This window comes from Tursiops truncatus, chromosome 13, assembly GCF_011762595.2.
Source record: "Tursiops truncatus isolate mTurTru1 chromosome 13, mTurTru1.mat.Y, whole genome shotgun sequence".
NCBI classification, from domain to species: domain Eukaryota; kingdom Metazoa; phylum Chordata; class Mammalia; order Artiodactyla; family Delphinidae; genus Tursiops; species Tursiops truncatus.
Genome location: NC_047046.1, coordinates 29,587,023 through 29,711,203, shown reverse-complemented (window position 1 = coordinate 29,711,203; position 124,181 = coordinate 29,587,023). Strand labels below are relative to the sequence as shown.

Sequence of the window (124,181 nt, the reverse complement as noted above, 5' to 3'; positions counted from 1 at the left end):
CTCTGATTCAGGACCTCCTCGGTACATGGTGGGGACCCCGCTGCGCCGCAAGGACCAAGGGAGGTCCTCGTCGACACCCATTTTAGGAACGCTGAGGCCAGTCCCGATACAGAGTTCTAGACAAGTTTCTCCTCGGAAGCCCACGGCGCTTCCTGCATCCAAGCCCCCAGCAAAAGTCCCCACCCCAAGCCAGACTCCCCTCCCAGCCCGGGCCACGGAGAGCCCCACCCAGCGGCGGCTGGGCCGGCCTCCGGGCCGGTTTAACTGGTTAGGGCTGAAGCCCGCGGTGCAGAAGGTCTGCGCCTCCGTAGCTGGGGAACAGGCTGCCCGAAGCGTGGACAGGACTACGTCTGCCCTTCTCCGGACCTCGACCGTCTCTGCCCCCAACGGTCCTCGCGGAGCTAGCGCGGGTAAGCGCGCGTCCTCCCGGCCCCCAGAAACTGCGCAGGCGCCGGCGGAGCTCTGGCGCGGCGCGTTCTCTCGCGCGCTCCCGGGTCTCCCCAGTTGGCCCCTCGGCCGGGCAGGCGCCATGCTTCCTGGGTGTTGTAGTGCGGCTCCCGGCGGAGGGCCGCCTGCGGACTGGGCGCTGGGTTTCCGAGGACTACCCATCCCAGCATGCCCCGCGCGGGGGCACAGGGCGCCGGCCCTGGACGGCCCCGGCCGTCAGCGCCGAGAGGAGGACCCGGGAAGCAGGGTGCAGCGGGAGGAGGGAGTGCGCGTGCGCTCTGGGCCGGCTCGCCGGGTTCTGTCCCAATCATTGTAAACAGGCGGAGGCTGGGGCGGGGTGGGAATGGGGCGCCCGAGGCCGGCCGGGGGCGCAGCGCAGAAGGCGGCCGCGGCGGCGGGCGGTCGCGAGGCGGCGGCGCAGGTCAGTGGCGGGCGGCGGGGCGGGTGGGGGTCGCGGCGGGGCCCCGCTGTCCGAAGCCGTCCGCGCGCCTTTTCGTGGCGTCTGTCAGGCGGTTGCGGGGCCGGGCTCTCGCGGGGCGGCTGGGCGGGGGCGTGGCTGCCGGGGGCGGCTGGTTCTGGCGGCTTGTCCGCGGCTCCGGTCCGCCCTGCCCGTTTCTCCCGCTCGCTGGTCGCGGCTCTTGGGTCTGGGCGGGGAGGGTGGGGAGCTGGGCCCTACCCGGGGCCCGGGCCTCGGACGGGGGAGAGGGACTCGGTCTTTTACATAATCGCGGCCGGGATGCTGACGGGTCTCCGGTGCGCGCCCGGTGAGGAGGGAGGGCTCGTGGAAGCGGCAGGGCTCCTGGGTGCTGCGAGGGCATCGGCAGAGCCGAGTTGGGAATTCTTTTCACAACTCCTTGTCAAGCGGGCTGGCGCCCAAAGGCTCTTATGGAGGTCAGCTGGGTGCGTGTGTGTGTGTGTTTATCGTTGTGAGAGTGAAACAGGTTTCGCCAGATATCCCACACCTCAGCCTTACCTGAAGTCCTTATGCTGCTTCAGGTTTGGGGATTCATGACTCCAGAGCCTCCGTCTTGAGCAAGCAGAGCATCTTTCCTCTAAGGCCTGATCTAATGCTTGAAAATAATTAAAATGTTAACTCGAGTTTTGAACGTGCAGGTGCAAATACCGTCGTTTGGACGCTGAGTTAACACACCGACGAGCCTCATTAGGAGAGCTTTCACTCAACGTTCTGTTGGGTGGAGCGGGCTTGTCCCCGCGCTGCAGTACTTTGGGTGGCAGTCCATCATGCTGGGCGGTAGTTCACAGAATATTCAAGTAGCGATGATGAGGAACAGGCCCACCTGTGGTTTGCTGGCCACGGAGGCAGCGCTTCTAAATGAATAAGTGGGTCTGGGAATGAGAAAGGTAACTTCACTTTCTGCCTTCCGAATTATCTTGGTGACTTGATAATTCCTTTCTGAGTATCTTCCTGAGAATGAGTGATTGCTGTAAACTGTATTGGCAAGTAGTAGAGGTAGGAAGGAAGTTAGTAGAAGGGTTTCCACTTTTCAAAGTGACCCATAGATGTAAGCGAGGTGGGCTAGTTTAACAGTGACCGTTGGGAAATAATTCTTTTAAACAGAGTATCTTGAAGCTATGCGACATAATTTACTGTCTCTTTAAAATAGTATTTCTCATTTTAGATCTTCCAGGGACCATTTCTCCCCTACTTTAGAAAAAACAGAAGTGGTATCAGCAAGTGCATATTAACTTTAATTTGTACAGGTGTTTGCTTGGCAAGGAGAGGTTGGGCCCAGAATGTAACGCAAAAGTATGTTCTTTCTTTTTTGAACGAAAATGTCTGATAGGAACTTAGGTTAGTATATGTAGAGGGAAAAAGGGAAAATGCAGGTCATTTAGTGTAATTTCTGTGCAGCAGGTACTGTGGAGACTTACAGATGCATGAGGCAGTGCCCCTGCCTTCAGGGTGGTAAGACTTTCTCACTTACTTGAACTTCCGCAAGTACAATATGTTTTTAAGGTTGCTTTGAGCGGAGGAAGGACGGAGAGTGCAGTGGGTGTTCAAAGGAGGCAGTGGTCTGTGTCTTGAGGGAAGAGGAGGAGAGACTGAGCAAGGGGCAGTGGTCAGGAAAAGCGTATGGGAGAGGATGAGAGCAGTGAGTATACAGGCTTAGAAAGGATGGGCATTTAGGCGGGAGGAGCAGTGTGAGAAGAGCGCGGGAGTCCGAACAGAGTGAGTTGTAGGATCTGCAGGTGCGGCTGATGAGGGCCGAGGGTGGTGGCAAGATGTGAAACTGGGGACGTAGGCAGAGACCAAATTAGGAGTAGTCTTGTAGACAGGTGATGTAAGTCAGCCTAACCTCGAAGCAGACAAGAGTCACTGAGACAGGATGAAGAAGAGGTCTAAGCCTCTCAACCCATTGTAACTCCTTGCTGTGTGTCAAGCATTGTATTAGGTGCTTTATACTTTATGTCCTTGAACCCGAAGAAGGTTTAGGCATGACTGAGGCAGAAATCTTGGGAAAGGAAAGGAAGGCCAAGGGAAAGTTGGACAGGAGGAGAGAGAGCATCGCAAGAACGGGAAGTTGTTCTCTGCAGCTGTAGGATTGGGCTTACAGGGTAAGTAGCATACGATAAGGGTGCACAGATCAGTCCTCAAGTACTTTGTGCTATTCTGAGGATTCTCGAGGGCTTTTCCTTTAGATAATAAGAGAGCTTATGGATTTTCACCAGGAAAGAGTCATGATAAGGTTTTCATTTTAGAAAGACCATGCTGGTTATTGTAGAGTATAGATTTCAGAAGGGATGGAGGGACAACAAGGAGGATGCAGGAAGACTGGTGAGGAGTTTTTGTAATAATTGAGGTGACAGGTAAGGGCCTAAACTAAGGTAGAATCAGTGGAGATGCAGAGGAATAAGTTAATAGCACAAATATTTAGGAGGCCGAATTAATAGAGTTCAGTGACACTTGGATTTGGGGAGTGAGAGAGAAATAGTAGGATAAGATGACTTGGATTTTAACTTAGGTGATTGAATAGACAACAAACGGTAAAGTATGCTGAGACAGGGAATTCAGGAAGAGGAGCAAATCTGGGGAGGAACAGTATTTTAGCTTTTGGATACACTGCATAGGAGTTATCTGTAAAACATCCAGGTAGAAGTGCTTGTGTGTGGGTTTGGAGCACAAGAGAAAGGTCTTGATAGGAGAGTCATCAAGCTATCTTATAGGTGGTTCCTGAAGCCTTTGATTTAGGTAACACGGCATAGGAAGAGTTTACTGATGGAGAATGGTCCTGGAAATAGGCGATGGAGGGCAATAGCATTTGAAGCCAGAGAGAAGAACTGGAAAGGGAAATTCCTATGTGTTGAGAAACGCTGAGAAATCATGAGGAGATGTTGTAGAAGCCCAAATGGGATCATTTCAAAAGGAAGCTATACTTCACAACTGCCTCTCCAGAAAAAATAAGAATAAAGGAAGCTGTATTTCAAATGCTTTGAGAACTCGAGTGAAACATGGATTTTTAGGAGTCTGTTGAATTTGATAACTAAGTGAGAGCAGTTTCTTAGCATCCTACTTAATGCTACCATTTGGGGAGGGAGCTAAGTTTGAGTTGAGTTAATGGGAGGTCAGAGAGTGGAGAAAGCAAATGTAGGTTATTTCAAGAATAAACAAATCTTAGCTGTGAAGGGAAGAATAGAAAGAAGTGTTAGCAGAGGGTAATAAAGGGTTAAGAAGGGAGTTTTAACTTGGCAAAGACTTGAGCCTGCTTTTCTTATAACAGCTTTATTGAGATATTCATATAACATAAAATTGATCCTTTTAAAGTGCACAACAATTCAGTGGTTTTTCGTGTGTTCAGAGTTGTGCAACCACCTCTACGATCAGTTTTAGAACCTTTTCATTACCCCTCTTCTTCATTGTCAGCCATTCACCATTCCCCCTGCTTCCACTCACTAGCAACCAGTTATCTACTTTCTGTTTCTGTGGTTTTGCCTATTCTGGACATTTCATGTACATGGAATCATGTATGTAATCATTTGTGACCGACTTTCTTTACTCAGCATCATGTTTTCAAGGTCCGTCTATATTGTAGCAGGTGTCAGTACTCCATGCCTTTTTATTGCTGAGTAATATTCCACTGTCTTGGTCATACCACATTTTGTTTATCTGTTCATCCATTGATGAACATTTAAGTTGTTATTTACTTTGTGGCTATTATGAATATTCCTAGTGTGAATGTGCAAGTTTTCGTGTAGAAATATGTTTTCATTGTTCCTGGGTATATACCGAGGAGTAGAATTGCCGGGTCATGTGGTGACTTTTATATTGAACAGTATGAGGAACTGCCAAACTGTTTCCCAAAGCAGCTGCACCATTTCACTGTCCAGAGTAAGGACTCTGATTTCTCCATATCCTCACCAACACTTGTTATTTTCTGGTTTTTAAAATTTTAGCTATACTGGTAGGTGTGAATTGGTATCTCATTGTGGGTTTGATCTGAGTTTCCCTGGTGGCTGATGGTGTTGAATATCTTTTCATGTGCTTATTGGCCATTTGTATATCTTCTTTGGAGAAATAGTTATTCAAGTCCTTTGCCTATTTTAACATTTGTTGTTCATCTTCTTGTTGTTGAGTTGTAAATGTTCCTTTACATATCCTGGATGCTGGACCCTTATCAGTATATATGATATGCAAATACTTTCTTCCATTCTCTGGGTAGTCTTTTTACTTTCTTGTTAATGCCCAAGGCAAAGGTTTTAAATTTTGATGAAGTACAATTTATTTTTTTTGTTACTCATGATTTTGTTATCATATCTAAGAATCCATTGCCAGATCCAAGGGCTTGCAGATTTACACTATGCTTTCTTCTAGGAGTTTTATTCTTATATTTAGTTCTTAGTTCTAAAACCTTAGTTTAGGTTTTAGTTCTTATATTTCGATGTTGATTCATTTTGAGTGAATTTTTGTATATGGTCTGAGATTGGGTCCATTTTTTGTGTGTGGAAATCTAATTATCCCATTCCCATCTGTTGAAGTGACCATTCTTTCCCCATTGAATAGTCTTGACACCCTTGTTGAAAATCAATGGACCGTAGATGTTTGGGTTTATTTCTAGACTCTTCAGATCGACTGTATAGGTCAATATATTTATCCTAATGCCAGTACCACGTTGCTTTGGTTATGCTAGTTTTGTAGTACCTTTTGAAATCAGGAAGTATGAGTCTTCTAACTTTGTTCTCCTTCGTTATTTTTTTGTGGCTATTCAGGGCCTGTTGCAATTCCATATTAAACTGAGGATCAGATTTCCATTTCTGCAAAAAAGGCTGTTGAAATTTTGCCGTGAATCTATAGATCACTTTGAGTTACAGCAATACATTGTTGTCTTAATGATACTGAATCTTTCAATCTGTTAAAAAGGGGTTTATTTAGGTCTACTTTAATTTCTCTCAGCAGTGTTTTGTAGTTAGCAGTGTATGCCTCTTTCACCTCCTTCGTTACATTTATTCCTGTTTTATTCTTTTGGCAGCTAATGACCAGTCATTAGCTGACCAGTAAGCTAACAGAACAGAGGCTTCAGCTAATGATTGGACAGAGATTTCCTTAAACATTTAGTACCAAAAACATCTCCCGATATTTTCAGAGGGGTGCTGTACATCTCTTGGGGGTGTACCTTCAGTACTCAACCACGTTACAACTCTGTCTTAGCTTTCATTTCCTGTTTGTACAGAGGTCAAGGTCATCCAGAGGTGAGGGTGGAGGGCTTTCTCAGGTAGGATAAACTCAGTGAGATCCACCGGAGACACATCAACTAGTTTAAGGACAAAGACAAGGAGAGAATTTTCAAAGTAGCAAGAGAGAAATGACTCATCACATACAGGGGATTCTCAATATCATTATCAGCTGCCCTCTCATGAGAAACGGTAGAAGCCAGAAGGCAGTGGGATAACATAGTCAAGGTATTGAAAGGAAAAAACTGCTAACCAAGAATTCTTCGTCTGGCAAAACTCCTGAGCATGTACATAGCCCTGCGCGCACACGTTTCTCCTAGATTTCCAGGAATTTGTTGAAGCTTTTCAAGGTCCTTGTTCCCCAAAACACCTCTCAAGGTTTTGGTCCTAGTGTTTGCCCCAGCTGTTACCTGATGCTTCAGGTGGTAGCAGCTAAAACCTCTGCCAGCCCCCTAGTGGCCTTACCCCGGGGGTGGTGGTGGTGGTGGTGGTGGTGGTTCTGAGTTAGCAGCATTTAGGTGAGATAAAGCAAGCCTTTTCAGCAGGTAGGTCTTCCAGGGAGCCTGGAATAATAATTTCAGTTTGTTTGCAAATGAGGTTTGTTCTGCTGAACCAGTGCTGGGAATGTGGGCTGTTAGTTTCAAGGGTGCCACTGATCTGGGAAGCCCAGGATAGGACTAGAGAAAGTTAAATACCACAAAGTTCTATGTTCTTAAGGAAGATTCAGCTGTTTTTCTTGAATAAGTGCTCCCTGGATTGCTGCAAGCTTTTGCTTAGTTTCCAGTGTTGTGAAAAAGTTGATTCTGACCAAGTTTAGGTGCTTTTATGGAGGGGTGAACTTTTGGAGTTCTTAAGCTGTCGTTTTACATCACTCCATCTGTTTATTTAGTACTCCATTTATTTTTAGGCTGCCTCTGTCACTATAGTTCAAGTGAATTTTTTGTAGACAGCATATAGTTGGGTTAGTATTTTCTCTTTCTGTGTTCTTTGCTTTTTTCCTAAGGACTTTGAGGTGCTTGTAGAGATGTAACATAATAAAGGTTTTTTGGCTATCATAATCAGTGCTTTGCTTACTTTTGTGTATTTGGGGGCTAAGGTTTTTTTTAAAAAATTTTATTTATTTATTTATTTTTGGCTGTGTTGGGTCTTCGTTTCTGTGTGAGGGCTTTCTTTAGTTGCGGTGAGCGGGGGCCACTCTTCATCGCGGTGCGCCGGCCTCTCACTGTCGCGGCCTCTCTTGTTGCGGAGCACAGGCTCAGTAGTTGTGGCTCACGGGCCCAGTTGCTCTGCAGCATGTGGCATCCTCCCAGACCAGGGCTCGAACCTGTGTCCCCTGCACTGGCAGGCAGACTCTCAACCACTGCGCCACCAGGGAAGGGGAGCTAAGGTTTTAACAGTGAATTGCTAGGTCAGAATATTAATTTTTGGTAGGTGTTGCTAAATTGTCCTTCTAAATGTAACAGTTTGCACTTTTACCAGTAGCGTGTGAACGTGTCTCTTTCTTCACACCCTCCCATTGTGGGGTATCAAACTTGTTCATCTTTAGAAAATTGGTGGGTAAAAAAGAGCATCTTTTAAATTCCCTGTTTTTTCATTTTAAAAGTATTTGTGTGCTTCATGTTCAAATCCTCAACCGTTTTTCTTTTTTAAAAATTAATTTTGAAAAGTATTTGTCATGTCTAGTGCCAGTATTTTTTCTCTAAGTTTCTTCTTGGCTTCTTACATTTGTTTATGGTGTTTTTTAAAATGTGCTTACGATTTTGCGAAGGTCTTTTAAAATGGGGGTCAAGGAAGGAAAAAGCAGTAAAACTCTTCCTTTTTCACACTTTTATGGGGTGGGGGAGGATATAGTTTATAAAATCTCAAGTTTTGTCCAAATATTTTTATAATGTTTTGTATAGTTAATAGCAAAGTTAAATATTGATTAATAATTATTATTGCTACTTACTGAGTACCAGGAATACCATTTTGTTTAGTCTTGGCAGTGCCATGCCAGGTAGATGTCAGTATTTACAGATAAGGAAGCCCAGCTTATGAAGGGTGATGGTACTTACTCAAGCCTACGACTGTGCTGTATTACTTCCTGTTTACTGTATTCTCTCTCCATCAGGGTATCTCCCAGTTTCTTTACTGAGGAATGGGGGCCTGGGTGAGATGGAAATAATATGATTGTGTTTTCCTCAGCCATTAAAGATACCACTGAAGAGACCACACCTTAATATTTTCTTGTATATTCTTCCAGAGGTGTTTTATACACATACAGGCAAAGAATGTGTAAACATGTATACATTCTCTTCTAAACAGTCATGATGTAAATTGTGGAACAAGGCATTTATTTGTTGAGTGCTTACTATCTACCAGGCACTAGGCCTGTTTCTTTACATTTGATCAGTTTGAGTGAAGCCCTTCAAACTGATCACCTTGAAACGTTGTACAGATATTTAAATATGAAGCTTTTGCCTAAAAGGTAACTAAAAACAAAAATGCTAGTAGAACTCATTTGGAATTGCTTCAGAGCTGATACCTTGATGTAATGAAGCATGACCCTTCATTCTCAATTGAAGGTTAAATTAATTCAAAAGCACTACAAATTGAAAGCCAGATATTGTGACAGGTTGAGAATACAAGTGCATGCCATTGCCATTGTTTAAAAATGAGGTATGTTTTTCAGTTATAAAAACAGTGTTTTTGTGTGATTGGGACTTTCTCCTTAATCTTTTTATGAATAAGCTCTTTCGCCAACCTGCCAGTGATAGGTGCCTTTAGATAAATATATTTGGATAAGTAACTACTCTTGAGAAAAAGGAGGGAGAGGGAGATGAAGGAAGAAAGCTCCCCTCCCCCCCCCCCCACTGGGAAGAAAGCTTTTAAAGGAAAACTCATAAATTGAAGCTGTAATTTTAAGATGTTAGCAATTTTCAGTTGTTCCTTCCAAAGTAGAAATAGCGAATAAAGAACTTTGACTTTCTAGGGAGTTTCCTGGTGGCCTAGTGGTTAGGATTCCAGGCTCTCACTGCCATGGCCCGGGTTCAGTCCCTGGTGGGGGAACTGAGACTCGCAAGCCGCGTGGCATGGCCAAAAAAAAAAAAAGAACTTTGACTTTCTGTGGAAAACTATGGGAGAAGAAAGTGTGAATATAAAAATGAAGAAAAAGCTCACTGAAGTCCATTTTGTTATCCCCCTAGAATGGTAACAAGCAATTAAAAAGCAGCAGATACCATGCTACATTTTTCAACTAAACTTAGCATTTTAAGAAAATGAGCATATTATGACATCAGATTTTGCTTCCTCAGGTTACTGTTTTTTAAAATTCAGACTTTATTTTTTTAGAGCAGTTTTGGGGTCACAGCAAAATTAAGAGGAAGGTACAGAGATTTCCCATATGCCCCCAGCCTCACACGTGCACAGCCTCTCCCGTTATCAGCATCCCCCACCAGATGGGACGTTTGTTACAAGTGAGGACCTGACATTGACATGCATTGCCACCCAAAGGCCATAGTTTACATTACAGTTCACTCTTGGTGTACACTCTATGGGTTTGGACAGATTTATAACAACATGTATCCATCACTGTGGTATCATACAGTATTTTCACTGCCCTAAAAATCTTCTGTGCTCTGCCTGTTCATCCTTCTCTCCCCCTCCTCCCCCACCCCTTAGCAACCATTGATGTTTTTGTTCTCTCCATAGTTTTGCTTTTTCCAGAATGTCATGCAATTGGAATCATCTGTTATGGAGTCTTTTCAGACTGGCTTCTTTTACTTAGTGATAGGCATTTAAGTTTCCTCCATGTCTTTTCATGGCTCGAGAGCTCATTTCTTTTTAGTGCGGAATAATATTCCATTGTTTGGCTTCTAGCACAGTTTTATTTATTTATCCATTTACGTACCAAAGGACATCTCGGTTGCTTCCAAGTTTTGGCAGTTATGAATAAACATACTTCTGTAAGTTAGCTGCTGTCAACATCCATGTGCAGGTTTTTGTAAGGACATAAGTTCTCAACTCCTTGGGCAAATACCAAGGACATGATTGCTGAATTGTATGGAAGGAGTATATTTAGTTTTGTAAGAAACTGCCAAACTGTCTTCCTAAGTGACTGCACCGTTCTGCATTCCCACCAGCACTGATAAGAGTTCCTGTTGCGCCACATCCTCGCCAGTGCTTGCTGTTGTCAGCGTTTTGAATTTTGGCCATTCCAGTAGATCTATAGTGGTATCTCATTTCTTTCTTAAGGTCATTTTTTAAAAAATTTGAGGTATAATTGACATGTAACGTTATATTAGTTTCAGGTGTGCAACATAATTATTTGATATTTGTATATATTGTGAAATGATCACCACAATAAGCCTAGTTAACATCTGTCACCACACATAGTTACAAAAAAATTTTTTTTAACAATTTTTTAAAAATCTAGATTTATTTTAGTCACGTTCATTGTTGTTTTAGTTTGTAATTCCCCAGTGATATATGATATGGAGCATCTTTTCATATGTGTATTTGTCATTTGTATATCTTTTTTTGGTGAGGTGTCTTCAATTAGCTTGTTTTCTTATTGTTGAGTTATAAGAGTTCTTTGTGCATTTTGGGTAATAGTCCTATATCAGGTATATTACAAATATTTTCTCACAGTCTGTGGCTTGTCTTCTCATTTTTGGTCTTAAGTCTCTTAATTTTTAAGTTCATCCCCCCACTCTTCCTCCTTCCCCTCTCTTTTTCTTTGGTATTAACTAAAGAAACTAAATTGCATATCCCCAGATTTTGAGGCTTAATCAGATTAAGTTTTCATTAGTTTATTTTTGCGAGGCTGGTGTGATTTTCTCTCTTTTTTGTCTGTGTTATTAGCAGTCATTGATCATTGCCAGTATCTATTTTTAAATTGCTTATTAAGTGGTGACAGTCTTTTATTTCTTTCTTTATTAGATGGAAGATTTTGATAGAAAGAAACTTCACTGAACAACACTTTGTATAGCAGATTCAGGATAAAATAAATGCTTCCCCCCCCATTTACCAGTTATTCCAAATAATTACATGGTTCTCTAGCATCCTCCAAAGTGACCAATGAATTTTATTTTATTTTATTTTAGTATTTTTTTTTTGTGGTAAGTGGGCCTCTCACTGTTGTGGCATCTCCCGTTGCGGAGCACAGGCTCCGGACGCGCAGGCTCAGCGGCCATGGCTCACAGGCCCAGCCGCTCCGCAGCATGTGGGATCTTCCCAGACTGGGGCACGAACCCGTGTCCCCTGCATCGGCAGGCGGACTCTCAACCACTGTGCCACCAGGGAAGCCTGAATTTTATTTTTGAGTATCATTATGAACTCATGGATTTAAATATACTTGATACTTTATTTCATGGCAGTTATTAATTTTATTGGCACTAATATAGTCCCATCTTTGGCCAGTGGAAGCTTCTTCTAGTTGACTTCTGAGTCCTTTTGTCTTGATTCCAAGCATCTTTCATAACGTCTTTCTTTTGTGACACGATATTTCAGCCTCATCTTATACATATCTTGTTCTTAGACCTGGTGTCAGCCTAATGGAAATGCTTAATAGTATGCTGAATTATGTTGTTAGGCCCACACAACTAAATTCGTATTTATGGCTTGGCAATTTAGTAACCATTTGAAAAAATAGTACACGATAGCTGAAAGAGAAAATAAATTATTTCACTCTTAAATAACTAAAATTAGTGGTCTGTGTGTGCCTATTGGACACCACACAGCTTATAATACTTTGCAATCAGATTGGACAGCACCACCCCTTATTTCTTGTTCCATGTTGATTTTTTTAAAAAATAAATTTATTTATTTATTTTTGGCTGCATTGTGTCTTCGTTGCTGCATGTGGGCTTTCTCTAGTTGTGGTAAGCGGGGGCTACTCTTTGTTGTGGTGCGTGGGCTTCTCATTGTGGTGGCTTCTCGTTGCAGAGCACAGGCTCTAGGCGCGTGGGCTTCAGTAATTGTGGCACACGGGCTCAGTAGTTGTGGCCCTTGGGCTTTAGAGTGCAGGCTCAGTAGTTGTGGTGCACGGGCTTAGTTGCTTTGTGGCATGTGGGGATCTTCCCAGACCAGGGCTCGAACCCGTGGATTCTTAACCACTGTGCCACCAAGGAAGTCCCCCATTTTTTTTTTCTTTAAATCATAGCTACCCCAGAAAACCCAGCTTCACAGAGGTATGCTGTTGAAAGGAATGTGCACAGTCTAATGTTGAAACTGAACTTCTTTTAGCTGGTAGTTTGTACAGTGTCTGGCAGATGTTGAATACCGCTCTGTTTCCTTCAAATGTAAGCTCCCCGTGGCCGGGATGAGTTTGCTTACAGTGCTCTGGGTGCCTCCGCACACTGGGAACCATGGACTAGATACTTTTACCCAGTTTCTGTTGTAACCAATGGTGTGCATTTTAAAAATTATTAAATAACGTTTGTTGGTCTCCCCCGGCCCCAAGTTAACTTCTAATTTACTATTTACTTGAGAATAGATTTTGTGATTATGAAATGTGGCAGGAAAGACACCACCCTCCCCCCCAGCCAAAGGATATATCATTACTTTAAAAATGTGCTGTTTTACTGATAATACCAAATGATATTTATTGTTTTTTTAATAAGAAAACTTTTTTTTTGTCCTCTGAATTAGAGTGACTGCTGATGATAGCACCTTTGATTTTGTGTAAAGGCAATGTGGACTTTTCTCCCCATACTTAATACATATACATACTCTTTGATTTGGAGAGCTGTATGTAGAACTGGATTGTGTCCTCTGCAGCCTTTCATCCCAGGCAGAAGGTGGGATTATTTCTGGCTGCTAGATCCTGTATGTTTTGGCTGCTCATTTTCCAGCACCTGGCATTCTGATCCTCAGAGTTTGAACGTTCACTTAAATAATGGACATAATCTGTGCCCTTTAGATTTCTGTTTCATCTGGACATTGATTTTTACATTTTGCATTATATCAGTGTCCTAAAATAACTTGTGAATTTTTCTGTTTTCTTATCAGTCATGTAAAAGTTATTGTCAGCCTTAAAAAGACATTCATACGTTCGTATTCATTATGATGAACTTCGGAATTTCAAATCTTTTAAACTGATTTTACACACATATCTTGTCTCAGGCATATTGTTTTAATCAGTGACACTGAGAATGTTGAGTGGAAAACATTAAATCACTATGTCATTCAGTGAATTTCTGTGAGTGGCATGTGAGGTGCTAATTGAAAGTTTATTTGTTTGGATAAGCCCCTGGGGGTAGGGGAGAAACTAAAATAAAGATTAAATTTGATGATCTATAAGGAGAGTACAGAAAAGAAACAGTAACCCAAGAGTAAAATCTCTACTGAAGTATAGACCTAAGCAAATGCTGGAAGATTTGAAAGGACTAATTATGTAACAGCCTAATGGGCTGACAGTTGGTCTGTGGGAGTGTGCATGAGAAATTACTCAGTCCTGTAACTGTGTATACTGGTCTGCATCACGGGGCACACGCCATAAACCTCGCACATATTTGCATGGCGAGGATTTCACCGTGAATGATAGGAAACCCTCTAAACCTTATCTGCCTCGTCTGAAGGATTATTTGTCTCACCTCAGTTTATAAACTTAACATTTTTTTCTTGGACAGTAATATTCATGTTTTAAGAAAAATCCCTTGATGGGGATTTCTCTTTGTATACCTGTTCCCTAGAGCATATAAAACTGTCTCTAAATGAGAAGAGCAGCTTACTGGGCCTCAGTGGTTTGTAAAACAGTGTGGTTTACGCGGAACACCTGCCGTCTTTCTGGCAGTCTGGGATTTCGGTACCCGTCCGGCGGAGAACACCAGTGTGACCGGGCTCCACGGGGACCTCAGGCTGTGAGTGAGGAGCTGCCCAGCACACGGTGCTTCACACGTGTCCCTGTGACTCCACTGCCCGGGGACTCCCGGGAGCGTGTGCCTGGTTCCTTGTGCCTTTTCCTTTGTTTTTTTGCTTTGTGTTCTTTCTCTGTAATAAATCGCAGCCGTGAGCATGACTGTGTGCTGACTTATGTGAGTCCATCTAGAGAATTGCCGACCCTGCGGGTGGTCTTGGGGACCCCCAGCCCAGTTTAAAGACTTGCACTATTCCCCGCCTCGCTCCTGCACCCCTCTCGGTCTTAGTTTTTTCCTTTCAGCTATTTTTTTTTGGTGTTTATTTCCTTTATCTAAATAATATCCTTAAGCTGCTGTTTTTGAAGATAGCAGTTTTGGATGTCTTGTGTTAACCTAGGTGTTAGGGTAGATGAGGATTTGGGTGTCTCAGACCTTCGCCGGGCCCCCTGCCCCCAGCCCCCCAGCATCATCCTGCCCTGCACGGTGTTTGATTCTGTCAGCACCCATCGTTTTCATGGTGATGATCATACAAATACTGTGTAACCCTGAGCCAGGCAGTAGACTACAATTTCATTTTCTCATCTACCTTTTCCTTTTTCTTAGAGTTAATGGTTATCTCTTATTTTTATTTGCTTTTTACTCTGTTCTCATGACAGATATATTCCAAAAGCTCCAGCGGTTCTTTACCAGGTCTTACTCTTCTTTTCCGCAGTCAGATGTCTGTGACTCCCTTTGTCCTTGGAGCTCTTCTTCCCCTGGGTCACAGGGACTGTGTCACTAGCTGATCACAGGCCTGCTTTTCATGGGGTTCCTTGCTGCCCATCAGGGTCTCATTTCAGGGCATCAGGATTCTTGAACAAGTGTACGGGGGTAGTACAGTCCTTGCCACTGTGTGTCTGGAACGTCTTTATTCTACCTGTGCACTTGAATGGTCCTTGGAACTAGCTGTCTTGTCAGAGGTTTGAAGATATTCCTTTATTGTCTTTAAGTTTCCAGTGTTCTTGTTGACAAGTTGATCGTGATCCTTTGTATGTAAGTTGCTTGCCCTCTTCCCTGCCTGCAGGAGTCTTTCAGGATCATCCTTCTGTCCTCTGTACCCCAAAACCTCATGATGTGCTTTGGCGTGGGTCTCTTCATGTATGGTGTGGGGCGGTCCCTTGTGATCTGGACACTCTTGTCCTTTAATTCTGAGAAAATTTGAAGAATAAGAACGTACTGGGCGTGCAAATACTGCTTACAAAGTTGGACATTCCCAGATGGTAGGTTAATGCTGGTTAGTGTTCAGTATGTGAGGTACTAATGAATCAGTGTTTGGATTCCCTTGTAGAGATTTGGGTTAGAGACTTAATTTACAGATTATTTTTAAAAACCGTAAAAATGAGGAAAAGCTGCTTCCAGTGACTTATAGCCTGGTATTTAATAAAGAAAGTTTATAAATACTGGATTTGCTTAACTTGTGAGCTAGTTAAGCAAGCTATGGGTTTTCTGGACGAGGCCTTTTTCTGTGTTGAATTATCAAGTTTAATAAATCATTGGAGTTATTCTCAAAAGCTCATTTCAGGAGACTTTAATTTAGCAATCTGTCTTTCCTACTTATATTGTTTTGTCCCTTTGCATGGGTGAATGATTATTATTATGTGTGCTGATTAATAGTGGTGCATGAGCAGAAAAGACTATTTTAAGAACAATGCATATCCTAGTTCTTTGGAGGAGTGGATGTTTTTAAGCAATTATTAAGTTTGAGTCTAGTTTTATGACACTTTTTTTTTTGGCTTTACCTCAGTTATAACTGTCATAACTGTTCTTTTTATGTGAAAAATTTCATTTCAACGTTATAATTTTGGGGGGTTCTACAGTAAAATTCCAGATGTATGGTTTTTGCTGTATACTTTTAATAGTTTTTGTTAGATATTGCAGAAGTAACCTTTTATATCTTCAGTTTTCTCTGGAGAGAGATTTCGCACAGGTACCAGCCACAGGCTTTCAGTTGAGAAAGACTGGAAGTAGACATTCCTGTTGTAGTGATTTTGGGTGTGGGGGGAGGTGGGATGCTGAAGGTAAAGGTGGGAGTAGCAACGTTTGAGAAGGAGAGTTCATATTTTTTAATGGCTCATGATCATCTCTATATAGCTTCCATAGCTTTTTTTCCCCCCATCTGAGGGATTTTATTGATGTTATTAATTTATTTTCAGTGATATGCACAGTTTAATGTTTTTCTGTGACGGCTTGGGTGGATCTAGAGGGCATTATGCTAAGTGAAATAAGTCAGACAGAGAAAGATACCGTATGATCTCACTTGTATGTGGAATCTAAAAAACAAGACAAGCAAAACAAAATGAAAATAGACTCATAGATACAGAGAACAAATGGGTGGTTGCCAGAAGGGAGGGAGGTGGAGGGTTGAAATAGGTGAAAGGGATATTAAGAGGTACAAACCCCCTGTTATTAAAAAAAAAAAAAAAAACCTCCAGGGATGTAACATGCAGCATAAGGAATATGGTCAATAGTATTGAAATGACTTTGGGGACAGGTGGTCACGAGACTTACCAGGGTCCTCATTTCCAAACGGATGTAAATGTCTAAGCCCTGGTACACCTGAAGCTAATGTAAGAGTGGTGTTTCAATAGAAGAAGTTTCAACAGATGTATACGTGTATGTAGCCCACATGCCTGTCAAGAGACAGAACGTAGCCATCAAACCAGAAAGTTCTCTCGTGCTCCTTCGTGCTCAGTCCCTGCCTCTCCCCCACATCCCCACAACCACATGCCTCGATTCTTTTGACAGAGGTGAGTTTGCCCGTTCCAGAACTTCCTATAAATAGTCGCACCTTATGTAATCTAGCGTGTCTGGTGTGCTGTCTTTTGAAGTTCATATGTTCTCTTCTATGTATGAGTAGTTTGTTCATTTTAAAAAACGCTAATATCCCATTGTGTGAACATATTACAGTTTGTTTATCCAGTGTTGCTGGAAATGCAGGTGTTTCTAGTTTTTATCTGGTATGAATAAAGTTACTTGGATCATGTCTGTGCATGAACATATGTTTCCATTTCTCTTGGGTAAATGCTTAGGAGTGGAATTGCTGGGTCATATGGTAGGGGTTCAACTGTAAAAGATGCTGCCAAATATTGATGCTTTTCCAAAGTGGTTAAATGGTACATTCCCACCAGCAATATATTTAACTTTCCAGTGCCCCACATCCTCACCAATGTTAGGAATTGTAGTTCTGTTTGAACCTTAGCCCTTCTAGATGGTGTCTGTTGATAGCTCATTGTGGTTTTAATTTCCATTTCTTTGATGTTTAGTGATGTGGAGCTTTTTTGTGGGCTTATTGACCAGTCATATATTTTCCTTTGTAAATTGTTTGCTCAACTCTTTTGCCCATTTTTGTTTTGGATTGTCTGTTTATTGTTGAATTGTAGGAGTTCTTTATATATTCTGGGTGTAAGTCTTTCGTGAGGCGCGTACACACAGACGGACACACACATACACACAGTAAATTGTTCTCAACGTCTTTGCCTTGACTATTCATTTTCTTCATAGTGTTTTTTTTTTTTTTTTGCAGTACGCGGGCCTCTCACTGTTGTGGCCTCTCCCGTTGTGGAGCACAGGCTCCGGACGCGCAGGCCCAGCGGCCATGGCTCACGGGCCCAGCCGCTCCGCAGCATGCGGGGTCCTCCCAGACCGGGGCACGAACCCGTGTCCCCTGCATCGGCAGGTGGACTCTCAACCACTGCGCCACCAGGGAAGCCCCATAGTGTCTTTTGATGAGCAGAAGTGTTTGCTTCTGTTAAAAAGTCTACTTTGTCAATTTTTAACTTTATAGTTAATGCTTTCTGGTCCTGTCTGGGATATTCTTCTCCCAAGGTCTCAAAAATATGTTTTATTTTAGAAGTTTTACAGTTTTTAGCAGTTAAGTTCTCGTGTCTGTGATTTATCATGAATTACACTTTGTGGGTGATGTGATGGAGGAGCTCACCACCTCTCTTCCCCACATGGTTATCCATGCCACTTGTTGAAGACTTTCCTTTCCCCCCGAATTCCTTTAGAACCTTTGTTGACAACCAGTTGACTGTGTACATGTGAGTCCCTGTGAATTTTCTGTTTTGTTCTTCTAACCTGTCTGTCTGTCCTTGCTCCAGTGCCATGCTGTCCTGATTACTTTTCTGTGGTGTTTGGCTGGAGTAGACCACTATTATCTGAAAGTTTTCTGTCTGGCAGAGCTGTCCCTTTCTGGTCGTTCAGCTGGAGAGGGCAGGCTTCTGTTGTTGTTTTTATCTGAGCCCGCCCGTCTGTCTGGCTTCTTTTGCTCTAAGTCTGAGACGTAGAGACAAAAAGAAAACTCAGGGACCAGTGTTGGTCCTCGGATCCCGAGGTCCCTAGCCTGTCTGCCTTCTTGCTCTACCTGTCAGTCTGTTGTCTTCTCTTAGCTGTGTTCACCAGGAGGAATAGGGATACATATTCTTTCTTAAATGTTTACAAATTTACATCATTTCTCCTTTTGCCTCAGGAGTAGGAATTCCTAATTTTTTAATTTGTTTTATTTTCTTTCCTTTGGCTATTTATGCTGAAATTTACTGTGGACCATTCGAGGCCTCCCTCTTCTGCCCTCTTATTCAGCGAGGTTCAGGCTTGCTGTGGCTCTCCAGTGCTCAGAACAGTCCCAGCGCCAGTGTGTTCTTTCCTCTGAAATCGCCCTCTATTCGGGCCTCACTCCTTCCTGTGTGCAGATAGCCGCTCCCCTTCTGTTCCTCCCAACTGTGGCTGAGTCAGGTCAACAGCTATTTCTCTGGAGTAGTTTTTGCAAGATAATCTGTTCAGTGCGTCATGAACAAAACTCTCTTCTTTGTCAGTTCAGTGTGGAGACTGAACTGTAAGTCACCAGCTGCTGTAGCAGCACAGAGCAGGGAATGGTCCAAACCCGCCTGGCATTCTGTTGTTCGCGGTCCTGCCCTCATTCCCCTTAGCCCCAGTGTTGTCACTTCCTGGCCTTGGACTTGGTGATGACCCATGTGTGGTGCCTGAGCCCCTCAGCTTGGCTCCAGTTGGCTCTCAGTTCAGAGCCACCTTGTCTTTCAGTGTCTTTTGTGTTGCTTCTTCGTGAAACTGCTCCCGTCCAACTTGTCTTCTTGCCGTTCTCATAACAAGCCCCACATTTCTGCTTGTGTCTGTAATGCCCTGCTCCTCCTGGCATGTGTGCCCTCTTGTGTGTGTGTGTGTGTGTAGAGGGCAGGTTACTGGAAAGAATGTGTGTTTCGAGTCAAGCAGATCCCAGTTTTATCTCTTGCTGTGTGGCATAGGGTAAGTTACTTCACTTCTCTGAGCCTTAGTTCTGCAGTTTGTAAACATGGAAAAACAGTTTTCTCACAGGACATATAAGGTTAGTTAATGTATATGAAAGTTCCTGAAGCCACAGGAACTCAAATAAAATGTGGGTTTCCTTTCTTTATTTCTGTAATTAAAAGTTGAGGCTAAGGGCTGGTTCATTTCTTCTCATCTTTGTGTCATTAGCCGACACAGCCTGTTGAGAACATAGAAGAGACTAATTAGATTGTTAAGTAAACAAACATCTGACTACTTCCTGTGCAGCCTGTGCTGTGTGAAATGCTAGGACTCGCGAATTATTGGGCAAGACGGCCCTGTGCTCACAGGTCATTAAAGCCCAGCAAGGCATGTGCAGCGCTGGAGGTGTGCTCCGCGCATTCTGCGGGCACAGGAAGGGGGCATGGCTTAGACTGGGTGGGGTGGGCATGAGGGGGGATTCCTGGAGAAAGTGTGGCTGGTACTTGATCCTTTTTTTAAAACATTTTTTTTTAGGTATAATTTACATACCATAAGATTCACCCACTTAAAATGTCAATTTACGGTTTGTAACCATCACCACAGTCAAATCTAGACCGTTTTCATCACTCCAGAAAGATTCCTTGTGCCCATCTGCAGGCTTAATGTTAAAAGATGAGTATGAATTGGCCCTACAAAGATCCTGGAAGGAGGGCTGGGTTCCAGGGCGTGAGGAAGACAGCATGCAGGGAGGCGTATGACATGGGTCCGTGGGGACAGGATGCCCGTCAGTGGTCTGTCTGTGTCGAGCTATGCTCCTTCCCCGCACCTGTGCTTTGGCTTCCCGGGTCTTTGGACCTCAGTTTCCTCACCTGTGATGTGTAACTGATAGGCTGGTGGGATCTTGGCTCTCTTTAAACTCTCAAACCTGGGCTGGTCAAAACCATCCCTTCAATTAAGGGAAGAATAGAATGTACTTTTGAAAAATAATAGGACTTCCCTGGTGGCGCAGTGGTTGGGAGTCCGCCTGCCGATGCAGGGGACACGGGTTCGTGCCCCGGTCCGGGAGGATCCCACGTGCCGTGGAGCGGCTGGGCCCGTGAACCATGGCCGCTGAGCCTGCGCGTCTGGAGCCTGTGCTCCGCAACGGGAGAGGCCACAACAGTGAGAGGCCCGCGTACTGCAAAAAAAAAAAAAAAAAAAAAAAAGCCAGTCAGGGCCTATGAAGAAAACCTAAAAAATTACAGTGATGCTTACAGCTCCTTTGATGGAATTTTTCCTGTTTAATGTTTTTCCTGACTAGACAAGCAGTAATGTATACTGGGTATAAAACTTATGAAATGCAGAAGAGTAAAAAGATCACTTATAATCTTATAATTCACAGATAATTATTTTTAAAGTTCCCTTGTTCTTACAGTTTTTTGCATATGTTTATTTAAAAATTGATATTGTGCTATAAATAAAATTGCTTTCCCCACACTATTAAATATTGTCAAAAACACAATTTTTATGAGACTAAAAAAAGTGGCCTGTTCGTTTAAAAAAAACCCCAATAATAGTAATACAAGTAATAGATGGGCATGGTAAGGCTCAAAATATGTAGAAAGGATAAAATAAAGAAATCTTTCTCTCCCCCCCCTTTTACAACTTCCAAGAGTTAACAGTTTTTAACTATTTCAGAAGTTGCATGTTGTGTGAGTTTATATTCCATTATTTGGATCAATCATAATTTAACTGATCTTCCATTGATAGCCATTTAGATTATGTTGTTTGTGCTGTCACAGTGCTAAAATGCGTATTTTCATGTACACATCTTTGAATTCTTGTAAAAGTATATCTGAAGGATAGGTTCCTAAAAAGAGGAATTCTTGGATCAAAGAGAGCACATTTAAAATTTTGATAGGGACTTCCGTGGTGGCGCAGTGGTTAAGAATCCACCTGCCAATTCAGGGGACACGGGTTCGAGCCCTGGTCTGGGAAGATCTCACATGCCGCGGAGCAACTAAGCCCGTGCGCCACAACACTCTAGAGCCCACGAGCCACAACGACTGAGCCCACGCACGTAGAGCCCATGCTCTGCAACAAGAGAAGCCACCGCAATGAGAAACCCACACACCACAACAAAGAGTAGCCCCCACTCGCCACAACTAGAGAAAGCCCGCACGCAGCAACGAAGACCCAGCACAGCCAAAAATAAATAAATAAATATATTAAAAAATAAAATTTTGATAGATATTGCCAAATTGGTTTTCAAAAAAGATGGTGCTGGTTTACACTTCAGCCATCAGTGGATATTCTCCCAAATGTTTGATCACATCCTTACCAACACTTGGTATTAATCACCTTTTTTGTTCTTTGCCAGTCTGCTGTTAGAAAAATGGTACCTTATTTTGTTTTTAAAATTGTAATTGTACTTGAACATTATTTTCATGTGGATATTAGTCATTTTTCTATAAACTGCTTCACATTCTTTGTGTAGGTGTCTTGATTTGTTGAGATTTTCATTGATTTGTGAGAACTCTTTGCTTTTTAGAGAAATTAGCTCTCATAATTTACACATCTTTTTACACATTTGTTTGTCTTTGTTTATGGTCAGAAATAGCAGTCTTATCACTTGTGTTTGTGGATTTTTAAAATTGCAAAATCACCTTAGAAGTGAGTGCAAAGAGAAACAAGTGATTCTAATAGTTTTTCAAATTAATATCATGAAGGCATTAAAGAGGAATAAGAACTAATCCAAGTAACTTTTAAACACAGTACTGTGTACCATCTGTCTAATGAAGAAAAAAATGCAAACAAATCTTGAACTTTTCTTACATTTGTCCTTTGGGTTTTTTTATTCTTTTTTTAAATTTATTTTTTATTGAAGTGTAGTTGATTTACAATGTTGTGTTAATTTCTGCTGTAGAGCAAAGTGACTCAGTTATACATATATATACATTCTTTTTCGTATGCTTTTCCATTATGGTTTATCGCAGGATGTTGAATACAGTTTCCTGCGCTGTACAGTAGGACCTTGTTGTTTATCCGCATTTCTTTGTAGTGTCCATTCTAGCGAAACTAGTGTGTGTGTATTTTAGGACTGAGCAAATGAGGGTTCCATTGTTTCTTTCAACATAATTCCAGTCCAAGATAAAATAGCTGTTATCCACATGTGAATTGTCCAGTGCAGTATAGAGCTATGGCTAATGATCTGTATATATAACTTTAATTGGTTTATAAATTTTGATACTGAACTATTCATGTGTAGTTATATTAACAGTCTTCTTAATTTATTATTCATGGTTGTTTGGCCATAACTTAAAAAAAATTAGGATTTTATGTTGGATAGCAATCCAAAATGAAGCCCATTACAATGGTGGGTTCTTTTTTAGAGGAAACTCTGTGTCCTACTTTGAGAACCCACTTTCATTTGGTTCATTTTTTTCACACTTGAAGATCCAGTGCTTTCAACCAACTCTTTGAGAACCGAAATGTGTGGTGCGCGAATGTAACTTGAGATGGCAAAATGAACAACTATTTTTAAAGGGGGGTTGTGAAGAAAAATATTTTTGATTTGTAAATGCAAGATTAGTTGCTGTTTTGTGTGTGTGTCTGGCGCCCTTATGTCTTGGTGGTCGTTGGGTGACTGTGATGTGCTCTCTCCCTCTGCAGGGGTGATGGGCAGGTAACAGACGCCCTCCTCACTGTCGTCAAGGAGGCAGCATGACCGAGTGCTTCCTGCCCCCCACCAGCAGCCCGGGTGAGCACCGCAGGGTGGAGCATGGCAGTGGGCTCACCCGCACCCCCAGCTCTGAGGAGATCAGCCCCACTAAGTTTCCTGGATTGTACCGCACGGGCGAGCCCTCGCCTCCCCATGACAGCCTCCATGAGCCTCCCGATATAGTGTCTGATGATGAGAAGGACCATGGGAAGAAAAAAGGAAAATTTAAGAAAAAGGAAAAAAGGAGTAAGTGCCATTTTCTCTGTGCTGTAGCTAAAGTTTAGATAAATTTCTACTCTAATTATGTGTACCTGCTATCTTGTAGAAATATATCCAAAGACTCTTGTTTTATATTTTCTTTATTTTTCTGCATCTCAGTTTTTGTATTTTAGGGTGTTATTCTCACAAATAAAAATACTGAATTTCCAGAAATGGTGAAGTTTTCTGGTGGAGGTTTCTTAAATTTTAAATAAAAGTATGAAAAGTAAATATTGAAATTTTGTCCTTATACAGTCTTACTCTCTTGGCGAGGTTGTGTAGGCCAGTTGGGGTACATGGTGAAAAAAGTATGTATTTGGTTTCTTAAGCAAATGCCACCATGCGTTCCATTTATGATTCCTGTTCTGTAAGGATGAATCATTTAGACATAGCTTTTTAGCATGTTAAAAGCAAATCAGGTGAGTTATTTTAAGTAAGTGTGATTTTAGTTTCACGGTATTTTTAAGTTAATTTGTATTTGAAGCATAACATTTGGATAGAATGCACAAATTGTGTACAACTTGATGAATTATCACAAACGGATACACCTGTGCTAATTACAAGGCTCTGGAAATAGAGCATCATCAGCATCCTAGAAATTGCCTGTTGCCCCTTCAGGGGGGACGCCCAGCACATCTGGACACTGCCTCATTTTGGACTTTTGTACATGCAAGTAGATTTCCTTTTGTGGGTAGTTTCTTTTGCCCAGTGTTATGTTTGTTAGATTCATCTGTGTTATTCCATATGGCAGTAATTTGTTCATTTCTATTGCTGGATTTTGCACTAATATACTAGAATTTATTTTTCCATTCTACTGTTATTGGTCATTTGAGTTGTCTTCAGTGTGTGTTATGAATCGTGCTTCTCTGAACCTCATTGTCCAAGTTTATGCATTTCTGTTGTGTGTGTGCCTGGGAGTGGAATTGCTCACAGGCCATGCTCATTTCAGTATCTGTAGATCCTGCAAAACAATTTCCAGAGTGCTTGTACCAGTTGACATTCCCACCAGTGGTGTCTGAGAACTCCAGTTGCTTTCTGTCATGGTATTATGCCCTTAAGACTTCTGCCATTCTGGTTGGTGTGGGGTTTGTGGTATTGGTACTTTAATTAGAGGGAAATGTATGCAATACCTTTAATTTTTGTTATAAAATAGCTTGTGAGGTAGTTGGCTAAAGAAAAGGAGAGTTTTAGATGTTAAAATAAAAAAGAACAGTGAAACCAAACTAGGATAACTCTAATATTGATACTAAGCAGTTATCAGTGTGAAACCAGGGCTTCTGACGCAGGGAAGTGGCCACCATCCCGAGATTAGGGAGTTTCCTGGTTCTGTTCTCCCCAGATGAGGCTTCAGTCCCAGCTGCCATCTGCAGAAAGAACTTAACAGCTGGAGACAGGAGAGCAAAGTGTGATGGGGATGACGGGAGCGTCTGAACAGTAGTGCATTTCGTGTCATGATTGGAGATTGCTTCACATTATAGGAACCAAATATGAAGAAACCTAAGCTAAGTAGAGTGTAAGTTAGAGGGCCTTATTCAGCTGATGAGAGAATGCTGTGCATTATATAGGGATTCTCTCCATTAGCCCTCTGTGTAGATAATACATAAATTAAGATAATAAATGATTATTTATAATAATTTGGTTTGCAGAAATTCCAATTGCACGTGTGTATAAAATAAAACCAGTTTCAAGGGTAACTGGCTCTCTGCTCGTCGCCCTCTTGTGGTCAGGAGACGTCACGGCAACGCCTCATTTTAGCTGGGAAGCCATTGAATGAATTGCTGAGAGTACCAGGAGGGCTTGGCCATGGGGTGAAAAGCTAGGTAGCTAGGGCCAGGTGGCACTTCTTTGTCTTGTTTTCAGACATTGAAAATGGACAGTTTGACATTCAGCAGACATCTGACTCATGCTCCCTGCATTTCTTTGGCAGCTGAAGGCTATGCCGCCTTTCAGGAAGATAGCTCTGGAGATGAAGCCGAAAGTCCTTCCAAAATGAAGAGGTCCAAGGGGATCCATGTTTTCAAGAAGCCCAGCTTTTCTAAAAAGAAAGAGAAGGATTTTAAAATAAAAGAGAAACCCAAAGAGGAAAAACATAAAGAAGAAAAACACAAAGAGGAAAAACATAAAGAGAAAAAGTCAAAAGACTTGACAGCAGCTGACGTGGTTAAACAGTGGAAGGAAAAGAAGAAAAAGAAGAAGCCAATTCAGGAGCCAGAGGTGCCTCAGATAGATGTCCCGAATCTCAAACCCATCTTTGGGATTCCTCTGGCTGATGCAGTGGAGAGGACCATGATGTACGACGGCGTTCGGCTGCCGGCCGTCTTCCGGGAGTGTGTGGATTATGTGGAGAAGCATGGCATGAAGTGTGAAGGCATCTACAGAGTGTCAGGTATGGGGCTCGCGCCACATGTACTGGTTTTTAAAGGTTAGCTTCACTTCCACTTTTCAAAGGAAGGGAACAAATACTCACTTGTGAGGAAAATTGTGACACGGGTCCTAAACCTCATTCATTCATTGTGTGTGTGTGTGTGTGTGTGTGTGGTGCCCCTCACCTGGGTGCCTCCGTGAGGCTGGGCGTTGGAGGGTGGTCAGCAGGGAGGAAGGACATCTGGGTTCAGGACGCTTCTTGGCCACAAGACACAGTTACTGACAGTCGTTTAAGTATTTCCTGAGTTCAGCTGAGGGATGCACAGTGTTCTTGCTAAATGTTTAGGTTCTTACTAAAATGTTTAGATGTGGATACCTCTGTGTCCAGGCGCGGCTCTTATGTGCATTAGTGAAGTTGAGGTTCCATTTCTCTACATTCCGTGTGTATGAAAACTTACATTTCATACTGGCAGGAAAGTAATTCATATTGGGTGTCTAAAATCAAGGAAAATGCATGCTGTCTAAAGTAGAAGACTCTGTTTCTTACAGAGCAGGGTGGCTTTGTGTTGGTGTAGGATGCAAGTCCTGACCTGTGTGGCATCCGTGCTGTTGTCATCACGTTCCTGTGGTTCAGTGTCTTGGTCCTGGACCTTGAGGCTATAATATTCACTGTTGCTCATGCGTATTTCATGATGAGTTAAATCATACACATTTAGAATAAAGAGACTAGATTTACTTTTTCCATTTAATTGGTTCATGCACATTTCTAGAGGGTGGATTTGATATTTAAGCTTTGTTAAGAAAGGGCCAGCATGTTTGATAACTGGGGAGACCTTTACATAATCCCACAGATAACATGTTATCATTTAAGAGTGTTTTGGCTAAAATGCTACTATTTTATAGAAAATAAGATAAATGAATTAGGCACTGAATTTGAATTTATAAGTCCTTAGTTACATAAAAATAAACACATTTAAATGAATTTGAAACTTGCCTTTTAAGAAAAATTTATGATGGATTTTTAAAGATCTACACAGTACTAACATAGTTGCTTCTCTCACGTGATTTTGATAGGTGTGAAGAAATTTTGTTTTAGGTGAAAGTTTCTCTGAAGAGTTCCTACAGCTTTGTTCAAAGGATTCTTTTGTCTTTGACCTATTTTTGATGTTTGCATTCTTTTGGAGTCGGAGGTGTGGGACTCCTTCTCTGAATTCACGTGTCAGAGTGTTCAAACTGAGCTGCTCCCCTGGTTGTTGGCTCCTTGGAGGCCAAGCTTCTGCTTTGATCAATTTTTTTTTTTTTTTTTTTTTTGCGGTACGCGGCCCTCTCACTGTTGTGGCCTCTCCTGTTGTGGAGCACAGGCTCCGGACGCACAGGCTCAGCGGCCATGGCTCACGGGCCCAGCCGCTTCGCGGCATGTGGGATCCTCCCAGACTGGGGCACGAACCCGTGTCCCCCGCATTGGCAGGCAGACTCTCAACCACTGCGCCACCAGGGAAGCCCCTGTATTTATTTTTGAAGCTCTGGCAGAATGCTGCATTCAGCACTCTGGACTACAGAGTTTATGGCTGTGACTTTTCTTTTTGAATGCTAACAGTATTATTTTCTGGTGGAGAACTCTTGATTCTCACTTATCCATATATAAGTTCCAGTTTTAAAGCTAATCTATGATTTTGCATATGCTCTTTCTGTACCTGGAAATTTGTGCACTTTTCACTTGTGCAATTTTCTGGGCAGGCGCTGTTGGGGGAAAATTACAAATCTATAAAATGTATGTGAGAGAGAGAGGAGGTTTTGGTCAAGAATTTCAATTAAAATTATCACACACCATGTTTTACTCAGTAAAAAAAAAAAAAGGAATTATTTTCTAACTTTTCTGCCTCAAAATAAAGATTACACAAAAATAAGATTCATATTATTATTTTCCTGTTTGGAGTTGTTGATTTCATTTTGTCAGTGCTAGATTAAGTTACTGATTTATTGTGATGGCATTAAGTGGTTTTCACATAAGGAATGTCAGAGCCCAGATGTAAGCACTATTGATTGTAAAATGCTGCTCAGACTAGGTGACTCTCGAGTGTTTGTGTTTACCGTTACAATCTGTCAGCCTTAGTTTGTGGCTTGTTTCCAGTAATTGGCCTAAAGTTTTTTTTAAATTGAAGTATAGTTGATGTACAAAATTATATAACTTTCAGGGATACAACATAGTGATTCAATATTTTTAAAGGTTATACTCCATTTATAGTTGTAAAATATTGGCTATATTCCCTGTGCTGTACAATATATCCTTGTAGCTTATTTATTTTATACATGGTAGTTTGTACCTCTTAATCCCCTACCCCTCACTTGCCCCTCACCCCTCCCCTTTCCCCTCTGGTAACCACTAGTTTGTCCTCTATATCTGTGAGTCTGTTTCTTTTTTGTTATATTCAAAGTATAGTTTGTTTTACTTGTTTAGATTCCACATATGAAGTATTTTGTCTTTTTCTGACTTATTTCACGTAGCGTAACACCCTCTAGGTCCATCCATGCTATTGCAAATGGCAGGATTTCATTCTTTTTTATAGCTGAATAGTATTCTGTTGTGTATAGTACCACATCTTGGCCTAAAGTTTTAAGTATCGAAAACAACAGAAAGCTACCTTGTGTTCTCATGAGCAATCAGTGTCACTGAATTATGTCACTGAAATGCACATTGGACTAAAAATCTAAAATACTTAGTGTCTGAAAAACATTTGTGTGTGTTTCTGTCCAGTAAGAAAAGCAAAACAATTCGATTTTAGTAACCCAAAATTTCACTTTTCTTTTATTGTAACCCTGTTTCAGATTAAGAAAACATGTAAAGAACTTAAACTTAGAAATTAGATGGGTATTATGTAATGAATAATTTTCAAAGAGTTTGTTTAGATAGTGAACTCACCTTTTGCATTTATGATACAATTTTTACTTATAAAAGAGTAGTCACCCACAACTTTTTGCAACGTGCTTGTATGTACTGAGTTGTATTTTTATGTTGTCAGTCTTGTGACTAGTTAGGAAAAGCAGTTGGCCGCTCATGTAGAACAAGGCATATGCTTAGATTGTAGTTTAATTTTTGCCTGAATTTTTACCTACCTATCTTTAAATAAAAAACAAGTTTTTTTCCCTGAATCGATTGGCATATTTGCTTGATGTTTCTGTGGTTACTATGACTTTTGTTTTGAGTATTGAGTTTGTCCATTATCATTTAGCTTTTGGTTATTCGTCCTCTAAGTGTAGTCTTTTATCTGCTTTAATGGAGGAATTGTATGAACCGTGTGCAGATTAACACTTCATATGGTCAGGATGGCCCTTCTCTGATCTCCCCCAGGGGTAGGCACAGTGGGGAAGAAAGCTGTGTGTTGGATTTCTTTTTTTTTTCTTGATACTTTCTTTCTCTTTTGAATTCGAATGTTCTAAGGAATTAAATCCAAGGTGGATGAACTGAAAGCAGCCTATGACAGAGAGGAGTCTCCAAACTTGGAAGAGTATGAGCCTAACACTGTGGCCAGTTTGCTGAAGCAATACCTGCGGGACCTGCCCGAGAACCTGCTGACCAAGGAGCTGCTGCCCCGCTTTGAAGAGGCTTGTGGGCGGAGCTCAGAGGGCGAGAAGGTGCAGGAGTTCCAGCGCCTGCTGGAGGAGCTGCCTGAGTGTAACCGTCTGCTGATCTCCTGGCTGATCATGCACATGGACCACGTTATTGCCAAGGAGCTGGAAACAAAAATGAACATCCAGAACATTTCTATAGTGCTCAGCCCGACTGTCCAGGTACACGGCCGGCCCTGGGGATGTAGGGAGGGTTTCCTGTTGCTGAGTCACATACCAAGCAGTGAACCAGGGACGGTGGGTAAGGGGTTAGCCTGAATGTTGGCCTTTTTATTTCACAGTGTGGACAGTGTTGGCATGTAAGGTAATGAGCATGTCGGCCTTTTAGCTGCAGCTGTGAAATTTGAATATTGTCCAGTCTTTGGTGTGGTTTGTAAGCAGTTCCTGATGACAGTGATCTGTCCTTAGTGGAAGAGGAGCCCGAGGTACCTGCAGTTACAGTTCATCTGCAGTGTTTTAAGGATTTCAGTTACTTCCTCAAATAGCATTACTGCTTAGTCATATCGCACACACATACAGACTCAGGCTCAAGGGGCCCTAACGTTATTCATTTGGTCAGGGATTTGACCTGAGGACTTCATGAAGAGGTGTATATAGAGTATTTTACAGAATCTTAATCTGAGGAGGCATTTCAGAGAGGTGGGTGGTGTGTTAGTTGGTGTCTCTTTACAACATAAATTCCTGGCCTTCGTTTTCTGCTGCTCACTTGGTGCTTGCGTAGAGCATGTGTTTTCCTTTAATTGGAGTTACTGATATTTCAGTCAGGCCAAGAACAAAGGGCAAAACATGAGATGGGGTTATAGTTTTTATTTTAAGCTTTTTAGCCAATATACCAGGTTATTATTGGTCACTGTTATAACACACTGTTACATGTAAGAGTGTATTTTCTTTCACTGAAGATTCCTTCATTGCTCGTTGATTATATTTTGGAAGCACCATGTTTCTCAAATTTCATATTAGTCAAGTTTTCAGAATTTGGTAAATATTACATTGTTACTTAATATAACTGTAGTAGGGATGTTGGTGTCACAGAAGATTCAGGTGTGTTGTCAGAATAAGTTTTAGGTAGGAAATAATTTCTTGTATTAACTTTTTAGCCAGCGTAACGTCCTGGTCTCTTAGCATTGGAGCATCTATTTAAACACGGGCTCTGGAGTCTGCCCAGAAGCATTCGTCTCTGGAGCAGGGGCTACCACACTCAGCCCAGCTCTGCAGCTGCAGGCTCCTTTGTTCCTTAGTAGATCCAGTTGCATGTGTTAAAATGTATCACAGTAACTTGAAAATAAAGAACATAAGATTTAAAAAATCAATTAATGTTATGGTGCTAAAACAGAACAGATTGATGATCATCAGCCTCTGCATCCAATTCTTGGCTTTTTCCCCACAATTCCTCATAGTGCTGAGTCCATGACTTAACTCATACTTTCTCATTCTCTTCTTTAAATTGGCCACTAATTAGCAAAACATGTCTAGTCACTACTGAGGATGCACTTAGGCAACAGACACAAATGAAATGAAATGATAATTTTAATATTTTTCTTGCAAATCTTTTCTTTTGTTTTTAGATTAGCAATCGTGTCCTATATGTGTTTTTCACACACGTGCAAGAGCTCTTCGGAAATGTGACACTGAAGCAAGTGACGAAACCTCTGCGATGGTCTAACATGGCCACGATGCCCACACTGCCCGAGACCCAGGAGAGCATCAAGGAGGAGATCAGAAGACAGGTGTGTGCAGCCCCCCTCCCAGCCTCCAGAGCCAGCCCTCGCTCTGACCCCATGGGAGACTGCAGTGCTGAGAACGATGGCCTCCTGTTCCATGAACACTTCCTGTGTGTCTGGAGCTGTGTCAGGCACACTCTTCATGGCACACTGAAGCCAGAACTTCCCATCTGGCACTATTTCATGCCAGTTAAGGCAGAACATAATAGTGGACAGAGCACATGTTTGGAAATCAAAAGACCTGGCTTTAAATTCTTGCTCTGCTCCTAATTAGGCATGTTGCTTAACCTCCTTAAGCCTTGGGGATTGCATTTAAAAATGAGTCCTCTCCTAGGTTTGATGTGAAGATTACCTTAAATGAAATAATGCGTTAAAGATGTTCACCATGGTGCCAGGTATGTTGTAAGCAGTCCAAAAATGTTAGCTTATCTGGACAAGGCTGCTTTATTGGCCTTATTTTACAGATAAGAATAATGAAATTTGGAGAAGTTAAATAACTTATGCTATGTCACCTGGTTACTAAGCTGAAGAGCCAGGATTTGACCCCAAATCCTTTGTTTTCCCACTGTGCTACTGAAACAGTGCCATTTGGTTGTGTGTGTTTGGCAAGCTCAGTAAGAAATTCAAGGCTAAGGCGTTTACTTATATTTGATAATTATTACATCTTTTGTTTGCATACAAGTTATCAAATCCCTGCTTGCCTTTCTTCCCTTTTGTCTGCTCTGAGCTCCCATTTCTTAGTAGTTGATGTGCTGGGGAAAGGGATGTGAATTGACTACTGGGAACCATTGTAAATTGATGGATTAGAACCCAATGCTCAGGCAGAAAAAATAAAGATGATTTTTCAGTCATAACCTTGAAAAAACAATTCATGCATTATGTCATTTTTTTAATGATAATTGAAAAGTAGATTCTGCATTTTTAGAAATTGCATGTGGTTTTATTTTAAAATGACAAAACATGGAATCCTATACAGTGTGTGGTGTGTTACTTTCTAGGAGTTTCTTTTGAACTGTTTACATCGAGATCTGCAGGGTGGGATAAAGGATTTATCTAAAGAGGAAAGATTATGGGAAGTACAAAGAATTTTGACAGCCCTCAAAAGAAAACTGAGAGAAGCTAAAAGACAAGTGAGTAAATTTATTATTTTGGCACATCATGTTTATAATGAAATGTAAAAAGAGTGCACTGGAATCTTTTATATACCATTTTAAGTTGTTTTTTTAAAGTACAACCCAATTTATATTGGGTTGGCTGAAAAGTTCGTTCGGGTTTTTGTTTTAAAAAAAAAAGCTGAACGACCTTTTTGGCCAACCCAGTGTAAATACCTTTTGAGGGGAAGTTCCCTGATGGGAGATTTGTTCACATGTTTCTAGTTCTGGATTATTGATCCTTCAGCTTGGTATGAGGGAAATGCTTCATTTAATTTAGAAAGTTGAGTTTTTTAATTAAACAGACTATTTGGCGAAAAGATGTTTTGTCATTTCCTGCTTGGTTGTACCTGTAAACAGTTTTCCAGGCGTGAGAAGCAGTCAGATGGTGATATGTTTCAAAGACTGCAGGGGAGTTTGAGGGCTTTGAGTCAGAAACACATGGAGGTACCGAAGATCAAGAGGGGCTTTCTTTACCTGGTAACAGGCAGGGAGGCGTGTGCCTCATGATGAGCTTGGGGTTCGTGAGCCAGACTGTTGGTCTGCCTCTAGTTTAGTGTGTGTTGCTTGGCGCTGGGACTCTGAGTTTCCGGCCACGCCAAGGCTGAGGTCCCAAATCTCTGGACCCTCTTACAACCCACGTGCAGATTCAATGCCAGGGTCCAAAGACCACTTCCAAGGAACATGAGTTAGCATTTGTCCGAGTGGGACAGCATGGTCCATGGTGGGTCGCAGTTGTGGTTTTGCTAAAAGACAAGACAACCCATGTTGCTTCGAGGGCAGCAGTTTGCACTTACGTGGGGATAGCTTTGTCAGGAAGGAAGCTGTGATGGAGTTTCTACACCTGCACTCTAGGACTAGCAGACACCCTCTGTGTATTTTTCTTCCTTTTTCCCCACTTGCCAGATTATCTATCTTTTGCTTCCAGTGCCTGTTTTTGATTAATTATTCCCTTCATGATTCGGCCTGGAATCAGGTTTTAGTGACAGACCAACCAGTCCTCCTGTGGTCACTGTCCACCATGTGGCATTGCCCATCAGCCTTTAATGAAGGGTCTCTGACCCAGGACAGGGAGGGTCACGTGGGCTCGGCTTCCTTTCTCTTGTTCCTGCATCTCTCTTGGATAAAGGAATTGTGACATAGCAAACCAGAGCCAATATAGAAAGGGATGGATTACCTCTACTTTGCCAGTTTCTTGATGCTGTCTTTTCGTGTCTGCTTATTAATTCACAAAGTGCTCCAAAGGTTCCATCAAGTTGATTTCAACTTTGAGGAATAAATGACTTTTAAAGATAGAAGTAATATAACTCATTATATTAACAGACTAAAAATAAGAAAGCAGGGCTTCCCTGGTGGCGCAGTGGTTGGGAGTCCGCCTGCCGATGCAGGGAACACGGGTTCGTGCCCCAGTCCGGGGGGATCCCACGTGCCGCGGAGCGGCTGTGCCCGTGGGCCATGGCCGCTGGGCCTGCGCGTCCGGAGCCTGTTGCTCTGCGACGGGAGAGGCCGCAGTGGTGAGAGGCCCGCATACCACAAAAAAAAAAAAAAAAAGGAAAAAGAAAGCACAATATCATGTCAGTAGATGCAGAGAAAGCATTTGGCAGAATTTGACACTTAACTCATGACAGAAACTCGCAGTCACTGCCTTTCAGCCCGATAAAGGGCACTTAACAGAAAAAACCTCTGATTTACATTGTGCTTAATGGTGAAAGTCTGAATGCTTTCCTCTAAGATTGGGTATACAAGCAAGGCTTTCTGCTTTTACCACTTCTATTCAACATTGTACTGGAGGTCGTTCTAGCCAGTGCACTAAAACAAGAAAAAAAGGCATATGGATTGGAGAGAAATCAGTCTTTATTATACGTAGATGATGTGATTGTCTCTATATAAAATCCTAAGGAGTCTGTACAAAATCGAATGACTTTAGCGACATTGTAGCATACAGGATCAGATGTACAAGTCTGTTGTATTTCTGTATATTCGCAATGAACTATTGGATAGTGAACCTAAAAAAAATAGACATAAATTAAAAATATATTTATATTTCAATATTGTTAAGATGTTAGGTTTTTACAGATTGATCTGTGGGTTCAATTCCAATCAAAATCTAAACAGGTGATTTTGGTAGAAATTAACAAGCTCTTCTAAAATCTGTGTGGAAATACAGATGACCTAGAATAGCCTAAACAGTTTTGAAAAAGGACAACATTGGAGGGCTCACACTACCTGATACTAAGACTGTAAAGCTATAGTAATCAAGACAGTCTGTATTGGATAAGGATAGATACATAGAAAAGAAAGTCCAGAAATAGACCAATACATGTATGGGCAGTTAATTTTCAACAAAGATGCTAAGACAATTGACTAGGGAAGTTTTTTCTTTTCAACAAATGGTGCTGGAACAATTGGATATTTATATGCAAAAAAAAAAGAAGAAGCTGACTTTTTCCTTCTTTCCACACAACATATACAAAAATTAGCTCCAAATGAATCATACACTAAGACCTAAAAAAACTTCCAGAAGTAAACAGAGGAGAAGAATCTTACTGACTTTGGCTTAGGCAGTGATTTTTTTTTTTTTTTAATTTTATTGCAGTATGGTTGATTTACAGTGTTATGTTAATTTCTGCTGTACAGCAAAGTACCTCAGTTATAAGTATATATATTCTTTTTCATATTCTTTTCCATATGGTTTTTCACAGGATATTGAATATAGTTCCCTGTGCTATACAGTAGGACCCTGTTGTTTATCCATCCTATATATATACTAGTTTGCATCGGCTAATCCCAAACTCCTAATCCATCATCCCTCTCCTACCCCTCTCCCCCTTGGCAACCACAAGTCTGTTCTTTATGTCTGTGAGTCTGTTTCAGTTTCGTAGATAAGTTTGAGTCATGTTTTAGATTCCACATCTAAGTGATATATATGGTATTTGTCTTTCTCTTTCTAGCTTACTTCACTTAGTATGATAATCTCTAGGTCTATCCATGTAGCTGCAAATGGCTTTTTTTATGGCTGAGTAATATTCCTTTATATATATACCACATCATCTTTATCCATCTGTTGATGGACATTTAGGTAGTTTCCATGTCTTGGCTATTGTGCATAGTGCTGCTGTGAACATAGTGGTGTATCTTTTCGAATTATAGTTTTGTCTGGATATATGCCCAGGAGTGGGATTACTGGATCATTATGGCAGCTCTATTTTTCAGTGTTTTGAGGAACCTGCACCAATTTACATTCCCACCAACAGTGTAGGGGGGTTCCCTTCTCTCTACACCTTCTCCAACATTTATTATTTGTAAGATTTTTAATGATGGCCATTCTGACCAGCGTGAGGTGGTACCTCATTGTAGTTTTAATTTGCATTTCTCTAATAATTAGTGATGATGATTTCATCTTTTCATGTGCCTGTTGGCCATCTGTATTTTTTCCTTGGAGAAATGTCTATTTAGGTTTTCTGCCCATTATTTTTTCTTTTGCGGTACGCGGGCCTCTCACTGTTGTGGACTCTCCCGTTGCAGAGCACAGGCTCCGGACGCACAGGCTCAGCGGCCATGGCTCACGGGCCTAGCCGCTCCGCAGCATGTGGAATCTTCCTGGACCGGGGCACGAACCCATGTTCCCTGCATCGGCAGGCGGACTCTCAACCACTGCGCCACCAGTGAAGCCCTTCTGCCCATTTTTGATTGGGTTTTTTGTTTTTTTGTTACTGAGTTGTATGAGCTGTTTGAGTGATTTCTTAAATAGGACACAAGGTCCTTGAACTATGAAATAAAAATTTGGTAAATTACATTTCATCAAAACATGCTCTTCAAAAGATACTAAGAAGATGAATATGCAAGCCAGAGACTGACAGAATAGTTGCAAAAAACACACTTGATAAAGGACTTGAACTAGTATGTATAAAAAACTCTCAAGACAAACCAATTTTTTTTAAACTTTATTTTTTTAGAACAGTTTTAGGTTCATAGCAGAATTGAGGGAAAGGTACAGAGAATTCCCATATACCCCTTCCCCCCTCATGCTTAGCCTCCCTCATTATCAGCATCTCCTGCCAGAGTGGTACATTTGTTACAATAACAAGTCAATTCTAAAAAGGCAAAAATTTGAACAGGCACTTTACTGAAGATTATATATGGATGGTAAATAAGCACATGTGAAGATGCTGAACATCATTAGTCATTAAGGAAATAGAACTTAAAATCACGAGATACTACTACACACCAACCAGAATGACTAAAATTAAAAGTACCAAGTGTTGACAAGAATGTGGAGCAGCTGGAACTCTCCTGTATTGCTCTTGGTTCAATCATTTTGGAAAACAGTTGGAATTTTCTTTTAAAGTTAAGCATGAGGTTACCATCTGACCCAGCAATCCCACTTCTAGGTATTTATCTAACAGAAGAAGGCATATACCCACACAAAGCAAATACACAGTGTTCATAACAGGTCTTGTTAAAATTGCTCAAAACTAGAAAGGACTGAAATGTCCATCAGCTGGTGAATGGATGAACAAATTGGGGTACATTCACATCATGGAATATTACTCAGTAAACTACTGATACAAACGACAAAATAGACGAATCAAAATTAGCAATGTGCCAGATAAAAGAGACTACTTACTGATTAATTCAGTTTATATGAAACATAAGAAAAGACAAAACCAGAGCAGTGGAAAGCAGGTTAGTGGTTGCCAGGGGCAGCATATGGTGGAAGAGCCCAAGGGCACTTGGTGGTGATGGAGATGTTCAGTGTCGTGATTGTGACGGTGGTTACTTGACTGTATACAGTCGTCAAAACCAGTTGAACTGTATGCTTAAAATCAACCCCCTCCAAAGAAAAGAAAGTATTACAGAAGGTAATTTATGTGGGAGCATTCTGGAAATGGTGAGCACATTAAAATTGAACATTTTTCTTCCAGTGCAGCCACAAACTGAGATGCACACATTATTTTCAAAGCCCAGTTAGCAGATGCCCATATGTCCAGATGGTTCAGCTGACTGTGTCACTCTTATTTTTTCAGTTCTAGGAGGTGAGAAGGAAACTTCTGGACTGGTGATGGTGTGAATTTGTTGAATGTGTTAACAGTAGGCTGACCAGTGCTTTTCATTTCTCTCACTTGACAGGAGTGTGAAACCAAGATTGCACAAGAGATAGCCAGTCTTTCAAAAGAGGATGTTTCCAAAGAAGAAATGAATGAAAATGAGGAAGTCATAAATATTCTTCTTGCCCAGGTAAGCTAAACTTTTTATTTTGTAAGATTCTTTTTTTAAAAATAAAAATTGTGTATATTTAAGGTGTACAACATGATGATTTGATACACCTCTACATAGTGAAATGATTACTGCAATCAAGCTAATTAACATTATCCTCTCACACAGTTACCTTTCTTTTGTGATGAGAGCACCTGAAGTCTGCTCTCGTAGTATATTTCCAGTATTCAGTACAGTATCATTAACTATCATCATCATTATTAGATCTCTAGACTTAGTCATTCAACATTAAGTGCAACTTGGTATTTTTTGACCAATACCTCCCTATTTTCCCCACCCTCCAGCCCCTGGTAACCACTGTTCGACTCTCTGCTTCTATGAACTCGACTTTTTCTTAGATTCCACAAATGAGTGAGATCGTACAGTATTTGTCTTTTTCTGTCTGGCTTATTTCACTTAGCCTAATGTCCTCCAGGTTGATCTATGCTGTATTAAATGGCAGGATTGCCTTCTTATGTCTGATTAATATTCATGGTGTGTGTATATGTGTTTACGTGTTTTATTTTTTAAATATTTATTTGTTTTTTTGGCTGTGTCGGGTCTTAGTTGTGGCACGCGGGATTTTTCATTGCGGCACTTGGGCTCTTCGCTTCGTTGCAGTGCGTGCACGGGCTTCTCTCTAGTTATGGCGCGTGGGCTTAGTTGCCCTGTGGCATGTGGGATCTTAATTCCCCAACCAGGGATCGAACTGGCATCCCCAACATTACGAGATGGATTCTTAACCACTGGACCACCAGGGAAGTCCCTATGTTTTTTATATATGTTTATATATATATGTGTGTGTGTGTGTGTGTGTATACATGTGTATTATAAATATATATATATATATCACATCTTTATTCATTGATCCATTGACCATTTGGTAGTTTTCATATTTTGACTATTGTGAATAATGCAGTGAACATGGGGGTGCAGATATTTCTTCAATATCCTGTTTTCATTTACTTTGGGTATATATCCAGAAGTGGGATTGCTAGATCATGTGACAGTTCTATTTTGTAATTTTGGAGGAACCTCCATACTGTTTTCCATAGTGGCTGCATCAATTTACCTTCCCACTAAAACAGCACAAGGGTTTCCTTGCTCCACATCCTCGCCAGCACTTGTTATCTTTTGTTTTTTGATAAAAGCCATTCTGACAGGTGGAAGGTGTTATCTCATTGTGGTTTTGATTTGCTTTTCCCTGATGATCAGTGACACTGGGCATTTTTTCATATATCTGGCCATTTGTATGTCTTCTTTTGAGAAATGTTTATTTAGGTCCTTTGCCCATTTTTTAATTGGGTTGTTTGTTTTCTTACTATTGAGTTGTTTGAGTTCTTTATATATATGTAAACTCCTTATCAGATGTAGGGTTTGCAAATATTTTCTCTCATTCCATAGGTTGTCTCTTCACTCCTTTGTTGCCTTTGCTATGTGGAAGCTTTTCAGTTTGATGCAGTCCCATTTGTCTATTGTATATTTGTGCTTTTGGGGTCATATCTAAAAAATTATTGCTCAGACTCAATGCCAAGAAACTTTCTCCCTATGTTTTCTTCTAATAGTTTTATGGTTTCAGGTCTTATATTTAAGTCTTTACTCCATTTTGAGGTGATTACTGTGTATGGAGTGAGATAAGGTAAGGATTCGTTTTCACTCTTTTGCATGCGGAAAACCAGTTTCTCAACACCATTTATTAAAGAGCCTGTCCTTTCTCCATTGTGTAGTAGCATCGTTGTCAAAGATCAATTGACCACAAATGTGTGGATTTATTTCTGGACTCGGTTCTGCTCCATTGGTGTATACGTCTGTTTTTTTATGCCAGTACCACACTGTTTTGATTGTAGAATGATGCCTCCAACTTTGTTCATCTCGTTTAATTGCTTTGGCAAAAAAAAAGGGAGAGAGAGAGAGAGATTGCTCTGGCTATTTATTACAGTCTTTTGTGGTTCTGTATGAATTATAGGATTGTTTTTTCTATTTCTGTGAGAAACTCCATTGGAATTTTGATAGAGATTCCAATGAATCTGTAGATCACTTTGGTAGTATGGAAATTTTAACATTATTTCCTCCAATCCATGAACGTGGGATATCTAAATTTATTGCCTTTTTTTAATGCTATTGTAAATGGAATTGTTTTCTTAATTTCTTTTTGAGATGGTTGTTAGCATATAGAAATGCAACTGATATTTGTATGTTGATTTTGTATTCTGCAACTTTATTAAATTTATTAGTTCTGACACTTATTTGGTGGAATCTTTATGGTTTTCTGTGTATAAGATCATGTCATCTGCAGACAGTCAATTTTAATTCTTTACAGTTTGGATACCTTTTATGTCTTGTTTAATTACTCTGGCTAAGACTTCAGTACTATATTGAACAGAATGGGCATCTTGTCTTTTTTCTGATCTTAGAAGAAATGCTTTCAGCCTTTCACTGGGGTATAATGTTATCTGTGGGCCTGTCATATGAGCATATCATGTCACTGTGTATGTTCCTTCTGTACTCACTTTGTTGAGAGTTTTTATTATGAAAGGATGTTGAATCTTGTCAAATGCTTTTTTGAATCTTTTGTGACAATACTATTTTTATCCCTCATTTTGTTAATGTGGTATATCACATTATTGGTTTGTGTTATGTTGAACCATCCTTGTATCCCAGAGATAAATCCCACCTGATCGTGGTGTATGATCTTTTAAATGTATTGTTGAATTTGGTTTGTTAGCATGTTTTTTGAGGACTTTTGCATGTGTGTGCATCAGGGATAGTGGCCTCTTTCTTTTCTTGTGGTGTAATCTGGCTCTGGCACGAGGGTGATGCTGGCCTCGTAAAATGTGTTTGGGAATGTTCCTGCCTCTTCAATTGTCCAGAAGAGCTTGAGAAGGATTGGTGTTAATTCTTCTTTAAATGTTTGGTAGAATTCACCCATGAAGCTATCTGGTTCTGCTCTTTTCTTGGTTGGGAGGTTTTTGACTACTGGGTCAATCTTTTTACTCGTTATTGGTCTGTTCAGATTTTCTATTTCTTCATGATTCAGTCTTGGTGGGTTTTAATGCCTCTAAGAACTTACCCAGGAAGAAATGGCAAATAGAGGGACTCAAAACAACAACAACAACAAAAAAAACTTACCCATTTTTTCTAGGTTATCTAGTTTGTTGGCATCATAGTAGTATCTTATAATTCTTTGTATTTCTGTGGTATCAGCTGTAATGTTTTCCCTTTCATTTATAATTTTATTTAAGTCCCCTCTAAATCTAGGTAAAGGTTTGTCAATTTTGCTTATCTTTTAAAAAACCAATTCTTCATTTCATTGACCTTTGGTATTGCTTTTCTCGTCTCCACTTCATTTATTTTTGCTCTGATTTTAGTATTTTCTTCTTTTTGCTAATTTTAGGTTTAGTTTGTTCTTTCTCTAGTTCCTTGAGGTATACACTGTTTGAAATCTTTTTTCTTAGTGTAGGCATTTGGCACTATAAACTTCCCTCTTCAAACTGCTTTTTCTGCATCCCTTAAGTTTTGGTATGTTGTGCTTCCATTTGCATTTGTCTCAAGATAATACTTGATTTCTTCGTTGACCCATTGGTTGTTCAGGAGTGTGTTGCCAGACTGCTGATGGTCATTTTATATTATAATTTGAGAAGCTCAACTACAGAGGTATGAATCTTTTAACCAAACTTATGAGAAGATTTAGAGGTTTTAGAGGGGCTTACTTGTTGTATTTATTTGGCCCTACCTTTATGTAGTGTTTGCGTAAATGTTCAGCTGGAGGAAGAAACTACCTTTTGTACTGAGTGATTGCTTCTTACTGGAGACTGTTCTAGCTGTTTTATTTCATCTCATTTCACTCACACACAGGTCTTGAGTTACAGGTATTTCCTCTAATTTACAAATTAGTCTAGTTATTCCATATTAATGAGATTGGACTTCAGTATTTTAAATTTGTTCTTCCTGATGTCACAAAGTTTGAGATCCTTGAAATGTAACAGATTTTAGCTGATAGTCGTTGCTAATAACACCTTTTAGATATTTTATTCTCTGCCGGTGAAAGTCAGTTGTTGGAGATGAATTGTTCGATTATTCATTAATCAATTTGGCAAAGAGCTCTTGAGTTTCTACTGTATTTCCAGGCAGAGAGCTAAAGATGAGCTCTTTTCTTTCTGAATTTCTCACTCAACCTTATTCTGTTCTGGAAATTCCCAGAGTTTAACCAGAAAGGAATGAAGTTTTAGGCTCTGACAGCATAGTCAGTGCTCCCAGAAACTCACGTATGTGGGATACCTAAAGCCCTACAAGTTTCAATCCTTTTTTGTCACTTCTGAAAATACATTGTTTTGCCTACCAGGGACGTATAACTCTTCTCCCCTGAAGAGAGAATCAAGTCCCAAATTTGTCTTTATTTCAGAGTTTTCAGTCTGGTATTTCTTGGAACAGTAGCTTTCCTAAGTGCACTGAGGTAAAGGATGAGCCTCTCTGCATTTGGAAACACCTGGGGAATATGGATATCACATCTCCGAGAGAGAGTCTTTATGCACATGGGAGGCTTTGGGTAGTTGACTTTAGAATTTGACCCTAGCGTCTTTCACATTTGATCACAGGTTCTTATCCTCTCGCTACCTGTTAGTTTGGGAAAAAATGCTGTAGACCTTTGCTGCCTCCAGCTAATTTCTGTAGCTTTCCATCTCTGTTACCTCCTAAGTTTTGTCTGCTTTGGTTCTTTTCAGTAGGTTGAAAGGGCTAGCTAGATCTTGGTCAGATAGGGATTTATATCCCCTTAGGTGAGCTAATCAGTTTTAGAAATGCGTATTCTGTTAAAGGAGAATATTTACTGTTTTTTAAATATTATCTCTGGGGATGTGGGTTGAGGAAGATGGTGGCTTGTGGTGAGGAAAAATTCCTTCTGTGAACATCTTTCCATCACTAGATCTACTTTCAGGTGATGCTGATACCAGCTTCTCATCTCCTGGGTCCTTCTTTCCTAGTGACACTGTCAAAGCCCACTGTGGCCCTAAAATAGATTTCTCAGTGGGAAGGCATTCAGAAAGGGCTGGGAAGCAAAAACACACGGAGTCACTTGAACTTTGCTTTGTGCCCAGTGTGCTGGCAGCATGCAGAGCCTTTGCAAAAGAAGGATTCCTAAGTGGCGTTTTATGTCTTGAGAAAAATCTAGTCATTCCTCCCAAACAACTTAGTCTACCTTTTCTCAAAGAAGCCTTTTCTTGACATTAGGGAAATGGGGTATTTTTTGGGTGTGCAGTACAACAAGCTTTCCCATAACTTGTGTTAGTGTATGGGGTGAAACAATTCAGGGTGACAGGAGACCCCAAAAGAGTGACATTTCCTAGACTCAGACTCTTCAAGGTGTTCACCAGTGGTCATTATTTAGGAGAATGAGATCCTGACTGAACAGGAGGAGCTCCTGGCCATGGAGCAGTTCCTGCGCCGACAGATCGCCTCGGAGAAAGAAGAGATGGAACGCCTCCGAGCGGAGATCGCCGAGATCCAGAGGTGAGGGAGAGCCGCGGGCTGGTTTCCAGGGATGCCGACTGCGGCGCGAGCACAGGTGGCCAGCGCTCAGCCTTCCGTGTGGAGGCGTCAGAGTGACCCTTCAGTTTCTTCTTTATTAAGTCTTAAGGACGGTGCAGTATCGAGTGCAGCCATGGAAAGCTGGTCAGTCTAGAGGCAGACGACGGGCCTGTCTCTGCTGGCCGGTAACGCGCTTCCCGCCCTGTCCCCGCCCCCGCGCAGCCGCCAGCAGCACGGCCGCAGCGAGACCGAGGAGTACTCATCAGAGAGCGAGAGCGAGAGCGAGGACGAGGACGAGCTGCAGCTCATCCTGCAGGACCTGCAGCGGCAGAACGAGGAGCTGGAGGTGGGCGCGGGGGACCCGAGGCTGCACTGAAGTCATGGCAAGCGCGGGGCTCCCGGCAGACGTGTTCTGCTTGCCGTCGGTAACCGACGGGCAGGCCGAGGAGGGGGACTTTGGGGGGCGTCCCACCGGGAGCGTGCAGGGCATACACAGTGTGGGGAGCCGGCAGCACGCTGACCAGTCTCCCTTCTCGCCCTCCCCTCCTCACAGAGGAGACCGAGGGCTGTGGGCGGCTTCCCCTCCCTCAGGCAGGTGCCAGGACAGACCTGCACGCCGGATCCCAGCTCGGGAGTCCTCTCCCCAGAGCTGCGGGCCGAGGCCAGGGGGCCGTGGGAGACGGGCCAGCTGGCAGCACCTCGTCCTGCTCAGCATTTTACAGAGCATACGAACATGCTGAGCAGGAAAACGGTCCTCCAGAACTTCAGCGCTCGGGCTGTAGGTCAGGCTGCTGCAATGAAGGGAACAGCCCCCTGGTCTGAACAAGGGCCCCCGCCCCATCTGGCCGCCCACCAGGTCGGCACAGGGCCGTTCGGAGTGGGCAGGAAAGGAAGGGATGGGACCCGGGAAGGGCGCCGAGCGAGCAGGGCTGAGCAGCTGCCCCTGCTGGAGGAGGGAGGTCTGTGGGGCAGGGCGTCACCTGGACTTCACGGACTGAGGGCGGGTAGCTCCGGTGTGGCGCCAGGTTTCTGTGGTCAGCGGGAGTTGTTGTCCGCAGCCTTCTTGCTGATGTGAGCACTGTTGTCCCTGTCCCTCAAGATCAAGAACAACCACCTGAACCAGGCGATTCACGAGGAGCGTGAGGCCATCATCGAGCTGCGGGTGCAGCTCCGCCTGCTCCAGCTGCAGCGCACCCGGCCTGAGCCCCAGGCTGAGCCCGAGCCCATCGCCAGGGAGCCGCCCCCGAGCGGCAAAGAGCAGCCTCGGCCTTCGCCCGGCAGGGACAGGAAGGAAACGCCCATCTGAGCGCCACCCGCCCGTCCGGAGCAGTGGCCTGGAGCCCCGTCAGCGCCGCCTCCACTGTCCCCACTGTAAAGATGCCTCCTCCACGCGGGCGGTGCTCACCGCAGGTGACACGAGGACAGAGCGGCACGCGGTGCGGGCTTGTCGGGCACAGATGAGTTTCCAGCTAGTGTCAGCTTCTTTGAAGATTAATTTCCTTTGTTAAAATAACTATTTTAACCCTTGAGTGGCTTCTTTTTAAACCAAAAATCGTCTTTCTTTCCTTTTTATTACGGCAGAATCAGGATTTTTCTCTCGTTCAAGGGGGAACCAAACAAGGCAGCCTCACTCCTGCCCGTGCCGTGTCCCCTTCCAGGGTCTCTGCTGCCCGCCATTCTCGCCTGTGCCTTCACGCCTCCGTGGTGCAGATTCTGTCCTGGGAGCCGCCTCACATTTCCCGACTGGCCTGAGTGGCTCTCACGGGGGTGACCTTCCCTGCCCCACACCCCGGGCCCAAGTCACCACAGCAGCCTGTGCAGCTGCAGACACAGCTGCTCCGGAGCCTGCCTGCCGGCCAGGGTCACCACAGCCACCCGGCTCCTGCTGCCTGGGATCAGCAGATGCTTGTCACTGGGTTGTGGGAGCGGCTGCCTGGACCCGGGGCATCCACACAGAGGATTTGTTTCTCCAACCTGCCACTAGAACAGAACGTCGTGGGTTGCTGCTTGGGCTAGAATGTAAGCATCTCTTTGCCTGAAAAAGCCATATGGATGGGTAGCTATGCTCTTACACAAGATTTCAGATGTCAGTGTCCACAGGGGCCGGGTGAACTGCTGCTGGGTGCCCAGTTGACCAGGCTGAGCGATAGGAAATGGCTTTCCTCTGGAGTCAGCCGTAGTCCTGACCCCACCACGTCTCTGGCAACCCGAGGTGTCTGGGAGGCCGGCTCGTAGGCACTCGGTCCAGTCCTGCTGTGTCCGAATACGTGGCTCCACGAGGTTGTCAGCTCTCACGGCTGTGAAGACAAACCCCACACACTCAAGGTGATGGAAACACCCCCTGCCCCCGAGGGCTCTGTCCTCTCCTCCTGGTTAGTATTTATTTTCAGCACCTGTTTAATGCTGTTTTTTATTCTCTACCTATTGCACTGTTGTGACTTGTTGGCCATTATTTGATTTTTGTACGAAAAAAGCTTTGTTATAGAAATCAGCATACTATTTTTTTAAATCTGGAGAGAAGATATTACGGTGACTGAAAATACGGTCAGGTGTCAAATATAAGTGTATAAAAGCCTTCTTGCCGTCCTGTCGGTCATGTTACATTCATTTTATATTTGCTGGCAATACTGAAGGGATTCTTTTGTGTTTAAACTCTAATTTCTATCACAGTGTCATGAATTTTTAAAATTAGTATTTCATCACAGTTGTCTCAGTGTTGGTTAACTAATTTTTGCCAGGACCATTATTGATCAAGCAAATAAATTCAACAGCCATTTGAGGAAAAAAAATTCCGTTTTTCGTAGCTGTTCTTTCTTTGAAATAACTGAGTGCCCTGTAGCTGGCAAGGAGTTGGTTTGATTTCATTCAAGGTCCAGGAGCGCAGAGAACCTTGTGTGTCAACTCACATTGCATCCCTCACCTCAGCAGGGTCAACGCCCACTTGCTGGTCAGCAGGCTTTGCCGCCATCAGGACGACTCCTCCTCCTCCACACTGGCTCGTGCTGAGCTGGCCTGGATCTGCAGCTGCTTCTGTGAGCAATGCCCTGGTTCCGGTGGGAGGTGAGCTCCGTCCTTCCAGCCGATGCACAGGTCAGCTGGCCTGATTTGGCAGAAAGGCTGGTCACGGCCAGGTCACTTTCCTGTAGGGGACTGCAGGCGTCAGGCAGATCACTGTCCTGGTGCTGATCATGCGCCTCCCGGTTGACAGTTTCAGGTTCCAGTTCTGGGGAAGTGAAAAGTATGATTTAGTCTCAGTTTGGTGACGTGGGGGCTTCGTTTAGGGCAGGGGTCCCCAACCCCGGGCCATAGACCTAGGAACTGGGATGCACAGCAGGAGATGAGCAGTGGACAAGCGAAGCTTCATCTGTATTTACAGCCACTCCCTATCACTCGCATTACCTCCTGAGCTCCACCTTCTGTCAGATCAGCAGTGGCATTAGATTCTCATAGGAGCGTGAACCCTACCGTGAACTGCACATGCGAGGGATCTAGGGTGCGGCTCCTTATGAGAATCTAATGCCTGATGATCTGAGGTAGAGCTGAGGCAGTGATGCTAGGTCTGGGGAGCAGCTGCAAATATAGATTATCGTTAGCAGAGAGGTTTGACTGCACAGAGAGCATAATCAATTGCTTGCAGACTCATATTGAAACCCTATCAGTGAGTGGCAAGTGAAAACAAGCTCAGGGCTCCCACTGATTCTGCATTATGGTGAGTTGTATAATTAATTATTTCATTATATTTTACAATGTAATAATAGAAATGTAATGTTTTTGAATCATCCCCAAACTGCTGCCCCCCCACCCCCATGGAAGAATTGTCTTCCATGAAACTGGTCCCTGGTGCCACAAACGTTGGGGGCTGTTGGTTTAGGGGACTCCATTTTGGGCCCACTGTTTTGTCTTTTAACAATTACCCCTTTTAATCAGACTCTCAGCCTGAGAATTGTGATCAAGATTTCAGGCATTGGCCCTGCTCCCAGCTACTGCTCTGGAGCTCTCACAGCTTTTGCTGAGTCCGTGTGGGCTCACATTCTTTAAGCTGGTTGTTCTTTTTGTTCTTTTCTGATGTTCCAGACTTAGGGAGATCATTTGCTCGGTGGTTAGCGGCTGCAAACATGCATTGAACGCTTTTGAGAGAATCCAGTGCACCAGGGTGCCTACTATGATTATCCAAGCAGGATCGTCCCATGTCTGGGGTCGCCAAGGCCCTAAGCAGTCAAAGTCAAGTAAATCAAAGAAAGAGCCTATTGAAGGAATCATTCTCTTAAGCCATGTGGCTTGTGCAGTGATCTTACGGAGCTGAATTTCCACGTCCCCAGAAGTGTCAATCCAGGTGCAGCAGGTGGTGTTGGCCACAGCACAGATAACCTCATTGCTCAGCTAAAACGTGACCACGAGCTATCCTATTATCAAGAACAACTTTGGCCAGAGAGTCTGGGGATTTTTTGCTGGGCAGCTCTTGCTTTAGCAGCAGATTCTGCAGTATCCTGGAGAGTTAAGGAGAGGTCCCTGATCATAGCCTCACTTGCACTTTCTCCTAGCCAGGAAAGTGGAGATTTGCTGAGGGAAGTGAATTTTGAATCATGAATGCCTTCTGGTAATTTTGGCTTGAGTCTGTGGCTCAGGAGTGGAAAGGTGACAGCCAGGGAGGCCAGTAAAATTTCAGGATCTGCAGGCTGCACAGGTGGTTTTCTTCTGGTTACCCTTGTCTCGTGTCCCTTCTTTAGCCTGGATGCAATATTCTCTGGGTTTGGGGTTGCTAACCAGAGGTGGGGAAGTGGACCCAGGGTCCTGATATGATAGAGAGAAGGCTGAGTTTCTTCCATAGAAACTGTCACTTTGGGAATCAGGGCGAAGTTTGTGATGGACAGAACTACCTGCTCATCAGCCTCTTGGCAAGTCCAGCAGTTACTTGGAGGTCTTACCACCCACCTTGGCGATGGCCTGAGACAATGGCATTCTCTTTCCAGGCCAGAGCAAAGCAAAAGGTGAACAAAAGAATCAGAAAGGCCTTCATGGGGTAGGAGTTAGGAAAAGGATGGCCAGGGAGGGAAGGAGGAATGGAAAGAAATGTGGAAAGAAAGGTTCTCAATCCTCTTGATCTGACATCTTGGGAAGAAGCATCCTACCTTGATGTCAGCTGCTCCTCTTACCCGGTCGGTTTGATTTGAGGTCTCCAGCGTTTGCAGGGGCCCAGATGCCCGGCAGAGTCTTTTTCAGCTGTGAAATGCCCAAGGTTCAACACCTTGTAATTTGGCAGCAGTGTCAGTGGTCAAGAGTCCTCGATAGGGTCCTTTCTGTGAGTCTCAATTTTGCAAAAGCGTCTGAGTAAAACAGTAACTGTCTGTAAATGACGGAAGACTTAAAAATGTAATCTAATATCTATGTTTCACAAGGTGAGAGGCAAATCCTTTGAGATTTTCCAGGAGCCCTCTGGGAAACCTCAAAGTTTACTATGAGGTCAAAAAGACTCTTATTTAGTAATTTGATTTTAAGAGAATGTCAAAATATCAAACATTTGATTAAATAGGATCACAAATCATTATGATATAATAATGCATCAAAGTGACAGTACCAGATATTAAATGCAAATAGAGAAGGTAAACAAAAGCTAGTGCTCCTTATGTTGAGAAGACTGGGTTTTGTTAAGTAAGAAAAGACCTGATAAAGACAACATGAAGCAGAGTCAGTTATTTTGGTAACGCACAAAATTTTTGCTGTCCAGGCAGGTTAATTAAAAGGTAAAACAAACAACAGGGCTTCCCTGGTGGCGCAGTGGTTGAGAGTCCGCCTGCCGATGCAGGGGACGTGGGTTCGTGCCCCGGTCTGGGAGGATCCCACATGCCGCCGAGCAGCTGGGCCCGTGAGCCATGGCCGCTGAGCCTGCGCGTCCGGAGCCTGTGCTCCGCAACGGGAGGGGCCGCAGTGGTGAGAGGCCCGCGTACCGCAAAAAAAACCACAAAAAACAACTAGTTCTTTAAAGAGCACACCAATAATCGAAGACAACTTTGTCTTTTTAACAGAGGGAAAAATCAAATTCTAATTTTGCACCTGTGTAGCTTGATGATAAAACTTATTTTTTAAAAAACACAGCCAAATCCTGCAGCCTATGGGGAAGAAAACACATTCACAGAAAGATAGACAAGATGAAAAGGCAGAGGGCTATGTACCAGATGAAGGAACAAGATAAAACCCCAGAAAAACAACTAAATGAAGTGGAGATAGGCTGCCTTCCAGAAAAAGAATTCAGAATAATGACAGTGAAATGATCCAGGACCTCGGAAAAAGACTGGAGGCAAAGATTGAGAAGATGCAAGAAATGTTTAACAAAGACCTAGAAGAATTAAAGAACAAACAAACAGATGAACAATACAATAACTGAAATGAAAACTACACTAGAAGGAATCAATAGCAGAACAACTGAGGCAGAAGAACAGATAAGTGACCTGCAAGACAGAATGGTGGAATTGACTGTTGTGGAACAGAATAAAGAAAAAAGAATGAAAAGAAATGAAGACAGCCTAAGAGACCTCTGGGACAACATTAAATGCAGTAACACTCACATTACAGGGGTCCGAGAAGGACAAGAGAGAGAGAAAGGACCAGAGAAAGTATTTGAAGAGATTATAGTCAAAAACTTCTCTAACATGGGAAAGGAAATAGCCACCCAAGTCCAGGAAGCGCAGTGTGTCCCATACAGGATAAACCCAAGGAGAAACATGCCGAGACACATAGTAATCAAATTGGCAAAAATTAAAGACAAAAATTACTGAAAGCAGCAAGGGAAAAATGAAAAGTAACATACAAGGGAACTCCCATAAGGTTAACAGCTGATTTCTCAGCAGAAACTCTACAAGCCAGAAGGGAGTGGCATGATATACTTAAAGTGATGAAAGGGAAGAAGCTACAACCAAACCAAGATTACTCTACCCAGCAAGGATCTCATTCAGATTTGACAGAGAAATCAAAAGCTTTACAGACAAGCAAAAGCTAAGAGAATTCAGCACCACCAAACCAGCTCTACAACAAGCGCTAAAGGAACTTCTCTAAGTGGGAAACACAAGAGAAGAAAAGGACGTACAAAAACAAACCCAAAACAATTAAGAAAGTGGTCACAGGAACATATGTATCGATAATTACCTTAAACGTGAATGGATTAAATGCTCCAACCAAAAGACACAGGCTTGCTGAATAGATATAAAAACAAGACCCATATATATGCTGTCTACAAGAGACCCACTTCAGACCTAGGGACACATACAGAATGAAAGGGAGGGGATGGAAAAAGATATTCCATGCAAATGGAAATCAAAAGAAAGCTGCAGTAGCAATACTCATATCAGATAGAATAGACTTTAAAATAAAGAATGGGGCCTCCCTGGTGGCACAGTGGTTGAGAGTCTGCCTGCCAATGCAGGGGAGATGGGTTTGTGGCCCCGTCCGGGAAGATCCCACATGCTGCAGAGCGGCTGGGCCCGTGAGCCATGGCTGCTGAGCCTGCGTGTCCAGAGCCTGTGCTCCGCAACGGGAGAGGCCAATGGCGGTGAGAGGCCTGCATACCACAAAATAAATAAATAAGTAAATAAGTAAATAAAATAATGTTACAAGAGACAAGGAAGGACACTACATAATGATCAAGGAATCAATCCAAGAAGAAGATTTAACAATTATATATATGCAACCAACATAGGAACACCTCAATAAATAAGGCAACTGCTAACAGCTATAAAAGAGGAAATTGACAGTAACACAGTAATAGTGGGGGACTTTAACACCTCACTTAACACCAATGGACAGATCACCCAAAATGAAAATAAATAAGGAAACAGAAGCTTTAAATGACACAATAGACCAGATAGATTTAATTGATATTTATAGGACATTCCATCCAAAAACAGCAGATTACACTTTCTTCTCAAGTGCACATGGAACATTCTTCAGGACAGATCACATCTTGGGTCACAAATCAAGCCTCAGTAAATTTAAGAAAATCGAAATCATATCAAACATCTTTTCTGACCACAACACTGTGAGAATAGAAATGAATTACAGGGAAAAAAACATAAAAAACACAAACACATGGAGGCTAAACAATACGTTACTAAATAACCAAGAGATCACTGAAGAAGTCAAAGAGGAAATCGAAAGATACCTAGAGACAAATGACAACAAAAACATGACTATCCAAAACCTATGGGATGCAGCAAAAGCAGTTCTAAGAGGGAAATTTATAGCTATACAAGCCTACCTCAAGAAACAAGAAAAATCTCAATCTAACCTTACACCTAAAGGAACTAGACAAAGAAGAACAAACAAAACCCAAAGTTAGCAGAAGGAAAGAAATCATAAAGACCAGAGAAGAAATAAATGAAATAGAAACAAAGAAAACAATTGCAAAGATCAATAAAACTAAAAGCTGGTTCTCTGAGAAGATAAACAAAATTGATAAACCATTAGCCAGACTCATCAAGAAAAAGAGGAAGAGGACTCAAATCAATAAAATTACAAATGAAAAAGGAGAAATTACAACAGACACCACAGAAACACAAAGCATCCTAAGAGACAACTACAACCAACTCTATGCCAATAAAATGGACAACCTGGAAGAAATGGACAAATTCTTAGAAAGGTATAACCTTCCAAGACTGAACCAGGAAGAAACAGAAAATATGAACAGACCAATCACAAGTAATGTAATTGAAACTGTGATTAAAAATCTTCCAACAAACAAAAGCCCAGGACCTGATGGCTTCGCAGGTGAATTCTATCAAACATTTAGAGAAGATCTAACACCATCCTTCTCAAACTCTTCCACAAAATTGTGGAGGAAGGAACACTCCCAAACTCATTCTATGAGGCCACCATCACCCTGATACCAAAACCAGACAAAGATACTACAAAAAAAGAAAATTCATCACTGATGAATATAGATGCAAAAATCCTCAACAAAATACTAGCAGACAGAATCCAACAACACATTAAAAGGATCATACACCATGATCAAGTGGGATTTATCCCAGGGATGCAAGGATTCTTCACTATACACAAATCAATCAATGTGATACACCATATTAACAAACTGAAGAATAAAAACCATATGATCATCTCAAAAGATGCAGAAAAAGCTTTTGACAAAATTCAACATCCATTTATGATAAAAACTCTCTAGAAAGTGGGCATAGAGGAAACATACCTAAACATAATAAAGGCCATATAAGACAAACCCACAGCAAACATCATTCTCAATGGTGAAAAACTGAAAGCATTTCCTCTAAGATCAGCAACGAGACAAGGATGTCTGCTCTCACCACTATTATTCAACATAGTTTTGGAAGTCCTAGCCACGGCAATCAGAGAAGAAAAAGAAATAAAAGGAATACAAATTGGAAAAGAAGTAAAACTGTCACTGTTTGCAGATGACATCATACTATACATAGAAAATCCTAAAATGCCACCAGAAAACTACTAGAGCTAATCAATGAATTTGGTAAAGTAGCAGGACACAAAATTAATGCACAGAAATATTTTGCATTCCTATACACTAATGATTAAAAATCTGAAAGAGAAATTAAGGAAACACTCACATTTACCATTGCAACAGAAAGAATAAAATACCTAGGAAAAAACCTACCTAGGGAGACAAAAGACCTGTATGCAGAAAACTATAAGACACTGATGAAAGAAATTAAAGATGATACCAACAGATGGAGAGATAAACCATGTTCTTCGATTGGAAGAATCAATATTGTGAAAATGACTATACTACCCAAAGCAATCTACAGATTCAATGCAATCCCTATCAAATTACCAATGGCATTCTTTACAGAACTAGAACAAAAAATCTTAGAATTTGTATGGAGACACAAAAGACCCCGAATAGCCAAAGCAGTCTTGAAGGAAAAAAACAGAGCTGGAGGAATCAGACTTCCTGACTTCAGACGATACTACAAAGCTACAGTAATCAAGACAATATGGTACTGGCACAAAAACAGAAACATAGATCAGTGGAACAAGATAGAAAGCCCAGAGATAAACCCACGCACATATGGTCATCTTATCTTTGATAAAGGAAGGAAGAGTATACAATAGAGAAAAGACAGCCTCTACAGTAAGTGGTTCTGGGAAAACTGGACAGCTACATGTAAAAGAATGAAATTAGAACACTCCCTAACACCATACACAAAAATAAACTCAAAATGGATTAGAGACGTTAAGACCAGACACTATAAAACTCTTAGAGGAAAACATAGGGAGAACACTCTTTGACATAAATCACAGCAAGATCTTTTTTGACCCACCTCCTAGGGTAATGGAAATAAAAACAAAAGTAAACAAATGGGACCTAATGAAACTTAGAAGCTTTTGCACAGCAAAGGAAACCATAAACAAGACAAAAAGACAACCCTCAGAATGGGAGAAAACATTTGCAAACGAATCAATGGACAAAGGATTAATCTCCAAAATATATAAACAGCTCATGCAGCTCAATATTAAAGAAACAGACAACCCAATCCAAAAATGGGCAGAAGAGCTAAACAGACATTTCTCCAAAGAAGACATACAGATGGCCAAGAAGCACATGAAAACCTGCTCAACATCACTAATTATTAGAGAAATGCAAATCAAAACTACAACGAGGTATCACCTCACACCAGTTAGAATGGGCATCATCAGAAAATCTACAAACAACAAATGCTGGAGAGGGTGTGGAGAAAAGGGAACCCTCTTGCACTGTTGGTGGGAATGTAAATTGATACAGCCACTGTGGAGAACAGTATGGAGGTTCCTTAAAAAACTAAAACTAGAATTACCATATGATCCAGCAATCCCACTACTGGGCATATACCCAGAGAAAACCATTAATTCAAAAAGACACATGCACCCCAATGTTCATTGCAACACTATTTACAATAGCCAGGTCATGGAAGCAACCTAAATGCCCATCGACAGACAAATGGATAAAGAAATTGTGGTACATATATACAATGGAATATTACTCATCCATAAAAAGGAACAAAGTTGAGTCATTTGTTGAGACACGGATGGATCTAAAGACTGTCATACAGAGTGAAGTAAGTCAGAAAGAGAAAAACAAATATTGTATATTAATGCATGTATGTGGAACCTAGAAAAATGGTACAGATGAACCGGTTTGCAGGGCAGAAGTTGAGACACAGATGTAGAGGACAAACGTATGGACACCAAAGGGGGGAAAACCGCGGTGGGGTGGGGATGGTGGTGTGCTGAATTGGGCGATTGGGATTGACATGTATACACTGATGGGTATAAAATTGATGACTAATAAGGACCTGCAGTTTAAAAAAACAAAACAACTAATACTAAACTTTCTTTGGGTTATTTGTATGGAAATATGTTAATATAAATGTTTCAGACATTACATGAAATTTCTAAAAATCTTATATGTTCTGGTATAATGTTGTAAGTCATAATTCTAGTTATTACTTTAAAATGTATATCTCAGAAATAACAATTTCCTTGTCAATTGCATTATTATGAACTTTCATCAAATCTTCAACCGTGGTCATTTTTCAAGTCTTTTGTCATTTACAGACAGTTCTGGGTGTACTCTGATGCTTTTGCAAAAATGTTCCTATAAAAGGGTTTCATCTTCAAGGAATTCATGGAAAAGACTCTGACAAATACAGGTTTCTGGTAACTGACTATACTGCTGAACTGAATGAATAAGCATTTTCAGAACGCTAATGGAAAACTGATGAATTCATAAAAGTGCCAACAAAAGATCAAGATGAAAAAAGAAATTACATGGGACTGAGTGTACTGATGAGGATGATTATAATTTTTGTGACTTTTTGTTTGAATAAAAAAAAAATCCAAAACAAACCCCCAAAACAAAAAGACATTAAGAAAAAAACTGAAAAAAACACATAGCCAGCTTGATGACATCTAAAATTCCTTTCCCAAGATGCCTTTTCCACAAACATTCTACAGCTTTCTGCTCTCCATTCAGGCTTTGTCCTAGGATTTTTTCCTTTCAAAAAAAATCCTAGTTAGATCCAAATTGCGTTTCTGGCAGATGGAATAAGTTTACTGGCTCAGATGGCTTCAACTTTTCACTAATATCTGGTGACAGTTTTAAAGATTTTTCATAGCCCCCGTTTTCAGTAGCCTCTCCTTTTTCCCTGATGAGAATTGCATAGAGAAGGCCGGGGAGAGTACTTACCCCTCACAAGGCACAGAGGAAGAATGTTCCACCAAGAAGGACTTTTGCTCCCTAAATCCAGATCTTTTATGACACCTACAAGCCTTCTGAGATGAACAGGGGAGGTTCAAGGATTGGTAAAAAGCATAGATGAGCTTTGGATTGTTTCTAGAACCGCATTACTGTTCTTGTAAAGACTCAGTTTGTAAGACAAGTTCAGTTGTTTTTAATTCTTCAAGGAATTGGGTGGGAACCTGAATGGTACCAAGGGGCTGCCCACCTAGCCAACTACATTTGCTTCTTCATATCAGGGAGAAGGTCAACTAAGATGGAAATCAGAAGATCCCTATGTTCTAGATTTAGAGCTGTGTGTCTTTGCAGAAGGACTTACTAAAACATTCCAAAGGCTTCAGAATGTTTTTCTTTCCCTCTGGGTATATAGTTTCATTCCAGCTTTGGACAGAAGGCCTAAAAGAAGTTCCTGTCAGGCTCTGAATATCAGCTTCCAATTTGGCCAACTTCTGACCACAGAGCTATTTTTCAAAAAAAAAAAAAAAAAAAAAAATCCTTTCAAATATCTTGTCAGGTTTCAGCCAGGACAAACTGTGAATATTATCGGCAGTAGTGAACAACCCCATGAATGCAAGTGGCATTCCCAATGAGGGTGCAAAAGATACCCAAGATGGAGAGCCACCCGTAAAGAAAGTAAGCTTTAGACAATCCCCCGAGAGCTGGCAACAGTCTATAGGACCCTGGCCGCAAATGGGGTGCAGCCCATACTTCTGCCTGGCCATATTTTGGGGGCCTCCAACCTGACGGTAACTAAGCCAAGTTCTCAGGACACAACAAGAAGGCAATAGGTGTCCCTGGGAGAGAAAGGATCAGCAACCACTGGGTACCTGAAAGCAGAGTCACGTGTCACCATCAATACTTAATTCTAACAAGTATTTTTTGCCTGCTAGTCTGAATTTGGAAAGTGACTGACAACATGACATTTTACCTTCCTCTCAACCAGGCACAGCAGTGGAGACCTGGCAGAACTGACTTTGGTAGAATTCTTACCCTTCACCGGCTTCTCCAGTTTTCCCAGGATCCCGTCTGCAGGCGCTGGGGTGAGCTGGGTGTCCCAGGGGGTGTCTTCCTGGTCACCAGACACTGCAGAGGAGGAGAGAGAAATTTCCCTCACCCTTTACAGTGAGTGCCTGGCTGAGGCCCCTTTTTCTCTAGGACACCTCATAAATGGATAAACTTATCTAGATTAAAAGTTCTCCTCTGTAGCCACTGTAATTCAAGATTATCTTTGGTAAGGTTAACCTGCTTGTTCAGTCTTAAACTTTTATTCACCCGAGGCCTCATGGACCCAGCACAGCTGAAGTCAGACCCAGTTCAACTGCAGACACAGTCTGGTTTACAAGTCAGATCCAGTTGAACCCAGACTCAGTCCAGTTTCTAAATTCCACCTAGTCTGACTCCAGCCAATTTCCAGACCCAGTCCAGAAAAAGAAATGTTCAATTAAAGTCTGAAAGCTCATGACGCAAAAACTGCAGAACTAGGATTTGAGAAGGGCCTCAAGACCTCCAGAGGCGCCCTGAGAAGGCAGCAAGCCCCAAGGGCCCAGCGGGTGCCTATGCCTGGTTGCTCCTTGCTCCTGGGGCCATCAGGGTTCTCCTTCAGATCCCACTTCTGACACGAGAACTGTTAAAAGATAAACTGAGGCATATTAAAAAATTTAACAGTTTATTTGAGCAAAAATTGAATCAGGCAGCATCCAATCTGGCAGATAAAAGGAGTTCCAAGAAGCTGTACAAAGAAAGGCAAAAGGGAGCAGGAACAAGGAAGTTATCTTAGGCCAAAAAGTGGGTTAGTTATTGCAAAGTTACAGAACTCAGACGTTGTGGGTTTGGTTCCGGACCACCGCAACAAAGCGAATATTGCAATAAAACAAGTAACACAAATTTTTTGGTTTCCTAGTGCTTATAAAAGTTATGTTTCCATTATACTGTAGTCCATTAAGTGTGTGATAGCGTTTTGTGTAAAACAATATACATACCTTAATTAAAAAATAACTGCTGTTTGGAAAATGGCACCATCGATAGACTTGCTTGACTCAAGGTTGCCAGAAACCTTCAATTTGTTAAAAAAAAAAAAAAAAAACGCAGTCTCTGCAAAGCACAATAAAATGAGGTGTGCCTGTATTTGCCTTTAGGAGATGTCAGGGGTCTATCAGTCAGATGACCAGCTAGTGCGGAGCAGGCGATTCCCGATTGACTGGTTTAAGATTCCATTTCTGGGAGAGCTGAAATGGTAATTTAATTCAGTAGTCTAGGTGTGGTAACGTGGGGCTCCACTTGGGGCCTGAGTCTAGACTGAGGCTTAAAGCCCCTGGGTGTGGCTGCCTGCACCATCACCGCACAGCCTCGAGACTGAGAGGGAATGCAGCGGCGCCTGCAGGACACCTGGGCCCAAACTTCCGATGGGGTCAAAACAGATGAATTTGGGGGGCGGGGGGAGAAACAGGCATGATGCTCATCTGAACCGAGGGTCCCAGGTCCATCAAAAGGCAAGAAGCTGCTGCACATCCCAGTTACAACTGGAGAAAGGAAGAGCTGCTCTTGGGGCTGGGGGGAGGGGTGTCTGTAGCCTTCTGAAGGAGGGCCCACCCCAAATTGTTGTGTTTCTCACAAGGGGATAAAAAAATATATCATTTACTGCTAATAAGGTTGTCTCAGTGCCATCTGCTGTTGGCCTTCAAACCGGGCGCAGTAGGACAGAAGGAATGGTGAGTTCTCTGGATGAAGCGTTAGCTTGGCCGTCAGGTGGGGCTGCCCACGGCACACGCTACCTCAGGGCGACCCTGCTGGGGACAGTGTCTCCTGAGAGGTGTTGCTCCTGGGCTTCAGTCTGTTGACTTAGGTTGGCCTTACTGGGAGGTTGCCATGTAAAACGCAGATGCCCTGTTACAGCTGAATTTCAGATCAACAGTGACTAATATTTGAGTATAAGGTTGTCTAATACTTAATTGGGTGTCCCGTTTTGTTTTGTTTTTTTCTTCCTGAGCCCTTTTGCCTAAAGCAGTGACCTCAATAACATACTCTTTTCCTGGCTTTTCTCTCCTTTTCTGTATGTTTATTTTCAGTCTGGCCACCCTACCTTAGCATCTCAACTAACGACTGGGCTGATGACGCCTAGTACAAAAGATCAAAGTGGTCCCAAGTGCTGCACAGGTCAGAGCTATTGTTCCTTGAGAGAGATGGGAGGTGACCCAATGTGGTAAACGTAGGACACAGTGCACGACCCACAGACAGTACATGTAGGCGACCTGGGGTGGACCTGGGGGCGGATGGATTAGACCTGACCAGGTTTGGCTCTTGGCCTTGACTGTCAAATCGTGGGGACACTCGCTAAGCAAATGCACACAGGCTGCTGCTGATACCTGTGGGCTGAACTTGGGCACCAAGGGAAGCACCTCTACGAGATGTCGAACCAAACGGAGCAGGGGGGCCGCCACCTGATCCTGCCACCCTGTGCCTGCCGGGCCTCTCGGCCGCGGGGCCCCTGCAGGAGAGCAGCCCTGGGAACCCTGCGCTCTGGGCTCGCCCACCACTCAGCACCGTGCTGCCAGCACAGCTGCTGTGGTCGTGACCTCCTGTCCCCATGTGGGCATGGACTCCGAACGCATCAAAGCACTGACTTGCAACTGAGAAAATAGAGTACAAATACTGAATGCCAGACAACCTTTTTGATTCTGTGCTGTTGGAATTAGTGTATCAAATTTATGGAAAGAGTGTTAATCTGGAAAAGGTAAGATCCCACACCCACAGGGTCTTTCAAGGCCTTGTTATCAACAATGTCCCCCTGCTCCTGTTAGGAGCACAGGCCTCAGGCCCCACCCTGGACCTGCTGGGTCATAACGTGCATTTTAACGGGATCCACGGTGACTGAACACACAGCAACATTGCAGCGGCCCTGTCCTAAGTCACCAGCACTTTACTAGAGATACTTGAAAACCAAAACACACCAAAACCCCAGAAAAATCTCAGAAGAGGACCATCCAAGACAGGTGCACACAAACACACACACACTCCACTGTTCCTGTTCTCGTTCTGCCTGAGGCCCTGGGAATGTCCTCTGGGCCCGGCCCCGCCTGCACTGAGACTGTCCCAGTGTCCCTGTGAGAGGTCCCCCGCCTCATCCTGCTCTCCCTCCCCTGGGCGTCTGCCTGGGGAACGGTCCCTACAACGTCCTTTGCTCCAGCATTTTTGAAAGTGGAGGCCCGCCTGCTCCTGGCTGGGACACCTCTCGGGTTCAGTGCAGCGACATCCACGGGGCCGCAGGCCACCCAGCTCAGGGGCCTCCAGGAGCTGCTCACAGCTTCCTCATGGAACATCTAACGACACTACCCAGTAGATGTTCGCATCCAATTAATAACCACCATCAGCTCATGAACACTAAACACAGCTGATCAGGGTACTGACTAAAAACTCTGCATCAAATCTTGCCAAATTTAAATCAGCCAAATATACCCTCCGCAAGACTCGTCAGACATCAAACTGTCACAGTGCTATAAAACGTCCCAGGGGGCTTCCCTGGTGGCGCAGTGGTTGAGAGTCCGCCTGCCGATGCAGGGGATGCAGGTTTGTGCCCCGGTCCGGGAAGATCCCACACGCCGCAGAGCGGCTGGGCCTGTGAGCTGTGGCCGCTGAGCCTGCGCGTCCAGAGCCTGTGCTCCGCAATGGGAGAGGCCACAACAGTGAGAGGCCCGCGACCCGCAAAAAACAAATAAACAAACAAAAAAAACGTCCCAGGGACTAAAATCTGATCACTTGCTAAGTTTCTAGGAAAAGAATTTTTAAGGAAAATAACTTCTGTCAGATGAGACTAAAACTAGGCCATTAGTTCCCATGAGAATGGTCCAGGAATGAACTTGGGTTAGTGGAGTTCACAGCAGAAAAGGACTACAACAAAAATGAATCACAGTTGGTATTTTGCGTTTACAAATAGTCAAGATGTTCTCAAGGTCAGACCTCCACTAGGGCAAAACACTCGTATTCAAGGGGTCACAAAACGCCCAGTTTGGGAGTTTCTGGTGGAGGATTTGAGAGTCCAGCTTCTGGTGGGGAGGAGACACATGAGCCCAGGGCTGTGCCCCAGGCAGGTCACCCGGGAACACCCCTCAGCGGGGCCCCGTCGTCCCTCTCCATGCACCCTGCTCATCTTGATGCGTTTATAAAGGTGAACGCGGGAAACCTTGAGGTCCTGCTTACTCACATCTATTCCCAGGCTCACCTTCTGTAACTGGTTTCACTCAGAGGATCGTCACCTTCCAAGAGGCATGGGCTCGGCTCTGAGCTGCTGGGAGCCTCCACCTTTTCTTCCCTGTCGCTCACTGCTTCCAGCTCCTGGAATCCTGCACAGAAAACGTTACCGCACAAGGAAAGCAGCACGGGTGTCCGGGGCCCGGGGCGCAGCGCTTTTCCTGTCGGGGGTCAATTTAACATCGGCTGCTCCCACCTCCTGGGGGCATCCCCGACACACCGGGCCCACCCTCTGGGCCCCGGCACCCACTCCCTGGGACCTAGTGCTGCCAGGAGGAGGCCCACCTGGCGCCGGGCAGGGGTGCAAGCGTCCCGCACGGGCTGAGTTGCCAGGCCGGCTTTGTGACAGCTCCGAGGGCCTCAGCCCTTGCCAATTCAGGGTTCTAGAGGGTTCTAGACAAACTGCACGGGTCTGCCATCAGACGTATCTCCAGGGCTTAAGGACAAAGCTCACAGGCAAAAAGGTGACCCCCAAGCCACTAAGAGTCAAAGAGGAGGGCTGGTGGCCTCGGGGTGGCAGATTCAGGGCAGGACACTCACGTACTCGCAAGAGCTCGCAGGCGCTTCCTCCCGGGCAGGGATGCGGGGACCGGGGACCAGGCCCAGCCAGAGGAGGCAGACGAGGAAGGGGCTGCAGGAGGCGGTGGAAGAGAAACACCAGCCATGGCCAAGGACATGGGCTGAGCAGGAAGCTCCAATTTCGGGGAAAAAAAACGTTTCCTCTTCACCCTGGTCACTCAGAAGTCCCACATCATCACAGAATTTCTCCTGAGATTAGCTACCCAACATCAATTACCTATGAGGACATACCATTATTCATTTTTCTACTGTGAAATTAAAAGATTTGGTTACTAACTGGTTTGCAGGCTGTTTTTGCCTCTGGGGGCATCTGGAAGAACTGTGGAGTCGTCAGTGTCCCGCTGCCTCCAGGAGCCGGTTTCCTTCCGTCCTCTGGGCTTGGCGGCCATGACTCCATCCGCACCTGCGGGAGGACCCGGGGCCACGGCGGGAGGGCTGCACTGTCGCCACTAAAGAGCGAGCTGAAATCAGGAGCCGATGGTCCAGCCTTGTCGTCTTTGAGCGCCGTCAGTGATGGTTCAAACCGGGGCGGCCTCGGCCATTAAACGATGCTGGTGGCCTTCCTCGTCCACCGCCGCGGAGGGACCTGGCATCACGGCTCTTCGGGATCCGAGGGTGACATGGGCCCGTGTGACGCCACACGGGAAGAGCTGGCCTAAATTCAAGTTCTTTACCCCAAAATGGACTATTATTATTACCACTGTTTTAAAAGACTGCAGCTATTAGTGTAGAATTCTTATTTATAGAACTGAAGTTTGGGGGAGGGGCAAAGTATATTATTATAGCTTAATAGCAGAGAACGTGCACCTCAAAAATTAGGCTAAATGACATCAAAAGAGATCTCACCCTCCTTCAACCTCTGCTCTGAGGCTGATTGACAGATGCCTTCCCCAGCCGCCACCACCTACCACCTTCCACTCCACAGCTCCGCCCTTATTACCTGTGCCCCACCTTACCTGTGTTTACTGATTCATTTGTCTCAGTGGAATCTGGTCACACATTATTCCCAGTGCACAAATAGCCAGCTTATAATGCAAGAGTAAGAGACCGAAGGCTCATCTGTAATGACATATACAGGAAGCAGCCTGTGTATCCCCAGATCTACCCGCCAAGGCTCAAGGCCCTACTCGGCTTAACTACAAACCTGGGGAGTCCCCACTAGTTGAGGAGACAAAACCAAAATCACAGAAGCACCGCGGCCGCTCAGAGGCCAAGGGTCTTCCAACCTGGGCTCAAAAAAGCAACGAGCATCTCTCCACAGCCCTTCATAAAAGCACATTCACGCAGCATCTCACCTGATGCAGACACGCGTGGGCAGGCAGGCTCCACCACCGCCCCTTGCACGGGCAGACCTGGGCTCAGAGGCCTCTCCTGGGAGTGAAGACCCCAGGGTGAGCCCCAGGTGCACACCTGCCCTCGGTGGGGGGCTGCCCAGGAGGCCCCGCTGCCAGCCAAGAGCAGAACTGGCCCGGGGGTGTGCGCAGATTTCAAAGAAATTACCCAACTAGTTAAAAGACATATTTTAATCTAGTTTTCCCGTTTTATACTAAAATCATTAATACAGATCACAAATTGCATTTATTCGCAGATATCTAGAAAACAGTCAAAAGTGTATCTATCTCTCTGTATAGATCTTAGTAATAAATTTTATTTGAACAAGAGAACTTGTGCACAAGAGTTGAACAGCATGATTACAGACTGCGGCCCTCCCCGGGGGAGGCACAGGTATGTACAGTATGTGAGACAAAGTTGCACCTCAGAGCTGATCATGATCAAGTCAAAAACGCCTGACATACAGTATACGTGCTAATAAATTTCCTTCAGGTCATGACCAGCATGAAAAAAAATCAGGACACAGATACTCAGCAAAGGCTCTGTAAATGTGCACAGCAATATGCTGCATTTAAGAGTTAAAATCAGACTCTACTTAGTGTTAGCATCAAGCCCTCAGGAGAAATCCAAAAAATATCTCCTTTCCCGTTCACACACTTGGGGCTGGACTGGGCAGCTGGCCGCAGACCCCACGAGGGCCTTGCCCGTGTGGACACAGCGAGGGTTAATACTGGAGGTCTCTTCCCCATCCCGGCTCGCGGCCGCCTTCTGGCTGCACTTCCACCTCTCAGTCATTAAATTAAACCAGCAGAAAGCAACGCAGGCCTCTGGGAGTCCCATCCCTTCCACAAGGAGAATGCTAGGCCAATTCAAGTTTCGTTCAGTCAGGAAGACAGAAGGATTTAAGGCTTCGGTGACGATTATAATCCTCTGAGAAATTATTTTCCCTTCAAGTCAAGATAATAATGTTTACTGTACTTTCTCTTGACTCTGAAAATCCCTGGTATCGGTGTAGGTAACTTGCACCTGCAATCAAGTCTGCAAGGGAGGAAGGTCCCCCACAGCTGTCCCAGGCCACGTGTGGTCACGAGCCAAACCTCAGCTCCCCAGAAGTGGGGAGACCCCGGTCCACGCCGTCTAGTAGGTGGAGGAGGCCGTGCTCATGGCATCTTCAGAGATCTTGGTGCTGGCCGGGTGGATGCTTGCGAAGTACTTGACGTCACTGTCACAGTCCATCTGAAGAGCCATGATGGTCTGCTCCACGGCCTCCTGGTGACAGCTGGCAGAGGTTAGGAAATACTCTGGAAACAGGAAGAGCAAATCACAAACGAAATTAGCTTTGTTGGATTATAAACAGTAACCCAAATTGATTTGTGTTCTATGAAAAACATCCCCAAATGTAGGAGAATTAGAAGATTTATCTTGTTTTCTTGTTTTTTTTTTTTTTTTTTTTTGGCTGTGTTGGGTCTTTGTTGCTGTGCATGGGCTCTCTCTAGTTGCAGTGAGCGGGGGCTACTCTTCATTGCGGTGCATGGGCTTCTCACTGCGGTGGCTTCTCTTGCTGCAGAGTACGGGCTCTAGGCGCACGGGTTTCAGTAATTGTGGCACGTGGGCTCCGTAGTTGTGGCTCGCGGGGTCTAGAGTGCAGGCTCAGTAGCTATGGCGCACGGGCTTAGCTGCTCTGCAGCATGTGGGATCTTCCCGGCCCAGGGCTTGAACCCGTGTCCCCTGCACTGGCAGGCGGATTCTTAACCACTGTGCCACCAGGGAAGCCTCTATCTTGTTTTAATAACAGTCTAAATCTCATGATGTTTAATGGCAGCAATGTTAGTAAATATGTTAAAACTTGTACTTGTTACAGCTATTACTTAGCTCAGTAAAAGGAAAAACATTTCCAAGTACAAACCACACACACAAAACCAGAGTCCTCCCTGTCTGTTCAATATGATAAATTCCAAAGGAGAAAAAAGAAGCAACGTTAATTTGCCCATATTCTTTGAAGTCTATTACAAACTTCTTTCTGTGCTTTGTTCGTGAATTCACACATTCAAATGATATTTATTAGGCATTTCTGGGGGATTACAATAAGTAAAACCACCTGAATCTTAAGGTGCTCATGATTTGCAGCAAAGCAAACGCTAAGGGGCACGTCTTCCGCCTAATGAATGAAACGCAGGAGGAAACTCAAACACGCCTCCCACCCCAATGGCAGCGACAGACGTTCACATGGGGCGAACCAAAGGCAGTATTCGTCACACAGTCCTCACTGAACTTCCAACTTTTCAAACTACTAAGTTTTAAATTATAAAGAAAAATTCATCTAGAACAGAACAGTGAAAATTCAACATCGCTCTCCTCACCCCTTAATCGTCTTTGTGTCCTTTCTCGACACAAACCACCACTACCAAGTCGCAGCACATTCTCGGACCAGACTATTCCTCTGACCCCAACCCTTCCGCTCGGGCGCCCACCTGCCCCGTGTCCCCACCACCTACCCTGCTCCTCGCGGGTCGCCCGCCTACCTTTTTCTAGCAGAGTTTGTCGCAGCGTCTTCGCGAGGAGCACGCGGACATTCGGAACCCTGTCGTTTGCCAAGGTGAGCAGGTGTGGCATCAGATGCACAGCGAACTGGTCCATGGGCAGGCATTCATCTTCAATGACGGTCTGGGGACAGAAAGACCTGCTTCAATCTGCCGGCTCAGTCGACCAGGCCGTAAGTAATACCAGCTCGCAAAACCTTTTAGAAACAACTTAAGTGCCTCAGGTTTCAGTTACAGCTTTTAAAAACAATATTCCAGGCACTCAGGAGCTCAAAACAAAATGATACAGTTAAGTCCCCGCAGAGACGCACAGCTGTGACCTGCCCCACGGAGGCCTGGCATCACAGTCATGTTCACAGCCGCAGACCCGCAAGCTCCGTGGACCAGGACGACGGCCAGGGCAGCACCGCTTTCGGGAGCTCGGGGGACGGAGCGGGGAAGGGTGAGCCAGATGGCGAAGCTCTGCCCTCAAGGATGAGAGCGAGGGTGTGGAGGGGGGCAAGGGGCCCAAGGAGACAGGCAGCCGGTGTGGCCGCACTCACCTGGCAGACAAAGACGAAGGCCTGCCGCCCGGACCACCGGGGACAGCGGCCGAAGTTCTCCACCAGCTCGCGGATGAGGTCCACCCCGAAGGTGGGCGGCGCGGCCCGGTGCAGCTTACGCACCATCTCGCCAACCTAGGGGGGCACGCACTGGTGAGCCACACCTCTGCCCAGTGTTCTCACCAAACGTGTGCTGGGCTAAGGCTGTAAGAACTTGAACACGTACCAACTTGTAGGAAATCCAACGAACAGAAGAAACTTTATCTGCACACAGATTCAGGGCAATGGGGCGTAGATAATCATAAATGTCTCTGGGGCTGTATAACTCTAGAAGTAAGATCAGCTGTCTACAAAGTGAATTATAAAAATACAATTACAACTCAACAGTAAACACGACAAATGAAAATAGGTTGCTCGTCTGAAGCGTGAGTCACCAAGGTCGTGTCTGTGAGAGGAACACATGCAGAGACCAGCGATTGGCCTGGACGCTGTGTGTCTGGATCTGCATCTAAACAACACACACGTTCAGGACACAAACACTGCGGAACTGTATCCACGGCGACGGACACAGCAAAGCACGTCCCGGCTGGCTCCATGGGGACACGGGACACGGTCCCGCGGTGACTGCTGAGGACCTGCTGGGAAACTCCCGTCCACACAGCAGCCGTCTAGTGAGAAGGCGCCAGCAGCCTCAGGCAGCCTTCTGTGTACCAGTCAGGCTCCGGGCAGCTTCTCAGGGAGGCTCCGGTACCAGGGGTGGGGGACACGGGGAGGCCCCTTCTGCGCCTACTCCCACCAAGTCACCGAGAACCGGGGACCAGGGCGTCCCCCATCGGCCTGAGTGGAGGAGGCAACGACACCCTCCCAGGAGGACCGCAGACACGCTGAGACTCCCACCTCCCGGGCTGTGTCTGTGGCGGGTTACGTGTGCCACCGGCAGGAGGCGGACGACACAGACAACCAGCGCAGCGATGAACCGCCCCGCCCGAGGGCACGCGGATCCCCCGGGAGGCGCCCCGCAGACCCCCTCCCAGCCTGGGGCGCACAGGGAGGCCTCGCTCTCAAGGAGCAAAAGCCTCCTGTGGCCGGCGGAGGGTCAGCGAAGCCTGTCCGCGCCCCTGCCCGGGCAAGGCCAGGCTGCAGCCGGAGACAGGGGATAGGAAAAGCCCGTTCCCGGCGTGGAGCCGCAGAGCCTCGGAGCCAAGCGCAAGTCTCGTCCTGCTGCGGAGGCGCAGGAAGCACTGCCCTGACCGAGCACGGGTCCAGGGCAGAGACACGAGCCCCGGGGCGGGTGGAGGCTCTGGGGAGCCCAGTACACAGGCCTCCCCAAGACCGAGGCTGAACCAAGGGGCAGAGGGCCTCCCCTCGCCCAGCACCCGGCGGCCTCCACCACGGGGCAACCGCAGCCCAGGGCTGGGAGGGTGGAGGGGCACAAGGAAGGAGGGGCACGTGCACGGGGGTGGGGGGGGGGGTGGAGGGGGCCAGAGGAGTAAAGGGATGCCGAAGCGCAGGGCCGGAGGAGAGCGGGTAACGCGGAGTCGAAGAGCCGAAGTGATACAGCGGCGGAGGGATACAGGGGCAGAGGGTGCGCAGAGAACGGGACGAAGAGGCCCCCAGCCCCAGCTCTCATCATCAGCAAAAGGCAGCGGCAGCCCACGGCTGGACGAAATGAAGTGCAGAGGGCATCGAAGGTCATATGGAGACACCACCACCCAACCCAGCGCCTGCTGCCTGGACGGGCTCTGCCGTCCACACCAGCTGCAGAGGAGGCCAGGCAAGACAGAACTCAGGGCAGTTATCCTGTCACGCACCGAAAGAAACTCAGCCCTAAACTCTGTACCCAGCAAAGATACCTTTTGAAAATACAGGTGAGGTCCAGAATCCAGAATATTTAATAAAGAACTCTTACAATTCAGCAACCCAATTTAAGACAAACAGCCCGATTAAAAAATATGCAATGGACTTGAATAGACATTTCTCCAGAGAATATATACAAATGGCCAACAGCACATGAAATGGTGCTAAACATCACTAAACATTAAAGAAATGCACATCAAGACCAAAGTGAGACGCTACTTTACACACACTGGCTGCAATTAGAAAGGAAAAAAAGGAAAACAGCAAGAGCCAGGGAGGATGTGGGGAAATGGGAGCCCTCATCCACTGCTGGTGGGAATGTAACCCGCTGCAGCCATTGTGCACACGGTCATGCAGCTCCTGAACAAGTTAAACGCAGAATTACTGGATGACCCAGCAAATCCACCTCACAAACCTTGTATGAGTACATCGATGCTCACAGCAGCACTACTCACCATCAGCCGGAAACAACCCAGATGAATGGCTTAAAAGGTCGTATGTTCACTCAGAGCATTATTCACGGCTGCCACGTGGATGGACCCCGACAACACTGTGCTGAGTGAGGGAGCCGTGCACAGAGGCCGGGGGTTATGCGGCGCATCTGGACCAAACGCTCAGAAAAGCAAACACGCACGGAGACAGCAGACTGATGTCTGCGGGGCCGCTGCTTATGGGCGTGGGGTGTCCTTTGGGGAGGACGAAATGTTCTACAACTAGATGGGGGGACACTGCACCAGCAGCACAAGTGGTTATGTGTATTTTACCACAATTAAAAAAAAGTGAAGGTGACACGGTCTTATAAAAAAAAAGCTGAGAAAATTCACTGCCAGCAAGACCTGTGTTACAGGCAGTGTTAAAGGAATAGGATACCAGGCAGAAACTTGGACCCACACAAAGTGATGAAGAAATCCAGGAAAGGTAAAGATGAAGCAACACACACCCCCCAAAACAGTCTGATCAAGTATGAGAACTTACTCAGCCAGTTCAGCTCGAAAGCGCCAGTTTCTACTATTGTCTGTCACCAAAAACTCCTGAAGTTGATACAGATATTCTCTTCTTTTGTCAATATGAAGAAGCTGAAGAGACAAATAAAAATATTCACTAGGACACGGCAGAGACATTATTTCCTTTACCACACTGCTTAAAAAACCTCTAAATCACATGGTTAGTTCTTCTGAAGGAGAACAGATGTAGTAGGTACATTTGTTTTAAAAATTGGTATTAAGTCCATTTTCCCTGATAATCCCGTTTATCTTCAAGAGTCATTCTCCCCTTTTGAAATATTTGCTTCTTGAGCCAGTGAGTGGCCTCTACTGTCCACTGTCCCCGGGCAAAGCTTTACCAGAACACTCCTGTGACATCCTTATTGTCACACACCCTCTGAAGACAGGGATTATGCTCCTACTCATAGTGTGAGCCCAGTGGACAGCACTGTGATGCCACATTGTAGGTGCTCAATAAATATCTGAGTGAAAAAAATAAGTTTATCCCAATAACCGTTCTATAAATATTTAAGAGTAGGTTTATAGTTAACAAGGGGGAAAACCCTAAAAGTTGATATAAACAGAAGCAAATAAATTTAACTGTACATCAAACAGATAAGAGTCACACAGAAAAAGTCTAAGTTTAAACTCAGTATTGTGACCATATATCTTCATGGAACATGTTCCAATGACAGAAAGTGCTGAAGGAAATCTTGACCATTACCTGGTTAATCTGATGTTGGAATAGTTCTAAAACGTCGAATTGAGCAAATGACTAAATAATTTAACATTTTTGAAAACAAGAGTTTTTACCACAATAGAAAAGAAAAAAAATGTGAAAAAAGGAGAGGAAATGGTACTGGACTGGAAGATGAAATATGAACTAAATAATTTTTTAAACCCCCCCAAACCAAAAAACCCCCTCCTATCCCCTGAAAAAGCCTAAAAGAAATGACGTCCGGGAGCAATGAGCACATCTAGTTCCTGGATCTTGGCTTCTAAATCCCAGCTCTCCACCAGAAAAGACCTGGGCTCCTCGGGGAGATCCTGACTCCCAGCTGGAGAGAAAGGAGAAGGTAGGCCTGGAAGTAAGACGTGCCTGGCAGTGAGGGGGCCGATCGAAAGGACACAGGAGTGGCTTTAAGGGGCTCTTATTCGCCAGATTTGATGGTCAAAACAAATGACAGGAGGAGCTTCAAGACGGCGAAAGAGTAAGACGCGGAGATCACCTTCCTCCCCACAGATACATCAGAAATCCATCTACATGTGGAACACCTCCTACAGAACACCTACTGAACGCTGGCAGAAGACCTCAGACCTCCCAAAAGGCAAGAAACTCCCCATGTACCTGGGTAGGGCAAAAGAAAAAAGAATAAACAGAGACAAAAGAATAGGGACGGGACCTGCACCAGTGGGAGGGAGCTGTGAAGGAGGAAAAGTTTCCACACACTAGGAAGCCCCTTCGCGGGCGGAGACTGTGGGTGGCGGAGCCACGGAGGAGAGCGCAGCAACAGGGGTGTAGAGGGCAAAGCGGAGAGATTCCCGCACAGAGGACCGGGGCCGACCAGCACTCACAAGCCCGGGAGGCTTGTCTGCTCACCCGCCGGGGCGGGCGGGGCTGGGAGCTGAGGCTCGGGCTTTGGTCAGAGCGCCGGGAGAGGACTGGGGTTGGCTGCGTGAACACAGCCTAAAGGGAGCTAGTGCACCACGGCTAGCCGGGAGGGATTCCGGGGAAAACTCTGGAGATGCCAAAGAGGCAAGAGACTTTTTCTTCCCTCTGTTTCCTGGTGCGCAAGGAGAGGGGATTAAGAGCGCTGCTTAAAGGAGCTCCAGAGACGGGCGCGAGCCGCGGCTATTAGCACGGACCCCAGAGACGGGCACGAGACGCTAAGGCTGCTGCTGCCGCCACCAAGAAGCCTGTGTGCGAGCACAGGCCACTATCCACAACCCCCTTCCGGAGAGCCTGTGCAGCCCGCCACTGCCAGGGTCCCGTGACCCAGGGACAACTTCCTTGGGAGAATGCACGGCGTGCCTTAGGCTGGTGCAACGTCACGCTGGATTCTGTCGCCACCACAGGCTCGCCCCCGCATTCCGTACCCTTCCCTCCCCCCGGCCTGAGTGAGCCAGAGCCCCCAAATTAGCTGCTCATTTAACCCCGTCCTGTCTGAGCAAAGAACAGACGCCCTCCGGCAACCTACACGCACAGGCGGGGCCAAATCCAAAGCTGAGCCCCTGTGAGCTGTGAGAACAAAGAAGAGAAAGGGAAATCTCTCCCAGCAGCCTCAGAAGCAGCGGATTAAAGCTCCACAATCAACTTGATGTACCTGCATCTGTGGAATACATGAATAGACAACGCATCATCCCAAATTGAGGAGGTGGATTTTGAGAGCAAGATTTATGGTTTTTTCCCCCTCTTCCTCTTTTTGTGAGTGTGTATGTGTATGCTTCTGTGTGAGATTTTGTCTGTATAGCTTTGCTTCCACCAGTTGTCCTAGGGTTCTGTCTGTCCTTTTTTTTTTATTACTTAAAATTTTTTTCTTATTTTTTATTTTAATCACTTTATCTTCTTCCTTCCTTCTTCTCTTTCTCACTCTCCCTCCCTCCCCCTCTCTCTCTCCTTCTTTCTTTCTTTCCCCCCTTTTATTCTGAGCCGTGTGGAGGACAGGCTCTTAGTGCTCCAGCCAGGCGTCAGTGCTGTGCCTCTGAGGTGGGAGAGCCAAGTTCAGGACACTTGTCCACAAGAGACCTCCCAGCTCCACATAATATCAAACGGCGAAAATCTCCCAGAGATCTCCATCTCAACACCAGCACCCAGCTCCACTCAACGACCAGCAAGTTACAGTGCTGGACACCCAATGCCAAACAACTAGCAAGACAGGAACACAACCCCACCCATTAGCAGAGAGGCTGCCTAAAATCATAATAAGTCCACAGACACCCCAAAACACACCACCAGACGTGAACCTGCCCACCAGAGAGACAAGATCCAGCCTCATCCACCAGAACACAGGCACTAGTCCCCCTCCACCAGGAAGGCTACACAACCCACTGACCCAACCTTAGCCACTGGGGACAGACACCAAAAACAACGGTAACTACTAACCAGGAGCCTGCAAAAAGGAGACCCCAAACACAGTGAGATAAGCAAAATGAAAAGACAGAAAAACACAAAGCAGATGAAGGAACAAGGTAAACACCCACCAGACCAAACAAATGAAGAGGAAATAGGCAGTCTGAAAAAGAATTCAGAATAATGACAGTAAAGATGATCCAAAATCTTGGAAATAGAATAGACTAAATGCAAGAAACATTTAACAAGGACCTAGAAGAACTAAAGAGCAAACAAACAGAGATGAACAACACAATAAACGAAATAAAAATTCTCTAGAAGGGAACAATAGCAGAATAACTGAGGCAGAAGAACGCATAAGTGACCTGGAAGATAAAATAGTGGAAATAACTACTGCAGAGCAGAATAAAGAAAAAAGAATGAAAAGCATTGAGGACAGCCTCAGAGACCTCTGGGACAACATTAAAGACACCAACATTCGAATTCTAGGGGTCCCAGAAGAAGAAGAGAAAAAGAAAGGGACTGAGAAAATATTTGAGAAGATTATAGTTGAAAACTTCCCTAATATGAGAAAGGAAATAGTTAATCAAGTCCAGGAAACAAAGAGAGTCCCTTACAGGATAAATCCAAGGAGAAACACACCAAGACACATATTAATCAAACTATCAAAAATTAAATACAAAGAACAAATATTAAAAGCAGCAAGGGAAAAACAACAAATAACACACAAGGGAATTCCCATAAGGTTAACAGCTGATCTTTCAGCAGAAACTCTGCCAGCCAGAAGGGACTGGCAGGACATATTTCAAGTGATGAAAGAGAAAAGTCTACAACCAAGATTACTCTACCCAGCAAGGATCTCATTCAGATTTGATGGAGAAATTAAAAGCTCTACAGACAAGCAAAAGCTAAGAGAATTCAGCACCACCAAACCAGCTCTACAACACATGCTAAAGGAACTTCTCTAGGCAGGAAACAAAAGAGAAGGAAAAGACCTACAATAATAAAACCAAAACAATTAAGAAAATGGTAATAGGAACATACATATAGATAATTACCTTAAATGTAAATGGATTAAATGCTCCAAACAAAAGACACAAGCTCACTGAATGGATACAAAAACAAGACCCATATATATGCTGTCTACAAGAGACCCTCTTCAGACCTACGGATACATGCAGACTGAAAGTGAGGGGATGAAAAAAGATATTCCATGCAAATGGAAATCAAAAGAAAGCTGGAGTAGCAATTCTCATATCAGGCAAAATAGACTTTAAAACAAAGACTATTATTACAAGAGACAAAGAAGGACACTACCTAATGATCAAGGGATCAATCCAAGAAGAAGATATAACAATTGTAAATATTTATGCACCCAACATCGGAGCACCTCAATACATAAGGCAAATACTAACAGCCATAAAAGGGGAAATTGACAGTAACACAATCAAAGTAGGGGACTTTAACACCCCACTTTCACCAATGGACAGATCATCCAAAATGAAAGTACATAAGGAAACACAAGCTTTAAATGATACATTAAACAAGATGGACTTAATTAATATTTATAGGACACTCCATCCAAAAACAACAGAATACACATTCTTCTCAAGTGCTCATGGAACATTCTCCAGGAATAGATCGTATCTTGGGTCACAAATCAAGCCTTGGTAAATTTAAGAAAATTGAAATCGTATCAACTATATTTTCCAACTGCAATGCTATGAGACTAGATATCAATTACAGGAAAAAATCTGTAAGAAATGCAAACACATGGGGGCTAAACAACACACTACTTAATAACCAAGAGATCACTGAAGAAATCAAAGAGGAAATCAAAAAATACCTAGAAACAGGGCTTCCCTGGTGGCGCAGTGGTTGAGAGTCCGCCTGCCGATGCAGGGGACATGGGTTCGTGCCCCGGTCTGGGAAGATCCCACATGCCACGGAGCGGCTAGGCCCATGAGCCATGGCCACTGAGCCTGCGCGTGCGGAGCCTGTGCTCCGCAAAGGGAGAGGCCCGTGTATAGCAAAAAAAAAAAAAAAACCAAAAAAAACAAAAACCTAGAAACAAATGACAATGAAAACACAATGACCCAAAACCTATGGGATGCAGCAAAAGCAGTTCTAAGAGGGAAGTTTATAGCTATACAAGCCTACCTTAAGAAACAAGAAACATCTCAAATAAACAACCTAACGTTACACCTAAACCAATTAGAGAAAGAAGAACAAAAAAACCCCAAAGTTAGCAGAAGGAAAGAAATCATAAAAATCAGATGAGAAGTAAATGAAAAAGAAATGAAGGAAAGGATAGCAAAGATCAATAAAAGTAAAAGCTGGTTGAGAAGATAAACAAAATTGATAAACCATTAGCCAGACATAACAAGAAAAAAAGGGAGAAGACTCAAATCAATAGAATTAGAAATGAAAAAGGAGAAGTAACAACTGACATTGCAGAAATACAAAAGATCATGAGAGATTACTACAAGCAACTCTATGCCAATAAAATGGACAACCTGGAAGAAATGGACAAATTCTTAGAAATGCACAACTTTCCGAGACTGAACCTGGAAGAAATAGAAAATATGAACAGACCAATCAAAAGCACTGAAATTGAAACTGTGATTAAAAATCTTCCAACAAACGAAAGCCCAGGACCAGACGGCTTCACAGGCAAATTCTATCAAACATTTAGAGAAGAGCTAACACCTATCCTTCTCAAACTCTTCCAAAATACAGCAGAGGAAGGAACACTCCCAAACTCATTCTACGATGCCACCATCACCCTGACACCAAAACCAGACAAAGATGTCATAAAGAAAGATAACTACAGGCCAATATCACTGATGAACGTAGATGCAAAAATCCTCAACAAAATACAAGCAAACAGAATCCAACAGCACATAAAAGAATCATACACCATGATCAAGTGGGGTTTATTCCAGGAATGCAAGGATCCTTCAATATACGCAAATCAATCAATGTGATACACCATATTAACAAATTGAAGGAGAAAAACCATATGATCATCTCGATAGATGCAGAGAAAGCTTTTGACAAAATTCAACACCGATTTATAATAAAAACCCTCCAGAAAGTAGGCATAGAGGGAACTTTCCTCAAGATAATAAAGGCCATATATGACAAACCCACAGCCAACTTCATCCTCAAAGGTGAAAAACTGAAACCATTTCCACTAAGATCAGGAACAAGACAAGGTTGCCCACTCTCACCACTCTTATTCAACATAGTTGTGGAAGTTTTAGCCACAGCAAGCAGAGAAGAAAAAGAAATAAAAGGAATCCAAATCGGAAAAGAAGAAGTAAAGCTGTCACTGTTTGCAGATGACATGATACTATACATAGAGAATCCTAAAGATGCTACCAGAAAACTACTAGGGCTAATCAGTGAATTTGGTAGAGTAGCAGGATACAAAATTAATGCACAGAAATCTCTTGCATTCCTATACACTAACAACGAAAAATCTGAAAGCGAAATTAAGGAAACACTCCCATTTACCACTGCAACAAAAAGAATAAAATACCTAGGAATAAACCTACCTAAGGAGACAAAAGACCTGTATGCAGAAAACTATAAGACACTGATGAAAGAAATTGAAGATGATACAAATAGATGGAGAGATATACCATGTTCTTGGACTGGAAGAATCAACACTGTGAAAATGACTCTACTACCCAAAGCAATCTACAGATTCAATGCAATCCCTATCAAACTACCACTGGCATTTTTCACAGAACTAGAAAAAAAAATTTCACAATTGGTATGGAAACACAAGAGACTCCGAATAGCCAACGCAATCTTGAGAAAGAAAGACGGAGCTCGAGGAATCAGGCTCGCTGACTTCAGACTATACTACAAAGCTACAGTAATCAAGACAGTATGGTACTGGCACAAAAACAAAAATATAGATCAATGGAACAGGATAGAAAGCCCAGAGATAGACCCACGCACATATGGTCACCTTGTCTTTGATAAAGGAGGCAAGAATATACAGTGGAGAAAAGACAGCCTCTACAGTAAGTGGTTCTGGGAAAACTGGACAGTTACATGTGAAAGAATGAAATTAGAACACTCCCTAACACCATACACAAAAATAAACTCAAAATGGATTAAAGACCTAAATGTACGGCCAGACACCATCAAACTCTTAGAGGAAAACATAGGCAGAACACTCTATGACATAAATCACAGCAAGATCCTTTTTGACCCACCTCCTAGAGAAATGGAAATAAAAACAAAAATAAACAAATGGGACCTAATGAAACTTAAAAGCTTTTGCACAGCAAAGGAAACCATAAACAAGGCGAAAAGACAACCCTCAGAATGGGAGAAAATATTTGCAAATGAAGCAACTGACAAAGGATTAATCTCCAAAACATACAAGCAACTCATGCAGCTCAATATCAAAAAAACAAACAACCCAATCCAAAAATGGGCAGAAGACCTAAATAGACATTTCTCCAAAGAAGATACACAGATTGCCAACAAACACATGAAAGAACGCTCAACATCATTAACCACTAGAGAAATGCAAATCAAAACTACAATGAGATATCATCTCACACCGGTCAGAATGGCCACCATCAAAAAATCTACCAACAATAAATGCTGGAGAGGATGTGGAGAAAAGGGAACCCTCTTGCACTGTTGGTGGGAATGTAAATTGATACAGCCACTATGGAGAACAGTACGGAGGTTCCTTAAAAAACTAAAAATAGAACTACCATATGACCCAGCAATCCCACTACTGGGCATATACCCTGAGAAAACCATAATTCAAAAAGAGTCATGTGTCAAAATGTTCATTGCAGCTCTTTTTACAATAGCCAGGAGATGGAAACAACCTAAGTGTCCAGCAACAGATGAATGGATAAAGAAGATGTGGCACATATATACAATGGACTACTACTCAGCCATAAAAAGGAACAAAACTGAGTTATGTGTAGTGAGGTGGATGGACCCAGAGATTGTCATACAGAGTGAAGTAAGTCAGAAAGAGAAAGACAAATACCGTATGCTAACATATATATATGGAATCTAAAAAAAAAAAAAAAAAAAAGGATCAGAAGAACCCAGGGCCAAGACGGGAATAAAGATGCAGACCTACTAGAGAATGGACTTGAGGATACGGGGAGGGGGAAGGGTAAGCTGGGACAAAGTGAGACAGTGGCATGGACACATATACACTACCAAACGTAAAACAGATAGTGGGAAGCAGCCGCATAGCACAGGGAGATCAGCTGGGTGCTTTGTGACCACCTAGAGGGGTGGGATAGGGAGGGTGGGAGGGAGGGAGATGCAAGAGGGAAGAGATATGGGGACATAATGTATATGTATAACTGATTCACTTTGTTATAAAGCAGAAACTAACACACCATTGTAAAGCAATTATACTCCAATAAAGATGTTAAAAAACAAACAAAAAAACCCGACAGAAATAGATTACATTACACGGAAGGAATAAAAAAGTAATTCTAGAGTCCACACTGATATTAAAAAAAATTTGCAAAAAGGCAGAGGAAGAGAAGGGAAAGGTTATCTTTACAGGAGATACTAACTAGTAAACACAGAAGGAATTACAAAGAACAGAAAATTAGTATTTTACAACTCACACAGTAACAAGTGATTCAGGCAAGAATCAGGTACAGATACAGAAATGCAAAAGCACTGTGTGAAGGACTCAGGGAAAGAGCTGTTCAGAGTTTGAAAGAATCGCCCACCGAGGAGTCAAATAACCTCGATGGAAAAGTGAGCTGACCCATGGCCACGGGACCGGACTCAGCATCACCAGGGACCCAAGAGCCAACATCGTGTTACCCCTGACGCAACCCATTCAGAAAAACACCCAGGGACCTAGGTAGAGAGGTAATAGTCTTGGCAGACAACACCTGTTTAACCTGAATCTAACTGCGTGACAGCGCTCAGGCAAGTTCAAATTGGGGGGCATTCTCCAAAACCACTGGCTTGGCCCCCTCAAAAAGGTCCATGACATTACAGGTGAAAAGTCAGGGAAACTGTCCTAGATTTAAGACGGCTAAAGAGACGTGATATTTAAATTCTATGTGCAATTCCCCACTGGATTCTGAGTTGAGGGAACATTATCGGGACAATTAGAGCAATTTCAATTATGATACTTCTGCACCTCAAACTTTACGACTACAATAGTTCTCCAGGATTAAACAATTTGTAAAGTCAGCGCTGCTCCTGTCAGAGACCAGAGATCCACATCAGAGGGGTGAGGACACACCACAGACGGCTTAATGTCCATGTAATTTCCTACATGTTAGTTCAGTAATTATGAGAAAAAAGGCACAAATGTTTGTAACCATGATCTAATGTCATTTAAAAATGAAATTTAGCGTAATTTTTAAATTAAACACTGAAGTGACACTAGCAAAATTGATCAGAATGGGACTATTTTTTAACCACATGGTACCATCAAAGTCATGGCTACATTTGTTACATAGAACATACAGAAACCTATCTTGATGGCAGCATAAAGTCAAAACTTTAACTCTACAGTAGAATTTTAGTGTGTTTTTATAAAAAAGAACTTAAAAATTACCTTCAGAAAATCATGCAAGTGTTTAAGGACACCTATCCTGACTTCATCGAGGTCTTTTAAAAATCCATTAAAAATTGGAACCAGATCTGCAGCTGTCAACTGATCTCCAAGGATGACTGCAAGTTCGTGGATGGAGAAGGCTAAGGTCCTTCGAACTTTCCACTGCAGGAATAAAGACAACTGCGTGAGTAAGCTGATCACAAAGTCTTGGTACTTTAACTTTTGCACAATGTATGAAGGTTAATTTATTATATCTGAATGTTATTAATCTCGTTAAATCAGAATAAAATAGTAATAATAGATACCAAGTTTTAAATGCCTACTTTCTATCAAAAACTGGTAGAAAAATGCAAAATCCCTGCACAGTATATGTTATCCCCCTTTCACTTAGGAAGGAAAAAAGTGCTTGGAGATCACTGGTGGTGAAGCCTGTGCAGCTCTCGGAGCACTGGATGCCCAATTTCCTGGCGTCCCACATGGATCGAAGGCTGGCTGGTGTGCCTCTCCCTGCACTGGCCCTCCCGACTCTGCACAGACTACCCTGGATTAAAAACAACCACAAAACTCGTTTTAAAGAACTGGCAATTAAAGAGATACAAGATTGGAAAAATCTCTTGCGGGCAGCCCTGGAAAAGAACACCGGAACAGAAATGTGCTCCATTTACAGGAGACTTTATACGTCAAAAACAGCTTTTTCTTCATGTGGCCTTAATTTAAAAAAGTTTACTTTCTTATTTAGTTTAAAACTTTACCTGCTGAGAAGCTGTTTAGAACAAAGGCTTTATCCCCGCCCCCAAACACAAGAACCTGTTCTTGAGATAATATGCTGTACCCATGTTCAATGTATCAAATGGGAGAAGGCAGGATGTTTGGATAAGCCCTACCCATCCAGAGCCGTCCCCGTCACCAGCAGCTCCGAGAGTCCACAGAATAAAGGTGGAAAGCCGCTCACACAGAGGGTGGAACACTCGTTGGTCTTGGCCATGTGTCCCACGCCCAGTTCCACCCCTGAGGGCTGAGCAGGGATCAGCTTCTCCAGAGGTCGGAGGAGGGACTTAAACTATGTTCCCAAGGGGACTCTTGACTTCCAACTTGCCAAGTCAACTGAGACACCGAGGGATAACCATTCACAACTCAGTATAAATTAGTCTCAGCAGGTGCCTTCGAATAACTGAGAGATGAAGGTCACTGAAGAAAAGGGACTTGGGTGTATAGAAGACAGACCCAAGGGCGGGTGGTGAAGTCGGCAAAGCCTGGGGAAACAGCCACAAAGAGCCACAAACAACCAAGGGTCAATGTTTCCCATTTCTTGTTTCTCAAACGGGTGGTGGTGGTGAGCACATGTGTGCACAAACGGGCACGCACACACCCATCAACCTTCTCCCACCCACACTGCGCTGCCCGCTGGGCCCAGACCTTGGCAGCCCTAACATGACTGCAGTTCTGCTAAGGTTGAAAAATACCAGGGAGGAAGCATTTATAACACTGTTTCTGGAGTAAAATGAAACCCTATATTCTCAAGAATTAATCTGCACGTAAACTTTAGACAACAGCACCTTTGAGTTAGGAACCTCAGCAGGTCAAACGGGAAGCTAATTCTAGCACTTCAGACAAAAAAGAAGAGAGGCTGCTCAGGTGGAGGGAGGAGCCTGGACCCACGGGGGAGTGCTCTGGTGTCACTGGCAAGCTCTCTGCACACGAGGGAGCGTGGACAGGGGCCCCGCACCTGCATGTCGGAGGCCAGCGTCTCGTAGGTCTCGCGCAGGCAGTGCCAGTTCTGCCGGCCCAGCGTCAGTGCCACGCCCGGCAGGCTGTACGCGCAGTGCTTGGCGATCTCCGTGTCCACTGTCTGCGCCCGGGAGGGGTCGGTCATGGAGAGATACTGATCCAGCAGGGCCTGGGGCACAACGTCCTAACCAAGAGAGAGTGCAGACTTTGTAAATTAGGCACACTTGCACCTCATATAGTCGTGAAAAACCAATCTCCAAGTTTCAGGATTCCAGTAACTGAAAAGAGATAAGAAAACACGCTAAGGGAGATACATGTGTAAATGAATAAAAGCAGCTTCAAGGAGGAAAACAACAAACAAGATCTTAAAACAGAAAACAGCTTAGAGGATGATGAGAGCTGCTTACTAAATTTAAGAGATACATTAAGAATAAGATCAGCGCCTTTCAGTGCTGGCAGAGATTACAGCGTCTGGGGTAACCTACCGAATGAGGCTAACCTAGTGGATGAGGCTAACCTAGCAGATGAGGCTCAGCAGGCCCTCTTCTGCACTGTCACCAACAAGGACCTTAAAACGACAACAACAACCGCCTTTAGATGGAAATTTAGCAATTATCTACAGAAACTTAAAGTGTACATACCTCTAACCACTGTATAAATGCGAGGACAAGAAGAACATATCTAGAAGAACATATCTACGATCTTGCTTATGTATGCGAAATATAGCTTTGGAAGGAGCTACAAAATAGAGATAAAACTGGCCGCTTTAGGGGAAAAGCAAAGTGGGTGCTGGAGGAGAAAAGCTAAGAAGGAAGCTGAATTCTGAACTTTGTAAACATATTATCTATTTTTAAAAAATAAAATGGAAATTCATTAAAGGAATGAGACAATCTGTATGCACTGGCTTGAAAAAGCATGTTTTAAAACACTATGAATACCAACTCCATTTTTAATAAATAGAACAAACAAAAACAAAGGACTCGCCCCCTTTGACCCAGGCAATCTACTTATACTAATGCAGAGACAGTCGCAGGAGCAAAGCACAGGCATGATCACGATGAACATGGCTTTACTTGTAATATCACAGCACACCTACACGTGGACACCCGTCCCAGCCCTGCTCACGCGGGGCCGCGTGGGTGCTGTGCTGGGGGGGCGACGGGGGGGGGGGGGGAGTCTGTGCTCCTGTGCAAAGAGCTCCAAGACACGACTCTTTAAAAAAGAAAAGAAAAAAGAAAGACAGGCGTCACCACATTCCAACGACCCCACATGTAAAGCCTCCGATTCGAGTCACCCTGCCAGCCGACAGCACTTTACAGCGGCTCTGGGCCGTACTCCCACGTTCTCCTTTCTGAAGTCAAGCTCTACCTTACAATCCTTGGCAACTCAGGCATGAAGACCCAGGCGTGATGGCTATGTGTCTTTGAAAGAGAAAGGTGCACGCCGACGCGCGGGCGCGTCCGCCTAGGCGCGCTGAGGAAATACAAGAGGACCCATGGTCGCGGTCACCCTGGAGGGGAAGGGGTCACAGGTGTGAGAAGAGGAAGATTTCTGCTTATATTTTACTCGACCACTTGAATTTTCTTATCAGAAGTATGATATATCAGCCCTCATTTTCAAAACATTATCAGAAGGGCCAAATTTGGTGAGAAATGGGTTTAAAAGTGGACTTAACAACACCCACACAAAGTAAAGAGTTTTGGGTCACCTACCTGCACTTTAGCTCTCCTTTCCTCATCGGGGCTAAAACCACCACTGGTGCCCGAGTCTGAATCATCATGAATATAGCGAAGGGCGGACTCCATATTCTGCTGGGAGAGAACGGTCACTTAAAGAACTGTCCTGTCTGTGAGTTCCCTTCATTTAAACCATCTTACTAAGTTACTCACCTTTCAAGGCCACCAAAAGATAAGAATATGTACAAATTCTTCATACTTTTAAACATTTATAAACAGACCTAAGACCTCATAAGAATTCCCCTGCCTTAAATCAAACTTTCAGAATAGGTTGCTAAAGGTATGAAAATAAATTCCAGAACAAATGTAATTAAAAAGTAAATTTAGAAGTAAATTTGAAAAGGTCCCAATATCTAAAATTAGCTATCAATAAAACAGTATTTAGAGGTTGCTTTAGGCAACTGTTGTATGGTATGTCATACACAGTTTTTCTTCTACTATTTCTATTCCTGGCTATTTCTAATTTCACAAATATATTGGGCTGGCCCAAAAATTCATTTGGAATTGTCATGCGATGTTACAGGAAAACCCAAACCAACTTTCTGGCCGACCCAATACTTTTTTAACAGCCCCTGCCAACCCCAAAATGAAAACAAAACACCTTCTAAAACTCAGATGAAGCACTAAAATCTCCGATGATGCTCAGTGGTCAGGGCTGCATTCTGGAGCCCTGGTTTTACGCAAGATTTCTAGCTATACTGGGTGTCATCTAACAGAAAACAAGTCAGGAATCCACCGGGGCCCTGGGACCCCCGTGCCCCCATGCGTATGAGGCCCCCCTCCCTGAGCTCAGCGTCCAGGCCGCTCTGACCCGAGACCACCTGCCTCTGGCCACAAGCATGTGTTCCTTCTCCCGCCAACACACACAAGGGATGAGAACTACTGACACCGCGTGGTGCTGGCTTGGTGGGGGGTCGGGGGGTTCGGGAAGGACGGTGCAGGACATAGGCAGGCGGGCTGGTCACAGTACCCACCCGCACACTCCAGGGTCCAGATAATCCCGCAACACGGCCTCAAGTCCCGATCTTCCGCTCAGAATACTGTGCTGCTCGCTGCAGTGAAATGGTCCCATCAGAAACAAAGCACCCCTCCAAAAAGAAAAGGGAAGAGTTAATTACTCTTGATAAAGGGCTTTGTCTCCAGTCAGATTATTTCACTGCAGTGAGCCACACCCACACTGAAGCTGCGGAGTGGTCATGTAGACAGTCCCGGGCTGACTATTAACTCCAAGCTCTGGACATGACACTCATGTCACAGAGACAGGACGTGGTGACGATGACTTTTACTTTATGCAGAAGGGAGACGGAGAAAACCAGTGACAGACAGGACGTGGTAACTGGGCCGTGACGAGCACCACGGCCGCCCCGCGAACGGCACCGGGGCCACCCAGCTCACCGTGCACGCCCTGCGGAGCCCTCACCTCGACTGTCTCGCTCGTCAAAGGCCCGGCGGTGCCATGGTCAAGTCTGCAGCCAAGGAGCTCATCCTGCGGGGCCCTCCGGGCAGCCTCGCTGGCCTCGTCGCAGGTGTCCAGGCTGGAGGCGCGCAGGGCGGCGGCCAGCACGTCCACCTGCGCTGTGGGTGGAAGGACAGGCCTGTGAGCATGGGGCCGCGGGTGCCCAGGCTCTCCCTGCGCAAGGTTATGGGATCAATGAGACGCAGTGCTTTTGGGACACTGCCATCGAAAAGCTGGAAAAAACCTCTACTGTGGTCAATCATTAGTTCTCCGAGGGAAGAAGTAGAAAGCTAATATGCTTTCATGAGATTAAAAACGTTTACCCACTACTGTACATTATTCTGCGTTAGTATGAAAAGAGAGATGCTATCTAGTCAATTTCAGGGTCAGTGAACTATGTTTTGGGAACGCATGAGCGGGACTGGCGAGGCTTACTTACTAAGCTATCTTAGCAGGAGAGCAGTCACACAGACCCTGCCAACATAAAACAAGGGGAATTACAAAGATTTCTGTGGCTGTTACATTTAAACATCTCATATCTCATTCCGGTTTATTTTACTTTTCTCTAATTCTTTTTGAAAGTGAAATGAGTGACTTGTCCCAAACCCAGGGATCCCAAACAAGCCCTGCCTCGCTCGCAGGAAACCAAAACGGCAGATAACCAAGCAGCAGCCCTGAAGTGTGGCAAATGGCATCGCCTACGTTTTGAGTGACATCTTCTTTATGTAAGTCATTCAAAGTGAAGTTAAAGCATTCTTCCTTCCCCCCAACATAAATGAGGAATTTAGCAAAAAGAAATTGTGTAGCATTACTTCAAGTAACAATCCGCCTGGATGCTCAAAATATAGGAATTTATAAAGTTTACCTGCAAGTTTATTTAGTACAAAGATTAGAAAGTGTGCTCCCACTCTACTTAAAGATTATTAAAAAGCAATCAGTATTTTATTAAGATAACCTATTACTATGCTATAGCATTTATAAAATTCTAAAGTATACAAGGTACCCAGCAAGAGAGACACAAGAAACATACAGGATGATGACCTAACTGAACAGATTAAACTGAAGGTGTCTAATCATGAAAAGTTACTCAAGGAAAGCATCCTCATTCTTTTGGGGATTTCAGCTGCAATTTGTACTAATCTAATCCTTTACTCACTTCAGCTCCCCTTTTAGAATCCTCCAAATTTCCACAATGAAATCACAACAGAACTAAAGGAGGCTGACGGCCTGGAACATGCTTTTTGCCCCCGTAGACGCAGGCGGGGGGTGTGAGGGTGGGCTCCCTCATGCATCGCGACCTGTTCCTGGGAAGCCTTTCACAGAACACGCCTCACACAGGCCACCAACCTGAGTAAACGACAGCCTCCTCCTTGTCTATGTTATTCTGTACCTTTAGGTTTGTACGTTCACAAAAGTTTCAGTGAGTCACACTGAGGTTACCTCCTTCAAAAGACTGGTACAGAGGTCACGAGGACGACCTCATGCCCGCTCACGGAGAGCCCGTGGCCCCGGAGAACCCAGGCTTGCCTGAGACTCAGCGGATGGCTCACCACGACCAGCGGAAGGAAACTGAAGCACAGGCCTTCACCACGTCTGCGTTTTCCTCACGATGCGGGCGGAAACCCCAGGGTCAGAGCCCACGCGGTCCCTGGTGACTTGCGCTCAGAATCGGAGACAGCCTGGAACCTGGAATTTCCTGCCCCCCCTTAAGCGCTGGTCTGGTTGAGCTCACCTTTTCCATCTCCGACTCTCGCACACCGTCCTGGAGGTTAGTCACAAGTTCCTAACAATTTCTTGCTTACAATCAATGAACAATACGATTTTTTGGACCACAACTGCCCAGTGGACCCAGTTATTCCACTGGCCCTAACGAAACTGGAGAGAGCTCTGTACTTGCTGGCCTGGCCAGCTTCCCCTCTGCAGTCTGTGAACTGGCCACAGCCTATCAAACCGGCACCGGTCACTATTCAGCCGTGGCTCAATCCTGAATCAGCCTGGTGATGCCACACGCCAGGGAGTTTGGAAAAGGGGCTCTCTTTCACCTTCTTCCCATTTTACTACCTCCCTTTCTGTCCTTCCACATAGGATCTACTTCTGTTCCACAGCTGAGAAAGGGCCTTCTTTTTCTGACAGGAACATCTCATTCTAGTTCCTGGAAACACTTAAGTTTTTTGATTAGAGACCCACAAAGAAAAAAAAAATTAATCTATCAATGCTTCAAAGAAGGTAAGAGTTAAATCGGTAAGACTGTGAAGCAAAGGCTGCCTTAGAGGAAAAAAAAACCCAACGCTTGCTCTTGTTTCCCATGACATTCCCACCAAACAGCATGGAAAAGAACAAGGGACCCAGTGGCTCGTGAAAGCAGAAACTCGACTCTGAGGGTCCACCTCACCCTGACGTTCCCCTGCCCCCAGTCAAGAATACACACACGCAACGTAACTAGTTGGGTCCCTGGCCAGAACTTAGCTTCCAATTTGGGGTTAATTCTGCCTTTCAAACAGGTAGACATTCTCTGACAGACTGCTCACAACCACAGATTAGAAAAGAAAAAGCACCCACAGTTAAGGTACACCCTTCAAAAACCCAAAACACCTTCTAATAGTATGAGAAGTCAGAAATAGTTACTACAATTAACACGGGTTCAACATGCCCTCAGATGCTCAGGAATTCTGCAGCCGAAGCCCTCCCGCCCCCAACCCTGCCCACCGATGTTTTGCTGCAGAACATCTGACACAGGCAGTTTACACACTAAGTGTCTCACCCTCTGTGCTCTCTGAGGCTGGGATTTCTGTCTGGTCTGCTGCTGGTATATATTCACTGCCTGGAAGAGTAGCTGGCACAGAATAGGTGCTCGATAAGTGATGCTGGATGAATCCGTCTATCAATGAATATGTTACAGAAGTTTCAACATTATGGACAGAAAGAACAACAGGACAAATTTAAACTGTAACAGGTGTAAGAGCTGAATTAGAAAGAGAACTGATTAAATCATAATATAGTATTACTACTAAAATCTCAATTGCAGCCCATAAAGTTTAAGTCAAACAGTGTTAGTCACCTTCTGAAACACCAAGTCATATCCTGAAACTCATATGTGTCCACGTAGGTCTTTTAAAAAAGCAAACTATGCATATTACTTTCAGCTTATTTGTTAAAAAAAAGAATTTAAAGTAGCTTATTCAGTATTTCCATTAACATTTAGCAGGTGTCTACTATGTGTCAGAGAACCGACTAGCAGGGGTGTACAGGGAGAGCCCCCAGAACGGGCCAAAGGCCAGTTAGGAATCTTTCTTCCATAAAGCTAAGGAGCGTACAAAAAAACAAGACGTGAGAGTTACTGAAGTCTGATCAACTGAACAAAACTTAAGTTGACAAATAATAAAATTTATTTCAACAAAAAGCAGAAACCTGTAAAGACAACATTTATCAAGAGCTGACCACCCCAAGATGTGCACATCTGAGGTGTAATTCTGTCTCCGTCCTCCTCATCTGGGGTGGAAGGGAGATGGCAAAGGCAAGATTCTGATGAAGATTCTAATTTGTCAAACAAAACCAAGCCTCAGTATTTGCTGCATCACCAGGTTGTCATAAAATGCAGAATTCTGGGCTCAAGGTGGTAAAAATTAAGGGCAGGAGCCACAATGAGGAACTAGCGAGAGCAGTGAAGCTGTGAGGTTTTCAGAGAAAATAATCCACCGCGAGGGATAGAAAGTAGGACATTCTACGGAAAACACTCATAAGGAGGAGGAATGAACTACTGGTCCACGAATGGCAAGGATAAATTGCAGACACAGACTCAAAAGAGGCTCACGGCGCCCGATACTATTCACAGCATTCTGGAAAAGGTGACTGTCTGCCAGTTAAATTAAAATAACTTTCAACCATCAAGGATATGAATTTGCCTTTAATCAAACAAATCATTTAGTTTTTCTCCAAGCATAAAATTACCATAGGAAATCTTTAAAAATCATGATACGTTAAAGCCAAATAAAGATAACTGCTAATATCACCTCCACTGATGAAATTTTCCAAGTTTAAACACAGCAAGGTTTTGCGTGTTTTAGAAGGACACTGAAGGTTTCGCTTTGTCTGCTTTAAAAATAGGTATTTTGCTAACATTGAGCAAACTGACAGTTTAGAAATTTTAGCTTCTAGAATGAACAAGGACAAAAAAAAAATCCACAAAGTGATAAAGGATCTGAAGACTTGCAGTTTGGGGATTTTTCAAAATTGTTTTTTGTTTTACGGTAACATTTCAGATTTCACTGGTTACTGTGCTCAGTAGGAGCTCTGATGTCGCTGGCATCAGGTTCCTACCCCCAGACCGTAAACCACCCCCTGGCCCCGGCAGGCAGAGTGGGGTGGCCTGGGACTTCGTTCCCACACTCCTATTCCACTGAGTGAGAGTAACTTGTTATTTTCACACACAACAACCTTCAAGGCTGCCGTTCACAATGGCAGAATCTAGGTGACACAAGTGTAACCCAATGGAACAAGGTCCAACTGAGAAACAAAGACACCAGCAGGACCCTCGCAAACGCCCACAGCTCTTAAAACACCACGTTCCATAGGAAGATACGTATCTTTGTCCACTGCTAACAGACTACAGTCTTTCCGTAAAACACAGCACTGCATCTGCCGTTTATAAAAAGGTTTATGAGATCCAGAGCAGAAGAGTTAAGGCAGGACTCAAGGGTTAAAATTGTAAAAACAGTGAGTGAGTGTGAACAAGTCAGAGAGTGATTTGTGAACCAACACATCCGTACATGCTACACTTAGGAACACAGTGACGGCCTCATCTGAAATTTATTTCCTAAAATTCAGACTAATCACATTTATCCAGACAAGAATACATGATGACAATGGTCACAATAGATTTTTAAAAGGCAATTTTTCTGGGGGAAAAAGTCAGAAAATAACATTTTTTATCAGAATAAAGAACCGACTCCCATACCTTTCACGTCGGGGTCGTCAATGTGCGGCTCCAGATTTTCTATCATCTCTTCCAGTTCCTTTCTGGTGGCCGTGGTGATGTTTGCAGAAGCCGGGGCGGTGGCTTCCGGCGTTCCCTCCAGCCCCTCGGGGCCGAGTTCGTTCCCAGAGCCCTGCTCCAGCTCCACATCTAGATCTATTTCGGGAAGAGGAGTCCTCCAGAAGTGGAAGGAGTTGTACAACTCCTGATCCAGGGGAGCTGAGTCCTGCGCACTGGCGCCCACCTCCAACTGAGAGGCAGACCTGCAGGTGCCAGGCTTTTTATCATCCTCATTACTAGCTGCCTCCTGATGAGGCTCTGAGGACAAAGGACAAGGTAATGAGCTGTCCCCTGGAGGCTTCCTAGGGCTTTCAGCACCGATGTCCGGGTCCAGCGCACCTTCCAGTTTGACACTGGAATTAAAAACAGTGGGGTCTGTAGGAACATCCTCTAGCCTGATCTGTGCATCCTCTGGGACTTCTTCATCTCTGGTCCTTTTATTGTGTTATTTGGGAAAAAGAAAGTGAAAGTATAAAAATAATTACTGAAAAAAAACAATGAAAGATACTACATAAAGCATTTAGACAAGTATTAAAAATTACAAATTATCCATACAAATTCAGTAGTTTATTTATATTACTGATAATGCTTCTTTTTCCATCAGTTGTTCTGTGCTCAGAGATGTAAACATCTGTTAAGACTAGATATTAAAGTATTATGTAATAGTTGGAGGAGATAACATTTAAGAACCCCGGGATTCTATAATACCATGCTAATTTCAATAATAAAAAAAACTAAAAAGAAATAGTAAGAAGATAAATTCTCACAATGCATTTTAAGCTAAATACATAGTAAAAATTATCTGATTTTTAGGATTATGGTATTGCCACTGTGCTCCAATGACCTATCAAAAAGCTGAGAATTAAAACCTCCTTGCCTACACAGAAAAAAACCTCTACACAGCATTAGAAAAGATCCTTATTTACTATCTTGCAAAATACATTAAAGTCCACTTAAGTGTAAATAGCTATTTTTATTCCTTCCACACTTTCAGCTCTACTCCCAAAAGTTTTCCCCCCTGCAGCCATGACTTAATTGACAGAGAGGTAGGTGGTACAAGCCCCGGGACCACAGCCCATGGGTCACCGCCATCCACCACCTACACAGAGGCTCTAACGGCCCCTCAGAGTTTATCTGACTCAATTACCCTTAACAAACACATGCTGAGCACCTACTAGGAGCCAGGGAGCGACACTGGTGGTGAGGGTTCCTATGTAAATGAGAGGCAGCTGCTGCTCCTGAGATTAGCATCAGAGGCAAATGCTTCCTGCAGAGTGGTAAGGAGGGAGCAAGGACACTGAGCTTGGAGGCAGATGCACCAGCTGCAAGGAAAGGCTTTCCAGGGAATGACAGGAGCCGTGGGTGGAGCAACCAACACGTGCTTAGGAGGCTAAGGGAAAACCCGCAGCATATGCAAAGGCAGGGGTGACAGGAGAGGTGCCACACCTTCAGGAAACGGCGATGAGTTTACGACGGCTCAGAGAGGGAACCGATGGAAAAGTGCAAAGTCGGCGGAGCCACTGCGCCCCACACTAAACACCTCCGGAACGTACCCTAGGGTACAGGAGACAAGGCAGGGGTGAAGAGAGTTACATTTTGAGATGCGTTCTTTCAGAAAGGCCACCCGGAAGCAGGACAGGAAGCGCGCTGGAGATGCGCCAGGCGGCAGGGAGTGCAGCAGAGCAGGTGAGGAGAGGCAGGGATGCCCTCCTGAACAGGGCAGCGTGTCGGGGCTACAGAAGATGGCAACACACTCAAATGACGCCAACGCCAACACGACTGCTCACTTCCCGCTCGCGGGGCATGAGAAGCAAAGGGAGGAACCTGTGAAGATTTCCAGATTTCTGGCCCGAGCGACGGAACAGGTGCTGGTGGCACCGACTGCAAGTGAAAAACACCAGGGCAGCTTGAGGAGGGGGTTTCCGTCTGGATGGGCTGAGTCGGGATCTACATGGAATTCCAGGTGGTGACGTCCCTGGGAAACTGGTCAAGAGCCCAGACAGACTGGAGGGCACCTCAGAAGGACTGGCCTGCGTATGTGTCATGACAGTCGTGCAGAGTGACAAAGAGCACGGCATTCCTCCTGTACAAGAGGATGCTTCAGACGAGCATTCTTCAGGCTCAGAGAAAAAGGTCAGAAGAGGTGAAGAACTGAAAACACAGGAGACTGATGGAATCACTGATAAAGCAATGTCTTTCTGAGAAGGAAGACTAGGGGCTCGAGAACACAGGGGGACAGATTAAATGGGTGAAGAGACAGCTCTTTCTAAGAAACATGAAAGGGAACTGAGGATGGATATGCAGGTAAATTTGTCAGGTGAGGGTGGGGTGCTCCCCTGAAACATGGGCCCTTAAATATACACAATGAAAGACATTAAACAGGAGGCTCACCCGGCCTCTGCCCTGGAGGTGACGTTACCACCGACATGATATCCCAGTTACAGAGCCACCATACGTGCTCTCAGGAGATCACCAACTTCCCTGATTGCACTTTATCTCATAGTAAAGTTCACACTGTTTTCAGAAACGAATTTTTTTAAAAACACGTGATTATTTAAAAAATATATTTTTTAGATATAGATAAAAATATTTAATACCTCATCTGAAAACATACCACACAGTGATAGCATTTAAAATTCTGGTGTTTCTCCACCATGCTTATAATCATAAAATACATAACATGCACACATAAACTGCGAGAACTCGAGTCTCACCCAGCACTGGCGCTGCAGATTCCACATTTGCTCCTTATTCATAAAATGAGGGACTGGCCTCGATGTCTGTAGCATCCTTTTCCTCCAAAACAGTCCCGAAGCAAGTGCTCTTATGCAAAACAAGTGTCTTCTATATGTGTATGAATTACATGATATTTTCCAATCATGCCTTTATTAAAGATATATTTTCTTTTGTTTTAAAAAACGAGTGGGATAATGGGTAAAATTTGAATAAAATCTCTAGATGACAGTATTGTATCTATGTTAATTTCTTAATTTTGGTAATTAGAGTCTGGTTATGTATTAGTATCTGTGTTTTGAGGAGTGAAATATTGAAGGAAGGTAAAAAGAATATCATGTCTAAAACTTATCTCAAAGAATTCAGAAAAAAATAATAATAAAGCAAGTATGGTAAAATGTTAACATTTGGAGAATCTGGAAGAAGTGTTTATGGGATTCTTTGGCTATTTTTACAGTTTTTCTGATATCATGCAAACTGTAATTTTAAAATTATAGTAGGGACTTCCCTGGTGGCACAGTGGTTAAGAATCTGCCTGCCAGTGCAGGGGACACGGGTTCGAGCCCTGGTCTGGGAAGATGCCACATGCCACGGACCAACTAAGCCCGTGCGCTACAACTGCTGAGCCTGTGCTCTCGAGCCCGCGAGCCACAACTACTGAGCCCGCGTGCCTAGAGCCTGCGCTCCGCATCAAGAGAAGCCACTGCAATGAGAAGCCCACACACCACAACGAAGAGTAGCCCCTGCTCGTTGCAACTAGAGAAAGCTCACGCGCAGCAATGAAGACCCAACGCAGCCAAAAATAAATAAATAAGTATTTTAAAATTAAAAAAAATAAGAATTATAGTAACACGACATTGTTTGGCGGTAGTGGGGAGCAAATGGCTGAAACTTAAGACTTCACTTGTTATCTGATGAATTTAAGAAACTTCCACTTAAAATTCACAAAAAGAACCCAATTAAAAGGCCATTTAGTATGGAAAACTATTCCAAGGGCCTGAAGTTCCTGGATCACAATCTCATCTTAGCATTAAAATTAAATTTTAATATTCTCAGCAGGAAAAACAAAGAGAATCACCGGCCAAGTCATTCTATTTGCCTTATGAAAAATTATTAGTTTGTCCCAAGTTCAAACTCCTCGTACGGTTTTAAAGAGACAAAAACATTTTCCCTCATATGAAATTCTGGGAAGTATTAAATTCTGTACAAATAAACCGTCTGCTTCAAAATAAACCGTCAAAAATATAAATTCTCTAAATACATTTTTTCCTGGAGCTGGGTAACAGTCAGTGCACAATCAAGTGAATTCTGACATTCCTAACGGTCGGTCTGGCAAACGCTATCATACAAGCAAACGCTATCCTGAGGAGAACGGAGACTGAGGGCTCGCATGAGGAGCGGAGTAGCCCAGTTCCTCGCAGGTGTAGGGAACAAGTGCGGCAGAGCGTCAGCCAGAAACGCATCTCCAAGAGAACCTACACCTCCTCGGTGCCTACGTAAGCTGAGAGTCAGTATCTTCAGAGACCTGGTGGCTCAAGACTGTGGCCTAGGAAAGTGCCCTGGGAACATCTGGTCCCAGACACTGCATCCTGAGATGAGAGCAGACACAGCCTCCAGGTGCTGTGACTTCATAATGGAGTCTCAACATCAGTGAAATACTTCCAGATTTGTACCAGTAACAATTTTACTTACACATAGTTAGCTTTAAGCTAAACTGACAAAAACTAGCAAGAGCAGTGCAGTTACTTAAGGCTTCTGAGATAAAATCTATTATTTTCTAACAATAACTCATTCAATGGACATTTATCGTGTGCCGAGCATGTGCCAGGCCTGGTGAAGGTGTCAGAACACACACAGATAACAACCAGGCTGCTACGCGGGGGGACCTGCAGCCCACTGGATGAATGTGTGCAAAATACACAACCAAGATCAGTGCTCGTGCACCAGTGCTATGAACAGCCAGGATGCAAAAGCTCTGAATTTCCTCCAAGATTCTTGGAGGTAGTTTGTCCAGACATTCTCTCTGTTAAATGAGGTGTGGATGAAACAGGATGGCGTCCCAGACAGAAAGAGGGAGAACCCAAAGAAGGCAATGTATTCGGAGAGCGGTGTAATAGCTGGTTTAACTAAACAGAAAAGAGGCTGCTCATTTCACATAACTTAAAAGTGCAAATCTGAATGCTTAACTCTGTTTCTGGAAGCACAGCTTTTATTAACACCTTCAAAGAAGTATGAACAGCCTGATCCAGGGTGAGTGAGAGATAAACCTGGTATTTTATAAAGTCAGAGGTTTATAATCAATAAATGCTTCAAAGAGTATTAAGTGATATTAAATGTTTCCAGGATCAGATGCAACACTACAAAAGAAATAAACAGTAGCAGAAATATATTGCCAAAAACTTGCTTATTTTGTGAGATATTCGTTTGAGAAATCTGAATTCTAGGAAACTGAGAGGACCTCGAGAACAGGAACCAAGCCCTGGTTCATCTGTCTACAGTCACTGGTTCATAGTAGGTGCTCAATTAATTTTTGCATAATTAACCAATCAGTCAACCTTAGATAATGAAACTAGATTTAAGACAGCTCAAAACAAAAGCCAGTGCAGTATTTAAGAGAGGGCAAATTAGCTAATGGCTCTGAGATTAATAATACCTAGGACTACACAACAGCTTTTACAATATTTAACAGAACTCCTTTCTCAGCCAGGAACTGTCTCCTCCCTCCCTTACATCATTAACACAATTCAATAAAGTCTAATAATATACTGAGAATCCAATGCTACAAATAGTATTGACTTGACACTAAGACAGACCTCATAACAATGGAAGAGGAGTTAAAGTTTGTAGCTAAAAGATAACTAACTGCCTTTAAATAGCTCTTCCAATAATGTCCTATACCGGCAGTTAGCAAAACTACCGGCCATGGTAGCCACACCAACTGTCTTTGTCAATAAAGTTTTACTGGAACACAGCTGAGCCCATGCATCATGGACTGTCTACGGCTGCTCCCACACTGCAGGAGTTCTGACGGAGATCGAATATATTTACTGCGTGGTCTTTTACAGGAAGTTTGCTGACCCCGTCCTAATAATTCTCTGTAAATTTATATTTTCACTTCCTAGACTCTCTCCAGATACAAAAATAAATAAAAGCTATGCAACAGTCTTCGTACAATTAGTACCATTAGGGAAAAGGTCGCTGATTTTAAAACTGAAGAGCAGATAGCACCTCTCCCCTCCCCACTTCATCACTCTGTCACATTCCCTGCAGCAGCTGTTTTCAAAAGAACGGACATGGGCTTCCCTGGTGGCGCAGTGGTTGAGAGTCCGCCTGCCGATGCAGGAGACACAGGTTCGTGCCCCAGTCCAGGAAGATCCCACATGCCGCGGAGCGGCTGGGCCCGAGGGCCGTGGCCACTGGGCCTGCACGTCCGGAGCCTGTGCTCTGCAACGGGAGACGCCACAACAGTGAGAGGCCTGCGTACCGCAAAAAAAAAAAAAAAAAAAAGAACTGACAGACTTTTCTTGCTAGGAAGACAGGTTTAGAGTGATTTTTCTTCCTTTACAAAATACAGTACCTCAGGTTTGTTTGGCTATTCAGCAGGACGGTAGGAGAATGGGCAAAAAGGTAAAACAAGGCAGCAAAGAAAGGAAGAACTGCCAAATCAAAACACCAAGAAAACAAATATCACAGTATCAAGACCTACAGAAGAAAATGTCCATTAGCATCATGACAAGGGAGGACAAGGCACTCTGGTAACTCAGGCATTACAGGCAGGGCTGTTTCAGAAACAGGCACTAACTGAGCTCAAGTGCACACCTGTCAAAGTCTGTGCATTATTTCCCATGCACTAACTTAGGTCTGAACTGTTTTTCCCCTAAGGATATACTAAAATAATTTTTTTTTTTTGCAGTACGTGGGCCTCTCACTGTTGTGGCCTCTCCCGTTGCGGAGCACAGGCTCCAGACGCGCAGGCTCAGCGGCCATGGCTCACGGGCCCAGCCGCTCCACGGCATGTGGGATCTTCCCGGACTGGGGCACGAATCCGTGTTGGCGGACTCTCAACCACTGCGCCACCAGGGAAGCCCTACTAAAATAAATTTTAAAAACTAAAACTCAAGTAAAATTTTTTAATGCAAAAAAAATAAAAATCAGAGATGTCCTCTTTAAGCTTTATTTGAACATCTGGTTGCCTTATTAAATGCTCTTAAAAGTTGATATTCTAGTTAGTAAGTGCACTAATTTGGTGCTAATCATTAAAATACTTTCCCCCTCAATTGAGAGATTACAATCATTATTCTGTAGACAGAGAATCCAAGATCCACAAAATTAACTAAAAAGAAAAATAACAGTAAGAAACTGACTATGTAGTAACACATATTCCTAAATTAGGTTCTACTCCTTATAAAACCAAACCCTTTAAATTGTATAACCATTATTTTGTATATTCTAAATGTTAACAGATGGTTTACTAGGTAAATTACTTATTAAATAAACTTACGCAAACATTATTATCAAATCTATCACTACAGCTTTCTATATGCCCAGCACCAAGCTAACTATGTTACGTGTGCCTTCATCTTCTCACTTAAATATGTAATTAACCAAAGAGATGTTTAACAAATGTATTTAAAATAAAACTCTATTAAAATATTTACCAATTTTTGTAATCAAGAGAAATAGTAAACTCTCCAAAAAGAACATTATAAAAATAGTGAAAATGAAAAAAATGCTCACAAGCAGTAAAACTGGAAAGCAAAGTTTTAAAAAATCATACCTAGTTTTGTCTTCTACTGATGTATCTTCTGAACTTTTGTTTTCTTCTTTAAAATACTGGCCTGAGCTAGATGGATTAGCAAAGGTAGATATGAAAGGTCCCAGAGACTGAAAAGCTGCTTGCCGAACCTAAGAAGAATAAAAGGACAGGAATAAAACATAAATCCTTCTCCAGCTAGGATTTACAGTTCCCCATCAATTATTTTCTCCTTTTTACTTTTAAATTTTTTATCTTGGCTTGAATATTTAAACCATGAGAATGTGAATATGAGACCCTATAAAACATTTGCATGGAACAGAAATTTCATCCAGTTTAAAAAAAAAAAGTTAATATAGTAGTCTACTGTCTACTCCTAAAAGTATTAGCAATAACATACCTTAAATGATAGCAATAACATACCTTAAATTATAATATACCTTAAATAACATACCTTAAATTAGCAATAACATACCTTAGATGATAAATTATTTCTTAAATTATGAAATCAAAATCACATCTTCTGTAAAATGCATTCTTTTACAAAAATGATAATTAAACAAAACCTTACCCAACGTGAAGGATCACTGATCAAATTAATAAATAGTGCTGATAATTTAGTCCGTCGAATTTCTTGACATGTTGCACAAGAAACCGCCATGAAGCACTCAGCACAGGCCTTGCGGACTCCCCACACGTTATCGGAACAGAGCTGGAAAAACCTGGGCAGCTGTGCGAGGAGGATGGTGTTTCGTTAGGCAGACACACAGCAGGCTTCAGGAGTTACTTTTATTTCATTTTCTGCTTTCACAGCATTTAAAACATTAGATCTTCTTAATGAAATTTAGAAGACCCATTTAATATTAATACTTAGCAGTTTTAAATAAATCACACCCAATTCATTCCACTACTGACTACGGAAAATCAAAAGCGCTCCGAACGCGTACAGCTTAAACGTTATCCAAGAGCTTGTACTTAAAGTCAACTATTCCGCATAACAGATGGTTTCAGAAACTCTTCAAGTACATTAACTTGTACATTAAGCATTTTTTATCCCAGGAACTAACCATTTAAAAATCACCTGCTGTAAATTTAATTTGTCATTAAAATACTTGAGGGTTGCAATAAAATTAAAGATTCATTTGAATAAATAAGAATTGATTTTATAGAAATGGGAGTTAAAAAGGGATCAATGGTTCTTAACACATCTGCATTTTTAACAAATCGTCCCTAACAAATACAATTCAAGTGCCCAGATTACAGAAATTTAAACTCTTAAAGTCATATTATCTTTCTGGTTTCCATCCATGGAATTGTATTAGGTTGGCAAAAAGTTCATTCAGGTTTTTCTGTAATAGTACAGAAAACCCGAACGAACTTTTTGGCCAAGCCAATATTAATACACTTTGGGGGTAACTATATGTATTTCAAACTTCACGTGCTACTTTGCAATGCCACTGCTTTCTCCTTAGTTGTTGTTGTTGTTTTTTTTTTTGGCCGCACTGCTCAGCATGCAGAACTTCCCTGACCAAGGATCAAACCCGCGCCACCGGCGCTGGAAGCGTGGAGTCTTACACTGGACCACCGGGCGAGTCCAGTCTCCATAGTTAATTTCTGCAGTACTTACCAACATTTCCTCAGTAGCTTGCTGGCCAACTACGCTGCAAATATCTCCAAAATTGGCAGCACAGACCTGACAACAAAAGCATCACTGACATTTCAAAATATTACAGAGTTCTTTAAAAATAATCTTTTAAGTTTCACAGATCAATATGGTAACCACTAGAACCATATATTCTTAAACAACAACAACAAAAATACCTTTCGAACATGAAACATTCTGCAATCACAGCACATCTCACAAAACCTAGGGAGGATAAGACGCTCTGTGATGTCCTTCCCAACCATGGGAGCCATTTTGCACATTATCTAAAATGAATAAGAACAAAACCACACTGAATATATCTTCAAACTAAGACTCTTCCAGTTCGCTAATTTATTAAAAGTATATAATTTAAGGGAGTATAAAATATGACATAATTATACCACATACGTCACAAAAAATTCATCTTATTTATCCAAGTTGAAGACAGAAAAACAGATGTTAACTACTACCATTAAAATCAACTGATAATTATTAAAGGTACAATAAACCCTGAGAAAATCCTAAAAATTGCATTTTTACCTAAAGTTTCAATCTTATCAATCATTTTGCCTAATAAATTTAAGATTAAAAAAACAACCTACACATTTTCCCGACAAGAGAATAAATGGTGAGTTTTCAGAAGATTATCCACAAGAAGGATCTGGATTTAGTGTATCTGCATTGCTAAGAAAGGACTATACAGAAGCAGTCCTCATCTTGCAAAGTACCGTTTTCTCTGAAACTCACGCATGTGGGGACCACGTCCTTACTCTGCAAAGCCTGGGTTCCAAGGGAGACAAGGACACAGATCTGATATGTGTCACACATGATTCAGATAACACAGTTTTGGGCAAAGTGAGGATGAACCTTTTGAAAACCAGCCCAACGCATTTAAATATCTGCCCCCACGCAGTTAGAATATAAAGAAATCTGACTGTCGTCATTTATCTATTACATCTACTCCTGGCCCATGCAAATATGACAAGAAGCAAAGGCATCTGGTTGGAAAGAAAAGAAAACTCTATTCATAAATGCATGACTGTCTACAGACCAAATCCCAAGGAATCTACAAAGAAGCCATTGGAACAAATAAGTGAGTTTAGGAAGTTTGCAGGACATATGACAGAATAAAAAAAACAAATGTACTTCTATAAATTAGCAACGAACAACTGAAAATGTTTAAAAACAGTATCATTCACAACAGTGTTAAAAAAACATGAAATCTAACAAAACACACACATGCTCTGTCTACTGAAAACAACCAAACATTGATGAAATGAAGAAAAGACCTACATAAACGGAGATCTGCCCATGCATTGTTAGGCTGGCACCATCCCTATCAGAGCCCTGGCCTCCTCAGAGTGGCAGGTGACACTGACATCCCCCAATCCCCAAAGCAGTGTTGTTTCTTGACTCCAGACTGTTTCTAGGCATCTCCAAGCTTGAGTTAACGATCCAAAGATACACAGTATCACTGATCTAGCATAATTAAATTGCTTAGAATGAATTATTCCCAAAACAAACAACTGGGAAGGGAGGGAATGCCAAACATAACAAAGTTAACACGACCAATTGTGAGAGAATGACAGGTTTCACACTAGCGCTGGATATAGCCTTTTATTATAATTATAATGTTTTACTATTCTTAAAACCCGTCAAAAATTATAAAAAAGCAAGTTAAACTCTGCTCAATATAAACCAACATTTATGCCAAAACTGATTTCCTTTTTAGAGAAGCTTGTGAAATTTAAAAAAAAAAAATCAAGTTTTGGAACTTGACAGAGGTAGTGCTTTGTACAACATTATGAATGTACTAAATGTTACTTAATTGTAAACTTTAAAATGGTTAATTTTATATTATGTGAACTTCACTTCAATAAAAATGGTATTACTGAAAAATATCTAAATTTATTAACTGATACCTGAGTATCTAAAAATAAAATAATGGAATTTCCAACGGAAAGGAACTAGAGAGAAAATCTAATTCATCCTACGAACGATCCAGAAGCACTATAAAATTATTTTTAGTGTAACTTTTTTCATATCAACAAAAATGCAACTATATTAGGTTTAAATAGCAAACTCTCACTATCCAAATAGATCTGAATAAATTTTCAGATGGATTTATCACTTTTCTATTTTATTATAAGAATTCTTACTTTCTGAACTGAGGAACCATAGATGTGAATTATAACAGATATTACTATATGTAATTCATACCCTATTTATGATGGCTCTCAAATAATCAAAATATTTGCTAACCATGTCCAAAACACCAGAGAACTCACCATAATACTTGACTTTATTATGTGCATAATGACTTAATCTGTGTATTTTTCTACTAATCATAATTTATATCATATATTCCTTCCTGCAAAGACCACACTGTCAAGTACAGTAGCCAAGCAGCATCCCTCTTTTTCCTACTATGCTTACATGGTGCCTAGAAAAGTGCTCGACAGCAATTCAAGGAGCTCAAATGTTTCTATATTCAATACAGGGTTTTTAAAATTCCACTGGTTATTTTTGCCATCTTATTTTTCCATTTTGATAATGAATTTACAGTTAACTTATTATTTTCTTGCTGTGTATCTTGCTTTCTCAGAGCCCAGTGATAGAGCCATCGAATTCCCAAGTGCTTCTGCACAGCATGGCGCCCCAAGAAAAGACACCTTTTCCCTTGGAAGCCTATGTCCCTTTCTAGACCAGCATTACATTTCAAATGTAATGATTTGGGGCTACTCTGAGACCCAGTATGTGTCAACCCTACAACATGTAATGCAGCGTCATATTTAACAAGCGCCTCCTATCGGTCAAGCCAGTGACTAATTCTTGCTGAGCTCTGCTTACAGCCACAGCTTCTGTCTTCACGTCGTCATTGCTGTCGGGGGCGGTCAGCTCCACGAGGACGGGGCACACTTTGGTCTCCACATCAAACCGCTCAATTAACTCCTGCTCCAGCAGGGCCAGCAAGGCCGCCTGACTCGTTTTCCTGACCTAGGAAAAAACAGACACGTAAACCAAGTACACACACAGTGTAACAAAACTTAACACCTGAATTTCACAAATCTGAGGATTCCTCACCCAACTAGAGGGGGTTCACAACTGGCAAAACCTTGCCAATAAAAATCTGTGGTTATTCTGCAAAGACAGAACTTGGTAGGTTGTGCTGTAACAGATGAAGTGGAACAGAAAAGCCATTCTTGGAAAAGAGGTCTCCAAGCGCCAACCTTTCTGAGGGCCGCCTGGGAGGGCAGCGGGTGAGCAGCAGCCACTAGGTGCTGTCTGTTGCTGTGACCTCCCAGACTCTCCACAGCCTCATTTTGAAAAACAGAACAACAAAGTCAAAGAGGAAGGAACATCCCAATGTGACCACCCAGGAGGCCGCCGGGAGTGCCCCAGACTACACCCATTTCTGTAAGAACGTGGGCAGGGCCCTCCTACCTGGTTATTCTGATCTGCGAGATATCTAACCACAATGGGTAGCAAGTACTTGGAAAAAGCGTACGGGATCGCAGGCCGGTTTTCTTGACAAAACAAGGCGATGTGAGGCACCTGCTCCATCAGCTCTGCTCTCACAGTTGGTTCTGTGGAAATAACAGAAAGGTGAGCTGAAGCATCCTCCCCAGAACCAGATCCTTGCCGGGCGGGGGAGTCCTCAGGAAATCTCTGGACTCTTCACCTCGCATCACATCATGAGTGCTTAGAAAATGCTCTGCAGCCTGCGATCCTTTTCACAGTCATGGCGAGGTCGACCCCATCCCAGATTCTGTCCTCAGAGCCTGCAATACTTCCTGTGAGGACCGGATCTGTTCACCTGAACTCACATCGACTATAACATGGCATCATCTTCAAACTCTGCTAGTTCAGAACCTCCAGGACAAGCCGTAACGACTGGGTCCTAATCTAAATGCAGCCAGCCAGTGGAAGGTTCACAGTTAGACTTAACTAAGATGATAAAGGGTCAGTGAATGCTAAAGGAAACCAACAGATTTAAAAAAAAAAAAAAAAAGTGAAAAGACCCAAGTACATACGGCAAATTTAAACGTGACAGATATGGCATTTCAAAAAGATCAACTGTTCCATAGGTAATGGTAGGAAAGTCAGCAGGTTATGTGAGAAAAAAAGGGTAAGATTCCTATACTGCTCTCTCTACATAAATTCAAGGTGAATCAAAGTTCCAAATGTTGGGCTTCCCTGGTGGCACAGTGGTTGAGAGTCTGCCTGCCGATGCAGGGGACACGAGTTCGTGCCTCGGTCCGGGAACATCCCATGTGCCACGGAGCGGCTGGGCCCGTGAGCCATGGCTGCTGAGCCTGCGTGTCTGGAGCCTGTGCTCTGCAACGGGAGAGGCCACAACAGTGAGAGGCCTGCGTACCGCAAAAAAAAAAAAAAAAAAAGTTCCAAATGTTGTTTTCTTTTTTAAGATCAAAAGCACTAAAAGACAGGCCTTCCCTGGTGGCGCAGTGGTTAAGAATCCGCCTGCCAATGCAGGGGACATGGGTTCGAGCCCTGGTCCGGAAAGATCCCACATGTCATGGAGCAACTAAGCCCGTATGCCACAACTACTGAGCCTGCTTGCCACAACGACTGAAGCCCATGTGCCTAGAGACCGTACTCCACAACAAGGGAAGCCACCACAATGAGAAGTCCGAGCACCGCAATGAAGAGTAGCCCTTGCTCATCACAACTAGAGAAAGTCCGTGTGCAACAACAAAGACCTAACTCAGCCAAAAATTAAAAACAAATTTTTTTAAATGGCAAAGGATATGAATACTTAGTTCATTAAAAAAAAAATGCTCATCTTTAAAAAAAAAAAAGCACTAAAAGACAACATTTAAAAAAATGTTTAGGGAATTCCCTGACAGTCTAGTGGTTAGGGCTCCGTGCTTCCACTGCAGAGGGGCACGGGTTCGATCCCTGGTTGGGGAACTAAGATCCTGCAAGCTGTGGGGTGTGGCCAAAAAAAAAGTTGAATCTTGAGGTGGGAAGCCCTTTCAAGGCAAACAAAACCCCAAAATTAATTAAGACCAGCTACTTTCACTTTATAAAGACTTCCTTATAGACAACAGATGTAGCTAACAGGAGTTCTGTATTTTGAACCATGTACAAAACATATACTCAAACAAAAAACATATACTCAAACAAAAGTAAACTTAAAAATGAAAAAAAAGGGGCTTCCCTGGTGGCACAGTGGTTGGGAGTCCGCCTGCCGATGCAGGGGACGCGGGTTCGTGTCCCGGTCCTGGAGTATCCCACATGCTGCGGAGCGGCTGGGCCTGTGAGCCATGGCTGCTGGGCCTGTGCGTCCGGAGTGTGTGCTCCGTAGCGGGAGAGGCCATGGCGGTGAGAGGCCCGCATACCGCAAAAAAAAAAAAAAAAAGTGAAAATAAAGGAGTTTGGGGTGGAGGAGAGGTAATATTAAAAATAGTAAAGACTGCAACTTTCCCATATCTGATGGAGAGACAAGAATCCTCAAATTCATGGAAGCTCCCATCACAGTGGCTCTGACACCCCTCCGGCCCTTCCATTCCTCCCAAACTACTCCTAACAGTCAGAGGAATCTCCCAACCAGCCTTCCGTCACCCATCTTTTCCTCAAGTCAACCCACACTGCTGTGTTTCTGTTCTAAATCACAAACAAAGCAAACTCTCCAACTTGGCACAGTATAAATTTTTACAATCTGGCCCTCAACCACCTTATTTAAGTCTCATTCTTCTAAACCGTAGGCCCAGTAAACTCACTGTTGGCCAAACGGGCCGCTGTCCTGAGCTCCCCAAACCTCTACACCTGTCCTTTCCCCTCCCAAGCCCCCTCCTCCCCTCCCTCCCCATCAAACCCAACTCAAATGCCACCAACTGTCCAAAGCGGGTCCCAACCCTCCCTGGTATAATTTACTGTTAGTATGTCGGCTGCATTCGTTAAACTGTTAATTTGATGACGGATTCTTACTCATCTCAGTAAGGCTCCAGCATTTAATCTAGAACCTGGCATACAGTATGCACTGTTTTCACATTTACTGAATGAATTCAGAGTGTAAATGTCAAGAGAGATATTTATCAGGAACTCAACAACTTGAGATATATTTTAAAACACATGTAGAATATAATATATGTAAAGAACAGCACTGTAGTTGGTAAACAGGTGGAAGAAAACAAACACAAATTCCATCTTAAAGAATATCTACATCTCTATGAAAGGAATGAACACAATGGAATGCAATAGTGCCAAAATTTTAAGTTAAATTGTTTATCTCTGCTAAATCTAAAAATAAATTGTAAGTAAAAATCATAATTGATGAGACCCTCCTAAAACCATTCTGGAACAAGCATATACATGAGCAATTATGTACACAGAACATCATAATGAGATAGAAAATTAGGAAGCTTACTAATGTTTTTTTCTATAAGAAAATAAAAAATATTTAAGGCTTACATAAATAGTAAACATATTCCCATAAAGTGAGTTGCTTACCAAAAGATGAGCTCATCTGAAAATTAAAGGATGAGAATTGCTGCCATGCCAAAAGTTTGATAAATTGAAAAATAATACATTTTAATAAAGAGGTCGTGGATTTAAGAAAAAAATTTTTATTTGATTTTTGAATCATTTCTAAAATCAAATATAAAAATATGCTCAAAACAATATTAGGTAAAAATGGTAAATTTTATGTATGTTTTACCACCATAAAAAATATTTTTTAAAAACGTAATAAACCGTATTCTAAGCCTCAAAACAAGTTTACCTCTTTCTTAAGCAGACTCTCCTCCTCTTTTCACTTTAGAGACAAACAGCCTTAGTTTTACAAGGGGTGATAAACATTTTTTATAAGTAAAAATGCATTTTATATTTGCCAAAAAATTTACAGCCCACTCCATCCTTTTAATTTATTCAAAAAATTTTTTCAAAACAATTTATTAATTCTAAAATAGTATTAATGTACATGATGCAAAACAATGTTCTGAGTTTTTTCTTACAAGAAATTTTCAAAGTTAAACTAAATGGGCCTACTATAAAATGTTTGGATCTTAGTAACAGGTTTTTTTGTTTGTTTGTTTGTTTGTTTTTGCGGTACGCGGGCCTCTCACTGTTGTGGCCTCTCCCGTTGCGGAGCACAGGCTCTGGACGCGCAGGCTCAGCGGCCATGGCTCACGGGCCCAGCCGCTCCGCGGCATGTGGGATCTTCCCGGACCGGGGCACGAACCCGTGTCCCCTGCATCGGCAGGCAGACTCTCAACTACTGCGCCACCAGGGAAGCCCAGTAACAGGTTTTTATTTTCTTGTTACTGATGGGTCTGATAATTTATTTAGGAAATATTTCAAAGAAATCTCGCATTACACTAAGTTTTTCATTAGTTTTTAGAAACATAATTTAGTAAAAGAAACCTTTCTCTGCATAAATATATACCTGAATCATCAGCTAATCTGCTTATTCTTTCCAAAACAGCAATACAATCTCTCTCATCATCGCAGACTTCCCTCAGTGTGTCCAGCAGACTCCGGGCCACCATTTGTCTACACAGAAAAAGAAAATTATATGATGTTCAGTGGCATTAATAGTATTTAGAACTTTAAAAGGCAGAATCCATATAGTTTAAAAGAAAATTTTTCTTAATACATTTTATAACATATATTAAGTCCCTAATTTCCTAAGTGACAAATGCCAGTATGGATTTTATTTTAACAAGATGAGACTGATTATTTACCAAAATATGTTCCACCTTTACCTGATCTGACAAACTTCTAAGGTCACTGAAAATTTGTTTCAAGTAGCTACCTTCAATTATCATAAATATGGGAAAGTACAATCATTCTTCATTATATAAAATGTTATCTTTACATATTTTACTCAGTGAGTTTTATACATCTATACTCAAACAATTTTACTAGCAAAGACTTTGAGATTTCCCCGAGAAGCCTGATACAGGTGGTCTGGGGGCCCTAGGTGGAGAAACAGTGCATGAGGGAGAGTGTGAGCTCTGGTCACTGCCATGTCCCTCGCCCCTTGGCTGCCAGTCACCTGGCCCACAGCAGGCACACACCACCACCTGCTGGAGGAGGAACTGACGCCTCAGCAGTCACTTTAATGAACATTAAAATTATGCCTAATAGCAAAGAAGCAGTTTGTTTGTTTGTTTTGTTTTTGCCAAAAAGTCAAGAAGGAGTGCTGCCTGCTCACAGGACGGAGGAGTAAACAACTGTAACGGCGGCCACGCCTGTGACCAGCAGTGAAGCTGGGTGACTCAGACCACGCAGTAATGACATCTACTTTCAACTGGATACTTCTGTTTATTGAAATTCATGCAATAAAAGCCACACTTGTGCTTCCACCTTAATGGAAAGCATACGCACATACCTGTTAAATACGTTCTCACTCGCAGCATACTTGTCCAGTCTCCCCAGGGGCGTCAACATGTCATCTTGTGAGACAAAGTCCAGGGCTGAAGGTACAACAATCACATCAGACTCTGAGCTGCAGTCATCCACACCAACTATCAGAGACATCAGAAACACTCCTTGTAACACTGTCGCGCTAAAAGGTACCCCTGCCTCTCCGAAGCAGCACAAGGAAAACTGCCCTGTATTGTTCTTGGAGTGGCACAAAAAGTCACGAGAGAATCTGAGAATCGGCTCAGAAGCCACGACTGACTGACGGATGCTTCTTCTCCTTTTCTACAGATATGTTCTAACTGCCCCTAGAAGCACAGGGGTCAGTAGAAACTCAGTCTGGGGTGATCAAGGAACGGAGTGATCAGAAAAGAGTGATCACACAGACCTGAGAACTTACACGTTCAACCAGAACACTAACAACTTGTAAATAAATGAACTGTCAAACACTGACAGTTAATTCTGCAAGGCAGTCAGAGAACAACTCACATTATATACAGAACAAAGACAAGAATGACAGCAGCCATCTCATCAGAGAGAATGCCATATGAGAAGCCAGAGACAGAAGAGCAACATCTTTAAAGGACTGAAAGAAAAAAAAAAGTCAACCTACACCTCTATACCCAGTAAACAGAAATTGTTCAAACACAAAGGTGAAATAGAGACTTCTTCTGACATACAAAAGCTGACAAACGTCGCCAGCAGCAGACCCACACTACAAGAAATACTAAGAAAATTATAGCAGGTGGAGAGCTGGATCTTTACAAGGGAATGAAGACTAGCAGAAATGGTGAACAGGTGGGCAAACACAAAAGCCTCTTCTTATGTAAAAACATCTCTTTAAAAGATAATTAACTGTTTAAGGCAAAAGTATGTACTGTAAAATAAAGAAAAAATGTATTGTGGGGTTTATAACACGTGTAGAAGTAAAATATATTTACAATAGTACAAAGGCAGAATAACAGGGAGGTATATTGTCCTAAAGTTCTTTTATACATATTATGTGAAAGTAGACAGTAATAAGTCAAAGGCGCATACTAATTATAAACTCTACAGCAACTATTAAACACCAAAAAAACCCCACCCAAAACATATAGCTAGTAAGCCAATAAAGGCCCGAAAATGGAATCATAAAAAATACTGAACCCAAAAGAAGGCAGAAAAAGAGGATAAAAGGAAAAAGGAAAAGATGGGACAAACAGATGGGAAATAGCAAGAGAGAGGAAAACCAAACAATATCAATAATCACATTAAGCGCAAATGCTCTAAGTAGCCCCACTTAAAGGCAGAGATTGTCAAACTGGATTAAAAATAACACCTAACATGAAAATAATTCCTTACATAGTACAGAAAAGTTTTAACAGGTTATTCTGATCTACAATTCATAGCAAAGTACCTTATATATTATGAATCAGAGCCGTAAGAACCACCCAGATACTCTCATTTGACCTATTTCCTCCTCTAAGACTGTGGAGCTGGCATGACCTCGAAGGCACCTTTATGCAGGCTCTAGAATTCTATGACTCTGACCAAACTGTTTCATCAGTCACACGCTTGTTAATCTTGAAGATAAACATTAATAGTACTGATTCAGGTCCATAAAAAGTCAGGGGCTTTTGGGAACAGTCCTAGAGCAGGGACAGTCTAACACTGTCGTGTTTAAGACAAGCTTGGAGCACTTACCCTAAAATTCAGACCCCAGATCTCATATTCAGATCCTGACTGTGCAGGTCTGGAGTGAGGCCCAGGAGCAATCATTTATAATAAATACCCCCAACTAGCTCAAATGCAGATTGCTGAACAACTGTATTCAAGAAACATATGCTGAGAGGGTTACAAACCATATTTTGCTTCCACTTACGTCACCACTCTACCCATTATGGTTGACAATTATTTCTGTACAAAAGGGAGTGTTCCACTCCAGCAGAGGCACTGGGGACAAAGGTGCATTTCTATTTCCCAGAACTGCAGCCTCCTGCCAATAACTGTGGAGCCGCTTTGTCCTGAATCATCCTCTCCAAATTCAGGATTTCCTCATCAACTCTTGATTGGACTGGGACTTTCCTGGTGGTGCGGTGGTTAAGAATCCACCAGTCAATGCAGGGGACACAGGTTTGAGCCCTGGTCCGGGAAGATCCCACATGCTGCGGAGCAGCTAAGCCCGTGTGCCACAACTACTGAGCCTGTGCTCTAGAGCCTGCAAGCCACAACTACTGAAGCCCACATGCCTAGAGCCCGTGTTCCACAACAAGAGAAGCCACTGCAATGAGGAGCCCTCGCACCGCAACGGAGAATAGCTCCCGCTCGCCGCAACTAGAGAAAGCCCGTGCGCAGCAGCAAAGACCCAACACGCCAAAAATAAATTAATTAAAAAAAATTCTTGATTGGACTAAATGGCTCTGCATTTCATATTTATGGAGGCAGCAAGGATGTGATAACCATGGCTACAGACTGCATACCTAAGTCTTACCCAGCCACCCTACAAATGCCTGCCACAGGTTACAAGAAGGAGAAACACAAAAATAATCCATAAAAACTATCACCACTAGGAAAGAAGAATCCTACAGCATAAATGATGGTACAGTCAATAACATCCTCAGATAGAAAAGACAAAACAGGGCTTCCCTGGTGGCGCAGTGGTTGAGAGTCTGCCTGCCAACGCAGGGGACGTGGGTTCGTGCCCCGGTCCGGGAGGATCCCACATGCCACAGAGCGGCTGGGCCCGCTGAGCCTGCATGTCCGGAGCCTGTGCTCCGCAAACGGGAGGGTCCACAATGGTGAGAGGCCCGCGTACAGCAAAAAAAAAAAAAAAAAAAAAAAAAAAAACCAAAAAAAAAACAGAGGGAGTAAACACAGCTATACTGCTGCAAGAATCATATAGCTTATGCAAAGTAGTACATTAATTTTAAATAGATTATGGTAAATTAAAGATGCAAATTACAACCCTTAGGAGTACTCTCTAAAACATGCAAGAAAGGATGGCTAGAAAGCCAACCGAGAGCTAAAATGGAATGCTAAAAAATACTGAGTTAACCCCAAAGAAAGTCACAAAAGGAGCAACAGAGAAAAAAAAAGACAAATAGAAATAAGCAACCAGATCAATAATTACATTACTTATAAATGGACTAAACATTTAGGTCAAAAGGTAGAGAATCCCAAACTAATAACAAGGTAACAACTATAGTTGTTACTCAGCTATAGTCTTGTCTACCAGAAACACATTTTTAAAGTCAAAATTTCAACCCATGGGTTGAAAGAAAAGGATTACAAAAAGGAGAGAGATAAAACATGAAACAGTAAGCATAAGAAAGCCAGAGTGGCTATTTTATTACCAGACAAAACAGACGAAGACAAGGAGATGAAGAGAGACCTTTCATCACCCGACCTGTGCCCCGGCGCCCCTCCTTTCTGGGTCACTAAGTTGATTCTGGATTCTTGGACGTTACAGCAGCAAGAGCCCCTTACAGAGTTCACAGCTTTAAAAATCCAATTTCCTACACTGATGAAGTGAAGAAATCATGTCAGCTTTTAGTGTTATTTGAAATTTCAAAATGACTTAAAAGCAATGAAAACAATGATCACTTGAAATGTTTTTTCAAATTATATCTACGCTCCCCAAATTCCAGTGCTCCCTCTTCCCCTGTAAATTTACTGTCTTGGGTAGCTGAAGGGGGACCAGGATGGAAAGGAAAAAGGAAGATGACCTAAAAGGTCAACATGAGACAGAATTCCTACACTTACGTAGGAAACCCTCAAAATTTTTCAAAACTTAATATTTAGTTATAAAGCTTCCATGAAGAAGCTAAATGACAAAAGTGTCAATGAAATCTTGTGTTTTTTAGTGAATTCTAACAGAATTCCTAACTGGAATAGAAACCTGGGATACGAACTGAAGTCTTATACTGAAGGGTTAGCCCATCTTGTCTCAAATCAGACTCAATAGATCCTACCAGTTCCAAATCAGGACAAGAATCAAATGTGTTACAATGCAAATTAAAGAGAACATCCAGAAAAACAGGACAAGAGAAAGAAATGATAAAACAAGGACATTTATCTTTGTTACTTGTAAAACTGAATCCCCCCCCTTCGCATGAAGGTAAGAGACCATGCAGCACAAGAGAGAGAATCACCCCTGCATTTCAGGAAGGGCTCCATCCACTTTCCACTCCCCACACCAGCACCAGCTCCAGCAGAAACCCAGAGCCATAGAAACCAACAACCCATTCTTTTAAATTTAAGGAAAACAGCATCTAAAATATAAAAATTTTAAAGTTGGACCCATTTGAAATTTTAAAGATGATTATCACTACACAGTTATAGCGACAGTGATGTGAAAAGGGCAGAGGCTTTTTAAAGTTAAGACAGATCTGGGTCCAAATCTCATGTTCTGCTCCTTGTGAACTATGCATGTGGACTTAATGCAAGTAATTAATTAATTTGGCTCCATTTCCTCACATGTAAAATACCTGTTTGTTGTCAAGACTTTAAGACACGAAGACAAAGATAACATCTATAATGCACCTAACACGGTGTCAGGCTAGTACATCCATGTTCCCTCGAACCGGCAATTCATTTGTTTCTCATACAGAGAATCTCATCGTAGTTTCCCTGTGTTTTTAAATGTTTTCATTCATTTCATTCAATAAGTAGGACGGCACATCTACTGTTTAAGTGCCAGGCACTCAACAGGGAACACAGATATAAAAACTAGACAGAAATTGTATGCGTGTATCTATGTACACACGTGTGTATATATGTGTGTGCAAAGACACAGACAAAAATATGCTACTAAGAAAGATGCACGGTGTAAGAGTACATACACAGAACGTGTGCCGTCCACTGTTACACTTCTAGGTCTGCCCTGGTGAGCAAGAGAAGGCTTCAAAGCCCAGCCAATTCTGGGAAGATACACTGAGGTTTGCCAAGCAGGACAGAGGGCGGAACAGGGCGTCCTAAGCCGAGAAGCCCAAAGACAGGGAGTCGAGGAAAACCAAGTCATGTCTAGAAAATGAGTAGTTGTTCAGGACACGTGGGGCACAGGGTTCACACAGAAGTGAGGCAGGAGGAGGAGGGGACAGTGACCAACCAAAATCAACTTAGCCTTCTAGTTTTCAACAGAGTAACATTATTACATTTTGCAAACTCCTCCCACCTGGCTGGAGAAATCGCACTGCCGCCCTGTAACTGGGACTGGCGCTTGAGATTTTCTAAGCAACAATGGAGTTAAATTCAAACATTATCTCCTTTGAGTGACAATTCCGGGCAGCGGAGATACTTATTCAACTATGTTATAATAAAATGTGATTTAAATGATCAATTATTAATTAAAACCATCTTTTTTTTTTTTTAATTAAGAAAGAAGCAAAGATCGTGGTGTCTCTCCCAAGCCGAGCCGCCTGCTGGTCAGCACATGGCATTCTGAGAGCACCACCGCCAGCCTTGCCTGGCTCCCCTAACCATCATGGAAGCCCTTGGCCCCGCCAGGAGCACAACTTCTCACCTGCGGGAGGCAATTCCAGCTCTGCCTGCATCAGCACCATGAGCCGCTGTCCTACTCCCCCCATCAACAAGGCTCAGGTATGCTCCACATTCGTGCTAATTTCATGCTCATTCAACAAGACTTCTGAGCCTACTCTTCTTAAAGCTTACACTTCTCTCAGACGTCCCAAACCTCTATTCCAAGTCCCCAGAACTACCTTCAAAAAATCACCTTCCATTCCTATCTTACTACCATACATGCATTTGATGCCAAGTCAGGAAAAAGAACGTGCCAGCAACCATGAGCACAGGAGCACGGGAAGAGCAGCGTTGAGGGGTCACCTGTCCGCATACCTGCTTGAGGGCAGCGGGAGGGGCGCAGAGGTGCTCAGCTGCTCTCACGCGCGCCTCAGAACAGCACCTCACCGCCCTGTCTAAACAGAGATTCTCCCACCACGGCCATAAACACCAAGCCCCTCACCAAGGACTCAACCACAGAAACGACGTTCCCACACGGAGGGAAAGGAAAGGCTGGCTGCTGGCCCTGTACATGTGGCCGGGACCACACTTTAGGGGCAACACAAGGTAATTAAGGGCCATTCTGACCACCTGGGCTTTTTCCTGAAACACTGAATCCAGAACTTAAGCCTGCTAGTCTCTAAAATGACTTTTCATCAGACTTCTTACAGCTGTAGCTCATCTCCTCATCAAGACAAAAGCAATCTGTCCTATTTCTTTCACTCTTGTGACTCTTCTCAAAGATCGGCAATAATCCGCCAAAACTAGGGACAAGGCTGACTCCCCCATCCCAACACCCTCGTCTTAAATTCTCTTTTCTTGGATCTCTTGGAATATTTTCTACCTTTCTAGACTATTCTTGCTTCTCTCTAACCCTTTTGTGTAGGTAGTTTCTTTCCCCCCACTTTGTCCTCCTGTTCAAATTGTACACACACACACAACCCTCCTCCCCTCGATAAGCCACAGCTTCCACTACCATTCACAGTGCAGAGGGCCCCAAAGTTCTCCTGCTCTGACCCCCACGGCCGGGTTTGCAGGTACTTCAGAGTCTGCACCTCCATGTCACACGTGTTCTGAAAACCAAACTGTCCAAACCAACCTTATAAAAAATCAGCTCTTCCTTATGACTTTCTGATTACCACCATTTTCCCCAGTAACCTGCAGTTCTCAAACTTGAGGCCTTCATTTACTCTGTAAGGCACTTTTCTTGCCGCCACATCTGATCAGTCGCTATGAACTAGAAATTCTACTTCTATGAAGTACTCTGTATTCCCACACCTCTCAGTTTCCAATACCCTAATTCAGAGGCTCTGATATCGTCTGCTTAGAGCACACTGGGGTATTTGAACCCCATAAGGTACATGAAGCTTTCCCGAGGAATAAATCAAGCGGATAACTCCAAGGGCTACACCAGACCCCAACCTCCAGGAGTACTCCGTCACAAAAATGTGCCTGGGCTGTGGATCGAAGACTTTCCCTTCACAACCTCCCAGCTCCCGTGACCTCAAGGCTGCAGTGCTGCACTGCCCCCATGCAGAAAAGCCTCCACTGCAAAGCAAAGGGATCCTCTGCAACACTGATGAAGTGTTAAGAGTTCAACTCTCTAAAGGCTGTAATATATACTTTTACAAGTCAGGTATTCATTCTTCAACCCTTTGCTTTCAAAAAAATTGAAAGACCGATAGCTCATTAAAAGTAATTTTAAAATTTTTGACACATAGGTTGGAAGAAGTTCAAGGAAAGTAGTGGCATCGCTAGTAAAACCCTTTCCATCCACTTATCTATGTCAACAAGATTTCTCTGGGCTTATAGCTCTTAAAAAGTAGAAATTGATGCTAAATACTGTCTTATTCTAGCAATAAATTATATTCACCCATGAATACATGTTACTTTTTAAAAGCTCCATCCATTTTATTAACAGACACCTATTTAATAAAATTTTGTTTACCAAGTGTTTATCATAATTTGCAATACATTCTGGTTGATCAACTGAGTATTAATAAAGAAAACAAAGTTTTAAAGTTTTTTTATGGCCACAGGAAATTAAAAATTTCAATTTCTCCTTTTATCTTTGGTGCAAAGAAACGTGATAGGGTGATCAATAAAACTTGCAAGCATAAAAATATATTAAGGTAAAATTTTGTGCAGGAAATAGAAAGATCAGGAAGAAAAAAAGAACAATGTAAAATTCCCAATTTAAAGTTTATTCTTGAATATTTGAAAATGGATGATAGTGTGAAGTGCTACATTTAGATTCCATTTTTAAAAGTGATTATGACAGTTTCATTTTGAAAATACCTTTAAACTTGAAAATGTCTGAGAAAAAATTTCCGAGATTAGTTTAGAAGGTATCCAGTCGTTAAGTTTGAAGACCACTGTTTCGACTATCACAACGGTCAATCCACTTACTCCAGTCTCCTCATCCTAACCCGGTTTGTAAATCAGAACCACTTCCACCTTCCGACAGCCCTTCCTCCCTCCCCTCCCTCACCCGTCTGGATGAAGGTACCGCTCTCCCACCGTAATCCAAGGGCCCCCTGATCTGCCCCCACAAACCCCGCACACAGCCTGGGCGGGGGGCCGTTTTCTGCAGGTGCCTCACACTTTTCCACCTGCTCCATGTCTGCCCTCTTTACCATCTCAGCTTACACTCACCTACTTATAAATATCACCCAGGAAGTTATTTCCTACTCTTTCTGATGAAGAGCTCTTCCTCCTATGAACTCCCCACAGCCTTGGGGGCCTGCGCTTTACTCCACCAGCAATCGCAGCGTTTTATTTTTTCTTCTTTATTTTTTTGTTCCCCCACCCCCACCCCGGCAACCGAAACAGGTAAAGTCCCAGAAGACGAAGCCTGTCTTGCTAATTTTTATTACCTAAACAAACAAACAAACCCAAAAAATGGGGTCTGATGCTTCTCCAGAAGAATGCCTATTCATTAACATTTGTTAATGAGAAGGTAGTCCACAGAGACACCTGCGAAGACAAGGGTCTTTTAATAGCACTTTATCCTCCCCTAAGACACTCACAGACCATGAGCATATTAGCACCTTTGAGAAGTACTACACCCAAGAGAACTGATTAATTTGTACAACTTAACTTTCACCAAGCTTGATGAAAACATCCTTCTATTCTCCACACAGCCTCTAGGAATATCCACTAAAACAGAAAAAAGCTGATGGTCTGTCCTCCTTCAATCTTTCCCTTGATAATGCTAAGGCCACAATAAACTTGCCGAATTTTTGTTTGTTTCCCAAGTCCTTTACATCTTAGAAAATGAAAGATAACGAGACACACCATACAGATTTAATCATTTATAAGAGTTACCTTAACATTTGGGGCTTTAAATATTTTAACAAATAAACCAACAAACAGGAAAGGCAAGCTCTTCTGAAAAGCAGAAAGCCAGCAAGGAAATGTAACTGATTCAGGTAAGAATCATCTACACACACTAATACTAACGGGTGAATGTCTGGGAATGGGATATCCCCCAGCATCAAGTCACTTCTCTTACCAACTTTTGATACAGAAAAAAAAAAAAAGAGAGAATCTTTAAGTGGAGAAATCTGGTAGACATCACACCTTAACCAAGCTGTTAAAATCAAATTACCACCACCAATGATGGAGAACTGACATCAGGTGCCTTTTGAGATGAAGCACTGAGAAAATCACGGAATTACTTACATAGCATCTCTGCACACACACAAAGAGGGAGGGAGGGAGAAAGGAGCATAACCTAAATTAAATCACGAGGAAACAGATAAAACCAAGCTGACTCTTCAAAACTACCAACATCATGAAAGATAAAGGCTGAGAAATTGTTCCAAACTAAAGAGACATGACAACTAAATGCAATGGCAGGAGCCTGGATTGGCAAGATAGTTGCTATAAAGGACATTATTGGACAATCGCTGAAATCTGGGAATGAGCTACATACTACATAGCTGATTTGTATCAATGTTACGCTTTCTGAATTTGAGTGATTATGAGAGCCTGGCCTTGCTCTTAGGAGATACAGGCTAATGGTCAGGTCTGCAACTCCTTAAAAAGGTGCAACAAAGAAATTAAGATTAAGAATAACCTATACATTACACTGTGTATCTGTAATTACAATCGTATAGAGAAACAAAGAGCAAACTGCCAAAATGTTAACAATGTTGAATGGAGGTGAAGAGTTTGGGGAATTAACTATAACACCTGTGCAACCTTTGTGTAAGTCGGAAAATTCTCAAAGTAACAATTTAATTTGAAAACAAATCATTTCATTATTTTACCGCAAATTACAATACGTTTTATGGCCTTATTCAGCTTGGCCAGAAAATCACAATTCATCTCAGCAACTATATACTGAAGGCCTACTGTGTGCTGGGCTCTCTGCTATGGGTAAAGTATAAAAATGTTCCAGATATATATCCTCAAGCAACAGGTATGTCAAGTTTCAATGTGTGATAATATGCTTATCAGAAATCCTTTCTTCAAATATATTGAAAGTTTACTAAATTCTTAGAAATGATTTTTACTAGTAAATAAGTATAAATTTGTCCTAGAGCATATTTAATTTCACAACTGAATTTAAGCAGGAATAATGTGCTAAAGCTTACTCTATGAATATTTCAAAAAACATTTCCCTGAAGTACATATGCACATGAAAGAGGAAGGGGCGTGTTTATCTACTTTCAAATTAGGTACCAAGATCACGTTTTCTATACAGCATTCTACTGGTCAGAGATGCAGCACATCAGAGCGTTTGCAGGTGTGGACTCCCATACATTATAGATGTGGTGTTTGTTTCTCCAGTGTGCAAACATTTTCCTTGCAGTCCTATTAACCCAATTGCTTTGGTTAGGAATCCTTTTTTCTGTACGTAATCCAAACATAAAACTTGAGCTAATCCAGGTCCAAATAATCACCAGTCCCCATAAATGAGGTACCTGAATTTATCTAAAGTCTTGAGGTTTTATTTCTACCAAAAACTAATTTGATAGATTTAAATGTGAAAATAATTTCTAACAAATCTGACTTTGAATACAACTCCAAAGCAGTATATAAATTTAAATATAAATTCAGCAATAAGATTTTGGACTGACCACTTCAGTAATCAGGTAGTGCCAGGATCAGACATGTCAGATCACGCCGATGTTCTTGCCCACTTTTGCTCCAATGACTGGCTCCCTTATGTATAAGTGTTTTAAAACACAAAGAAAAAGGGTATATTGTGCTTCCAACATTCCCATGGCAGGCACTACCTGGACAAAAATGATTTTACCCACCAAATACTTGGAACATGCTATGACCTTCACATCGCCCAGAACCTCTAGGAGGTTAGATAACTAAATAAGGGACAAATTAAGGGAGGTCAAAACTGGAAGGCAGGAAGAGTACAGTAATAAAGAGTAATAAAGTAATAAAGACTGTGTCAGCCAGGTCTAGATGTAACCCAACACTTGCAACGTAGGTGACTGAGCAAATTACTTAACTGTTCAGGTAAGCCTCATCAGGTGCCACTTCTGTAAATTTGTGGACCTACACACCTCATCGGGGAATAGTGTCAGCAAGATTATAGCACAACACGCAACACACAGTATGACAACACGTGGTAATTTTTTTTTTTTTTTTTTGGCGGTATGCAGGCCTCTCACTGCTGCGGCCTCTCCTGTTGCGGAGCACAGGCTCCGGACGCCCGGGCTCAGCGGCCATGGCTCACGGGCCCAGCCACTCCGCGGCATGTAGGACCCTCCCGGATTGGGGCACGAACCCGTGTCCGCTGCATCGGCAGGCAAACTCTCAACCACTGTGCCACCAGGGAAGCCCAACACGTGGTAATTTTAAAAATGAACAAAATCCAGAAATTTCTCCCACTTCCCTTCTGCAGCAAGTTAAAGAACTATGTGAGAGGATATCTGAGGAAAAAACTTTAAAACCTACAAGGTCTGAATAGTATTCTACCCTCTGCCACCAAGCCGTGTGTGCAAGACCTTGGGCCCAAACTTTCTCATGCTTAAAATGAGAAGGATGAATATATAGTCTGTCCTCTAGCTCTTGATTTCTGTAATTCTGGAATCATTGGCTCACGACAGGCATAGCACAATTCAAATTTTTAAGTTTATGTGATTCTCTGGATGATACAGCAAACCAATTTAAAATATAAAATTCAACTTTTGTTTACCAATATTCTTTTGTTACCATTAAGGCTGACCCGAAATGGTGAAACGTGCTTATTAGCATGATAAAAAACAAGCAATATGTTGCTTCTTTTAATCTGGTGATCAATATTAAGATGAAAGTGAGTTTAGTGATTATACAGGTGGGCTTTGTTACAGTAGAACCAGCAAGGAAAATGTCTCAAGAATTTAATCATTTAAACTTTCATAAACTACCATACCTCACCATAATCTCAGATGCTCTTCCGTTCGCGGATTACAACATCACATTGCAGGTATATGCCTTGTGAGATATTTAGAGTTAAAATAAATGACACTGGGATGTCTTTAAAGTACTCTAGCTGCCTCCTCCCAACCCCCACCCACAAAAGTTCAGATGTTAAAGGAGAGTAAGTAAAAGGTGGGTATAGGATGGCTCATTTGCTTTTGTGTATTTTCGAAATTTCCCATTTAAAAAGTGAACAGGGCTTCCCTGGTGGCGCAGTTGTTGAGAGTCCGCCTGCTGATGCAGGGGACACGGGTTCGTGCCCCGGTCCAGGGAGATCCCACATGCCGCGGAGCGGCTGGGCCCGTGAATCATGGCCGCTGAGCCTGCGCGTCCGGAGCCTGTGCTCTGCAACGGGAGAGGCCACAACAGTGAGAGGCCCGCGTACCGCAAAAAAAAAAAAGTGAACAGTATTTACCTTAAAAAATCAATGTAGTGCATAATATTAAAAAACTAAAAAAGAAAAATATCATGAATGCAGAAAAGCATTTGACAAAATCCAACATTCATTCCTAATTTCAAAAAAGGTCTCAGGAAACTCAGGGGACTTTTCTCAACCTGATAAAGGGCATCTGTGAAAAAATAATAAATTGAACAGCGAAATTCAAACTTCCACGCTTCAAAATACACTGTTAGGACAATGAAAAGAAAGTCAAGGGATGGAAAATAATATTTGCAAATCCCATATCTGAGAAAGGACCTGAATTCGGAATATACAAAGAACTCTCAGAACATAGTAAGAAAACCACCCAATAAAAAAAGATTTGCACACTTCACCAAAGAAGATATACAGATGCTAAATGAGCACATAAAAAGATGAGCATTATCAGACTTTAAGGAAATGCAAATTCAAACTGCAAAGAAAAACACACTTAAGAGACTAAAGTGCCCGGCAAGGGTGTGGGGCACCTTGGACTCACACACGCTGGTCGGGGCGGGAAGCCGTACAGCCACTTTGGAAAACAGTCTGGCAGGTTATCTATCCGAGAGAAGGGAATGTTACATCCACACAGAGACTTGCACCTGAGAGAGCCGTGACGGCCAAGAACTGAAAGCAGTCCAAAAGCCTAGCAACATCTTAAAGACAGAACACCTGAGAGAAGTGATGTAAACTTGCTCAAGATGATACAGTGAATAAATGGCCTGAACCTGGCTCTAAGTTTATGAAGCCCAGCGCTCTTCCCCCTTCACTGAACTATACCGGGACATATTTCAGAAGCGCAGCACGATCAATGCTCAAATACTAACCAAACTGGTACCAATTAGGCCAGAAAAGGAGTCTGCTCCTAGGTCTGGGGAGAAAGGGAGCTAAGAAGACTGACTTGTAAGGAGAGAGTTGGGGACGGGCGTGGGGAGGTGGCCCTAGGGGGACCTGCAAGCTGGGAGACTGTGCAAAAGTCCCCTCCTACAAGTTCTAGGGAGCACTGGCCTCTTCACCACCTTCACCAAAGTTGCAGAGGTGTGTCACCCGCTCTTCTTCCCAAAACATTAAATCGTTTACTTTCAGATCCAAGTTAAAAGCAAAACAACACCCCAATTCGAGTGCAGAAACTGCCCACCCTCTCATGTAGCTGATGACAAAAATTCTTTGTCATCAAGACAGAAAAATGAAAAATTCCAAAACATAAGGCAAACACAGGGGTGAAGTAACAGTAGTTTAATAAACAAATATAAAATATTTGTTTTGATGAGAGGAGGAAATGAGGCCAAAGGACCAGAAATATATAAACCAGTGATCAACACGTGGCAGACTAAGAACTCCACCCAGCAAGGGCGTGTTCTCTCTCACAGGTAGAAGAATAAAAACCTATGCATTTAGGTGTTGGGTCCCCCACGCCCCGGTCCTGCAGCTACAAGCCCAAGCGGCTGACACGCACGGTTACAGAGAACAAAGAGTACTCTCCCATTTTTTTCTTTTTTTTAGAAATTCTGTATGGGGAATTATGACCCAAGGCATCATTAACTGATTCTATATGCATGTGGGTACCACTAAAACCATTTTTAAGCACCTTTTCTAAGACACCAACCATATTATCTCTCAACAAAGACTTCTCCTGTCCAATCTTGCTGGTAGCAATCAAAACATGCTACAAGTCTCATGACTTGCTCTCCCAAATCCCTATTTAACAACACTTCTAAATATTATGATTTTCAAGGGCACCTTCTTCAGGTTTTCGACCGACTCCCTGGCCACCACAGGACACAGCCCCAACCTTTCACGCCTCGCTTCCCCAGGTGGCGAGACTCTAAGAAGCTTATCAAACCCAGTTTTCAGAAACAGTCGAGGGCCCAGAGGCTCTGGATGGAGTTTAGTCTAGGTAGTTACACCCAATTAGTTCTGGATCCATCGTTAATTCACTGTTTCAAACCTGAAAAACAGTATCATGTAGAAGGACTCCAAAACTTTAACAGGAAAAATTCTGTGCTGTGTCATATTCCAGAACACAGCTCCAAAAGCCCGTCCACAGCATGCTAGTCACAGCTGAGAGAGGTTAACATAAAGACTTACACCTGAGCCTCATTTGAATCCCCTCCCTCTAGGTTAAATTAAACCTCAGGCAGCATGCTAGATTCATCTTCAAGGGTATTTATTCTAAGCACAGGTTCAAACAAATCGCCTACGCAAGTTGGGGCAGCTCGATGGTGTAAATTGGGCAATCTAAGAAAAAACAGTGTTTAAAATACAATATTTAGAATCAGGAGGCCTGGCTTAAAATTCTGGTTGGTGCTTAGGAATTTTGTCCCCTAAGAGAATGATTTAGTCCCTCTGCATATCAGCTGACTTATTTATTAGTATCGGTACACCAGAGCCTACACGTCCCACGGCTACTGGGAAGAACCACCCGCATACAAAAGCTACTGCAAATCACTAAGCGTTACATCATCTTTCTTTTAAAATAATCTTCTTCAACATATTACTGACAGAAATTTAAATTTTAATCTAACTCCTGTGAAATTATTTTTACAAACGTTAACTCACCAAATCCTACTGTATCTTAAGTCCCATCTCACCTATCCTAGAAATCTAGCAACTTCAATGTACATCAAAATTGCATCTGTGAAGAACCGACAGTAGAAATTTAAAACTCTTTCTCTGAAAGTCTATCCAGAATTCTGCACTGACTCCCATCATTCCAGGCAAAGGAAGGGTTCACCCAACTCGGAAGTTGCTCTGCTTTCACTCTGAAATTCAAAGTGTGTTTCATTGGACAGTATTGGAAGTATCCCTTTTAACCAAAAACAAACAGTTTTTCAATGCATTATTCTCCTAAACTTAATTTTTTTCCTAAACAATTTTAATAGTACCTTAAGATGATGATATTTACTTATCTTTATGACCTTTTGAGATGTACATACAAGGCGCCATTTTTCACACATTAGGATTTTGTTTCTTTTTCTCCAAGGGTTACCAGTCAAGTCCATCTCTGACCAACCCTTTCCCAGTTCTACCCACTTTTCTACTGATTCTACACAGAGACTTGGGGGCTTAAAACGAAACAGATCAAATGAACGACCTGAGAGCCTCATCTCAGGGTCTGGCAATGCCCCCCTTTCAAGATCTGGACCCCACCCAGGGCCTCCCCCCCGCACCCCAGCTTCTCATCACTTGTAGAATAGTATTTACTCTCTCTTCCTTCTTAGTCTAGGTTCTGCATTTAGGAAAGGTGACCAAGACTATAGAGCTGGAGCAAAGAACAATGTCTTCCCCTCTCAAAGGCTGACTCAGCCCTGGCCTGGCTGGAGGGGCAGGTCTGGAGGCGGCCTCCACCAGCGCTGCCCAAGACAGACGACCGGGCTCAGGAGACACAGCCCAGTTGTGCGGGCAGCCCAAGCCCCTCTCTAACGTCTCTGGTCCTCTCCCTTCTCCAGGATGTGCAGAGCCTCTCCATTCCCTGCCCGTCCATCTCGCCCTGGACCAAGGTCCCACCACCAGGTTCCCCTCTCACCCTTTCTCCCTTCAAAACAGATACCGAGTGGTCCTTCAGCTGGCCATATGTTCCAAGATCCCTTGTTCCTGAATATTCTGGGTAAAGGTTATCACCTGTAGAAACTATAGCAACTAAGAAAATAAGCAATTATTCTAACAATGACTTCAACCAAATTATAAATATGCAAATAAATTGTGCCTTCAAAGGTCGAACATTTTATCCTAAATTAAAACACACTGGACAATACTGTAAATCAACTATACTTCAATAAAAAAAAAACCCACACTGGGAATGAACTGGACCTTAAAAAAAGTTAACTGCAAGCATTAGCAGCAACTGTAAATATGTAAATTCTGTGGTGTAATGGTCGACATCAGTATTTCCTTCCCTGAACTTTCCTTCCAGCTTCCCTCACTTTTTACTCATAATAACAACACATAAGAGTCACTATTTCCCTGCTACTATTCTAAGTGCTTTACATGCATTAACTTATGTAAGGCTCTAAACAACTCTATAAAGCAGGTAATATTAATTACAGCTGTTTACAAATGACAACACTTAGACACAGAAAAGTTCAATTGAGCTGCAGGAATCCATCCAAAGTGACAACGCCAAGAACGGAACAAAGCAGTTCAGCTCCTGAGTCTTGTCTATTAACAACGGTGCTAGGATGCTTCTGACACCTTCATTGTCACACTTACATTAAAACTGCTTATAAACCACTAGAGGGCACGGATTGTGACCATCCTTCACACTGCTCTATCCTCAGTACCAAGCAGAAGTCTGGAGGGTCCTGAGAAATCACTGTTGAGCTCTGCACAGGTAGGCTGCCCCTTCTAGACTGTGCCCCTTAAGGGTGAAGGGCCAAAGTACAGCTCATCCTTTAAGCTTTAAGTGTGCAATGGTACCTAAGTGACAATAAATGAATGACGGTCCGCGACACCTGCTGAAGGAAAGCGTCTTCTATCTGCAAAGCCTTGAACCTAAATACAAGCCTGAGAAGCCCCCGTCTGGAGACAGTCACCTCTCCAAACCTCTCCCATTCTAACTGCAGACAATCAAGCGCTGCCTTAACTAACATTTCAAACTTACTCGTAGGCAGCCCAGAGTCCTACGGTACAACGTTAAGGAAATGTAAGTGCTGTCCTTCACTACATGTGCACTGCTGCCTTAAGAGAGAGTTTTACTGAAAAAACATAAACCCAGACTTCGCAAAAGATAAGTTTACATATGGTTAATTCATTTTCGAAATACTTCTTTTTAGAGACTCCTAGAGAGTAAATTCCCCTCACTTCACTCAAAACACCCAGTAATTTAAAAATTAAGCTTAATGTGGGCACGAGAAACCACATTAGACATGCTAAGGATTAACTCCACGGCATTTACAAGAGCAATTTCAAAGCGCAGCTACCTCGGAATTCCCGACTTGGATGATATTAGGGTCAGTGAGTCTCAGCACCGGGCGGGCTCTCCCCTAAGCCCCACACACGTCCCTCCCGGGTCACCACTTCAACTCGAAGGCAATTTCCAAATTATCTTCCGACCTCGGAAGAGCACATACGAGAGAGACACTTCCTTTCTGACACTCCTCCAGGAACAATGTCAAACTTTCTGCTTTCCTTGAATCAAAAGACCAAGCCCTGAAAACTTCGCTGTCGCCGGGAAAGCCGAGATGAGAAGATGCAGGAAGGCCCGGCTGAGTCGCCAACATTTGCGCCGAAGAAAGACAGTAGGTGAAGCCGGACCATCCCGCCCAGGCCGCCCCTTCTGCCTCCGCGGCCACGGACCCCGGATCCCGGACCCCGGGACGGCGCGGCGCTGGGGCGGCCTCGGGAAGGCTCCGTGCGGCGGGCGGCGCCCCGACCCGCCCGCGGCCCCCGTCCCCGCCGAGGCGCCGGGAACCAACGGCCGCGCTCCCGCTTCCGCCGCCGGGGCTCCGCCCGAACGGCCGCCGGCCGCCCCCGAGCCCGCGCCGAGGCCTTGGGCGCCCGCCGCCCTTCCTCCCGCCCGGCCCGGGCCCGGCCGCTCACTCACATCCGTCCGCGTCCTCCGGCAGGTCCTCCTGCAGCAGCGTCAGGTCTGCGCCGAGGGAGACAAGAAAGGCCGTGAGCCCGCCGCCCGCCTCCCGCCGCCCCGCGCCCCCGCCTGCCGCCCGCCGCCCGCCGCGGGGCCCGTACCCGCCATCTTGCGGCGCCCCCTCCTCCGCCGTCGCCCGGGGACCCGGGGCTCCAGGGGCGGTGCGCGCGGCGGCCGGTGGACGCGCGCGGGGGGCGGCGCCGCGGGGACGTGCAGGGCGGGCCGAGGGCGGCGGGCCGGGGGTGGCTCCGGACGCCGGGCGGACCCGGCCCGCCCCGCCCGCCTGCGCGCCGCTCCGCCTCCCGCCTCGCTCGCTCCGCCCGCCGGCGCGCTCTCGGCTCAGCCCGGCCCAGTGGTGCGCGGAGTGTGGTGGCGCGGCGGCTGCCGTCGCCGGAGCCCCGCGCCGTGTGGCGGGCGGGGCGGGCGGGGCCTCCCGCGCGCTTTGTTGGGTCACCGGTGCCGCCCAACGGGCCGCCCGCACCGGGGGCCGCGGGGCCACCTCTGGGCGGGAAGCACCGCCTCCGCGCCGGCCGCCGGGCGCCGCGAGCAAAGCCGCGGGGACGGCGGGGCATCCCCGCTGGTCCCCCGCGTCCCGGCGCCGGCCTCAGGTCCGCTGCGCCGCCCGCGCGGTGGGCGTGCGACCCGGGTGTAGGAGGACGGGCGACTCTCGCCCCCGGGATTGTCGGGATTAATGAAGAATGGCCGGAACCGAGCACCGTGTACTGGGCATCCCGCAGGTGCTGGGGGAACGGCGCCTAGCATTAGCTTTTTGTCTTTAAATAATTTTGGTAGCCCTTGAGGTGCTCAGCTGAAATGTGTAACACAGACACTATTATTCCACACGTGTTAAGTGATGAACGCAAGCTCCCAGTGCAGAGTGAGGGCCCAACCCAGGATTTCTGACCCACTTCCCACTGTCCTGTGTCCAGGAGTGCAGCCCACCT

General features: G+C 43.5%; 2 protein-coding genes across 9 annotated transcripts; one reads left to right on the top strand and one right to left on the bottom strand.

The window, feature by feature from the left end:
• The first annotated feature begins 263 nt into the window (after window positions 1-263).
• Window positions 264-44,380, top strand: RALBP1 (ralA binding protein 1). Of its 6 annotated transcripts, none has more exons than XM_019920644.3 (11): window positions 264-410; window positions 22,905-23,199; window positions 25,139-25,597; window positions 29,015-29,364; window positions 30,768-30,929; window positions 31,922-32,053; window positions 37,205-37,312; window positions 42,714-42,835; window positions 43,076-43,199; window positions 43,407-43,709; window positions 43,953-44,380. In XM_019920644.3, exons 2-11 carry the CDS (start codon window positions 22,956-22,958, stop codon window positions 44,157-44,159), a joined length of 2,211 nt encoding a protein of 736 aa, XP_019776203.1. In that variant the 5' UTR covers window positions 264-410; window positions 22,905-22,955; the 3' UTR covers window positions 44,160-44,380. The 6 variants fall into 6 exon arrangements, with proteins under 6 accessions (XP_019776203.1, XP_073646628.1, XP_019776204.1 ...); XM_019920645.3 differs by lacking the exon at window positions 264-410 and adding an exon at window positions 721-868; XM_019920646.3 differs by lacking the exon at window positions 264-410 and adding an exon at window positions 1,232-1,338.
• Window positions 44,381-62,557: 18,177 nt separating this feature from the next.
• PPP4R1 (protein phosphatase 4 regulatory subunit 1) lies at window positions 62,558-123,475 on the bottom strand. Of its 3 annotated transcripts, none has more exons than XM_019920642.3 (20): window positions 123,339-123,475; window positions 123,196-123,240; window positions 105,279-105,414; window positions 104,331-104,437; window positions 100,367-100,509; window positions 99,773-99,919; window positions 97,099-97,206; window positions 96,905-96,970; window positions 95,849-96,007; window positions 95,302-95,429; window positions 87,714-88,225; window positions 82,724-82,878; window positions 81,280-81,375; window positions 79,566-79,751; window positions 77,840-78,001; window positions 68,176-68,276; window positions 65,570-65,690; window positions 65,344-65,478; window positions 64,784-64,925; window positions 62,558-63,562 (listed from the first exon to the last, which is right to left on the bottom strand). In XM_019920642.3, exons 1-20 carry the CDS (start codon window positions 123,343-123,345, stop codon window positions 63,399-63,401), a joined length of 2,820 nt encoding a protein of 939 aa, XP_019776201.1. In that variant the 5' UTR covers window positions 123,346-123,475; the 3' UTR covers window positions 62,558-63,398. The 3 variants fall into 3 exon arrangements, with proteins under 3 accessions (XP_019776201.1, XP_073646626.1, XP_073646627.1); XM_073790525.1 differs by lacking the exons at window positions 123,196-123,240; window positions 123,339-123,475 and adding exons at window positions 85,521-85,637; window positions 122,573-122,680 and having other exon boundaries at window positions 81,280-81,378; XM_073790526.1 differs by lacking the exons at window positions 99,773-99,919; window positions 100,367-100,509; window positions 104,331-104,437; ... (1 more) ...; window positions 123,196-123,240; window positions 123,339-123,475 and adding exons at window positions 85,521-85,637; window positions 98,216-98,358 and having other exon boundaries at window positions 81,280-81,378.
• Window positions 123,476-124,181: the final 706 nt, after the last annotated feature.

Bases quoted from the DNA above. Each gene is read 5' to 3' on its own strand.
- PPP4R1 (XM_019920642.3), bottom strand. The intron at 65,479-65,569 runs GTACGTGTTCAA...GTGCCCCCCTAG, and splicing joins GTTGGATTTCCTACAAGTTG to GTTGGCGAGATGGTGCGTAA. The intron at 64,926-65,343 runs GTGAGTGCGGCC...TTCTGTCCCCAG, and splicing joins CCTTCGTCTTTGTCTGCCAG to ACCGTCATTGAAGATGAATG.
- RALBP1 (XM_019920644.3), top strand. From the start codon at position 22,956: ATGACCGAGTGCTTCCTGCCCCCCACCAGCAGCCCGGGTGAGCACCGC. The intron at 25,598-29,014 runs GTATGGGGCTCG...GAATGTTCTAAG, and splicing joins AGGCATCTACAGAGTGTCAG to GAATTAAATCCAAGGTGGAT. The intron at 42,836-43,075 runs GTGAGGGAGAGC...GCCCCCGCGCAG, and splicing joins GAGATCGCCGAGATCCAGAG to CCGCCAGCAGCACGGCCGCA.